General features: G+C 48.6%; 1 protein-coding gene across 1 annotated transcript; it reads left to right on the top strand.

The window, feature by feature from the left end:
* Positions 1–33,195: 33,195 nt before the first annotated feature.
* On the top strand, positions 33,196–111,324 carry dnajc10 (DnaJ (Hsp40) homolog, subfamily C, member 10). The gene is made up of 17 exons (XM_072444150.1): positions 33,196–33,293; positions 42,079–42,293; positions 44,773–44,938; positions 45,059–45,109; positions 46,297–46,379; positions 47,804–47,935; positions 54,315–54,408; positions 60,952–61,029; positions 64,596–64,639; positions 69,964–70,029; positions 70,108–70,173; positions 71,481–71,570; positions 85,383–85,493; positions 85,567–85,681; positions 86,706–86,833; positions 101,257–101,373; positions 111,127–111,324. Exons 2-17 carry the CDS (start codon positions 42,105–42,107, stop codon positions 111,322–111,324), a joined length of 1,728 nt encoding a protein of 575 aa, XP_072300251.1. The 5' UTR covers positions 33,196–33,293; positions 42,079–42,104.
* The last annotated feature ends 32,855 nt before the right edge of the window (positions 111,325–144,179 follow it).

The following is a 144,179-nucleotide window of genomic DNA, read 5'->3' as shown; positions in this document are numbered from 1 at the left end:
AGTGTTCAGTACTAACAGTTTTTGTTATAAAGTCTGACAGCAGCAGGAAGGAAAGACCTACGGAACCTTTCCTTCGCACATCGAGGGTGGATCAGTCTCTCACTGAAGCTGCTCTCCAGAGCGGACAGAGTGTCCTGCTCTCTCAATGTCCCGTCCCTGGATGTTCACTGGTGAGGGGGCAGTGGGGTGGCGTCTGCGGAAATCCACCACCATCTCCTTGGTCTTCCCCGCGTTGATGAGGAGGTGGTTCCGCTGACACCAGTCCACAAAGTCCTGCGCCAGTCCTCTGTACTCCGCGTCATCGTCGTCCGTGATGAGTCCGATGACGGCAGAGTCGTCAGAGAACTTCTGCAGGACACAGCTGTCCGTGTCATGTCTGAAGTCTGCAGTGTTAAGGGTGAAGAGAAAGGGCGTGAGGACAGTGCCCTGGGGCGCCCCCACACTGCAGGTCCGAGTGTCAGACACACAGTTCCGGGCTCTCACAAACTGGGGTCGGTCTGTGAGGTAGTCCAGGATCCACTCTGCCAGGTCATACTCCACACCAGCCGTCTCCAGCTTGTCCCTCAGGAGCAGCGGCTGGATGGTGTTGAAGGCACTGGAGAGATCGAAGAACAGGATCCTCACAGAGCTGCCAGGCTTTTCCAGGTGAGAGAGGGAGCGGTGCAGCAGGGAGATGACGGCGTCCTCCACTCCGATGCCAGACCGATATGCAAACTGCAGCGGGTCCATGGCTGAGCTCACGGTGGAGCGGAGGTGGTCCAGGACCAGCCGCTCCAGTGTCTTCATCAGGTGGGACGTGAGAGCCACTGGCCTGAAGCTGTTGAGGTCTTTGGGGCGCGGTGTCTTAGGCACAGGTACCAGACAGGAGGTCTTCCAGACCTGTGGTACCACCCTCAGCTTCAGGCTCATGTTGAAGACATGCTCCATAACTCCACACAGTTCATCTGCGCAGGACTTAAGGAGCCTGGGGCTGATGCCATCAGGTCCTGCTGCCTTCCTCACTTTAATCCTCTTCAGCTCACTCCTCACCTGTGCTGCTGTTACAGTCAGTGGTTGGCAGGGGGACCGTGTGCTGGGGGGATGGGTGAGTCCAGGCGAAGTGGGGAGCTGATGGTCCGGGGCAGATAAGTGAAGAGGAACAGATGCAGGGCATTGTCCAGCTGTGGAAGAGGGAGCATGCAGCTGTGCAGGGGGAGGGGCGGGTGACCGATCAAACCTCAAGAAGTGAGCATTTAAATCATTCACCCACTGTAGATCCCCCTCTGTCTGGGCAGGGGGGATTTTGAAGCCTGAGATGGTTTTCAGGCTCCTCCACACTCCCTGAATGTTCTTTTGCTGCAGCTGCTCCTCCATCCTCCTCTTGTAGCCGGCCTCAGCCTGCCTGATCTTCCTCCTCAGCTCCTTCTGCACAGTCTTCAGCTCCTCCTTGTTCCCTGACCTGAAGGCTCTCTTCTTCTCCTTCAGCAGAGCCTTCAGTTCACGGTTAATCCATGGCTTGTTGTTTGGAAAACACCGCACCGTCCGGGAGGGAACAATGTTCTCAAAACAGAAGTTGATGTAGTCCGTGATGCACTCTGTGATGGTGTTGATGTCCTCCCCATGTGGGTCATAAAGCTCAGTCCAGACAGTGGTGCTGAAGCAGTCCCTCAGAGCCTCCTCGCTCTCAGCAGACCACATCCTCACCTCACGGGACACCACAGGCTGCCTGCGCACGATGGGTTCATACACAGGCCTCAGATGTACAAGGTTGTGGTCCGAGCTGCCCAGGGGAGGGAGGGGGGAAGAGGAATAAGCCTCCTTGGTGTTGGCAAAAAACAAGTCCAATGTTCTATTCTCTCTGGTGGGGCAGGTAACATACTGGGTGTATGTTGGTAGGACAGAAGAGGGAGAAGCGTGGTTAAAGTCACCAGAGATGAGGAAGAGAGCCTGTGGATGCTGTGTGTAATTTTATTCCTGTGAATGACGTGGACATAGGCATAATCATTTTAGAAGAAAAAGCAATTGCACATCTGACTAAACTGTGACTCATGGAGTCAGAAACTGACACACAGTCTGTGTTGAGATGGTTTCTTACTCTGTGGTGTAACGTTCTAAAACATTTTGACATTATTATAATTATTATAGTTGTGATCTTGGTCCTGTTTTCTTGTGAACTTCTGTGTTTATTCAAAGTGGTAAGATGGAATCTGCTCAGTATGTGTGTGTTTGAGTGACAGGGCCAGATAAAGACGCTGTTAAACAGGACACAGACACATTCTACAGACATAAAGAGGATTTAACTATTTAATCAATTTTAAAGATTGTTTTGAATTTATTGATTAAAAGGGGGGAAAGTATAATAATTTAAATTGGGCAAAATAGACAGATTTTGGATTATGTTAATTTATCATTATTTTCCAGAAATCATCTTAGTCTCTCTTGCATCAGCCTGTCCTCCTGAGAGAGACACACCTGTGCTCCTGAGAGTGACACATCTGTCCTCCTGAGAGAGACACATTTGTCCTCCTGAGAGTGACATATCTGTCCTCCTGAGAGAGACACATCTGTCCTCCTGAGAGTGACACATCTGTCCTCCTGAGAGAGACACATCTGTCCTCCTGAAAGAGACACATCTGTCCTCCTGAGAGAGACACATCTGTCCTCCTGAGAGTGACACATCTGTCTTCCTGAGAGAGACACATCTGTCCTCCTGAAAGAGACACATCTGTCCTCCTGAGAGAGACACATCTGTCCTCCTGAGAGTGACACATCTGTCCTCCTGAGAGAGACACATCTGTCCTCCTGAGAGTGACACATCTGTCCTCCTGAGAGAGACACATCTGTCCTCCTGAGAGTGACACATCTGTCCTCCTGAGAGAGACACATCTGTCCTCCTGAGAGTGACACATCTGTCCTCCTGAGAGAGACACATCTGTCCTCCTGAGAGAGACACATCTGTCCTCCTGAGAGAGACACATCTGTCCTCCTGAGAGTGACACATCTGTCTTCCTGATAGAGACACATCTGTCCTCCTGAGAGTGACACATCTGTCCTCCTGAGAGAGACACATCTGTCCTCCTGAGAGAGACACATCTGTCCTCCTGAAAGAGACACATCTGTCCTCCTGAGAGAGACACATCTGTCCTCCTGAGAGTGACACATCTGTCTTCCTGAGAGTGACACATCTGTCCTCCTGAGAGAGACACATCTGTCCTCCTGAGAGAGACACATCTGTCCTCCTGAGAGTGACACATCTGTCCGTCTGTGAGAGTCAGATCCTTCTTCATCTGGAACTCCTCCAGGTTTCTACAGTTTTTCCCAAAGAGGTTTTAGTAGTTTTTCCTGGCCGAGAAGGAGGGTCTAAGGACAGAGGGAGGGTCTAAGGACAGGAGGAGGGTCTAAGGACAGAAGGAGGGTCTAAGGACAGAAGGAGGGTCTAAGGACAGGAGGAGGGTCTAAGGACAGAAGGAGGGTCTAAGGACAGAAGGAGGGTCTAAGGACAGGGGAGGGTCTAAGGACAGAAGGAGGGTCTAAGGACAGGAGGAGGGTCTAAGGACAGAAGGGGGGTCTAAGGACAGGGGAGGGTCTAAGGACAGAAGGAGGGTCTAAGGACAGAAGGAGGGTCTAAGGACAGAAGGAGGGTCTAAGGACAGGGGAGGGTCTAAGGACAGAAGGAGGGTCTAATTACAGAAGGAGGGTCTAAGGACAGAGGGAGGGTCTAAGGACAGGAGGAGGGTCTAAGGACAGAAGGAGGGTCTAAAGACAGAAGGAGGGTCTAAGGACAGGGGAGGGTCTAAGGACAGAAGGAGGGTCTAAGGACAGGAGGAGGGTCTAAGGACAGAAGGGGGGTCTAAGGACAGGGGAGGGTCTAAGGACAGAAGGAGGGTCTAAGGACAGAAGGAGGGTCTAAGGACAGAAGGAGGGTCTAAGGACAGGGGAGGGTCTAAGAACAGAAGGAGGGTCTAAGGACAGGAGGGTCTAAGGACAGATGGAGGGTCAACGGACAGGGGAGGGTCTAAGGACAGAAGGAGGGTCTAAGGACAGAAGGAGGGTCTAAGGACAGCGGAGGGTCTAAGGACAGAAGGAGGGTCTAAGGACAGGAGGAGGGTCTAAGGACAGAAGGGGGGTCTAAGGATAGGGGAGGGTCTAAGGACAGAAGGAGGGTCTAAGGACAGGGGAAGGTCTAAGGACAGAAGGAGGGTCTAAGGACAGGAGGGTCTAAGGATATCTATAGGATCATTTCTTATTTTCTATTTATTGATTTTTTATTCATTTTTATGATTAATTTTTATGATTAATTTTTATGATTATTTTTTATGATTATTTTTTATGATTATTTTTTATGATTATTTTTATTTTCTATTGTTTTTATTATTACTGTTTTATTCATTTGTATTATTTATGTTTTATTATTCCATCCATCCATTTTCTGCCGCTTTATCCGGGGCCGGGTCGCGGGGGCAGCAGTCTGAGCAGGGACCGGACTCCCAGACTTCCCTCTCCCCAGACACTTCCTCTAACTCCTCCGGGGGGATCCCGAGGCGTTCCCAGGCCAGCCAAGAGACATAGTCTCTCCAGCGTGTCCCGGGGCCTCTTCCCGGTGGGACATGCCTGAAACACCTCCCGAGGGAGGCGCCCAGGAGGCATCCGGAACAGATGCCCGAGCCACCTCAGCTGGAGGAGCAGCGGCTCTACTCCGAGCTCCCCCCGTGTGGCCGAGCTCCTCACCTTATCTCTAAGGGAGCGCCCAGCCACACGGCGGAGGAAACTCATTTCGACCGCGTGTATCCGCGATCTTGTTCTTTCGGTCACTACCCAAAGCTCATGACCATAGGTGAGGTCAGAACGTAGACCGACCGGTAAATCGAGAGCTTTGCCTTTCGGCTCAGCTCCCTCTTCACCACAACAGTCGATGCAGCGACTGCATCACTGCAGCCGCTGCACCGATCCAACTGTCGATCTCACGCTCCATCCTTCCCTCACTCGTGAACAAAACCCCGAGATACTTGAACTCCTCCACTTGGGGCAAGGACACCCCACCCACCTGAAGAGGACAAGCCACCTTTTTCCGGTCGAGAACCATGACCTCGGATTTGGAGCTGAGTCTCATCCCAGATTCTTCACACTTGGCTCGAACCGTCCCAGTGCATGTTGCAGGTCCGGGTTTGATGGAGCCATCAGGACAACATTGTCTGCAAACAGCAGAGATGAGATCCTGTGGTCCCCAAACCGGACACCCTCTGACCCCTGATCACACCCTCTGACCCCTGACTGCGCCTAGAAATTCTGTCCATAAAAATGATGAACAGAACCGGTGACAAAGGGCAGCCCTGGCGGAGTCCAACATGCACTGGGAACAGGTCTGACCGGCAATGCGAACACAGCTCCTGCTCCGGTCATACAGGGACCGGACAGCCCTGAGCAAAGGGCCCCGGACCCCGTACTCCCAGAGCACCCCCCAAAGCCTTCTCCAGATCCACAAAGCACATGTGGACTGGTTGGGCAAACTCCCATGAACCCTCGAGCACCCGATGGAGGGTATAGAGCTGGTCCAGTGTTCCACGACCGGGACGAAAACCACTCTGCTCCTCCTGAATCCGGGGTTCGACTATCGGTCGGATTCTCCTCTCCAATACCTTGGAATAGACCTTACCCGGGAGGCTGAGGAGTGTGATCCCTCTGTAGTTTGAACACACCCTCCGGTCCCCCTTCTTGAACAGAGGGACCACCACCCCGGTCTGCCAGTCCAGAGACACTGTCCCCGACCGCCACGCGATGTTGCAGAGACGTGTCAACCAAGACAGTCCTACAACATCATGATACTTTAGGTACTCAGGGCGGATCTCATCCACCCCCGGAGCCCTGCCACCGAGGAGTTTGCGAACAACCTCAGTGACTTCAGCTTGGGTGATGGATGAGCCAGCCTCTGAGTCCCCGGTCTCTGCTTCCTCTTCTGAAGACGTGACTGAGGGATTAAGGAGGTCCTCAAAGTATTCCTTCCACCGTCCGACGACATCCCCAGTCGAGGTCAGCAGGTCTCCACCCGCACCGTAAACGGTGTTGGTGAGGCACTGCTTCCCCTTCCTGAGGCGCCGGACGGTTTGCCAGAATTTCTTTGGTGCCGATCGATAGTCCTCCTCCATGTCCTCCCCGAACTCCTCCCAGGCTCGGGTTTTTGCCTCTGCGACAGCACGAGCCGCGGCTCGCTTGGCCTGCCGATACCTGTCGATGACCTCCGGAGACCCACAAGCCAGAGTGGCCTGATAGGCCTCCTTCTTCAGTCTGAGGACATCCCTTATTTCCGGTGTCCACTACCGGGTTCGGGGGTTGCCGCCACAACAGGCACCGGAGACCTTGCAACCACAACTCCAAGCATCCGCATCAACAATGGAGGGTTAGGGTCCCCAGCCTCCCCCGGGACATGGGAGAAGCTCTCCCGGAAGTGCGAGTTGAATACCCTACTGACAGAGGGCTCCACAAGACGTTCCCAACAGACCCTCACAATGCGCTTGGGTCTGCCAAGTCTGTCCGGCTTCCTCCTCCGCCAGTGGATTCAACTCACCACCAGGTGGTGATCGGTTGACAACTCTGCCCCTCTCTTCACCCGAGTGTCCAAGACACACGGCCGGAGGTCAGATGACACGACAACAAAGTCGATCAATGACCTCCGGCCTAGGGTGTCCTGGTGCCACGTGCACTGATGGACCTTGTGCTTGAACATGGTGTTCGTTATGGACAATCCGTGGCTAGCACAGAAGCCGTTCTTCCCGATCACCCCTCCCCAGGTGTCACTGTCATTGCCCACGTGGGCGTTGAAGTCCCCCAGTAGAACAAGGAGTGCCCGGTCGGTGCACTGTCCAGTACCCCTCCCAAGGACTCCAAGAAGGCCGGGTACTCTGCACTGCTGTTCGGCAAGTAGGCCGCCACAACAGTGAGAGACCTGTCCCCCATCCGAAGGCGAAGGGACGCGACCCTCTCGTCCACCGAGGTGAACTCCAACACGTGGCGGCTGAGCCTAGGGGCTATGAGCAAGCCCACACCAGCCCCGTCCACACCAGCCCGCCGCCTCTCCCCGCGGGCAACACCAGAGAAGTGGAGCGCCCAGCCCCTCTCGAGGAGATGGTTCCAGAGCTCAACCTCTTGCACAAGCTCAGGCTCCTCCCCCCAGCGAGGTGACATTCCATGTCCCCAGAGTTAGTCTCTGTGTCTGGAGATCTGCTCGCCGAGGCCCCTGCCGTCGACTGCCGCCCGGATCTCTCTGCACCGGCCCCTTATGGATCCTACTGCGGGTGGTGGGCCCACGGGAGGGCGGCCCCACGTCACTCCTTCGGGCTGTGCCCGGCCGTGCCCCGTGGGGTAAGACCCGGCCACCAGGCGCTCGCCATCGAGCACCCATCTGGCTCCAGGATGGGGCCCCGGTGACGCCAATCCGGGCGACATAAACGGCCTTGTTTTTGTTGTCATCATAAGGGGCTTCTGAACCAATCTTTGTCTGACCCGTCACCTAGGACCTGTTTGCCTTGGGAGATCCTACCAGGGGCTTGAAGCCTCCGACAACATGGCTCCCGGGATCATTCGGGCGCTCAAACCCCTCCACCACGTTAAGGTGTCGGTTCAAGGAGAGGCTTTATTATTCATGTTTTATTATTAATTTTTACTCTGCATTCTCATTACACATTTTATTATTCTTTATTATTAATTGTTATTATTTTTGTTTAATTTTTTTTATTTTATTTGTTATTTTAATTCAATTCTTATTAGTCATGTGCTAATGTTGCAGTAATTTGAGGATGAGATACTGGTGGTCAAAAGTCCCAGGTAGAAACAAGCGGTAGAAAATGGATGGATGGATATATATATTTAATATTTTCTTAGATTTTTAGGGATTAATTGACTGATGATGGTTGACATTTTGCTGATGGGATTTATAATAGAAACAGTGTTTTATATTTATCAAAAGAGGGGAATTGTTGTGGAAAAACAGGTCATGACATGTCACAGAATGAATATCTGTGTTGTTGTCCCGTGCAGATGATATAAGAATATGGGGTCCTGATTAGACTGATAATATACTGTCCGGCGCCTCTTAATCAGCAGGTTAAGGCCAATTTAATGCGTCAGGACCTGATTCTATGGAAAACATCTCCAATTAAACTCTGAAGAGAGAGAAGCTGGAACCGTCACAGTCGTGACGTTGTTTGGAGCCAATTCTGATTGTGATTTTGTGCATACGTGTCAAATGTTTGTTACCGCCTATAAAAGGATTACTCTGTATTTGTAATGGCAGCTAGGGACAGAACGATCTTGTCTAGGGACAGTGAGGGCGTTTATTTACTGTGCACGAGTAACTAAAGATCCACCTTTTTGAGAGACACAGACTCTGTTCTGCTTCATCCTTTTTTGGTCATTGTTTGCAGATACTTCCCCTAACACACTTTAAAAGGAGTAACTCAAACCAGGGATAGTTCATCTGGTTTATGATGGCGATGCATTCCTCTGCCTCTCTGCTGCTTGTGCTTGTACTTTTGACTGTCACTTCTGAATGTAAGTTGTGTTGTCTCTTCTACTTTGTTGTAAGAAATGATTTACATTTCTCTAAAATATGTTTTTGAATGGCAGGTGGACAGTCTCGTGGCCATGCCAAGACCACCCCAGGTATGTATAGACACACACTGGAGGTCTTGGACAAAGGGAACTAAACCTAGACTTGACCATGACAAAACAAAGACAAGAACAAGATTAAATCAAGTCTGCATCAGGACTAAACCAGGAGCGTGAACACATTTGAGTTTTTCCCACATCCATGGATGTTCTATTTGTTATATCTTTTAGAGCCACACTCCAACGAGACTCCCATCAAAATTCTAGTGACAAACTCGCTGACCCATGGGCCCAACAGAAAGTACAGCACCTATGTGGTCTACAGAGGCATTCTACTGGGAGCAATGAGAAGACTCCAGGATAGCAACGACAAGTTTAAGTAAGAGCCGAATTGGATGACTTTGTCATCCCATGTGACTTGAGTTTACTGATTATCTATGTTCATTGTTGTGCTCAGGTTTACCTACAGTGAAGACCAAAATTACGGCCCCTTTCTGGAAAGTGTGAATGGTCTGGCAGGAGACTTCACTCAGCGCACCTACTGGCAGCTGAAGGTCAAAAAACCAGATGGGACTGTCATAATACCTGATGTTGGTGAGTTAAAACTTCCAATATGATGAGACAAAAATATGCAAATGTTTTACCAAAGTGTGACCAATATGTGCAATACCAGTTGTTAAAGAGTCATTGTATTTGTACATCGAGGTGCATTTCTTAATTCTCAGCCTATGAAAAATATTTAAAGTCAATACTATGTCTGAATAATATGATATACTTCCAGGTATCGGGTGCTACATCCCAACTGCAAACGATGAGATCATCTTCAACTACTCCAGTTACTGAAGATTATACAATCCCTACACACAAGTGCATCAAGACACATGTGTAGTGATATAATATGAATTTAACTGATTAATAAACATGTAATAACATACTTTCTAATCATTTCTTATTTGTAACTAGGTTCATACTGTTTTCATTGGGTTATATAATCTAGATTTGCAATTTGGTTCCATTATTGGTATCAGTGATATCAGAGGGTTGCCCAGATATCGGGATCAACACACTATTGAAAATATTGCTGTTATTTGGAACATATTGTTTCCAGTTTAGAAATTAAATGAGCAAAAATATAAATAGAAGAGCAATCAGAAAGAAACAAATATATGGCTGTATCTTTACACTATCAAAACAAATTATTGTTATAATTTGTAAACTTTACTATAAATTAATCAAATGTGCAGACCTTGGTATGGATTTTAAAATATAATACTAGTTTTGGAACAGCAAGAAATATATTGTGTATCGGTATCGGCTCAAAAAAAGCCAGATGCTCCCGACTAGTAACACCCATGTGTGTACTTTGTGTTAAATGAGGGTTAGGGTTAGCTAACCCTAACCCATGTGGCCAGGTGGTAAAATGATGGACACAGACACCAGCAGCTCCAAAAAATAGTGTGGGTCTTTTATTTCCCGACTGTCTCGGGAGAGAACAGCATTAAGTTTGATTTGGCTTACTCAAAAAAAAATATTTTACAGTCCAACATCTGTGTCAGGAACTTCAGTGTTCAATTTTGGTCACAACAAAATAAAATAAAACCAACAAAAAGACAACAGTAGTGGGCTTAAAGTCCTATAAAAACACAAAGAATAAACACATCTTAACTTATACATTTGACTGTGGATACAATGAAAATAAAATTACATTAGAATCACACAATATGACAATGAACTTTAACTCACTTGGAAAAAAGCACTGCTCAGACCACCCTCAGCACAGAAGGACCACGAGCAGTACTGTCTCCCCTCTGCATAAACCACAAGTACAAACTTGGTCAACAACCAAAAACACAATATTAAACAGTAATAAACATGACAATCGATTGATATTATAACTCACGCCGTCACCAAGTTTCAAATTACCCCTACGTCAGTAGTAACACGCTTCACAGGACTAGCAGTGGATCTACATCGATCAAGGCCCCAGCAGCCAAGATGGCCGCCCATTCAAGTCAATGAGAGCTGCTCAGCAGCGCATGTCGCCAGTTAGCCTTTAGCCTTTAGCCTTTAGCCTTTAGCCTTTAGACTCTTTGGACACTGCAGCCCAGAAGTGACGTAGGTCTGCGTCCGGTTTGCGTACCATGTGATTGTACTGACCAATCAGAGAGAGTTACTAGAGCAGTGCAGAGCACAGTGTGAGATAAAGCCAAATATTAAACAACTGGTTTTAAGAAAACTGAAGGATTTTGAACCGGAAAAAATAAATCTATTTATTGCCATGGCTCAATAGTTTAGAGTTATTATTCGGTGTTTTGTGGTTTATCGCAAATAAAATAGAAAACCATAAAAAAAATGTCTAGTTAGTAAACATTTTCACTGTCAATGGAAATAATTCTGGTCCTTATTAAGTACATGGAATGCATGATCTAAAATTGATTTCTTAAATTACGGATTTTTAATCATATCATTCTACAACATGTCAAATGTGTTCAGATGACATGTTTATCTGCTATCATGCTAAAGTCATGATTAAGTCCATGTTTAGGTTTATTGTCAGAACAGAACTGATGGACACGAAACGTAACATCCATTAGTTTATACCTGGTAAAACATTCCATTTCCAGAGCATTTATTACCTGATTTAGTTTTTCAGGCAGAAACATTTCAAGACATCACTTCTGAGTCATAGATCCACGGCCCTCAGGGGCCCTCAGGGGCCCTCAGGGGCCCTCAGGGGCCCTCAGGGGCCCTCAAGGGCCCTCAGATCCGTGGTGGTCATTAGTTCCATGATTTGTTCAGTTATTAAACTCATAGATTCATAGTTTTACGCCTGTAGCTCAGTTGTGGCATTTGGGCTCTTCCACGGCATCTCGTCCCGTTCACTTCACCTACACGCGCTCTGATTGGTCTAGACGGTCACGAGCCGGGCTAGAGCGGCGCGCTAGAGTGTAGCCGAAGCTAACGGCTTAAAATGTGTTTTAAAGGCACCTGAAGAATCTTAAAATTGGAAAAAGTCAATGACCCATAAATAAATAAGAATTGCCGCCATATCCGACTTTTTTGAAAGCTCTACGTCCCTGTCAGCTCTACGTCCCTGTCAGCTCTACGTGCCTTGTCAGCTCTACGTCCCTGTCAGCTCTACGTCTCTGTCAGTTCTACGTGCCCTGTCAGCTCTATGTGCCCTGTCAGCCGAACACGAGCAGTTTTTAGTTACATTGCGCTCTAGGGGAAAAAAGCTTTCTGGACGCACGATGCAGTACCAATGGAGTGGCCACTAGGGGAATCTGCGACATGCAGCGGCGAGCCACGCCCTATCCAGATATTATAATAGATCCATGACATCGATCCTTGTTTTCAAATTCTGCTTTCAACGAGGCACTCGGCTATCGCGCTGTGGTGAAGTCACATGTGCGCAAGTGTGACACTCGCATTTGACGACAGACGAACTGCTGGCTAAACGGAGACTTGCAACTAGCTTTTAAACTAATATTATATGACCCAGCTACATATTTATCAGGATCTCTTTCTTAACAACAACATTATATATATATATATATATATATATATATATATATATATATATATATATATATATATATATATATATATATATATATATATATATATATATATATATATATATTGTGTACCATTGCCGAATAAATCTTCAATGGTTAAAGGGGGCACATGTGGGGGCAGTTTTCTTAGACCTGCTGAAAGTCAGGCACATGTACATTGTTTAATTATGTTTAATGGGCAATGTCTCTTTTCAAATAATACATTAAATTAATAAATATACCTAGTGGCCTTTTTGTTTAACTACTGCAAATTGATGCAGTATATTTTGTAACAAATATCAATATAAGAAATGTTCTTATTGTATCACAGAATAACAGGAGACATTTGTATTTGAATAGAGCTTTATAGCAACATACTTTATGTAACATTCAGGACCGTATGTTGAAAGCTGAATTCTCACCACTTTGTAAAATTCATACTAATTTGTTCATGAGCTTTTGGTACATAGCATCCAATCCTGAAAACCACATTATTATTAAAAGACAAACATTACATAACGGTATGTTTCCCCTGGTAGCAAAACAATATCTCAATTAATTACATGAAAAGCAAAAAGGCACAAAAATTATATTAACAAGTTGTAATATTCCTCTAGTCAACAATCTGAAATAGAAGCTTGAGTGATTTTAAAATGTGTCACTTTAATCCTGCATTGGAGGTCATGAGTCTTTTCATTGCTCCCTGCAGGATTTCTTTCTTAACAACAACAACAACAACAACAACAACAACATAGCAAACGCACTGTAGCTCTGAGATGGAGCGTCCTTCAAACTGTTCACAACTTTACTGTAAATGTTATATATCTTATCTGTAATGTTTGTTAGGAGTGGTCTGTTTGGTAGAAGCGGTGAAGCAGTCTTATCATCATTATTTTACATTCTGTGTGAACAACTACGAATGTGGCTCTTTTTAAGAATGTGACGTTATAGTTGGAGAGCTCAGATGACGGGAGAGCAGCCACGGTCTACGATGTTTCGCTGCTGCTCTCACTAGGGTGACCTGTCCCTCTTTTGGTCATCCTGCACAGCCATGCCCTGTCCCTCGTCCCACTTATGTAGAGAATGTCCTAATTCTTTCATCAGAATCCCCCCTAATGTATAGATCTGTAAGAGAGTCAGGACCATCGGCAGAGATCATCTTTTTGCCAAACTAGTGTGTGTGTGTAAGAAAAGATAAGCCTTTACAGTTTTTTTGGATTGCTTAAAGGTGGTATGGACGATTTTTTTCAGCAAATTTTTTATCATATTTCCTCGTGGCGTGGATAAATCATTAGTCCTGCCACGTATCAATCATAAAACGCACCTATCGCTCACCTGCAGCCGCGTGCGGATCGTCCCCACGTTTCCACGTGCCTAAGCGCATGGATCTATCATAATATAGTTCCCTCAGTGTACGGGGCAAAATGAAGACGGAGAAAGACAGTTCGAGCTGACGCAGAAGTGGACAGAAATCTACGGGAGACGAGAGATGCGATGTGATCCGTTGCGCTAATAAACAAACGCACGTGTGTGTTGTATCAGTCCGCACGGGGGAGTGGCATGAGCACGGGGGAGTGGCATGTGCACTTCCGCCTGCATTCTCAAATCGCCATACCGCCTTTAAACACTAAAATTAAAAGTAGTTCACTGTTAGCAAGACCTTAGACTCAAGAAGCAAAACATCAGCCCATGTTTGCAAAACTACAAGCTCATTGTCAACCTCACACTTGTTGCAAAACACTAAACACACTTAACATACATTACACACAAAAATCTATCATGAAGTCTCTTCCTTGCAACATCAAAGCGCTGACTGTCACATGACCACACAATCCAACTCATTGGTTCAAAACAGTCATCAGGTGTGCAAATTGTAGACACACCAATCAGGTGAATAAGCACTATAAAAAAAAAAAAAAAATATATATATATATATATATATATATATATATATATATATATATATATATACGTAGGGTTAGGGTGTGTGCGTGCGTGTGTGTGTGTGTGTGTGTGTGTGTGTGGGTGTGTGCGTGCATGCGTGCGCGTGCGTGAGAGTGTGCGTGCGCGTGCGCGTGCGTGTGCGTGCGTGCGTGTGTGTGTGCGTGCAAGCGTGCGCGTGCGTGAGTGTGTGCGTGCGCGTGCGTGTGCGCGTGCGCGTGCGTGTGTGTGTGTGTGTGCACTGGGACAATGAGGGATTACACCCATATGAAAAAAAAAAGAAAAAGCAGCTTCACTTCACGTAAACGCAGCTATCGGTTCTGTCCACTTTGGGACAGTGGCGCTTGGCCCGCGCTTTGGTTCCAGTGGCTCTGCACAGTGGGCACATGTACCGCCACAGGTATGGGCACCATTGGTCCCCTGGCATTGTGGAGTTGTTGTGCCGGTTTGCAATGCTCCTCGTGTCCAGGAAAGGGCTGTAATAGTTCATCAGTCTGTGGATCCGGAGCAGGTCTGGGGTTGTGCGTCTCGCTGGCGCTGCAGCAGCCCATGATCTGTTTGAGCGTGTCACACAGACCCATAGAGTCTCTCCAGAGCTGGAAACATTTGCCCTCTGACTCCATGATGCTCGGCACCTCCTGCTGATGTGGTTCTTCTAACCCTAACCCTAACCCTAACCGACCCTAACCCATAGCAGCTGCACTAACCCCTAACCCTAACCCTAACCCCTAACCCCTAACCCCTAACCCTAACACTAACCCTAACCGACCCTAACCCATAGCAGCTGCACTACCCCTAACCCTAACCCTAACCCCTAACCCTAACCCCTAACACTAACCCTTAACCCCTAACACCAACCCCTAAGCCCTAACCCCTAACCCTAACACTAACCCCTAACCTCTAACCCCTAACCCTGTGTTTGTTTGAGAGCACCTTGTGGTCATAGCAGCTGCACTAACCCCTAACCCTAACCCCTAACCCTAACCCTAACACTAACCCCTAACCCTAACCCCTAAAACTAACCCCTAACCCTAACACCTAACCCTAACCCTAACCCCTAACACTAAACCCTAACCCTAACCCCTAACCCTAACCCTAACCCCTAACCCTAACCCATGATGCTCGGCACCTCCTGCTGATGTGGTTCTTCTAACCCTAACCCTAACCCTAACCAACCCTAACCCATATCAGCTGCACTAACCCCTAACCCTAACCCCTAACCCCTAACCTTAACACAAACCCTAACCCCTAACACTAACCCCTAATCCATAACGCTAACCCTAACACTAACCTTAACCCTAACCCTAACCCTAACACTAAGCCCTAACCTCTAACCTCTAACCCCTAACCCTGTGTTTGTTTGAGAGCACCTTGTGGCCATAGCAGCTGCACTAACCCCTAACCTCTAACCCCTAACCCCTAACCCTAACACTAACCCTAACCCCTAACACTAACCCTAACCCTTAAAACTAACCCTAACCCCTAACACCTAACCCTAACACTAACCCTAACCCCTAACACTAACCCCTAAAACTAACCCTAACCCTAACCCCTAACCCTAACCCTAACCCCTGACCCCTAACACTAACCCTAACCCCTAACACTAACACTAACACTAACCCCTAACCCTAACCCCTAACCCTAACCCCTAACCCTAACCCCTAACACTAACCCTAACCCCTAACACTAATATCTTATCTTAACCCTAACCCCTAACCCCTAACCCTAACCCTAATACTAACCCTAACCATAACCCCTAACACTAACCCCTAACCCTAACCCCTAACCCCTAACCCTAACACTAACCCTAACACTAACACTAACCCTAACCCCTAACACTAACCCCTAACCCTAACCCTAACCCTAACCCTAACCCACTAACCCTAACACTAACACTAACCCTAACCCCTAACACTAACCCCTAACCCTAACCCTAACCCTAACCCACTAACCCTAACACTAACACTAACCCTAACCCCTAACACTAACCCCTAACCCCTAACACTAACCCTAACCCTTGACCCTAAACCTAACACTAACCCTGACTTCAAGATCACACATTTTAGTACAATTTACAATCTAGAATATGAACAGAAATGGGAGCTGTTTTCCTATTACTTTTATACATTTTGAGCCAGTCTTTTATGCAAAGAAAACATATTTTGAATAAGCAAGTGGTGTCAAAATACTATTCATGGAAAAGAGATTATTTCCTTTACGGTCATATTCTCCTGAACACGCCCACAGTGTTGAGGAGAGAGCGTGTCGGTGTCTAAAGCACGCTCCCAGTGTTTGCGCAAAATTGAAAGAGGAGTTGCTCAAAGATAAGAGGAATAGAAAGGACAAGTCTTCCTTGAGAGAAGCTTGTAAAAATGTGAATTGCGATTAAAAAATATGTGGTTGGAATGATTTGTGTAACGAGAAAAAATGTTTTCAATGATCCTCATGAAGTAGGAAGATTTGTTAGTGTTCGGGTTAGGGTTAGGGTTTAGGTTTAGGGTTAGGGTTAGGGTCAGGTGGTGGGAGATGTTAGGGTTAGGGTTTAGGGTTAGGGTCAGGTGGTGGGAGATGTTAGGGTTTAGGGTTAGGGTTAGGGTCAGGTGTTAGGGTTAGGGTCAGGGTTTAGGGTTAGGGTCAGGTGTTAGGGTTAGGGTTAGGGTCAGGTGTTAGGGTCAGGTGGTGGGAGATGTTAGGGTTTAGGGTTAGGTGTTAGGGTCAGGTGGTGGGAGATGTTAGGGTTAGGGTTTAGGGTTAGGGTTAGGGTCAGGTGGTGGGAGATGTTAGGGTTTAGGGTTAGGGTCAGGTGTTAGGGTCAGGTGGTGGGAGATGTGAAGTCAGTCAAGATTAACCCTAACCCATGGGTTAGGGTTAGGGTTAGGGTCAGGTGTTAGGGTTAGGGTCAGATGTTAGGGTCAGGTGGTGGGAGATGTGAAGTCAGTCAAGATTAACCCTAACCCATGGTGATTATTGACTGCACAATAATATCAGAGAGATATCGCCCTGAAGCTTAGTGGACTGGTGACGTCATTTCTGGATGTCTGGATCTTGTCCTAACGTATGGAACAGAGATTAGTGACCTCATTGTCCTCCCTCAAAACCCTATATTGTCAGATCATTTCCTAATTACCTTTCAGTTTATTCTTAAAGATCATCCAGTCCCACAAAATAAAGTTATAATGAAAAGGACAATATCTGAAAAATCTATCTCAAAATTCAAAGAAATAATAGAGCCAATATTCAGTGACATGTCATGTGATCATGTCATGTGATCACGTCATGTGATCCTGCTGAGAACAGTTTTAGTCCCAGTTTAAGTGATCAATGTGTCGACTTGACCATGAATTCTCTGAAGTCTGCTCTTGACGTTGTCGCGCCGTTAAAACAGAAGGTCATTAGGCCAAAGCGCGCCTCCCCATGGTACAACCAAGAACTGCGTTCACATAAACAAAGAGTTAGAAAGTTAGAGGGATTATTTCGTCGCTCTCACACCGAAGAATCCCTAAAAGCATGGAAAAGTTGCCTGCTGTCCTATAAGCAGGCTCTGCGTAAGGCCCAAACCAGATATTATTCAAATCTAATAGAAGTCAACAAAAGTAACACTAAATTCCTTTTCAGCACTGTAGCTAGGCTAACAAACTGTCACAGTGCAGTAGAGCCCTCAATCCCAGCTACACTTAGCTCTGATGATTTCCTCCTATTTTTTAACAATAAAATAAAAACAATCAGAGATAAATTAGATGAAATTACCCCCTCTATTAGCCCTGAACTAGCCCAAGCTGTAAATCTAACGTCCCATATAAATCCACCTGTAAACTTAGAAAGGTTCAGCTGTTGATCAAGCAGAGATAACTTCAGCCATTATGTCCTCTAAAAGCTCCACTTGTGTCCTAGACCCCATTCCAAGCTCCTCAAAGACATTCTCCCCCTAATTATAGACCCTATTCTTAATATAATAAATACTTCACTCGAAAGTGGCTATGTTCCACGTCCTTCAAACATGCAGTCATTAAACCTCTTCTGAAAAAGCCTAAGCATCTACGAGATGCTCTATCTGAGCAGATAGTCACACTGGACAATGTCAGTGTAGCCTCCAGTTCTACTGTAAGAAACCTTGGAGTCTTATTTGACCAGGAGCTCTCATTTAAAGCTCATATAAATCAAGCTTGTAAAACAGACTATTTCCATTTGCGCAACAAGAGCCAAAATCAGAAGAATCCTGCCTAAAAGTGATGCCGAAAAACTTATCCATGCATTTGTAACGACTAGATTAGACTACTGTAACTCCTGCTCGCAGCAGGTCCTAAAAGCTCCATAAAAAGCTTTCAACTGGTTCAAAATGCAGCAGCAAGATTACTAACAGGAACAAAAAGAAGAGAGCACATTACGCCGGTGCTGGAGTCTCTTCACTGGCTCCCGTCGAGTCTAGAATCAAATTCAAAATTCTACTCTTGACCTACAAAGCCATAAATGACATGGCCCCATCCTACCTCAAAGATGCTATAGAACCATATCATCCAAACAGAGCTCTTCGCTCTCAGAATGCCGGCCTTCTGGTAGTGCCAAGAGTCTCTAAAAGTACAGTAGGAGGTAGAGCGTTTAGCTACCAAGCTCCTGTGTTATGGAATCAGCTCCCGACCCATGTTAAATATGCTGACACAGTCTCTTCATTTAAGTCCAGGCTTAAAACGTTCCTCTTCGAAATCGCTTATGGTCAGACTAGTTCGGAACAGAAACATAAACCCACAGCTTTAGCTACGCTGCCCTAGGAGTAACTGTGCTGGGGGAAGTATGACAGCTTGAGCACTATCCTCTTCTTCTTCTGACTACTTATGCTATCAAACAATATTTATTTTTTGATTCCACTTGCAAACTGTTCACCGCCTTCTTTTCTTTCTCTCACTCCTGAGGACCTGTGGACCCAGATGTCCCTCTCCTGGTGAAGTGGTCCCTGCCCTGTGTGGACGGTCCCTCATCTGCCTGAAGAGTGGCTCCAGTTCGCCTCAGTCGGTCCCTCATCTGCCTGAGGAGTGGGTCCAGCTCGCCCCCGACGGTCCCTCATCTGCCTGAAGAGTGGGTCCAGCTCGCCTCCGACGGTCCCTCTTCTGCCTGAAGAGTGGGTCCAGCTCGCCTCAGTCGGTCCCTCATCTGCCTGAAGAGTGGGTCCAGCTCGCCTCAGTCGGTCCCTCATCTGCCTGAAGAGTGGGTCCAGCTCGCCTCAGTCGGTCCCTCATCTGCCTGAAGAGTGGGTTCAGCTCCAGTCTCCTCGTGTCCGTCTGTCCGTCTGTGAGAGTCGGATCTCTCCTTCACTGGAACTCCTCCAGGTTTCTACGCTTTTTTCCCAAAGAGGTTTTTTTTGTAGTTTTTCCTGGCCGAGAAGGAGAGTCTAAGGACAGAGGACCCTGGGACATCGTCCCTCGCCACCACAGACATTGTCTGACTCCATCGCCACCACAGACATTGTTGATTCATTTCTCCCTGTGGCCCTCAGAGGCAACTGTTGTTGTGATTTTGGGCTTACAAAAATAAATTGATTTGATTTGATTTGAAGCTGGCTGCCTGTTACGACGCTCCCTCTCTTTTCTAACTTTTTCTAACTTTCTCTGCCCTTTTCATTTTATTTTTTTGTAAATACTTTACATACATCCACTTGCCGGATGTGTACAAACCGACACGCGCTGGACACGCCTTGATTTGGACTTATTCGGCTGGATTATTGTGTTTTTTCTTCTCGTCGCAGCATGTGTGTGGGACCTGCGCCCCCCCCTCCCCTGGTGTGTCTACTCAATGGAGCGGCTCCTCTATGGAGCTCCACGCGCTGCGCGGCACCGGAGCCGCGTCTCTTTTTTCCGGGAGAAAGCACACCATCCCGGGAGAGATTTTGAGAAAGACACAGAGGGGCAGGCGCACTGGTGCCAAACTAAGGGAGAAGAAGAGCCGCTTCAGACCCGCGGTACCGAGGGTCGTCATGTGAAACGTGCGGTCCCTTCAAAATAAGACAGCAGAGCTGGCGACTCTCACACGCTATGAACGGGATACAGAGACTGTAGCATCATCCTGCTCACAGAGACCTGGCTAACCCCAGAAATCCCGGATCATACTGTTGCTTTGGACCATTTTAATCTCCTGCGCGCAGACAGAACAAGGGAGAGTGGTAAGAGAAGGGGTGGAGGCCTTGCGATGTTTTTGCATAAGAAGTGGTGTCGATCAAACCATGTCACAGTCAAAGAACAACTGTGTAACAGAGATATGTTTATATACACGTTTATGTAAAAGAGGAACTTCACGAACGATTGGGACACGCACTGGAATCGCTTTAAATTAACTTTTTTGACTTTATTCGGCTGGATTGAGTATTTTCGTCGTGATGTGTTTCGGCTCTGAGTCCCCCGGCCCCCCCGCGACCCCTGGCCGGCGCCGTACCACGTTTACACAAAGGAATAACTCATGAAACTGCGGAGAACAGTCGTCATACTCGGAGATCGTCACGTTATCCCGGCGGACATCCTAAGGAAAACGCAACGAAGCAGACGGGCTGGACGTAAACTCCGTGAGAAGAGAGAGACAAACAGGAAGTCGGTTCCCGCCGTAGTCATGGGTAACGTGAGGTCCCTTCAAAATAAAATGACGGAAATAGCGAGCCTCATGCGGTCCCAGAGGATTTATAGTAAGTAAGTAAGTAAGTACATTTTATTTCTATAGCACCTTTCACAGACAGAGGTCACAAAGTGCTTCACAAAACACAGAATAAAACAATAAAAACACAAAAAACTTAAAGTGAACAATACATATACAACAATATACAGTAAAATCAGTCCGTAAAACAAGTGCATTTAAAAGGCTTGACTAAATAAAAAGGTTTTAAGCTGACCCTTAAAAGCAGTAACTGAGTCCAGTGACCGTAGGGAGAACGGAAGATCGTTCCAGAGTCTGGAACAGTCTGGAAGGATCTGTCTCCTCTGGTCCGAAAACGGGTGCGAGGAACCAGCAACAGTTTCTGATCCAAGGACCTTAGTGAGCGAGAGGGAGGTTTAATCAGATCGCTGATGTACGATGGGACCTGACCATTTAAAGCTCTAAAAGTTAAAACAATAATTTTAAACTGTATCCGGTAGGAGACCGGCAGCCAGTGAAGGGCTTTAAGAATGGGTGAAATGTGGGCCCTTCTATTTGTGCGGGTTAAGATCCTCGCTGCAGAGTTCTGGACCAGCTGCAGACGAGAGAGTTCCTTCTTGTTAAGACAGGAAAACAAGCTATTACAATAGTCTAAACGTGAGACACAAATGCATGAATTATAACTTCCAGGTCATTTTAGGCTTAGAGATTTTCCTCAACTGAAAGAAACAGTTCCTCGTCAACAGCTGGAGTGGTGCTCTAAAGACATGTCTGTGTCAAAGACAACACCCAAGTTTCTAAGACTTGGTTTTACAGTCTGGCCTAAAACACCTAAGTACTGGTTTATCCCTGGAATGGCATCATCAGGGGCAATAATCAGAGTTTCTGTTTTGTCAGCATTTAGCTGCAAGGAGTTTTGACTCAGCCATTGTTTTATTTGCACTAAACAACTGACCAATGATTTCAGCTTCTGGATCTCAGAAGGTTTAAAAGAGCAATAGAGCTGAATATCGTCATGAACAGGTGATAGGACACATCACTAAACTCTTTAATGATCATTCCCAGGGGAATTATATAAAGCAGAAATAAGACGGGACCCAAGACGGAGCCCTGAGGAACTCCACACAACAGATCAGCTGAGTCGGACATTATTTGGTTTGCAGCAACACTAAAGCTCCGACCGGATAAATATGAGGAAAACCAATGAAGAACTGACCCCGATCGTCCATTCAGGTCCCTCAGTCTGTTCAACAGGATATGATGGTCGACAGTGTCAAAGGTCAACCGTTCAGACAGATCCAACAGAACTAAAACCGTGCATTTCCCAGAATCAGCACATCATAATGTCACTGGACACTTTCAACAATGCGGTTTCTGTAGAATGATGTTTGCGGAAACCAGATTGAAAAGAGTCGTGAATGTTTGACTGATCAAGGAAATCTGACAATTGTTCAGAGACCACCTTCTCTAGGATCTTGGACATGAACGGGAGCTTTGATATGGGTCTGAAACTTTTGGGGTCTGTCGGGTCCAAGTTTGTTTTTTTTCAGTAAAGGCTCAACTATGGCATGTTTAAATGGAGCAGGAAACACACCAGTAGAAAGAGAGAGATTTACCATTTTGGTCCCCCAGGGGCCAATAACATCAAACACTTTGAGGAAGAGCCTGCAGGGAAGGGCATCTGATGTACAAGAGGAGGGTTTCATCTTGGTCACCAGAGCTGAGATGTCTTCTAGAGTGACAGGCTTAAAAGAAGAGCAGTTTTGGGAAACAGGCTCCACAGAAACAGGTTTATCAGACAATGGGAGTGGGATTTGGTCTTTGATCATCTTGATCTTATCGATGAAGAACATGAGGAATTCATTGCTGTCGGCTTTGCAGGAAACAGGAGTCACTACAGCTGAAGGACAAACAATAGAATTTATAGTGTCAAACAACACTTTGGGGTTTTTCTTGTTGGATGTTATTAGCTGACGGAAGTAATCAGATCTGGAACTTTCCATCATTTCATTGTAAGATGACACAAGCTCTCTGAGGTGTGACCTATGACCTCAAGACTGGAGGTTTTCCACAGACGCTCAGTTTTCCGACATAGTCTCTTTAGGTTTAGGATATCTTCATTTATCCAAGGACAAGCTTTTTTCTGTGATGACACAGTGGATTTTACAGGTGCCACCTGATCTAAAATGGATAAACATTGGCTTTAAAGGAATTAATTAAACTGTCCACATTAAGACAATTCATAAACAAATGAGGATCAAACACAGCAGAACAATGACGGCTGCATTTGCAGTGATAATGCGCCTCTGAGACCTGATGTTTGAGGCACAGGCTCAGGAGAAAAGTTCAATTCAAATAAAACACAGCTATGATCACTCACATGGACATCCTCCACACAGAGGTTAGCAACACTCAGGCCAAGTGAAAACACCAGGTCTAGAGTGTGTCCCTTTTGGTGAGTGGGACCTGAGACATGCTGCTCAAAGTTAAATGTTTCGGTCAAGGTTAAAAGATCCTTTGCAGGGCATGATAAGCCATCGACCCAAATGTTAAAATCCCCAAGAATTAAAACATTTTCCAGCTTTATAATAGAAGATAAATAGTCACTAAAGTCCTTTAAAAAGACAGCAGCAGGACCAGGGGGCCGGTTGACTAAAACACAGTAAAAAGGACTTGAAGAACCAACCTTAATCATCTGTGATTCAAAGGAAGTGAAAGTGTGTGAGTCGATGACTTTACACATGTAACGGTCCTGGGACACAACTGCCAGACCTCCTCCACGTGACGGTCCTGGGACACGACTGCCAGACCTCCTCCACGTCGACCAGGGCGAGGCAGCGCAGAAACGGAGCAGCCAGGTGGGCAGAGTTCATTTAGATGAATAAACTCACCCTCTCTCTGCCATGTCTCCGTAAGACACATGAAATCAAGGTTTTGCCTTGTAAAAAGTTCATTCAAGGAAAACGCTTTGTTGGCAATTGAACGTGCATCAACAAGCCGAGCCGGACCGTGGATGACGTCACGTCCATCGGTTCAGCTGAGCGCAGCGGGACCTGTCGAAGGCACGCGTTACGGTCACGTGATTCCCATCTGTTTCGCCGGTAATCCGACGAAAACAAGGAAGCGGACGGTGGACCCCAGCGCTCATAATTCCAGCGGCGCGCGGGCTCCAGGAAAACAGCCGCCACATCCCGCGCAGGCTCCAGGACCGGTGCGGCCCCGATGGCCAGTGCAGGCAGCGGGAAAACAGCCGCGATGGCCCGTGCAGGCTCCGGGAAAGCAGCCGCGATGGCCCGTGCAGGCAGCGGGAAAGCAGCCGCGATGACACGGGCAGGCTCCGGGAAAGCAGCCGCGATGGCCCGTGCAGGCAGCGGGAAAGCAGCCGCGATGGCACGGGCAGGCTCCGGGAAAGCAGCCGCGATGACACGGGCAGGCAGCGGGAAAGCAGCCGCGATGGCCCGTACAGGCAGCGGGAAAGCAGCCGCGATGACACGGGCAGGCAGCGGGAAAGCAGCCGCGATGGCCCGTGCAGGCTCCGGGAAAGCAGCCGCGATGGCCCGTGCAGGCTCCGGGAAAGCAGCCGCGATGGCCCGTGCAGGCAGCGGGAAAGCAGCCGCGATGGCCCGTGCAGGCAGCGGGAAAGCAGCCGCGATGGCACGGGCAGGCTCCGGGAAAGCAGCCGCGATGACACGGGCAGGCAGCGGGAAAGCAGCCGCGATGGCCCGTACAGGCAGCGGGAAAGCAGCCGCGATGGCACGGGCAGGCTCCGGGAAAGCAGCCGCGATGGCGCGTACAGGCAGCGGGAAAGCAGCTGCGATGACACGGGCAGGCAGCGGGAAAGCAGCCGACGGCGAACAGCCGCAAACATCGAGGAGCGGGACCAGGCGCAAGCACCGAGCACGTCTCCCAAAGCCCAGGCTCGTGTGCTCCGAACACAAGGCTCGTCTGCGCTTGACTTGCACACCAGACCTTGTGCCTCGTCTCCTCTGCTTCCCCCTTTTCCCCGGGCCTCGGGACAGCAGCAAAACGTCAGGTGAGTTGGGTGGACAAACAAGGGGTGGCGGAAAGGCTTGTTTGTACCTGTCCCATGTGTCGAAAAGCGACTCCATCGTCGCTTTGATGCGGAAAAGTGCGCCACGGTCATAAACCCGCACAGCAGACACACAACAGACTAATGTCTGGGCTGATAAAACTGCATAAGTTGTAACGATCGTCACAAATAAGCGGCATAACAAGAGTCGAGCAGTGGCGTGGCCGAACACAGGCGCCATCTTGGATCATTAGTTTATAGGGACAGCAGCGTCTTGATTTTCACAGAGACCTGGTTAACAGCAGAAATGCCAGACTCTATTGTAGGTTTGGACAATTTTCATCTGCTGCGGGCGGCCAGAACGAAAGAATGCGGAAAGAAAAGAGGAGGAGGTCTGGCTGTGTATGTGAACACGAGCTGGTCCAAACCCAAACACTGCACAGTGAAGGAGCAGCTATGTAACAGGGATATTGAACTATTGGCTATTGGCATGAGGCCATATTATCTGCCCCGGGAGTTCTCACATGTGATTTTGATCGCAGTCTATGTGGCCCCGTCTGCCAATGCCGAATATGCTTGTGAAGCACTGCTCTCCTGCACTTGTAGGCTGCAAACACAGCACTCACAGGCTCTCTTCCTCGTCTCGGGTGACTTTAACCACGCTTCTCCCTCTTCTGTTCTACCAACATACACCCAGTATGTTACCTGCCCCACCAGAGACAATAGAACATTGGACTTGTTTTTTGCCAACACCAAAGAGGCTTATTCCTCTTCCCCCCTCCCTCGCCTGGGCAGCTCGAACCACAACCTTGTACATCTGAGGCCTGTGTATGAACCCATCGTGCGCAGGCAGCCTGTGGTGTCCCGTGTGGTGAGGATGTGGTCTGCTGAGAGCGAGGAGGCTCTGAGGGTCTGGTGCAGCACCATTGTCTGGACTGAGCTCTATGGCCCACATGGGAACATCACCATCACCAACAATACCATCACAGAGTGCATCACGGACTACATCAACTTCTGTTTTGAGAACATTGTTCCCTCCCGGACGGTGCGGTGTTTTCCAAACAACAAGCCATGGATTAACCGTGAACTGAAGGCTCTGCTGAAGGAGAAGAAGAGAGCCTTCAGGTCAGGGAACAAGGAGGAGCTGAGGACTGTGCAGAAGGAGCTGAGGAGGAAGATCAGGCAGGCTGAGGCCGGCTACAAGAGGAGGATGGAGGACCAGCTGCAGCAAAAGAACATTCAGGGAGTTTGGAGGAGCCTGAAAACCATCTCGGGCTTCAAAATCCCCCCTGCCCAGACAGAGGGGGATCTACAGTGGGTGAATGATTTCAATGCTCACTTCTTGAGATTTGATCGGTCGCCCGCCCCTCCCCCTGCACAGCTGCATGCTCCCTCTTCCACAGCTGGACAATGCCCTACATCTGTTCTTCTTCGCTTCTCTGCCCCGGACCATCAGCTCCCCACTTCGCCTGGACTCACCCATCCCCCCAGCACACAGTCCCCCTGCCAACCACTGACTGTCACAGCAGCACAGGTGAGGAGTGAGCTGAAGAGGATTAAAGTGAGGAAGGCAGCAGGACCTAATGGCATCAGCCCCAGGCTCCTTAAGTCCTGCAGATGAACTGTGTGGAGTTATGGAGCATGTCTTCAACATGAGCCTGAAGCTGAGGGTGGTACCACAGGTCTGGAAGACCTCCTGTCTGGTACCTGTGCCCAAGACACCACGCGCCAAAGACCTCAACAGCTTCAGGCCGGTGGCTCTCACGTCCCACCTGATGAAGACACTGGAGCTGGTCCTGGACCACCTCCGCTCCACCGTGAGCTCAGCCATGGACCCGTTGCAGTTTGCATACCGGCCTGGCATCGGAGTGGAGGACGCCGCCATCTCCCTGCTGCATCGCTCTCTCTCTCACCTGGAGAAACCTGGCAGCTCTGTGAGGATCCTGTTCTTCGATCTCTCCAGCGCCTTCAACACCATCAGCTCCTGAGGGACAAGCTGGAGACGGCTGGAGTGGAGTACGACCTGCAGAGTGGATCCTGGACTACCTCACAGACCGACCCCAGTTTGTGAGAGCACGGGACTGTGTGTCTGACACTCGGACCTGCAGTGTGGGGGCGCCCGAGGGCACCGTCCTCGCGCCCTTTCTCTTCACCCTCTACACTGCAGACTTCAGACACGACACGTACAGTTGTGTCATGCAGAAGTTCTCTGATGACTCTGCCATCATCGGACTGATCACGGACGACGATGATGCGGAGTACAGGGGACTGGAGCAGGACTTTGTGGACTGGTGTCAGCGGAACCACCTCCTCATCAACGCGGGGAAGACCAAGGAGATGGTGGTGGACTTCCGTAGACGCCACCCCACTGCCCCCTTACCAGTGAACATCCAGGGATGGGACATTGAGAGAGTGACTCATACAAGTACCTGGGTGTTCATCTGAACCGCACAACCACACAGACGCACTGTACAGGAAGAGCCAGAGTCGGCTCTACCTCCTGAGGAGACTCAGGTCTTTTGGAGTGACAGGGCCACTCCTGAAGACCTTCTACGACCCTGTGGTGGCATCAGCTCCTGTACGGTGTGCCCTGCTGGAGCAGCAGCATCACAGAGAGGGAGAGGAAGAAGCTGGACAAGGTCATCAAGAAGTCCAGCTCCGTCCTGGGCTGTGCTCTGGACTCGGTGCAGGAGGTGGGGGACAGAAGGGTCCTGGCTAAACTCACATCTATGCTGGACCATGAGTGTCGCCCCCTGCAGGACACTCTGTCCCCTGCAGGACACTTTGTCCCCTGCAGGACACTCTGTCCCCTGCAGGACACTCTGTCCCCTGCAGGACACTCTGTCCACTCTGGAGAGCAGCTTCAGTGAGAGACTGATCCACCCTCGCTGTGTGGAGGAAAGGTTTCGCAGGTCTTTCCTTCCTGCTGCTGTCAGACTTTATAACAAACACTGCCCTGAACATGTGCAATTCTGATGTAACCATGTGCAATACATCATATTCATGTGCAATACTGAATTAATACTGAATTAACCATGTGCAATACCTGTAAATAAGAGTGTTCTATTTTGTTTTTTTATACGGTTTACTTACCTGCTAATAGTATGACCTAGTCTTGTGCTAGCTATTTTTTAGCTTTTACTTTATTTAATTTTATTTTTTTCTATTATCATTATTTTATTATTATTATCTGATTTTTTATTTTTATCTTTATTTTTTATTTTTATTATCTATTTTATTTTATTTCCCCCCCTCCATTCCCTATTAAGATAGGAGAGGAGAGGTTAGTTTTTTGTTTTTGTTCATAAGAGTTCTATTAAGAGTGTGTTTTGAAACTTCCTATAATCTGTCCTTTCCTCCTGTTCTACTGCAGTGGAACAACGAAATTTCCCCTTGCGTGGATATTAAAGGATTATCTTATCTTATCTTAACTTAACTATGGAACTGCTAGTGTAAGGTGTTTTGATCTGGATGGAAAAACGAGAGTGAAAGGTGTAATAATTGGAGTCTGTCCTTTGTTGGATGAAAATATGTGTTTGAGTGTTGCTGATGTCTGTGAGGTTCAAATGATGTGTAAACAGAATGAGAGAGGAAAGTGAGTCGATTTACACGTCCCTTTTGAGTCATCACCGGTGAAATGTACCTGGATCATGTAAGCTCTCCAGATCAGGCCTTTGAAAGAGCACCTGTCAGGTGTTACTCCTGTCAGCAGCAGCACCGCTCCTGTTACTCCTGTCAGGAGCAGCACCACTCCTGTTACTCCTGTCAGGAGCAGCACCACTCCTGTTACTCCTGTCAGGAGCAGCACCGCTCCTGTTACTCCTGTCAGGAGCAGCACCGCTCCTGTGTTACTCCTGTCAGGAGCAGCACCGCTCCTGTGTTACTCCTGTCAGGAGCAGTACCACTCCTGTTACTCCTGTCAGGAGCAGCACCGCTCCTGTGTTACTCCTGTCAGGAGCAGCACCACTCCTGTTACTCCTGTCAGGAGCAGCACCGCTCCTGTGTTACTCCTGTCAGGAGCAGCACCGCTCCTGTGTTACTCCTGTCAGGAGCAGCACCGCTCCTGTTACTCCTGTCAGGAGCAGCACCGCTCCTGTGTTACTCCTGTCAGGAGCAGCACCACTCCTGTGTTACTCCTGTCAGGAGCAGCACCGCTCCTGTTACTCCTGTCAGGAGCAGCACCGCTCCTGTTACTCCTGTCAGGAGCAGCACCGCTCCTGTGTTACTCCTGTCAGGAGCAGCACCGCTCCTGTTACTCCTGTCAGGAGCAGCACCGCTCCTGTGTTACTCCTGTCAGGAGCAGCACCGCTCCTGTGTTACTCCTGTCAGGAGCAGCACCGCTCCTGTTACTCCTGTCAGGAGCAGCACCGCTCCTGTTACTCCTGTCAGGAGCAGCACCGCTCCTGTTAATCCTGTCAGGAGCAGCACCGCTCCTGTTAATCCTGTCAGGAGCAGCACCGCTCCTGTTACTCCTGTCAGGAGCAGCACTGCTCCTGTGTTACTCCTGTCAGGAGCAGCACCGCTCCTGTTACTCCTGTCAGGAGCAGCACCGCTCCTGTTACTCCTGTCAGGAGCAGCACCGCTCCTGTGTTACTCCTGTCAGGAGCAGCACCGCTCCTGTTACTCCTGTCAGGAGCAGCACCGCTCCTGTGTTACTCCTGTCAGGAGCAGCACCGCTCCTGTGTTACTCCTGTCAGGAGCAGCACCGCTCCTGTGTTACTCCTGTCAGGAGCAGCACCGCTCCTGTGTTACTCCTGTCAGGAGCAGCACCGCTCCTGTGTTACTCCTGTCAGGAGCAGCACCACTCCTGTTACTCCTGTCAGGAGCAGCACCGCTCCTGTTACTCCTGTCAGGAGCAGCACCGCTCCTGTGGTACTCCTGTCAGGAGCAGCACCGCTCCTGGTACTCCTGTCAGGAGCAGCACCGCTCCTGTTACTCCTGTCAGGAGCAGCACCGCTCCTGTTACTCCTGTCAGGAGCAGCACCGCTCCTGTGTTACTCCTGTCAGGAGCAGCACCACTCCTGTTACTCCTGTCAGGAGCAGCACCGCTCCTGTTACTCCTGTCAGGAGCAGCACCGCTCCTGTTACTCCTGTCAGGAGCAGCACCGCTCCTGTTACTCCTGTCAGGAGCAGCACCGCTCCTGTTACTCCTGTCAGGAGCAGCACCGCTCCTGTTACTCCTGTCAGGAGCAGCACTGCTCCTGTGTTACTCCTGTCAGGAGCAGCACTGCTCCTGTGTTACTCCTGTCAGGAGCAGCACCGCTCCTGTTACTCCTGTCAGGTGCAGCACCGCTCCTGTTACTCCTGTCAGGAGCAGCACTGCTCCTGTGTTACTCCTGTCAGGAGCAGCACCGCTCCTGTGTTACTCCTGTCAGGAGCAGCACCGCTCCTGTTAATCCTGTCAGGAGCAGCACCGCTCCTGTGTTACTCCTGTCAGGAGCAGCACCGCTCCTGTTACTCCTGTCAGGAGCAGCACCGCTCCTGTTACTCCTGTCAGGAGCAGCACTGCTCCTGTTACTCCTGTCAGGAGCAGCACCGCTCCTGTTACTCCTGTCAGGAGCAGCACCGCTCCTGTTACTCCTGTCAGGAGCAGCACTGCTCCTGTGTTACTCCTGTCAGGAGCAGCACCGCTCCTGTTACTCCTGTCAGGAGCAGCACCGCTCCTGTGTTACTCCTGTCAGGAGCAGCACCGCTCCTGTGTTACTCCTGTCAGGAGCAGCACCGCTCCTGTGTTACTCCTGTCAGGAGCAGCACCGCTCCTGTGTTACTCCTGTCAGGAGCAGCACCGCTCCTGTGTTACTCCTGTCAGGAGCAGCACCGCTCCTGTGTTACTCCTGTCAGGAGCAGCACCGCTCCTGTGTTACTCCTGTCAGGAGCAGCACCGCTCCTGTTACTCCTGTCAGGAGCAGCACCGCTCCTGTTACTCCTGTCAGGAGCAGCACCGCTCCTGTTACTCCTGTCAGGAGCAGCACCGCTCCTGTTACTCCTGTCAGGAGCAGCACTGCTCCTGTGTTACTCCTGTCAGGAGCAGCACCGCTCCTGTTACTCCTGTCAGGTGCAGCACCGCTCCTGTTACTCCTGTCAGGAGCAGCACCGCTCCTGTGTTACTCCTGTCAGGAGCAGCACCGCTCCTGTTACTCCTGTCAGGAGCAGCACCGCTCCTGTTACTCCTGTCAGGAGCAGCACCGCTCCTGTGTTACTCCTGTCAGGAGCAGCACCGCTCCTGTTAATCCTGTCAGGAGCAGCACCGCTCCTGTGTTACTCCTGTCAGGAGCAGCACCCTCCTGTTACTCCTGTCAGGAGCAGCACCGCTCCTGTTACTCCTGTCAGGAGCAGCACCGCTCCTGTTACTCCTGTCAGGAGCAGCACCGCTCCTGTTAATCCTGTCAGGAGCAGCACCGCTCCTGTGTTACTCCTGTCAGGAGCAGCACCGCTCCTGTGTTACTCCTGTCAGGAGCAGCACCGCTCCTGTTACTCCTGTCAGGAGCAGCACCACTCCTGTTACTCCTGTCAGGAGCAGCACCGCTCCTGTGTTACTCCTGTCAGGAGCAGCACCACTCCTGTTACTCCTGTCAGGAGCAGCACCGCTCCTGTTAATCCTGTCAGGAGCAGCACCGCTCCTGTTACTCCTGTCAGGAGCAGCACCGCTCCTGTTACTCCTGTCAGGAGCAGCACTGCTCCTGTGTTACTCCTGTCAGGAGCAGCACTGCTCCTGTGTTACTCCTGTCAGGAGCAGCACCGCTCCTGTTACTCCTGTCAGGAGCAGCACCGCTCCTGTTAATCCTGTCAGGAGCAGCACCGCTCCTGTGTTACTCCTGTCAGGAGCAGCACCGCTCCTGTTACTCCTGTCAGGAGCAGCACCGCTCCTGTTACTCCTGTCAGGAGCAGCACCGCTCCTGTTACTCCTGTCAGGAGCAGCACCGCTCCTGTTAATCCTGTCAGGAGCAGCACTGCTCCTGTGTTACTCCTGTCAGGAGCAGCACCGCTCCTGTTACTCCTGTCAGGAGCAGCACCGCTCCTGTTACTCCTGTCAGGAGCAGCACCGCTCCTGTTAATCCTGTCAGGAGCAGCACCCTCCTGTTACTCCTGTCAGGAGCAGCACCGCTCCTGTTACTCCTGTCAGGAGCAGCACCGCTCCTGTTACTCCTGTCAGGAGCAGCACCGCTCCTGTTACTCCTGTCAGGAGCAGCACCGCTCCTGTTACTCCTGTCAGGAGCAGCACCGCTCCTGTTAATCCTGTCAGGAGCAGCACCGCTCCTGTGTTACTCCTGTCAGGAGCAGCACCGCTCCTGTGTTACTCCTGTCAGGAGCAGCACCGCTCCTGTTACTCCTGTCAGGAGCAGCACCGCTCCTGTTACTCCTGTCAGGAGCAGCACCGCTCCTGTTACTCCTGTCAGGAGCAGCACCGCTCCTGTGTTACTCCTGTCAGGAGCAGCACCCTCCTGTTACTCCTGTCAGGAGCAGCACCGCTCCTGTGTTACTCCTGTCAGGAGCAGCACCGCTCCTGTGTTACTCCTGTCAGGAGCAGCACCGCTCCTGTGTTACTCCTGTCAGGAGCAGCACCCTCCTGTGTTACTCCTGTCAGGAGCAGCACCGCTCCTGTGTTACTCCTGTCAGGAGCAGCACCGCTCCTGTTACTCCTGTCAGGAGCAGCACCACTCCTGTTACTCCTGTCAGGAGCAGCACCGCTCCTGTTACTCCTGTCAGGAGCAGCACCGCTCCTGTGTTACTCCTGTCAGGAGCAGCACCCTCCTGTTACTCCTGTCAGGAGCAGCACCGCTCCTGTGTTACTCCTGTCAGGAGCAGCACCGCTCCTGTGTTACTCCTGTCAGGAGCAGCACCGCTCCTGTGTTACTCCTGTCAGGAGCAGCACCCTCCTGTGTTACTCCTGTCAGGAGCAGCACCGCTCCTGTGTTACTCCTGTCAGGAGCAGCACCGCTCCTGTTACTAAGGAAGAGAAGATGCGACATGTGGAAAGAATGATTATGAATTTGAGAAGTGTGCAGAAGTGCAAAGTGATATAAAATGTCGGGATATCTATAATATCTATAAAGCAAACTAGGATAATTGGACGCATTGTAACCTACAAAGTGAGCCCTTCTAACATTACCAATGCTTCACCACCCCTGTCCTGTAGGTGACGGTAAAGCCTTGTCAGGTGGTTGTCAACCGCCAACAAAACACAATAGAAGAAGTAGCATCTGCACATGCGCAGATCCTCAGCAGAAGAGTCGGAGCCGGATGCGCGCGAGCCGGACACGACCACCGGTGTTTACTACAAACTCATCTAAACCTACGAACCACCGCAGCCTCTCCCCCGGAGCCTCTCACCCGGAGCCTCCCGGAGCCTCTCACCCGGAGCCTCCCGGAGCCTCTCACCCGGAGCCTCCCGGAGCCTCTCGGAGCCTCTCACCCGGAGCCTCTCACCCGGAGCCTCTCACCCGGAGCGGAGGGTCTTTGAGCGGGCTGTGAGCAGGCTGAATCCGGGGGCAGGACTTGCATTTGGATTTCTCCTTAAGTAACTCATAATCTAAGTTTACGCATCTTCTGAATCCTGAGTGGAATCAAAAGAGGTATGAACTTGTCTTGTGCTTGTGATGTCCTCTCTAGGTTGTCCTCTCTCGGTTGTCCTCTCTAGCTTGTCCTCTCTAGCTTGTCCTCTCTAGCTTGTCCTCTCTAGCTTGTCCTCTCTAGCTTGTCCTCTCTAGCTTGTCCTCTCTAGCTTGTCCCATTGTCCTGGACAGAAGTCCGGGATGTTATCAGACCTGGAAGGAACGATGATGTGTACTTTCTAGTACGCTTACGTGTCCTGACACTGGGACTCCTCAGTGTTTCTGTGTTTACTTTTTATTTATCAGTATTTTCCATAGTTTTAATTAATCGAGTGTCAGTTTGTGAAGATTTGAATGAAATGATATAGTTCAAATGTACAGGAAGTAGACAATAATCATTTATCATAGTAAACAAAGCCTAACACTAGAACAGAAAAGGGACATTCTAAACAATGATATTTCACATCACAAATATTTGAGTGAATATGGCCTTTTGGTTTACGCTTTTGTGGTGATTAAGAATGTTTCAGTTTGTTTAAGAACAGGGGAGAAAGGGATACTGAGGACAAAAATGTACTTTTATGAATGTAGAATTTGCCAAATATAAGAATTAAAATTAATTACCATTCGCTTTTTATAGTCCAAATTTGTGTTATGAAAACCAAAAAGGGTATGTTAAAATGTTAATCTTAAGTTGGAATCAGAATCAGAAAAAGTTTATTTTGATTGTCAATGAACAGAATTCACAAATATAGGAACTTGTCTTGGTGATTCAGTGCAACATAAAACAATGAACAATGAATAAAAGAGAAACAATTTAAATCTGCTATTGGATAAAAATAACAATAAGCTATAATATAAAACATAAGAATAAAATAAAAAATAGGCTTGATATGTTCACAAATTCACTGTTGTAGTGCAGCAAGTGAACAGTGAGTGTTAAATGATGTTAAAGTAACAGTGTTTAAGAAGTGTTCATGAGTCCAACAGCCTGAGGGGAGGGGCCTCCTGCCTGAGGGGAGGGGCCTCCTGTCTGAAGGGAGGGGCCTCCTGTCTGAAGGGAGGGGCCTCCTGCCTGAAGGGAGGGGCCTCCTGCCTGAGGGGAGGGGCCTCCTGCCTGAGGGGAGGGGCCTCCTGTCTGAAGGGAGGGGCCTCCTGCCTGAGGGGAGGGGCCTCCTGTCTGAAGGGAGGGGCCTCCTGCCTGAAGGGAGGGGCCTCCTGCCTGAGGGGAGGGGCCTCCTGCCTGAGGGGAGGGGCCTCCTGCCTGAGGGGAGGGGCCTCCTGTCTGAAGGGAGGGGCCTCCTGCCTGAAGGGAAGGGCCTCCTGCCTGAAGGGAGGGGCCTCCTGTCTGAAGGGAGGGGCCTCCTGCCTGAAGGGAGGGGCCTCCTGCCTGAAGGGAAGGGCCTCCTGCCTGAGGGGAAGGGCCTCCTGCCTGAAGGGAAGGGCCTCCTGCCTGAGGGGAAGGGCCTCCTGCCTGAGGGGAAGGGCCTCCTGCCTGAGGGGAGGGGCCTCCTGCCTGAGGGGAGGGGCCTCCTGCCTGAGGGGAGGGGCCTCCTGCCTGAGGGGAGTGGCCTCCTGCCTGAGGGGAGTGGCTCAAATATTCCGTGTCCAGGGTGAGAAGGTCGGCTGTGATTGGACCTGTTGGTCCCAGAGTCCTGGAGACGTGAACTGTGCAGGTTGTTATTATTAACCGTGCTCCTTGGTCTCTCCTCGCCCCATGCTCCGTGGTCTCTCCTTGCTCCGTGGTCTCTCCTCGCCCCGTGGTCTCTCCTCGCCTCGTGCTCCTTGGTCTCTACTCGCCTCGTGCTCCTTGGTCTCTCCTTGCTCCGTGGTCTCTCCTCGCCCCGTGGTCTCTCCTCGCCCCGTGATCTCTCCTCGCCTCGTGCTCCTTGGTCTCCCTTCGCCCCATGGTCTCTCCTCGCCCCATGGTCTCTCCTCGCCCCATGGTCTATCCTCGCCCCATGGTCTCTCCTCGCCCCATGGTCTCTCCTCGCCCCATGGTCTCTCCTCGCCCCATGCTCCGTGGTCTCTCCTTGCTCCGTGGTCTCTCCTTGCCTCGTGCTCCGTGGTCTCTCCTTGCTCCGTGGTCTCTCCTTGCCTCGTGCTCCGTGGTCTCTCCTTGCCTCGTGCTCCGTGGTCTCTCCTCGGCTCATGCTCCTTGGTCTCTCCTCGCCTCCTGCTCCGTGGTCTCTCCTCGCCCCGTGGTCTCGCCTCGTGCTCCTTGGTCTCTCTTCGCCCCATGCTCCGTGGTCTCTCCTCGCTCCGTGGTCTCTCCTCGCCTCGTGCTCCGTGGTCTCTCCTCGCCTCGTGCTCCTTGGTCTCTCCTCGCCTCGTGCTCCTTGGTCTCTCCTCACCTCGTGCTCCGTGGTCTCTCCTCGCCCCGTGGTCTCTCCTCGCCTCGTGCTCCTTGGTCTCTCCTCGCGCTCCTTGGTCTCTCCTCGCGCTCCTTGGTCTCTCCTCGCCTCGTGCTCCTTGGTCTCTCCTCGCCTCGTGCTCCTTGGTCTCTCCTCGCCTCGTGCTCCGTGGTCTCTCCTCGCCCCGTGGTCTCTCCTCGCCCCGTGGTCTCTCCTCGCCCCGTGGTCTCTCCTCGCCCCGTGGTCTCTCCTCGCCCCGTGGTCTCTCCTCGCCTCGTGCTCCGTGGTCTCTCCTCGCCCCGTGGTCTCTCCTTGCCTCGTGCTCCGTGGTCTCTCCTCGGCTCGTGCTCTTTGGTCTCTCCTCACCTCGTGCTCCTTGGTCTCTCCTTGCTCCGTGGTCTCTCCTCGCCCCGTGGTCTCTCCTCGCGTCGTGCTCCTTGGTCTCTCTTCGCCTCGTGCTCCTTGGTCTCTCTTCGCCTCGTGCTCCTTGGTCTCTCCTCACTCCTTGGTCTCTCCTCGCCTCGTGCTCCTTGGTCTCTCCTCGCTCCGTGGTCTCTCCTCTCTCCGTTGTCTCTCCTCGCCCCGTGGTCTCTCCTCGTCTCGTGCTCCTTGATCTCTCCTTGCTCCTTGGTCTCTCCTCGCTCTGTGGTCTTTCCTCGCCTTGTGCTCCTTGGTCTTTCCTTGCCCCGTGGTCTCTCCTCGCCTCGTGCTCCTTGGTGTCTCCTTGCCCCGTGGTCTCTCCTCGCCTCGTGCTCCTTGGTCTCTCCTCGCCCCATGGTCTCTCCTCGCCCCATGGTCTCTCCTCGCCCCATGGTCTCTCCTCGCCCCATGCTCCGTGGTCTCTCCTTGCTCCGTGGTCTCTCCTTGCTCCGTGGTCTCTCCTTGCTCCGTGGTCTCTCCTCGCCCCGTGGTCTCTCCCTGCCTCGTGCTCCGTGGTCTCTCCTCGGCTCTTGCTCCTTGGTCTCTCCTCGACCCATGGTCTCTCCTCGCCTCGTGCTCCTTGGTCTCTCCTTGCTCCGTGGTCTCTCCTCGCCCCGTGGTCTCTCCTCGCCTCATGCTCCTTGGTCTCTCCTCGCCTCATGCTCCTTGGTCTCTCCTCGCCTCTTGCTCCTTGGTCTCTCCTCGCTCCTTGGTCTCTCCTCGCCTCATGCTCCTTGGTCTCTCCTCGCCTCGTGCTCCTTGGTCTCTCCTCGCTCCGTGCTCCTTGGTCTCTCCTCGCTCCGTGGTCTCTCCTCCCTCTGTGGTCTGTCCTCGCTCCGTGGTCTCTCCTCGCCTCGTACTCCGTGGTCTCTCCTCGGCTTTTGCTCCTTGGTCTCTCCTCGCCCCATGGTCTCTCCTCGCCTCGTGCTCCTTGGTCTCTCCTCGCCCCGTGGTCTCTCCTCGCCTCGTCCTCCTTGGTCTCTCCTCGCTCCGTGGTCTCTCCTCGCTCCGTGGTCTCTCCTCGCTCTGTGGTCTCTCCTCGCTCCTTGGTCTCTCCTCGCCTCATGCTCCGTGGTCTCTCCTCGCTCCGTGGTCTCTCCTCGCTCCGTGGTCTCTCCTCGCTCCGTGGTCTCTCCTCGCTCCGTGGTCTCTCCTCGCTCCGTGGTCTCTCCTCGCTCCGTGGTCTTTCCTCGCCTCGTGCTCCGTGGTCTCTCCTCGCTCCGTGGTCTCTCCTCGCTCCGTGGTCTCTCCTCGCTCCGTGGTCTCCTCGCTCCGTGGTCTCTCCTCACTCTGTGGTCTCTCCTCGCCTCGTGCTCCTTGGTCTCTCCTCGCCCCATGGTCTCTCCTCGCCCCATGGTCTCATGGTCTCTCCTCGCCTCATGGTCTCTCCTCGCCTCATGGTCTCTCCTCGCCCCATGGTCTCTCCTCGCCCCATGGTCTCTCCTCGCCCCATGGTCTCTCCTCGCCACATGCTCCGTGCTCGGGTCATTTACTTTTTTCCGGTTCAAAATCCTTCAGTTTTCTTATAATCAGTTGTTTTAATATTTCACTTTATCTCACACTGGGCTCTGCACTACTCTAGCAACTCTCTCTGATTGGTCAGCACGATCACATGGTACGCAAACCTACGTAACTTCTGGGCCGCATTGCCAGGAGAGCTAAAGGCTAAAGGCTAAAGGCTAAAGGCTAAAGGTTAAAGGCTAAAGGCTAAAGGCTAACTGGTGAAGGCTACGCCCAAAATCACAACAGCAGTTGTCTCGGAGGACGACAGTGAAAAAAGATTAAACAATGTTCACAGGGACTTGGTAATGTCCCAGAGTCCTCTGTCCTTAGACAAATGTCCCAGGGTCCCGTGTCCTTAGACAAATGTCCCAGGGTCCCGTGTCCTTAGACAAATGTCCCAGGGTCCCGTGTCCTCAGACAAATATCCCAGGGTCCCGTGTCCTCAGACAAATATCCCAGGGTCCCGTGCCCTTAGACAAATGTCCCAGGGTCCCCTGTCCTTAGACAAATGTCCCAGGGTCCCCTGTCCTTAGACAAATGTCCCAGGGTCCCCTGTCCTTAGACAAATGTCCCAGGGTCCCGTGTCCTTAGACAAATGTCCCAGGTTCCCGTGTCCTGAGACAAATTTCCCAGGTTCCCGTGTCCTGAGACAAATTTCCCAGGTTCCCGTGTCCTTAGACAAATGCCCCAGGTTCCCGTGTCCTTAGACAAATGTCCCAGGTTCCCGTGTCCTTAGACAAATGTCCCAGGTTCCCGTGTCCTTAGACAAATGTCCCAGGTTCCCGTGTCCTTAGACAAATGTCCCAGGTTCCCGTGTCCTTAGACAAATGTCCCAGGGTCCCGTGTTCTTAGACAAATGTCCCAGGGTCCTGTGTTCTTAGACAAATGTCCCAGGGTCCTGTGTTCTTAGACAAATGTCCCAGGGTCCCCTGTCCTTAGACAAATGTCCCAGGGTCCTGTGTCCTTAGACAAATGTCCTAGGGTCCCTTGTCCTAGACAAATGTCCCAGGGTCCCGTGTCCTTAGACAAATGTCCCAGGGTCCTCTGTCCTTAGACAAATGTCCCAGAGTCCTCTGTCCTTAGATAAATGTGCCAGAGTCCTCTGTCCTTAGACAAATGTCCCAGGGTCCCGTGTCCTTAGACAAATGTCCCAGGGTCCCGTGTCCTTTGACAAATGTCCCAGGGTCCCGTGTCCTTAGACAAATTTCCCAGGTTCCCGTGTCCTGAGACAAATTTCCCAGGTTCCCGTGTCCTTAGACAAATGCCCCAGGTTCCCGTGTCCTTAGACAAATGTCCCAGGTTCCCGTGTCCTTAGACAAATGTCCCAGGTTCCCGTGTCCTTAGACAAATGTCCCAGGGTCCTGTGTTCTTAGACAAATGTCCCAGGGTCCTGTGTTCTTAGACAAATGTCCCAGGGTCCCCTGTCCTTAGACAAATGTCCCAGGGTCCTTTGTCCTTAAACAAATGTCCCAGAGTCTTCTGTCCTTAGACAAATGTCCCAGGGTCCCCTGTCCTTAGACAAATGTCCCAGGGTCCTTTGTCCTTAAACAAATGTCCCAGAGTCTTCTGTCCTTAGACCCTCCTTCTCAGCCAGGAAAAACTACCAAAACTCCTTGGGATAAAGTAGAAACCTGGAGGAGTTTCAGATGAAGGAGAGGGACAGTGGAGCTGGAGCCACTCAGGAGGAGAACCAGTTCTTCCAGGCAGATGGAGAACCGTTCAAGCGTTCACTTCTGATGCCATTGGGTAGATTGTATTGATCTTGCGATTGATCATTTTCTAATGTTTCTCTGGTCGAACACAACATACAAACACAAGAAGTACAAACATGAAAAACTGATGAAAATATGAAATGGACATGATTCAATGCAGACTGTTGGAGAGGGTGTGGCAGCAGGGAATCAAACCCCTATATTTTGGGCCTGTCCTGTCGTTCAGGGCTGTTGGACTGAAATGAATGATGCACTGCAGACACTTTTTGACAATGCCATCCATGTGAACTTTACAACTATGTATCTGGGCCTCAAAACTCCTGCCATGGACACAATCAACAAATACCTCTTGGAATGTACTTTTCGTGGCCGGAAAAAATTCCATAACAAAGAGGTGGATGACACAAACGCCGCTAACGACCAAGGACTGGACTGACCTAGTTTCGGACATCAGACAAATGGAAAATGTAGCATTCACACTTAATTTGGAAATTAATCAATTTGAACAACTTTGGACCAAATGGGACTTTTAAAAAGATATAAATATGACCTGATTTTGTCTGTTTTCATGCTTAGTTGATCTCCTTGTTTTTCTTTTGATTTGTACACTCTGGTCGCTAATCTATTTGTGTTTGTTCTATTTGTTTTTTTTATGAAATTGAAAAAATAAAAGCTAAATTAGAAAACAAAATAACTGGTTCATGCTTAGAACAAGCACCGGACCTTAAATCTGATCATGTATATGTGACCGACCGCCAGTGTTGTGCATGAACGCGTTCATTCTGGTGTCTGTGAACGGCACGTTCGTTCTTTTTAATTTCGTTCAATAAAGTGTCAGATTTCTAGAGACTTCCAGGTGAAAAACACCGTTATGTCGCCTAACCAGAGCCCGGCGAGTGTGAGAGCTCCGCAGTTGTAGAGGGCGATAGTGTCGCACCGCGCTGCACATGTGCATCAAAACTGAAAGCAGCAGCGACAGCAACAGCAGCAACGAGTCGCCCTACGACCAGTTATGTGAGTTTTATGATAAAGTCGGTGAGAATGGAACAATCTAACATTTCTGTGCAAACTTTGCCTCTGTGGAAGTCTGTCCCTTCAGTGTGAATGTAAATCCTGGGGAAGGATTCAAAATTGGATGAAGATGAAATCTGACACATAGTTTCAGCATTAAACTAATACAATAATTGCTGCCTTTGGTTGTATTTGGGCTGTGGAAATAATTTAGAAACATAGCATAATATTGAAAAAAAAGAACTGAACTAGTTCATTTTTTGAAGCTGTGAACTTAGTTCAAAATTTGGAATTATGAATTATGAACTGAACTAGTTCATGTAGAAAGTGAACTTTCCCAACACTGCCGACCACCTGGAAACCAGGACCAAATCCCCCAGAGACATTTTGAGTTCTTCACAGATTCTGAAAGTGTTTGAAAGCTGTACAATGATGTCTCAGGTACATCTGATCATATTTGAATAAATTGTGGTCATTTGAATGTTACACCTCTGAAATCCTTACTCAAACAAATGTGCTCATTTGCATGTCATTGAGATAAGCCCCTCCCCTCCTCACACTGTCACACTGACATAAGAACAACCTTAGATTTAAGAAATGTTCATTACACTAATCGTTAACGGTAACAATCTACACAAAGAGTTAAGTGACATTTTATTTTCATGTTAACAAATCACATTTCTATCATCCAGAAGTCGGAGTTGAATTTAAAAATAAAATTTGATTCTAAATAATTTTCTTGGATTCTTAGAATATAAGCCCTCTCTACATTATCTACATCATTACAGTTATCACTTTTATTTTTTTTTAATTTGCCCACCCTTTTATTTTAAATGTACTTTTGATTTACCTTTTATTATAAATGTATTAAAAATAAAAAAAAAATGATTCAGCACTTTTTATTTTTTTAATTTTAGTTAATTTTATTGTATTTTTGTTTCTGTAATTTCTCAGCCTAGCCGGAGGCAAAGTAACAATAAAATCACTAAAACTAACACCAAACCACCGTAAAACACAGCCCAAATTACCCACACCACCCACGGGTCAAGAAATACAGAACAACACAGAAAAAGAAGCCGCAGAGAGGCCGAGAACAACAACATCAAGGCGCTAGCAAACTGTTCGCTCCGGGGAACTCAGCCAAGCCTTGCCGGAGGCAAAAATGTATCTTGTGACTTGTTACGCCATGAGGACCGGGGCACTTTCTTTTCCTCTGAGGCATTTGGTGGATGTAGTAGTGGTAGAATCATAAGCTCTGGAGAAAGTCTGGAGAAATGAATGAAACCAAAGTGTTTCCCGAGGAGAACGCGTAGCTGCTGATGCTGCATAAGTAGCCATGTGCTTCGCAGCTCATTGGTTGAAAAAATATCAACGCAGGACTGCTGCAGGTCATATGCAAAGTAGGTAACACCCCCCAGCGGATTACGGAAAAGACCCCAAAACTACCAAACTTTAACAGCTTAATGTATACTTTTTAAGGCAACCAATACTGTTATCTGAAACATGGAGTGGCTTCTTCGTGAAACCCTCTTTCTCTGTTCCGTCTGCGCCGACTTTTACCGCGGTGGGGCACATATATGATCGTAAAGAAACGGGACGTCCATTGGTAATGAATGGCCCTTGTAAAGTCTATGACCAGACAGTGGTGGTACCTAAACCCATGACAGCTTTCGCCTAAGAGGGACATTTATGTTGAACAATGTGTTCTGTGATTTCATTTAATTGGATGTCTTGTATTGCCTTTGTGTATTTAGCTCCATGCCATGTTCACTTTCTGTAAAAGAAACCTGGATTGTGTGTTTTCAGGCTCTTGCGTTCAGTGGACAGAGGTCATGGACATGCGCTGCAGCCCCGCTCATGTCCCTCTCCGGCTCCTCTCTCTGGGACTGCTGGTGCTGCTGGTGTGGGCGGCGGGCAGGGATTACTACACTCTGCTGGGTGTGAGCCGAGGAGCCAGCACCAGAGAGATCCGCCGGGCCTTCAAACAGCTGGCCCTGACCATGCACCCGGACAAGAACCCGGTCAGTTCCAAACCCAACTTACCCCAAGAAATTCTTTGTCAACTAGAGACATGCTGTGTGCATTGATTAGTCTACTAAAAGGAGCCTGGTGTTCAGGAGGTCAAATCATTTGACCTTCTATCAAAGGGCTATTGAACATAAGGCCTGGGGGCCAAATCAGGCCCTCCAAATGATTTAATCTGGCCCACGACCCATCTTCCATCTATTAATACAAATACAGAAATATGTTTTGCTTTTATAATTCTATGTTGGCACTAGTTCAGACCTGGTGTGGTCTAGTCTGTAGTTATTGTATTGTATTAACTCAATTTATTAAAACTGTGTTTAACAAATATTTAGTTTTTGAGATAACAATTACAGATATTTACACAGAAAACTAGTAACAAGCACAGCAGCAGAGACGCTCTCTCCTCTGTGTCTGATCTAAACCTCACACTAAAGTTATCTGGAGGAAACGTGTCAAACTGATCGTTCAGGAAGAAAACTAGTCGGGTCTAGAGGGGCGCAACTGGTCGTAAGATAAATAGACTTTTATCCAACTTCTCCCTCCTCCCTCCGCGGCAACATTTAAAGGTAAAGAGAAAACCTTTTCTATACATTTCTCTGAACTGTTTAAATTGTGGAGGAGGGATTAGTGTGTTGGATGTTGAATAGTCTGTCCCAAATTTATAGAACACTCGTACACTTTTGAATAAACCCCAAAAATACATTTTCTGGCGTGTAAATAGGGTCAGAGGATTGTTTGTTGATTTTTCGATACCACTCACGAGCATATCCTTCTTTGTTTACTACTCGATTTGTGCGTTTTTCCAGCCCCCGGACACAATATTAATAAGTCCCTCGCCGGGACGGTACTCGTCCTTCAGAGCACACCTATGTATATATGTATATGTATATACAAACCCTGCCCTATATATATATATATATATATATATATATATCTATCTATCTATATATATATATATATATATATATATATATATATATTATATATATACGCATATATATATATATATATTATATATATACGCATATATATATATATATATATATATATATATATACGCATATATATATATATATATATATATATATACGCATATATATATATATATATATATATATATATATATATATATACGCATATATATATATATACGCATATATATATATACGCATATATATATATATATACGCATATATATATATATACGCATATATATATATATATATATACGCATATATATATATATATATATATATATATATATATATATATATATATATATATATATACGCATATATATATATATATATATATATATATATATATATATATATATATATATATATATACGCATATATATATATATATATATACGCATATATATATATATATATATATATATATATATACGCATATATATATATATATATATACGCATATATATATATATATATATATATATATATATATACGCATATATATATATATATATATATATATATATATATATATATATATATATACGCATATATATATATACGCATATATATATATACGCATATATATATATATATACGCATATATATATATATACGCATATATATATATACGCATATATATATATATATATACGCATATATATATATATATATATATATATATATATATATACGCATATATATATATATATATATATATATATATATATATATATATATACGCATATATATATATATATATATACGCATATATATATATATATATATATATATATATATATACGCATATATATATATATATATATACGCATATATATATATATATATATATATATATATATATATATATATATATATATATATATATATATATATATATATATATATATATATATATATATATATATATATATACGCATATATATATATATATACGCATACATATATATATGCATATATATGTATATGTATATATATGTATATATATATGTATATATAATGTATTTTTTTAAATAACGCTATCATACATCCAAACTTTAGCTGTTAATTATTCTGTTTGAGTCTCTCTTAAATAAATCAACTGTCTCTTGTAGATTCTTGTAGTGTTGGTCATTATTTTTGTTTCTGTGAAAAGTGGATTCCATTGTTCATAAAATAAATATTTTTACAGGTTGTAACACTTTTTAAAGCTGTTCTAATGAATATCCATAATCAATGAACAGAATGGTGACAAAGGGCTACCCTGGCCGAGTCCAATATGCAAATAGTTTTGGATTCCTTGATAAATGTAGATCATGTGAGCAGAAAATGGGCTCTTCCCACTGTGGAGATCTACCAACTTCACAAAACCCTTTCCCTAACCCTTGTTTGCCACACTGAAATGTTTAATCTGTCAATTGGACTCCATGATTTCACCTCTCAGGTCCCATATCCGTAGTGTCCACAATAACGTCCCTTCTGCTGCTGTTCTCAGGGAGATGCTTCTGCCCACGAGAAGTTCCTTCTGGTGAATCGAGCATATGAGGTTCTGAAGGACGAGGACCTGCGCAAGAAGTACGACAAGTATGGAGAGAAAGGGCTCGACGAGCAGCAGCAGGGTGGACGCTACGAAAGCTGGAACTACTACAGATACGACTTCGGTCAGTAGACTTTAGACTTCCCAAAGGGAAATTATTTTCCACAATACTTAGTGGTATTGGTAGTATGCATACTTGAGAAAGTGGGCCCGTGCTTCTAACCTTCCCAGTGTCTTTGTGCAGGGATCTACGATGACGACCTGGAGATCATCACTCTGGACAGTGGCGACTTTGGTGAGTCTCCGTGTCAAACATGAGGCCTGCCTTCTACCTTTGTTAGTGTCATTTTAGGATAGCAAAACGAATGCTTCAGAAGTATATCCACAATGGAGAAATTCCAGTGTTGTAACACAAAGTAGAAAAGCTCTTATAAAACTCTTATTAAAAAACCTCTTAAATTCTTAATAAAGAATAATAATAACAATCGTAACACTCTTATTTACAGCTGTTATATGGACAGAGAATATTGCACCAGGATGACTGACATAATGTCACAGTTTTGCATGGGTTAGGATCATGTCAGTATTGCACATGGTTAAGTCAGTATTGCACATGAGATTGACTGTATTGCACGTGCTCAGGGCAGTGTTTGTTATAAAGTCTGACAGCAGCAGAAGGAAAGACTGTGAAACGTCTCCTTCACACAGCGAGGGTGGATCAGTCACTGAAGCTGCTCTCCAGAGTGGACAGAGTGTCCTGCAGGGGACAGAGTGTCCTGAAGGGGACGACACTCATGGTCCAGCATAGATGTGAGTTTAGCCAGGACCCTTCTGTCCCCCACCTCCTGCACCGAGTCCAGAGGACAGCCCAGGACGGAGCTGGACTATCTACCACCATCAACTGTGTGGAGTGAATGACTAATGACTCCATCCTAGTGCCATCCATCTATATATCAGTGATTCTTCAGAATTGGGACAAAACGGGTTTATTTATTAAATTGTCGACACCAAAACAATAAGAAATAATATGATATTTAGTCCACTTTGTAATAAACAGTTTTACTAGTGAATACTTTCAGAAGTGTATCTGAAAGTATTCACTCAGTATCTGAATATTTATCTATATATATTGATATATATATATATATATCTATATATATATATATATATCTAATATCTAATATATATATCTATATCTATATCTATATCTATATCTATATCTATATCTATATCTATATATATATATTGATATATATATTGATATATATATCAATATATATATATATATATATATATATATATTTTATATCTATATATATATATATTGATATATATATATTGATATATATCTATATATATATCTATATATATATATATATATATATATATATATATATATATATATATATATATATATATATATATATATATGATGACTCACCTCATCAGAGATGCATTCTGAAGCTCTTGTATGTCTTTCAGAAGCGGCCGTGAGCTCAGGAGAAATCTGGTTTATCAATTTCTACTCTCCACGCTGCTCGCACTGTCACGAGCTGGCTCCCACGGTAACTGTCCTCTGTGTGCTTCAGCAAACCCGCTCTGGAGGGACCATGCACTCATTTGGGCTTTAAGTTGATTTCCAAACTTAGTCCCTCCTAACCAGTGGTGGACCGTGGTGGATTGTTTTAGATGTTCTTTCAATGCTTCATTAATAAATCTAAAGTTCCATGAACACTTGCTGACTGGATGAACAGATCAGACCAAAACAGTATAAGGAACTGTCGGTGTAATCCCTCATTCGTCCAGGCGTGTTCCATAGTAGAAAAAGCTTCAGTTGTTTCATCTGGACTCAGTTTGAAAAAATAGACGTTTCGACTCTCATCCAAGAGTCATTGTCCAATGCAGTGAAGAAAGTTGTAAAGAACGTTACACAGGTGAGACAAAACAGCCTCTACACAAGAGGCTTTATCAGCACAGAAGAAATACAAGTTCAGGACCTCAGAGTGCCGTGCATCTCCATCTTGAAGCCTCTAATCACTCGTTTGAAGACGGTGAGGTGAAGGTTTTAAGCAGGAGAAAAGATGGTTTGAAAGAGTAGTCAAGGAAGCTATTTTTGTTAAAAAAGAAAGACCTTCTTTAAACAGAAATGGAGGGCTAAGATTTAATCTTCCTGTTATTTATAATGGGTTACTGAACCCCTGGAAAGGTAGAGGACCAGGACCAGGACATTTAGATGCTAATCAGGTCCTCAGGGTGGTTGAGCCAGGGTCTCACAAAGACAAAGAGGATTCTAATAGCCCATTAAGATTCTGAATAGGCTCGGTAGATACAAGGGGGGAGTTTCTGTTGAAACAAACAACTCTTTCTACTTCAGGAAGGCTCCGCCCAATGGGCGGGTCTTACCACAGAACAGTATTAATATCGGAGTTCTCGACCTAAATTCTTTTATTGACAATGACTCTTGGATGAAGTCGAAACGTCTATTTTTTCAAACTGAATCCAGATGACTACAACTGAAGTATAAGGAACTCACACAAAGTGATGCTTATTACATTTATTAAATTCATTCAGTCACTCATTTTCTACCGCTTGTTCCCTTTCGGGGTCGCGGGTGACTGGAGCCTATCCCAGTGACTTTGGGCCTTAGGCGGGGTACACGCTGGACAGTGGCCAACTCATCGCAGGACCAACACAGAGACATAGACATTACAGACAGTTCACTCTCACATTCATTCACTAGGGCCGATTTAGAGTTGCCAATTTTGCCTAGCACATGCATGTGTTTGGACGGTGGGAGGAGCCGGCGAACCCGGAGAGAACCCACGGTAACACGGGGAGAACATGCAGACTCATCATGTGACTAACCCTAACCCTGACAATAGAGTAAAGTAAATTATAAAGTGCACTCTTCCTCTACAAGTTAAATGTGTGCCCATTTACGCCAAAGCCCTGTACAGGTAAATGATCAGTGTATTTGTGTGTGTGTCAGTGGAGGGAGGTGGCCAAGGAGATGGACGGTGTGATCCGGATGGGAGCAGTGAACTGTGGGGACAACCACCAGCTGTGCCGCAGCAGAGGCATCCAGAGTTACCCCAGCCTGTACCTCTACAGAGCCGCCCAGGTACCATCTGCGTCTGAGACAAGAACTCCACTTGCATCCGGAAGTTGGCCTGAATGGTCAATTCTTTAAAGACACGTATACATTTCTGAGCTTGTGTTAGCTTCTTCCACACTTGTTTGATTCATTCTGTTTAGTTTTCTCCTTCTGAGCCTCATAAACGCACTTGCTTTCAATTTTCACAGATATATGCTGTCATAGGTAGAGCGCTAAAATCCAAAAATGTCCATAAATCATTGTCATATTTCTTCTGAGAATGTCTGCCTTAAATCACCTTTATTACAACCGTATTGTAGCCATGGGATGATTCATACACCAGCATACTTGGACACTGGAGGCAAGGAGAGTAAAGTGTCTTGCCCAAGGACACACCTGCAGTATGCACTGCTACCTCCCAGTGGCTCCTGGCATTCCAGTCCTCCCATCCAGGTACTAACCAGGCCCCATCCCCACTTAGCTTCCGAGATTTGATGCCACCTTCGCTCCAGCTTCGGATCCGGTTCATCTGTGGGCGTGGCCCGGGGCAAGATGGATCCAGTATTTATTGCGCCTTTACGGTAGATACCTGAAAGGATTACAAAGAAATGCATCATTTGAAATCCAACTATGGCGAACTGGAAAGTGACAGAGAATGAGATCTCTGATTTGACAGAAACCGTCTCTACCCTGCAAACGAAGGTGGCACATTTGACCAACCAGGTCCTTGTCTTGAGTCAAGAGTTGGATGACCTAGAGAATTGTAATCGCAGAGGCAACATGCGGGTTGTTGTTAATTCAGCGCAAATTAAAGGGAAATATGTGTCAAGTATATGGAGACCTGGATCCCTGAATATCTAAAATTTCCCACAAAAGCTGGGAAAATAATAATCAACATTACAACTGTTAGGCCCGAGCGCCACAAGCTGGCGAGAGGCCTATTAGTTCCGTAAGGCGGAAGCACGGCTGCAAAAGTGCGCAAAAAATCGAGCGCGAAGCGCTCGCCCACTTCCAAACACTCACTAACGCCCTCCTCCACTCACGCACGCCCCGTACAGACTAATTAGTAGTAGGAAAATGGAACATTACCGTTGTAAACGGGCAAAGCCCGTACAAAAGTGCGCACTAAACGAGCGCTTTACATTGCATATAACGCACTCATTTGCTCTAAGTAGCTCACAAATACGTTCCATCTCTTACATGTTCCGTTCATATAAACATGTAATGCAAAAATTGAACATTATTACTGTTTAGAGGGCCAAAAACGCAAAGTGGGCGGAGCCCACTCAAAATTAACGAAAGTACCCTTCAGTAACCAGGGACCCACACCATGAGGTAGGAAAGCGCGAGCACTTTCCGAAAATGTATAGTTTATGATATTTGAAAAATGGGAAACATTGTTTTCTCATCAGAATATGATTCTTTCTTCTTCTCGGGACCAATCCCCCTATTTTTCACCCAGTGAACATTGACGAAAAGTCACAAAAATTTGCACACCTCTAAAAATCGTGCCCCTCTACATTCTGGCTATCTCCCTTTTCTAAAATTAAACAAATTGGCGCATCAGCGCCCCCAAATGAACCAAAAATACATTGAGAGATAGGAAATTACCCCAAAAAAATCTGATCGTCCATCCATCCATCTTCTGCCGCTTTATCCGGGGCCGGGTCGCGGGGGCAGCAGTCTGAGCAGGGACTCCCAGACTTCCATTCTCCCCAGACACTTCCTCTAACTCCTCCGGGGGGATCCCGAGGCGTTCCCAGGCCAGCCGAGAGACATAGTCTCTCCAGCGTGTCCCGGGTCTTCCCCGGGGCCTCTTCCCGGTGGGACATGCCTGAAACACCTCCCGAGGGAGGCGCCCAGGAGGCATCCGGAACAGATTGCCCGAGCCACCTCAGCTGGAGGAGCAGCGGCTCTACTCCGAGCTCCCCCCGTGTGGCCGAGCTCCTCAACTTATCTCTAAGGGAGCGCCCAGCCACACGGCGGAGGAAACTCATTTTGACCGCGTGTATCCGCGATCTTGTTCTTTCGGTCACTACCCAAAGCTCATGACCATAGGTGAGGTCAGAACGTAGACCGACCGGTAAATCGAGAGCTTTGCCTTTCGGCTCAGCTCCCTCTTCACCACAACAGTCGATGCAGCGACTGCATCACTGCAGCCGCTGCACCGATCCAACTGTCGATCTCACGCTCCATCCTTCCCTCACTCGTGAACAAGACCCCGAGATACTTGAACTCCTCCACTTGGGGCAAGGACACCCCACCCACCTGAAGAGGGCAAGCCACCTTTTTCCGGTCGAGAACCATGGCCTCGGATTTGGACGTGCTGATTCTCATCCCAGCCGCTTCACACTCGGCTGCAAACCGTCCCAGTGCATGTTGCAGGTCCGGGTTTGATGGAGCCATCAGGACAACATCGTCTGCAAACAGCAGAGATGAGATCCTGTGGTCCCCAAACCGGACACCCTCCGACCCCTGACTGCGCCTAGAAATTCTGTCCATAAAAATTATGAACAGAACCGGTGACAAAGGGCAGCCCTGGCGGAGTCCAACATGCACTGGGAACAGGTCTGACTTACTGCCGGCAATGCGAACACAGCTCCTGCTCCGGTCATACAGGGACCGGACAGCCCTGAGCAAAGGGCCCCGGACCCCGTACTCCCGGAGCACCCCCCAAAGGACACCCCGAGGGACACGGTCGAAAGCCTTCTCCAGATCCACAAAGCACATGTGGACTGGTTGGGCAAACTCCCATGAACCCTCGAGCACCCGATGGAGAGTACAGAGCTGGTCCAGTGTTCCACGACCGGGACAAAAACCACTCTGCTCCTCCTGAATCCGAGGTTCGACTATCGGTCGGATTCTCCTCTCCTGTCTGGATCTGATCGTAGAATCATGAAATTTGGCGCAGAGGTAAATGGTGACAAGAGAAGTAAAAAATATTATTACGGCAACGCCGTCCGCCCAAACAAATGTTGGCCATAAACTGTAGCTAGAATTTCAGAAATCTCCTCAAATTTAAATGTTGCTGCCGTTTGCGCAGATAAAGTCTGAATTGCGTCAAATTAGAATCATTTGATAAACTCTTTGCCCTAAACCTACTTGAAGTGAAATAAATTAATTTGGCGCCACAGCGCCCCCTACAGATTTTATATGGAGGTTAAATGTTTAGTTTTGCGAAATTTTACGGAATATGACACACAACTCAATTTCGGCCCCATCAAAAAAGTCAATGAGACCCATGTCATAATTGTTACGGCTTTGCCAACAATGACCGAAACTTCCCATGTTATTCCAATGGGGAAATTGTCAGAACATGCTTATACTTTATACTTTCACGAACTCCTCCTCGGGCGTTAGCCCTATTAACCTGAAATTTGGTGAGACTCATCTTCAGGGGTAAAAGTTATACACATTTATATTCAAAGAGTCACGGTCTCTGTGCGGCAAAGCCGCACATTTTGCCAAGAATTCAAAAGAAAATTGCTTTTTGATGGTAAAACAAAGGGTGGAAGATGTGACAGCGTCACAGATTCAGCAGTAGATGTAATAAAAGAACAATTGGGGCGTGTTAGCGCCCCCTCCTCGTGCGGCGTGGCGGCGGCGAGGCGAGAGCTGATCATTGCCGCTTGCGGCTATATTTTATAGTTAATGTTATATTTAATTTGATAATGTTTATCTCGTATCTGTGAGACCGAAGGCATCATGTTTGTGAAATATTTATTTCAATTCTACATAGCCTTCTGTAGGATATGCAGATGACCTCCCCCTGTTGCCATGGTGACAGAAATGCGGGCTAAGGCGTTATTACTTACAACCCCCATGTGGAGATTTATGACATCTCTGCAGGAGCAGAGACACTTTGAACGTTGGAATTAAATTTTTCCATCGAATTACTTCATTTGGATTAAAATGAACTCTAAACAGCTAAAACACTAAAAAGACTATGCGGTTTTAGTCAACAATCATCTGGTTACAGACTTTGTCCACAAGTGAATTTACTGTACATAATGTTATTGTGTTCTACATGTTCATTTAACTGTTTTAAAACTTTAAATAAAAGATAATTTTACTATTGTAACTATGTAGCCTAATGTTAATTCTGAACAAATGGCTGCATTCCTCCAGACCTTCTTCCCTTATCAAGCTCTGACTCAGCGTGCGTGCTGATTGGCTGAGCCACGGTGCCAAAAGCCCCCACAGGGGGAAGTCAAAAACAGACAAAGGAAAGTTGAACAGATTTCCATCTGAGCTCCATCTGAAGAGTTCCATGAGGTCGGATCTCGGGAGATGAGGGCCTCTGGCCTAGCTAGGCTAAGCTATGCTAAGCTACGGGACAAAGACTTTCCAAGAGACATGCCCGCTGAAGCTAACTTTATCTCCCAGAACTAAGAATTCTGTGCCCGTTTTTAAACGTGATTAAAACTGCATCATGCAAACTCAAGCAAAGGACCTTTTTGTCTGAGCAAAGGACCTTTTTGCAACTTTTCAAGTCCAGGACAGTCTTTACAGACCGGCCTCCTCTGTGAATCAGTACAACGGCCCTTTTTGTCTGAGGAACGCCTCAGAGCCCAGGAGGACAGAGCAGCTCTGGCTAGTGTGGACTGAGCTGCAGCGTGACCCGTGAGTGACCCCTGAGTGACCCCTGAGTGACCCCTGAGTGACCCCTGGAGGCGACACAGACACACAGGCCCTCAGACTCCACACAGGCCCTCAGACTCCACACAGGCCCTCAGACTCCACACAGGCCCCAGACTCCACACAGGCCCCAGACTCCACAGACTCCACACAGGCCCTCAGACTCCACAGACTCCACACGGGCCCTCAGACTCCACACGGGCCCTCAGACTCCACACGGGCTCTCAGACTCCACACGGGCCCTCAGACTCCACACAGGCCCCAGACTCCACACAGGCCCCAGACTCCACACAGGCCCCAGACTCCACACAGGCCCCAGACTCCACACAGGCCCTCAGACTCCACAGACTCCACACAGGCCCTCAGACTCCACAGACTCCACACGGGCCCTCAGACTCCACACGGGCCCTCAGACTCCACACGGGCCCTCAGACTCCACACGGGCCCTCAGACTCCACACGGGCCCTCAGACTCCACACGGGCCCTCAGACTCCACACGGGCCCTCAGACTCCACACGGGCCCTCAGACTCCACACGGGCCCTCAGACTCCACACGGGCCCTCACACTCCACACGGGCCCTCAGACTCCACACGGGCCCTCAGACTCCACACGGGCCCTCAGACTCCACACTGGCCCTCAGACTCCACACAGACCCTCAGACTCCACACGGGCTCAGACTCCACACAGACCCTCAGACTCCACACAGGCCCACAGACTCCACACAGACTCCACACGGGCCCTCAGACTCCACACGGGCCCTCAGACTCCACACGGGCCCTCAGACTCCACACGGGCCCTCAGACTCCACACAGACCCTCAGACTCCACACAGGCCCACAGACTCCACACAGACTCCACACGGGCCCTCAGACTCCACACAGACCCTCAGACTCCACACGGGCCCTCAGACTCCACACAGACTCCACACGGGCCCTCAGACTCCACACGGCCCTCAGACTCCACACGGGCCCTCAGACTCCACACTGGCCCGTCTCCTCAGGATCACAGTTTCTGGCTTCGTTCGTATAATGCACTTCACAGGCTGATAATATCTTAGAATTAACTCCAACACACAAGTAGAAAAATCTAGAATAATCATGTCTAGTGTTTCCATCTGTTATCAACTCATTTGCATATTCATATATCCGTTTAGTTATTTGGTCAATAAATCTTCATAAACCACATTTGGTAAAGATCAAGGAGCAAATTATTTTTTGATAAATTAATTAATTTAGATATTTGATTATAGAGCCTAATCTATGGCTGGTGCCCCAATTTACCCTTAAAACATGATTTCAAACATGACACACTTATGCAGTGTGTCATGTTTCAAATCTTGACCAATTATTTAATCGATATCAACCTTGACTGCCCCGCCCTCTTTCACAAGTGGGAGGACACTCATAACCTTACAGCACTTGTACTAGTACTTACAGTACTTGTACTAGTACTTACAGCACTTGTACTAGTAAGAATACCCTACACCTTCCCTGAATTCACTTTAATTTCTGGCTGCAGTAGATCACCTTATCTTTGCTTTTACCAGCTTTATCTATACATATTTAGGCTTACTTTAGAAACACTTTTAGACTGGATTGAAACTATTTATTTTTTCTTCTATTTGCTTTAGTTTCTTTTGATTATGTTGTGACATGTATCTGGATTATCTGTTTGCCAACTCTTGACATAAGTAGAACCATTGCATTAACACTCTGAGTGTCTCTGCCCAAAGTGAACTCACACTTTGTCCCTGTATCTTGTTTTGCAGACTCCAGAGAAGTTCACTGGTGAACGCTCCAAGAACGACCTGGTGCGGTTCTCCATGCAGTCCATCAGCTCTGTGGTGTCTCATCTGTGGCACGGTGAGGCGCTGTGTGCTGCTCACATTCTCCTCTTTATTAGGCCTGAGCCCCAGCAGGGCATAGACAAAAGTCCAAATACTTTGCGTCAATGGGAGACATTGCAATGTCAACTTTGTCATAAAACAAAAATAATAGAACTACAAATTATAATAAGGCGAGAGTTTTTTAATTTGATTTTCCTTGGCATTTTTAAAAGGGGAGGACGGAATAAAAATACAATTACATTTTTCCATTATCAAATCACATTTCTACCATCCAGAAGTCGGATTTGAATTAAAAAAAAAATTAAATTCTAAATAATTTTCTTGAATTCTTAGAATATAGGCCCTACTCCCACCTCTCTACATTATCTACATCATTATAGTTATCAATCAAGACATTGAAAATAACCCTTACTATACTGCGGTAAAAAAAAATACCTTCAATGTCATAAACTAACTCAGACTGAGCTTCTCATAAAATGAATCATCCGTCGCTTTGATAAACTTTATTGAGTTTTGACCAGAACACAAAGTGTGACATGAATGAAAATGTCTTATTGAGCTTATATCTGGCCACAGTGATTTGATCCAACGGTGCAGTAATTTTTCCCACGCTCGAGCGCAGCTCAGCTGATCGGGACAATTGGCGTCCTTACAATATGATCAGAAGAGAACATGACTCCACAGACGAGCTGGACACGTCCACAAAATGATTCTGATATGATCGGTCAAAACCATGGATCTATTATAATATCGGTCAAGACGCGTATTCTTCATTTCCTTGTTCAAACACGAGTTTAATGAATGGGAGCGCGAGCCAAAGCCACGCCCACCCCGCATCCTTCATGTTAAGTTGATTTCATGGATGAAGCCGTGAGTTGCGAGAGTTTTAAAGCTCTGACGTTTGGACGAACTCGGGTTTGTGCAGAAATGGTCGGAGGTCGGAGATGCTGGTGCAGAATACATTTTTATTTTTATTGAGGTTTTGGCCAAAAACCCCCGGAAAATCCTCAAAAACAGGAAAAATATTATTATTAGTTTTAGAATCTCCGTTTTTGACGTTGGCGGGTTCGCGAAACAACTTATTAAAAAACTCTCGCCTGAATATAGAATAAAAAAGAAAAATACAATAAAGTGAAAAATTGTAATTAAAATAAACCTTTTCGTCGAGGCTTAATCCGTCTGTCCCTTGCAAAAGCTGCCAAAACGGTGCAGGCCACGATGTGGCATCAGCTGAAATTCAACAGCTATTACACAGGGAGGTTAAAAACAGACAAAAACCTTTATATTTTATCGTTGTATCGTTTACCTCCCAGGTAAATGGCATTGATTTTTGTCTGTGTCTGCAAGGGTCTAACTCCACATTCCTGAATATCTTGGTCCTATTGATGTTTTTTCTCAATATTTTTAACAACTACAATGATTTGGTTTGGGAATCTGCAGTCCGGGGCACACGGGGAGAACATGCAGACTCCACCCAGAGAGATCATGTGATGTTGGTCTGGCCCGGGAATCAAACCCATGATCTCCTTCTTGGGAGGCAAGAGCGCTTACCGCCTTTGCCACCGTATGTTATACAAGGATTTCATGGCTGCAGCTTGTGGCCAATTGAGTCAATTACACCAATTGAGTTGATGCCTTGCAAGATGTCTTGTGGTAAGAAAATCTGTTAAGTATTGAAAGTTTATTTAACAAAATAAAAAGTATTCATGACAGGTTGGACCACTCAATGTGGTCGGGGATAGTCCCTCTTGACTGGCAGACCGGGGTGGTGTTGTTCTGGAGAGGGGAATCCGACCGATAGTCGATCCTCAGATTCAGGAGGAGCAGAGCGGTTTAGGTCCTGGTGGTGGAACACAGCTCTAGACTCTCCATCGGGTGCTCGAGGTTCATGGGAGTTTGCACAGTCACATGTGCTTTGTGGATCTGGAGAAGGCTTTCGACCGTGTCCCTCGGGGTGTCCTTTGGGGGGTGCTCCGGGAGTACGGGGTCCGGGGCCCTTTGCTCAGGGCTGTCCGGTCCCTGTATGACCGCAGCAGGAGCTGTGTTCACTGCAGTAAGTCAGACCTGTTCCCATGAGGGACTCCGCCAGGGCTGCGCTTTGTCACCGGTTCTGTTTATGATTTTTATGGACAGAATTTCTAGGCGCAGTCAGGGGTCGGAGGGTGTGGTCAGGGGTCAGAGGGTGTCCGGTTTGGGGACCACAGGATCTCATCTCTGCTGTTTGCAGACGATGTTGTCCTGATGGCTCCATCAAACCCGGACCTGCAGCTGCACTGGGACGGTTTGATCCGAGTGTGAAGCGGCTGGGATGAGAATCGGCTCCAAATCCGAGGTCCATGGTTCTCAACCGGAGAAAGGTGTCTTGCCCTCTCCAGGTGGGTGGGGAGTCCTTGCCGTCTCCAGGTGGGTGGGGGGTCCTTGCCGTCTCTAGGTGGGTAGGGGGTCCTTGTCCTCTCCAGGTGTGTGGGGGGTCCTTGCCGTCTCCAGGTGGGTGGGGGGTCCTTGCCGTCTCCAGGTGGGTAGGGGGTCCTTGTCCTCTCCAGGTGTGTGGGGGGTCCTTGCCGTCTCCAGGTGGGTAGGGGGTCCTTGCCGTCTCCAGGTGGGTAGGGGGTCCTTGTCCTCTCCAGGTGGGTAGGGGGTCCTTGCCGTCTCCAGGTGGGTAGGGGGTCCTTGTCCTCTCCAGGTGGGTGGGGGGTCCTTGCCGTCTCCAGGTGGGTAGGGGGTCCTTGTCCTCTCCAGGTGGGTAGGGGGTCCTTGTCCTCTCCAGGTGTGGGTGGGGGGTCCTTGCCGTCTCAGGTGGGTAGGGGGTCCTTGTCCTCTCCTGGTGGGTAGGGGGTCCTTGTCCTCTGCAGGTGGGTAGGGGGTCCTTGTCCTCTCCAGGTGTGGGTGGGGGGTCCTTGCCGTCTCCAGGTGGGTAGGGGGTCCTTGTCCTCTCCTGGTGGGTAGGGGGTCCTTGTCCTCTGCAGGTGGGTAGGGGGTCCTTGTCCTCTCCAGGTGGGTGGGGGGTCCTTGCCCTCTCCAGGGGGGTGGAGAGTCCTTGCCCCAAGTGGAGGAGTTCAAGTATGTCGGGGTCTTGTTCATGAGTGAGTGAAGGATGGAGCGTGAGATTGACAGTTGGATCGATGCAGCAGCTGCAGTGATGCAGTAGCTGCATCGGACTGTTGTGGTGAAGAGGGAGCTGAGTCCAAAGACAAAGCTCTTGATTTACCGGTCGGTCTACGTTCCTGACCTCACCTATGGTCATGAGCTTCGGGTAATGACCGAAAGGACAAAGTCGCAGATAGAAGTGGTCGAAATGAGTTTCCTCCGCCAGGTGGCTGGGCGTGACCTTAGAGATAGGGTGAGGCGCTCCGTCACACGGGAGGAGCTCGGAGTAGAGCCGCTGCTCATCGACGTCGAGAGGAGCCAGCTGAGGTGGCTCGGGCATCTGTTCCGGGGCCTCCTGGGCCTCCCACCGGGAAGAGGCCCCGAGGAAGACATGCTGGAGTAACTATGTCTCTTGGCTGGCCTGGGAACGAGGAGTTGGAGGAAGTGTTTGGGGAGAAGGAAGTCTGGGAGTCAAATTCATAAACTGAGCGATAAAACACAACATCGTGAACTGAGCGATAAAACACAACATCATGAACTGAGCGATAAAACACAACATCGTGAACTGAGCCATAAAACACAACATCATGAACTGAGCGATAAAACACAACATCGTGAACTGAGCCATAAAACACAACATCGTGAACTGAGCGATAAAACCATCGTGAACTGAGCGATAAAACACAACATCGTGAACTGAGCCATAAAACACAACATCGTGAACTGAGCGATAAAACCATCGTGAACTGAGCGATAAAACACAACATCGTGAACTGAGCCATAAAACACAACATCGTGAACTGAGCGATAAAACACAACATCATGAACTGAGCCATAAAACACAACATCGTGAACTGAGCGATAAAACCATCGTGAACTGAGCGATAAAACACAACATCGTGAACTGAGCCATAAAACACAACATCGTGAACTGAGCGATAAAACCATCGTGAACTGAGCGATAAAACACAACATCGTGAACTGAGCGATAAAACACAACATCATGAACTGAGCCATAAAACACAACATCGTGAACTGAGCGATAAAACACAACATCATGAACTGAGCCATAAAACACAACATTGTGAACTGAGCGATAAAACCATTGTGAACTGAGCGATAAAACCATCGTGAACTGAGCGATAAAACACAACATCGTGAACTGAGCCATAAAACACAACATCGTGAACTGAGCGATAAAACACAACATCGTGAACTGAGCGATAAAACCATCATGAACTGAGCCATAAAACACAACATCGTGAACTGAGCGATAAAACCATCGTGAACTGAGCGATAAAACCATCGTGAACTGAGCGATAAAACACATCATGAACTGAGCCATAAAACACAACATCGTGAACTGAGCCATAAAACCATCGTGAACTGAGCGATAAAACACAACATCGTGAACTGAGTGATAAAACACAACATCATGAACTGAGCCATAAAACACAACATCGTGAACTGAGCGATAAAACCATCGTGAACTGAGCGATAAAACACAAACATCGTGAACTGAGCCATAAAACACAACATCGTGAACTGAGCGATAAAACACAACATCGTGAACTGAGCGATAAAACACATCATGAACTGAGCCATAAAACACAACATCATGAACTGAGCCATAAAACACAACATCGTGAACTGAGCCATAAAACCATCGTGAACTGAGCGATAAAACACAACATCGTGAACTGAGTGATAAAACACAACATCATGAACTGAGCCATAAAACACAACATCGTGAACTGAGCGATAAAACCATCGTGAACTGAGCGATAAAACACAAACATCGTGAACTGAGCCATAAAACACAACATCGTGAACTGAGCGATAAAACCATCGTGAACTGAGCGATAAAATCATCGTGAACTGAGCGATAAAACACAACATCGTGAACCGAGCCATAAAACACAACATCGTGAACTGAACCATAAAACACAACATCGTGAACTGAGCGATAAAACACAACATCTTGAACTGAGCGATAAAACACAACATCGTGAACTGAGCGATAAAACACAACATCATGAACTGAACCATAAAACACAACATCGTGAACTGAGCGATAAAACACAACATCTTGAACTGAGCGATAAAACACAACATCGTGAACTGAGCGATAAAACACAACATCGTGAACTGAGCGATAATGCTAACAGTTCTTGAAAATGTGGTTTTCAAGAGGCAAACCACTATCACGTGTTTTGAGAACTGAACTTTAGAACTATCTTCTTGGGCCTCAAAACTCCTGCCATGGACACAATAAATGGATACATTTGGAACGTACTTGGAAGGAAAAAAGGCCATAACAAAGAAACACACAAATATCCCCAACAATCAAGGACTGGACTAAATTAATAGATATGACGTATGGAAAAAAATGACATTCAGACTTAATTTGGAAATTGACAAATTTGACCGCCTTGGGACCAAATGGGACTTTCATTTGGAAAGTCCTGGTGGTGAGGGTTAGGCAAACATGATTATATTGAATTAAACCGTTTTAAAGATCATGATCTCTGGTTTATATGATTCAGTATTTGTCCTCTTCATATCAAATAACATATAAAAGTACTTTAAATTGTTTCACATGCTAATAACCAGGTTTAAAACAACACATTTATCTTGTTCTTATGACGCCGCGATGCTGCGCGCGCTTGTGGGCCCCTGAAATTGCTTGGGGGCCCCTAACTTTGAAAAGTCATTGGTCAATGACCAATTGTGCCATGATTGTGTTTCGTTTGTGGTTTATTTGATGTCTATTTGTATATTATTATATATATATATATTATATTATTAAAATTTGCTCACTTGTCGTGTTCTGTTTTTGTTCTTTGTTTTATGGTTAATCCAAATGTCACAGGTTCATTCAGCTGTCATGTGATCACTGATATTTGATGTTTTAAGTAGATTGTGAATAATTTGTGGATTAACAATAAAAAGTAGCAAACAAATGAATCTGAAAACAGAATAAACTCACCGGGAAGTGACGTCACAGGAAGTAATGTGTGGGTAGTGTAATTTGGACTACGGTTCTTAACTGGTGACAACATGTAGGATTTTCTCCTGAACAATGATGCATTTTAACACATTAATCAGAACGACTAATAATCATGGAACTCTCGCTACATGCCCAGGAGCAGAGCCAGATGTGGAGGCAGACTTTGGAAAATCAAGAACAGAAGGGACTGTAGACTTGCTCAGACATGTTCTCCATATGTTAAGGTTCAATATGATCAAAATTCAAAATGAGGAACTGAATTTGGACGTGGCTAAATTACAACCTGTGCATCACTACTGCGTGCTGTTCGTCAAAGACTGACCATAGACTGACCATAGGTGTAAGAGGCAGCCTGCAAGTAACCCACTCAAAATATGTCAAAGCCACCTCACAGTCCGTTTACGGCCGGGCGTGAGCTGCTACCCGGCTCCTCTCTCCTCACAATGGTTCTTTGCCTTTCAGGAAACGTATTCAGTGAGATTGAGGCGGCTTTCTCCAAAGGCATTGGATGGCTCATCACCTTTTGTGCAGAGTCTGGAGGTAAAACACCATTCTCTAAACCACTCTCCAGTGCAAGTAATCATTTATTCTAATCTTTTATATACAGTGAGGGAAATAAGTATTTGGACACCCTGCTATTTTGCAAGTTCTCCCACTCAGAAATGATGGAAGATCTGACATTTTCATCGTAGGTTCATTTCCACTGTGAAAGGGAGAGAAAAAAATCTGGAAATCACATTATATGATTTTTCAATCATTTAATTGTATATTATTGCTGCAAATAAGTATTTGAACACCTGCCAAACCACAAGAATTGTGGCTGTAAAAAGTCCACCTCTACTCCACAAATTCATCTAAATTAGTAGCACCTGTTTGAGCTCATTAGCTGCATAAAGACCCCCTGTCCACCCCACAATCAGTCAGACTCCAACTACTACCATGGGCAAGACCAAGGATCACCAGAGAAAACATTTTAGACCTCCACAAGGCTGGAAAGGGCTACAAGGCAATTGGCAAGCAGCTCGGTGAAAGAAGATCAACTGTTGGAGCAATTGGTAGAACATGGATGAGGCTAAAGAGGACTGTCAATTTCCCTTGGCCTGGGGCTCCATGCAAGATCTCACCTCGTGGGGTCTCAATGATGATAAGAAAGGTGAGAAATCAGCCTTGAACTACACAGGAGGAGCTGGTCAATGACCTGAAGAGAGCTGGGTAACCCCCCCCCCCTTTTGGGCTTTACAAAAATAAATTAATTTAATTAATACACTGCGCCATCATGATTTAAAATAATGCGTTGCATAGAAGGTTCTCCTGCTCAAGGGTTAGGGTCAGCACATGTCCAGGCTGAAGTTTTCCAATGACCACCTGGATGATCCACAGGAGTCATGGGAGAAAGTTTATGCCAGAAATATACATTTTTGGTAAAACAAAAGAAAGAAAGATGAGTACCATCCCAAGAACATCATCCTTACTGTGAAGCATGGGGGAGGAAACGTCACACTTTGGGGGTGGAAACATCACGCTTTGGGGGAGGAAACATCACGCTTTGGGGGAGGAAACATCACGCTTTGGGGGAGGAAACATCAAGTTTGGGGGAGGAAACATCAAGTTTGGGGGAGGAAACATCACACTTTGGGGGAGGAAACATCACGCTTTGGGGGAGGAAACATCACGCTTTGGGGGAGGAAACATCAAGTTTGGGGGAGGAAACATCACGCTTTGGGGGAGGAAACATCACGCTTTGGGGGAGGAAACATCACACTTTGGGGGTGGAAACATCACGCTTTGGGGGAGGAAACATCACACTTTGGGGGTGGAAACATCACGCTTTGGGGAGGAAACATCACGCTTTGGGGGTGGAAACATCACGCTTTGGAGGAGGAAACATCACACTTTGGGGGAGGAAACATCACACTTTGGGGGTGGAAACATCACGCTTTGGGGAGGAAACATCACGCTTTGGGGGTGGAAACATCACGCTTTGGAGGAGGAAACATCACACTTTGGGGGTGGAAACATCACGCTTTGGGGGAGGAAACATCACTCTTTGGGGGAGGAACCATCACGCTTTGGGGGAGGAAACATCACACTTTGGGGGAGGAAACATCACACTTTGGGGGTGGAAACATCACGCTTTGGGGGAGGAAACATCACTCTTTGGGGGAGGAAACATCACGCTTTGGAGGTGGAAACATCACGCTTTGGGGGTGGAAACATCACGCTTTGGGGGAGGAAACATCACGCTTTGGGGGAGGAAACATCACGCTTTGGGGGAGGAAACATCACGCTTTGGGGGTGGAAACATCACACTTTGGGGGTGGAAACATCACACTTTGGGGGAGGAAACATCACACTTTGGGGGAGGAAACATCACGCTTTGGGGGAGGAAACATCACACTTTGGGGGAGGAAACATCACGCTTTGGGGGAGGAAACATCACGCTTTGGGGGAGGAAACATCACGCTTTGGGGAGGAAACATCACGCTTTGGGGAGGAAACATCACACTTTGGGGGAGGAAACATCACGCTTTGGAGGTGGAAACATCACGCTTTGGGGGTGGAAACATCACGCTTTGGGGGAGGAAACATCACGCTTTGGGGGAGGAAACATCACGCTTTGGGGGAGGAAACATCACGCTTTGGGGGTGGAAACATCACACTTTGGGGGTGGAAACATCACACTTTGGGGGAGGAAACATCACACTTTGGGGGAGGAAACATCACGCTTTGGGGGAGGAAACATCACACTTTGGGGGAGGAAACATCACGCTTTGGGGGAGGAAACATCACGCTTTGGGGGTGGAAACATCACGCTTTGCACTGTAGTATGGACAGGATGAATAGTATTGTGACATTTTGGGTTACAACCTTCTTCCCTCAGTCAGAGCATTGAAGATGGGGCGTGGCTGGGTCGTCCAAAATGACAATGACCTGAAGCGCACTGCCAGGAGAACCAGAGAGTGGCTCTGTAAGAAGCATATCCTGGTTCTGGAGTGGCCTAGCCAATCTCAGACCTAAATCCAATAGAAAATCTCTGGAGGGAGATGAAACTATGTGTTGCTCAGCAACAGCCCTGAAACAGACCGATCTAGAGAAGATCTGTGTGGAGGAGTGGGCCAGAATCCTGCTGCAGTGTGTGCAAAGCTTGACAAGAACTACAGGAAACGTTTGACCTCTGTAATTGCAAACAAAGGCTTCTGTATCAAATATTACCATCTCAGGTGTTCAAATATTTATTTGCAGCACTAGCATACAAATACATTATTCAAAAATCATACATTGTGATTTCCAGATTTTAGTTTATTTTTTGGATTATGTCTCTCACAGTGCTCAGTGAAAATGCACCAACGATTAACATTTCAGGCCCGTCCATAATCTGTAAGTGGGAGAACTTGCAAAATCGTTGATTTGTTACTGGGCCCACAGAAGGGACTGGAACCAATCACAGAGCATTGTGGTTTGGGTGGAAGACAAAGCACCCAAACTATAACAAACATGGCGGCGCTGACAGCTGTATTTGCGCCTATTTAAAGGGAAATATGGACGTTTTTAAAAAATATGCACATAATTGTGCTTTGTACATTTGGTGATGAGAAAGATGACTGCTTTTTTCTCCACTGGGTGTAACACAATTTTGATTGTCCTGCTTCTTCCGCTTTTGATGCTTTGAATAATCATCGTGACTTTTTTTGTTTGCTTTCAGCAAACTACTTTCCTGATTTGAGTCATGTGTAGAACTCAATTCAGAATGAGATACGTATAAATCGGGTGTGAGTCAGGTTAGGCCGTGTAATTACAGAGATATGAACCATAAAGCAGATGAACAAATCTCCAATCTGACAATTAAACAGCAAATTTTACCTAAGAATTTTGACCAGTCTCAGCTTAAGCTACAGAGATTCTAGAATGTCACATAAACCCAACCTATTGCAAATTTGATCCTAAACAGGACCATTAACATGTCAGTTATTATTCATTTTGAGCTGCACAACTGTCTTTTCACAATGACGAGTTTACTCCTTTTGTAAAATCATTAACATAAGGTGTAGATAAAATAAGATGAAAGTTTTAAACCACATGATCTTAAAAAGCTTGTGCTGTGACAGATTGCCTGGAACCCGGCACAAGACAGAAGCTGGCAGCCATGCTGGTGAGTATACGGCAGAAGCAGGGGGAGAGGGCGGTAACAAGGGGAGAGGGCGGGGGGAGGGTGGGGACAAGGGGAGAGGGCGGGGGGAGGGCTGGGGCAAGGGGAGAGGGCGGGGGGGCATTTTCATCGCTTAAGTTTTGTTTTGACAGACATGCCCACTTCGCACGTCTTCTCGCTTCTTATTGGCCGAACGGTGCGAGCTGCGTTGGTGTTGCGTTCACATGTCCTCGGAAATGCTCGGTCTAATTTTCGGGGCAATGTATATGTTAGTAGTTTATTTTGTAGGCTGTGATTTTATATATTCCACAAGATCTCCTTGTGTCAAATGCTGTAAACAGTATTTATTTTATAAGAAACATGATTATATTGAATTAAACAGTTTTAAAGATCATGATCTCTGGTTTATATGATGCAGTATTTGTGCTCTTCATATCAAATAACAGATAAAAGTACTTTAAATTGTTTTACGTGCTAATAACCAGGTTTAAAACAACACATTTATCTTGTTCTTATGACGCCGCGATGCCGCGCGCGCTTGTGGGCCCCTGAAATTGCTTGGGGGCCCCTAACTTTGAAAATCTATTTCTCAGCCTGGTGAGGGCTGAGGGCCTGTGTTGTGGTAAGGGGTCAGGCCAGAAGTTTAGATCCACAGGAAATGCAAGCCTTTCATGAGAATTACCAGCAATGAAAAGCAATTGAAAGCCCTGTACCTCACAATACAATACATATCTCAATACACAGAGATTAACATGTATGTATCCCGATACAGAGCCAATACAATTATTTGTGTCCTGATACAAGAATTTCCCTTAAAACTGGTGTTGAAGTTTACTATGTGGATTTTTTCATTATATTGAATAACAAAATGCAGTGGAATTTCATGTTCACAATACCCTTATTATCAGAATACAATCGTCCTATGCGAATGCCACCATTTCAGCCCAAAGATTCAGCCTTAATGTAGCTGTAAGCAGGTGAATACGTGTAGAACTCCATAACCAGTTATACAAAATGTAAGTTGTTTCAAAGTAATTTCATGATTCTAACAAAAAGTATCTCTCTATCAGACAGATATACACTTCTCTCCACGCATTCTTGATTTTAGACCCCAACCTTGGGTTTGGTATTGTTTCTCATAGCTCCCATGGTTGCTTATTGCCATTACCATCTCTAGGATCACTACTGCTAACCCTATCCTTCAGTCTGGCCTGCTCTAACCATTGGTAGGATTTATTGATATCAACCGCTTCAGTTATGGTCCGGTGGTACATCCCATGTAGGGGCTTGTCCTCCCATGATGGTCCCTCCAGCACCTCATCCTCTTCTCCCCATTGCTTGAGCCATCATCTGTAGGAGCCTTGTCCTTGATGTACTTATGGATGTTTGACGTTTTGTCCTGGATCGTGGCTCTCACACTCACTAGTCCCGCCTCCTTCCTTACGGCTAGTGTACAGTCTCAGGTGTGCATGCATGGTGAGGGTTAGGGTTAGTGGTAGGGTTAGGATTGGGGTTAGTGGATAGTGGTAGGGTTAGGGTTAGTGTTTAGGGCTAGTGGTTAGGGTTACTGGTTAGGGTTAGTGGTTAGGGTTAGTGGATAGTGGTAGGGTTAGGGTTAGTGGTTAGGGCTAGTGGTTAGGGTTACTGGTTAGGGTTAGTGGTTAGGGTTAGTGGATAGTGGATAGTGGTAGGGTTAGGGTTAGTGTTTAGGGCTAGTGGTTAGGGTACTGGTTAGGGTTACTGGTTAGGGTTAGTGGTTAGGGTTAGTGGATAGTGGTAGGGTTAGGGCTAGTGGTTAGGGTTACTGGTTAGGGTTAGTGGTTAGGGTTAGTGGATAGTGGATAGTGGATAGTGGTAGGGTTAGGGTTACTGGTTAGGGTTACTGGTTAGGGTTAGTGGTTAGGGTTAGTGGATAGTGGTAGGGTTAGGGCTAGTGGTTAGGGTTACTGGTTAGGGTTAGTGGTTAGGGTTAGTGGATAGTGGATAGTGGATAGTGGTAGGGTTAGGGTTACTGGTTAGGGTTAGTGGTTAGGGTTAGTGGTTAGTGGTTAGGGTTAGTGGTTAGGGTTAGATCGACTCCCTTAGTTGGACAGACGGACGCCAAATAGACAGTGGAGCTGGAGCCACTCAGGAGGAGAACCAGTTCTTCAGGAGGAGAACCAGTTCTTCAGGAGGAGAACCAGTTCTTCAGGAGGAGAACCAGTTCTTCAGGAGGAGAACCAGTTCTTCGAGGCAGAGGAAGAACCGTCCAAAATCTCAATATTTTTCCCTTGAGCTTCATTTTCTGGGTTACACCAGAATAGAAAAACTCTGATTTGAGCTGAATTAAAGTACTTCTCAGATGGGGAAAACCGCAGCCTCCTATTTATTTTGATAATTGTCAAGTTTTGAAACCGATTTGAGGTTTCTTACCTTGCCATACAAATCTAGAGATTGTTTTATTCCACTCATCAAACAGCTGGTTGGGGATGGAAATCAGAAGAGTCTGGAACAGATAGATAAATCTGGGTAATTTAATTTATTTTTTATTGTTTCAATCCTTTGACTTAGACTTAAGTAGGGGATAATGTTCCATAGTTCAAGATCGTTTTTTATAGTAGTAAAAAAAGGGGTATAATTTTTAGCTAGATAGCTAAACGGGTTTATCAAACCAATGACTCAAGATATCAGAAGCATAATAAGCTTTGTTCTAACTATATTTATGATCAAACTTAGATCAGCTGTGTTATGACTTGTTGAATACAAAAAAACTGTTTAAATTGTTAGCATAGAATGGAATTCTCTTGGAATGTCTATTAATGGACACATGTACGTTAGAGGACTGGAGATCTGTGGTGGTGAGAGGGCATTGACTTGTACTGACCTCTGTGCCTCTGTGGTGGTGAGAGGGCATTGACTTGTACTGACCTCTGTGCCTCTGTGGTGAGAGGGCATTGACTTGTACTGACCTCTGTGCCTCTGTGGTGGTGAGAGGGCATTGACTTGTACTGACCTCTGTGCCTCTGTGGTGGTGAGAGGGCATTGACTTGTACTGACCTCTGTGCCTCTGTGGTGGTGAGAGGGCATTGACTTGTACTGACCTCTGTGCCTCTGTGGTGGTGAGAGGGCATTGACTTGTACTGACCTCTGTGCCTCTGTGGTGGTGAGAGGGCATTGACTTGTACTGACCTCTGTGCCTCTGTGGTGGTGAGAGGGCATTGACTTGTACTGACCTCTGTGCCTCTGTGGTGAGAGGGCATTGACTTGTACTGACCTCTGTGCCTCTGTGGTGGTGAGAGGGCATTGACTTGTACTGACCTCTGTGCCTCTGTGGTGGTGAGAGGGCATTGACTTGTACTGACCTCTGTGCCTCTGTGGTGGTGAGAGGGCATTGACTTGTACTGACCTCTGTGCCTCTGTGGTGGTGAGAGGGCATTGACTTGTACTGACCTCTGTGCCTCTGTGGTGAGAGGGCATTGACTTGTACTGACCTCTGTGCCTCTGTGGTGGTGAGAGGGCATTGACTTGTACTGACCTCTGTGCCTCTGTGGTGAGAGGGCATTGACTTGTACTGACCTCTGTGCCTCTGTGGTGGTGAGAGGGCATTGACTTGTACTGACCTCTGTGCCTCTGTGGTGGTGAGAGGGCATTGACTTGTACTGACCTCTGTGCCTCTGTGGTGAGAGGGCATTGACTTGTACTGACCTCTGTGCCTCTGTGGTGGTGAGAGGGCATTGACTTGTACTGACCTCTGTGCCTCTGTGGTGGTGAGAGGGCATTGACTTGTACTGACCTCTGTGCCTCTGTGGTGGTGAGAGGGCATTGACTTGTACTGACCTCTGTGCCTCTGTGGTGGTGAGAGGGCATTGACTTGTACTGACCTCTGTGCCTCTGTGGTGGTGAGAGGGCATTGACTTGTACTGACCTCTGTGCCTCTGTGGTGAGAGGGCATTGACTTGTACTGACCTCTGTGCCTCTGTGGTGGTGAGAGGGCATTGACTTGTACTGACCTCTGTGCCTCTGTGGTGAGAGGGCATTGACTTGTACTGACCTCTGTGCCTCTGTGGTGGTGAGAGGGCATTGACTTGTACTGACCTCTGTGCCTCTGTGGTGGTGAGAGGGCATTGACTTGTACTGACCTCTGTGCCTCTGTGGTGGTGAGAGGGCATTGAGTTGTACTGACCTCTGTGCCTCTGTGGTGGTGAGAGGGCATTGACTTGTACTGACCTCTGTGCCTCTGTGGTGAGAGGGCATTGACTTGTACTGACCTCTGTGCCTCTGTGGTGGTGAGAGGGCATTGACTTGTACTGACCTCTGTGCCTCTGTGGTGGTGAGAGGGCATTGACTTGTACTGACCTCTGTGCCTCTGTGGTGGTGAGAGGGCATTGACTTGTACTGACCTCTGTGCCTCTGTGGTGAGAGGGCATTGACTTGTACTGACCTCTGTGCCTCTGTGGTGGTGAGAGGGCATTGACTTGTACTGACCTCTGTGCCTCTGTGGTGGTGAGAGGGCATTGACTTGTACTGACCTCTGTGCCTCTGTGGTGGTGAGAGGGCATTGACTTGTACTGACCTCTGTGCCTCTGTGGTGGTGAGAGGGCATTGACTTGTACTGACCTCTGTGCCTCTGTGGTGGTGAGAGGGCATTGACTTGTACTGACCTCTGTGCCTCTGTGGTGAGAGGGCATTGACTTGTACTGACCTCTGTGCCTCTGTGGTGAGAGGGCATTGACTTGTACTGACCTCTGTGCCTCTGTGGTGGTGAGAGGGCATTGACTTGTACTGACCTCTGTGCCTCTGTGGTGGTGAGAGGGCATTGACTTGTACTGACCTCTGTGCCTCTGTGGTGGTGAGAGGGCATTGACTTGTACTGACCTCTGTGCCTCTGTGGTGGTGAGAGGGCATTGACTTGTACTGACCTCTGTGCCTCTGTGGTGGTGAGAGGGCATTGACTTGTACTGACCTCTGTGCCTCTGTGGTGGTGAGAGGGCATTGACTTGTACTGACCTCTGTGCCTCTGTGGTGGTGAGAGGGCATTGACTTGTACTGACCTCTGTGCCTCTGTGGTGGTGAGAGGGCATTGAGTTGTACTGACCTCTGTGCCTCTGTGGTGAGAGGGCATTGACTTGTACTGACCTCTGTGCCTCTGTGGTGGTGAGAGGGCATTGACTTGTACTGACCTCTGTGCCTCTGTGGTGGTGAGAGGGCATTGACTTGTACTGACCTCTGTGCCTCTGTGGTGGTGAGAGGGCATTGACTTGTACTGACCTCTGTGCCTCTGTGGTGGTGAGAGGGCATTGGCTTGTACTGACCTCTGTGCCATGTGTTCTGTGCTTCTTGTGCTTCAGGACGGCCTTGTAAAGGTGGGCTGGCTTGACTGTGTGAACCAGGAGCAGCTGTGCGAAAGCTTCCAGGTCCAAAATGCTCTGACACACTTTCTCCGTGTGGTCTGTGGAAGCTTATTTAAATTGTGTGTGTTTGTGGTTCTTCAGGTGAGCAGTGGAGCTACAGCCTTGTTTCCTCCAGGCAGTTCTCTGGACCAAGAGGGCAGCGTCCTGGTATGTCCCTGCACACATGCGCCACAGTTCCACTGGCACTAGTTCCCCAGCAGAGCTCTGCTTCGTGAGCAACGCACATAACTCGCATAACTCCTATTTTATTATTTTAGATTGATTTTAATTAGTTTTTATTTGGTTTGTACATATTTATTTTTTATTTGTATCCTTTATTGTTACACATATTTTGCTTTTGCCTGTTTTGTACTCTTTTTGTACTTTGGAGACTTTGTATTGGTAAAATGTGCTATACAAATAAAGTTGGATTGGATCTCATGTTTTCTTCATGGATGAAATCTAAATCCTCCCTGAATATCATGAGGCCGATCTCACTGATTCACCTTGACATTTAGTCATTTTCAGTTTTACGTGGCTATAAAGCTATAGTAAACGGAAAACTACCTCCGGTTTCTGCATTTATTTCACGTTTCTGTATTTATTTGACTTTAGCCTCCACACCACGTTTGAACCTGTTTATGTAATGCATTGGCTTTGATTAATGTTAAATGCATTATGACATGGAAATATCATATTTTGGGTCTTGACATAGCGAGTGCTGAGCATCGATAAACAGGAAACAGCTGTTCCTTGCTTTGTTTTGCTCAGCATGTGGAAATATGAAATACAACACTTTTGGTGAGGATCTATCCTTTTCTGTTTCGATCTGCTTTTTGCTTTTTTGTTTTGAGTCTATATTCTCTCTTATCCAATTATCAACGGGAAGGATGCCCTGGTCTTTCAGTGCGCTCTGTTTTGTCTGTTTTTGTGCGTAAATCGTGTGTCAGTGTGCTCTTACAGTGGGAAAAAAAGTATTTAGTCAGTCACCAATTGTACAAGTTCTCCCACTTAAAAAGATGAGAGAGGCCTGTAATTGACCTCAACTATGAGAGACAAAATGAGAAAAAAAAAATCTGAAAGTTACATGGGGTTGAGATCTTGAGACTGGCTAGGCCACTCCAGGACCTTGAAATGCTTCTTACGAAGCCACTCCTTTGTTGCCCTGGCAGTGTGCTTGGGATCGTTGTCATGCTGAAAGACCCAGCCACGTTTCATCTTCAAGGCCCTCGCTGATGGAAGGAGGTTTTCACTCAAAATCTCACAATACAAGGCCCCATAAGCTTTTTGGGCGAAGTGCGAGCCAAACCACTTTAGAATCTAATAACCTCTCAGCGTCCGCCTCAGACCACGTTAATGGACCACTAGGTCTTAGCTTAATACAGAAAACCAAACCTAAGTGAAGGATAGAGTTCTCCATATGTTTGGTGTGTATAACTGATCCTACAAGTGAGTGACTGTGTGTTCTGTGACAGTGGCTCCACAGTCTGGACAGCAGAGAGATCTACCAGCATGTCCTGGAGCACCTGCCCGACCTGGAGCTGCTCAGCTCCCACAACTTTCAGGTACAGCCCCACGTCTCACACTGGCCCAGACTGGCCCACACTGCCTCACACTGGCCCACTCTGTCCCACGCTATCTCACGCTGATTCACACTGGCCCACACTGCTTCACACTAGCCCACTCTGCCCCACTCTGTCTCACGCCGACTGAGACTGCCCAACACTGCCTTACACTGGCCCACACCGGCCCACACTGTCTCACTCTGCCCCACTCTGTCCCATGCTGTCTCACGCTGACTCACGCTGACTCACATTGGCTCACACAGTCTTACACTGGCCCACACCGGCCCACACTGTCTCACTCTGCCCCACTCTGTCCCATGCTGTCTCACGCTGACTCACGCTGACTCACATTGGCTCACACAGTCTTACACTGGCCCACACCGGCCCACACTGTCTCACTCTGCCCCACTCTGTCCCATGCTGTCTCACGCTGACTCACGCTGACTCACATTGGCTCACACAGTCTTACACTGGCCCACACCGGCAAACACCTCCTCATACTGCCCCACGCTGACTAAAGCTACGTACACACGCAGAAGTTGGACACCTGCACATTTGAAGACAGACGCCTCGGACGCGCGTCCGTAAAATGCACTCACGAGCAGATGTGCGTCCGAGACGTCAACGCACATGCTCAGTGGAGGAGTTGTGCTGTGTTGCTTTTTTCGTGGTGTTAAGGGGTTATTAATGTTGGACCATGGCTTTGGTTTATTAACTATACAAAGTCCAAACAGAGGCGATGGGCTCCGGGGCCCGTCTGGGACCCGCAGATACTTCAGAGCTGAGCAGAGTTTAGTCAATATCATTATTTGCTCCAAGAGCTGTGTCTTAAGGATTTTTTTTATCTTGCGGGGTTTGTTTTAGGTCTTTTTCCGGGTCGTGCGTAGCACGTCACTGTAGCGTCATCTCTGATTGGCTGCTGTGCCGCCGCGTCCAATGCAGAAAGTTGGACAAAGCTGAACATTTCGGCATCGGACACTGTGGACGCCTCGGACGCGCGTCCAAAACGCCCCTGACGAGCCGCACTCGATGCCGAAAATGCAGAAATTGTGCCACGGAAAACGCAGGACGCGTTTGACGCACGTTTACATAGACTTTGAATGTAAACTAGACACTTTGGACGCCCCGGTCTGTAACGGCCTTCACACTGCCCCATGCTGCCTCACACTGCCTCACAATGCCTTACACTAGCCCACACCGGCCAACACTGGCTCACATGTGGTGCCACTCTGCCTTAAATCTCTTTGACACTAAAGACAATATCCCCAGTCCGAACTGGTCAGGTTTTGGTGACAGGCGGCCCATGTGTTTTTAGTGTGAATGACACTGTCTGATGTCTGTTACTATGCCAGTCCAGTCTTTGATTGTTGGTGACGTTTGTATCATCCATTTTGTTGCCTTTTGTGTACATTCCAAAGGTATCCCTTAATTGTTTCCATGGCAGGGGGGTTTGTGGCCTCTTCTGCCCTCCCTAGACGTCTGTGTAGTTTGACAGATAGCGAACAGACTTGAAATGAAGACAATGTTGTTTGACTTTGGGCCATGTTTATTGCTCCATTTGCTCAAGTTCAATATTTTTTGTAAAACTGTAACATAAAGAGACACAAAAGGCAATCAGTCTCTGAATGCAGAAAAATACATTTTCTACCGCTTGTTCCCTTTCTGGGTCGCGGGTGACTGGAGCCTATCCCAGTGACTTTGGGCCTTAGGCGGGGTACACCCTGGACAGTGGCCAACTTGTCACAGGGCCAACAGACATAGACATAGACACACAGATAACCATACACGTTCACTTCACTCTCACATTCATTCACTAGGTCCAATTTAGAGTCACTAATTTTGCCTAACACAGGCATTTGTTTGGACGGTGGAAGGAAGCCGGAGAACCCGGAGAGAACCCACGGTAACACGGGGAGAACATGCAGACTCCACCCAGAGAGATCATGTGATGTTGGTCACATGATCTCTGGTCCGGGAATCAAACCCATGATCTCCTTCTTGGGAGGCAAGAGCGCTAACCGCCTTTGCCACCGTGCACCCTGTGCAAAAAGGCAGTTAGTCACATAAAAACATGACTACCAAATACTAGCACAGGTTAGCAGTGCTTATGTGCACAAAATGAACAGAGGTGCAATGAATATCAATAGAAGATTTTTAGCATAGCTAGCCGCGATTAGCATAAGTAAAATTCAAACCTGTTCTAATTAGCATATGAATAAGGTCGAACTGTGCTCATAGTAACATAGAACAAGTTATAATCACATGAACTTACAGGCATATGCTCCCTTAAATCCTGAGGAAGATACTTTGTACATGAAAACACGCGCTGCAACTTCTGCTTATTGCTGACAGAAAAACATGGCTACACAAGTTACACAAATAGTCCTTCTGGACAGCACAAGGCCCATATACATAGTTCTAAAGTTTAGAGGGATGGCAATGTCAGTAACAGTATTGTAGATCATTCTAGTAATGATTATGTGTTTGCTATTTTGTTTACTGCCAGATAAGCATGCTCCACCTAGTTACTGCGGTCACGTTGTAATGCTGTTAATACAATGTGTGATTGCTTGACAATGTGATGACTGCTTGCAGTCATCTTTACGTCCCTAAAGTTCAAAGACTACATTTATGGGAAGCACTCAGTCATTGAAACAGACCATCAGCCCCTGGTCACCATCCTGAAGAACCCAATCCACACAGCTCCTGCTCGTTTGCAAAGGATGCTACTTCGGCTACAAGCTTATGACATCACCCTAGTCTACAAAAAGGGCAAACACACACCCCTGAACTCCGCACCATGAAGCAGACTGGCCGCCAACTCGAACGACTCCTCAAAAGAACCCGCCTCACCGTCCACGCCGAAGCTTTCGAATTACACATCTCCTCCTACCGTGACGCTCTCCAAGCCGCCAAATCTGCCCACCTCTCCACCCTCATCAACAGCTCCCACCGGAGCCCTCGCACCCTGTTCTCCACCGTCAACAAGCTGCTCCAGCCACCGGACATCACTCCACCCTCCTCCCCTGACCTCTGCAACTCTTTCCTCCTTGCCTTCAATGACAAAATTTCCAAAATCAACAGCTCCATGACTGCTGTCTCCATTAACTCCATCACCACCCCCACCCCTGCCCCCCCTCCGCTCCCTGACCACCCACCCTTCCCTGCCCTCACCACCTTCTCCTCTGTTAACTCCTCTCATATCATAGACCTCATCACCGCTTCCAAAACCACCACCTGCTCTCTCGACCCCCTCCCAACGAATCTAACCAAGGCCTGCCTCCCTGCTCTCATCCCCCATCTCACCACCCTCTTCAACCAGTCTTTATCCCTCGGCCATGTTCCTTCCATCTACAAACTGGCCTCCATCACCCCCATCCTCAAAAAACCCACCCTAGACTCCGCCAACCTCTCCAACTACCGCCCCATCTCCAACCTGCCGTTCCTCTCAAAAACGCTGGAACGCATCGTCGCCGCCCAACTTCACACCCACCTCCAGTCAAACAACCTCTATGAACCCCTCCAATCTGGCTTCCGCCCACTTCACAGCACTGAAACAGCCCTGGTCAAAGTACTCAACGATCTCCTCACCTCTGCAGACTCCGGGGCCCTCAACATCCTGTTACTACTAGACCTCAGCGCAGCCTTTGACACTATAAACCATTCCATCCTCCTACAAAGGCTGCGCCAACTGGGTGTTGAGGGCTCTGCACTTGACTGGCTCACATCCTACCTCACCAACAGGCAAGAGTTCATTTCCCTCTCCGGTCACTCATCCACCCTCTCCCCAGTAACGCAGGGGTCCCCCAGGGCTCAGTCCTCGGCCCCCTCCTCTTCATCTGCTACATCTTCCCCCTTGGTCACATCCTCCGCCAACTCAACCTGGACTTTCACTGCTACGCTGACGACACCCAGATATACCTCACCACCAAATCCACCCAAAACCCTCCCCTCAGCCACATCGAAACCTGCATCTCTACAATAAAATCATGGCTCACTCTCAACTTCCTCAAACTGAACAGTGACAAAACAGAGCTCCTCCTCATTGGCACCAAATCCACTCTCAATAAAACTGGTCCCTTTTCACTCAGCATCGACACCTCGACCATCACCCCCTCTACCCTGGTACGCAATCTCGGTGTCATCATGGACCCCACCCTCTCCTTCACTCCCCATGTCAGCCACATTGTCAAGACCTCATACTTCCACCTCCGCCGCATCGCCAAAATCCGACACTGCCTCACCCTCCCCGCTGCTGAATCCCTCATCCATGCCTTCATCTCCTCCCGCCTCCACTACTGCACCTCCCTCCTCACTGGCATCTCCTCCCATTCCCTCCACAGACTCCAAATGGTCCAAAACTCCGCTGCCCGCCTCCTCACCCACACCCGCCTCCTCACCCACACCCGCCTCCTCACCCACACCCGGTCCCGTGATCACATCACTCCCGTTCTCCGCTCTCTCCACTCTCTCCCCATCAAGCAGCGCATAAACTTTAAAATACTCCTCCTAACCTTCAAAGCTCTTCACCACCTCGCCCCCCCCTACCTGTCTGACCTCCTCATCCCCCACCGCCCCTCCCGAGCTCTCCGATCCTCCTCCTCTCTCACCCTGACTGCACCAACATCCCGACTCAAAACTTTTGGCGACAGAGCATTCTCCCGAACAGCACCCCGACTCTGGAACTCCCTCCCCCCCCTGTCCCACTCTCCCTCACTCACAACATTCAAATCCCGCCTAAAAACATACCTCTTCACCCAAGCCTATGACCTCCCCTACCCCTAGCCTCCTCTACCCCATTGCCTCCTCTTCTACCCCCTGTTACATCCCCATCTTTTTCTCTCTACTTCTTCTGTCTTGTTCATTTTATCTGTATATTAATGTGTTCTGTACGTGTTGTCCCCCCTGTCTGTAAATACCCCCCCTTTTTTATTATGTTCAGCGTCTTTGGGTCACTGAAAAGCGCTATATAAATAAAAGTTATTATTATTATTATTATGTATCTAGCCGATACCCTGTCAAGAGCTCCAACCAACACTGGCTCCTAGATGCCAAGTCCAGACAAAACAGTGATGTCTGTCAGTTTCATTTCTACAGCCAGGCTCGAAGAGCTCAGGGCACATACAGCTAGAGACAAACTTCTTCAAACTCTCAGCGCTGTGATTCAGAACGATGGCCGAACAAGGAACGCCAGGTACCTCTTTTTGTTCAACTATTCTTTCCCTACAGAGATGAGTTGGTAGTGGAGGATGGCATTGTGGTTAAAGGCCACAGACCAGTCATTCCAGACACACTGCAGCATGAGTACGTCCACATCATGCACAGAGGTCACCCCGGTCTTGGTCTCAATAAAGTGCAGGGCCAGAAGCAGAGTGTTTTGGCCAACTATGAACAAGGACATTATAAAAGAGCTACTGTCTTGTGCAGTATGTAACAGTACTCGTCCACACCAACAAAAAGAATCTCTGCAACCACATCCAGTTCCAACTCTGCCATGGTCCACAGTCGCCACCGACCTATTTGAATGGCATGGTCAACAATACTCAGTACTGGTAGACTCATACTCAGGGTGGTTTGAAATCGACCTTCTCTGTGACATGTCCTCAGCTAATGTGATCAAAAAGCTAAAGAGACATGTTTCTGTTCATGGAGCACCTCACATCTTGATCTCAGACAATGCGAGACAGCACACAAGCCAACGTTTCAAGGAGTTTGCTGAACAGTGGGACTTTATTCACATCACCAGCAGTCCGGAATATCCACAATCGAACGGACTAGCTGAATGTGCAGTTCGCTGTGCCAAACTGCTAATGGAAAAGTCTCATAGAGATGGATCAGATGTGTTTCCCAACATGCTAAACATCAGAAACATACCTTGTGACATCACACTGGGCTCACCTGCGGAGGAGGTGTGTAAAGAGCCACGTTCACACATGGAGAAATCGCCGCCATGTCCTCCCTGTCGCCGAGCCACCACCACCTCAGCATGTCGACCCCACTGACTCTTGCCCACAATCGCCGGATGCGTTTAAGCCGGACACTCTTCTGCCCTCACGCAGACCCAGCAGGCGTCTCGCCCTTCTCTGCCGACTACTCGACGGTCCACCAGCGAGCACCCACCAAAGTGTCACAAAGCGTTACCTCTTATGTGACACGCTCAGGTCGCTTTGTAAGCCAAATCCAAAATACAAGGACTAAATGTTTATGTGTTGAAAAAAAAGAAAAGAATGTTGGTAAGGAATGTGACAATGTATATTTTCATGCCGAGAATTACTGTTTTTGTACCAATTGCAAAATGAATACACGAGCACTTGATTTTTGGGAATTTTTTCGGTTATGTCTTGAAGCCCAATTACATGATACATTTACTTTCTAACTAGTATTACAATATATTTTACTGACAAATGTCACTCATTTGTAAAGTTCTGACGAAGCTGTTGAATTACTGTTTTTAATATCGGACTAAGTTTTTATTTTTCTATAGAAGGCACTAACTAAAAGGAGGGAATGTAGATCATTCTAGTAATGATTATGTGTTTGCTATTTTGTTTACTGCCAGATGGCCCTAGTTCCACTCTGTTACTGCGCTCACGTTGTAATGCTGATAATATAATGTGTGATCAAACACAAGCTAAACCTTGACAAAGACTATGCAGTGCATTTTTAATTTCAGTCCAATATTTTTGAGCCACAAGAGAGTCCCAAAACACGTGATAGTGGTTTGCCTCCTGTATATTGGCAAACATTAGGATTCATCTCTCTCCATCTCATTCAGCCCTACAGTATGTATTCGTTTATGACGGGCACGTCCAAACTATGGCCCGGGGGCCAAATGCGGCCCTCAGACCAATTTTTGTTGCTAAGTTGGTCTAAACAGCAAAAGGTACTACTTTTTGCTGTTTAGACCAACTTAGCAAAAAAAATTGGACTTTGAAAAAAATCAAGCATTTTGATGCTATACCAACCTAATATTAATGTTCCAAGTCTTATTAAAGATGTGGAGACATCTTTAATGCTTCTGTCGTGTGATGCCAATCCTGACAATCCGCAAATTACATCTGCGTTCTCAGTTCTCCAGGTCATTCGGTTGTCTGTCAACATGCTCCTGATTAGTCAATTCTGCCACCTTGGTTTAAAGCCGAGATGGTGTCCCTCAGGTCAGAAACTTCGTCCAGTTAGCAATTCTTGCATTTCAAATCACGCATTTCCGCCAGGGTTGCATCGATCTTTGCGGCCACTGTCTTTATAATCCTGTAATCGGCTCCCGGTCTTCTTGACCGCCACGTCCGAGCTGGAGCGGGCATCGATGGAGCGGGCATCGATGTGGAGGTAGCAAGTTTAGATGTTGCATTAACAGCCTGATTTTCAGTGGCATTTTTCTTCTTTTTTTCTTATTCATCCATCCATCCATCCATCCATTTTCTGCCGCTTATCCGGGGCTGGGTCGCGGGGGCAGCAGTCTGAGCAGGGACTCCCAGACTTCCTTCTCCCCAGACACTTCCTCTAACTCCTCCGGGGGGATCCCGAGGCGTTCCCAGGCCAGCCGAGAGACAAAGTCTCTCCAGCGTGTCCCGGGTCTTCCCCGGGGCCTCTTCCCGGTGGGACATGCCTGAAACACCTCCCGAGGGAGGCGCCCAGGAGGCATCCGGAACAGATGCCCGAGCCACCTCAGCTGGAGGAGCAACGGCTCTACTCCGAGCTCCCCCCGTGTGGCCGAGCTCCTCACCTTATCTCTAAGGGAGCGCCCAGCCACACGGCGGAGGAAACTCATTTCGACCGCTTGTATCCGCGATCTTGTTCTTTCGGTCACTACCCAAAGCTCATGACCATAGGTGAGGTCAGAACGTAGACCGACCGGTAAATCGAGAGCTTTGCCTTTCGGCTCAGCTCCCTCTTCACCACAACAGTCGATGCAGCGACTGCATCACTGCAGCCGCTGCACCGATCCAACTGTCGATCTCACGCTCCATCCTTCCCTCACTCGTGAACAAAACCCCGAGATACTTGAACTCCTCCACTTGGGGCAAGGACACCCCACCCACCTGAAGAGGACAAGCCACCTTTTTCCGGTCGAGAACCATGGCCTCGGATTTGGAGGTGCTGATTCTCATCCCAGCCGCTTCACACTCGGCTGCAAACCGTCCCAGTGCATGTTGCAGGTCCGGGTTTGATGGAGCCATCAGGACAACATCGTCTGCAAACAGCAGAGATGGAATCCTCTGGTCCCCAAACCGGACACCCTCTGACCCCTGACCACACCCTCTGACCCCTGACTGCGCCTAGAAATTCTGTCCATAAAAATTATGAACAGAACCGGTGACAAAGGGCAGCCCTGGCGGAGTCCAACATGCACTGGGAACAGGTCTGACTTACTGCCGGCAATTCGAACACAGCTCCTGCTCCGGTCATACAGGGACCGGACAGCCCTGAGCAAAGGGCCCCGGACCCCGTACTCCCGGAGCACCCCCCAAAGGACACCCCGAGGGACACGGTCGAAAGCCTTCTCCAGATCCACAAAGCACATGTGGACTGGTTGGGCAAACTCCCATGAACCCTCGAGCACCCGATGGAGGGTACAGAGCTGGTCCAGTGTTCCACGACCGGGACAAAAACCATTCTGCTCCTCCTGAATCCGAGGTTCGACTATCGGTTGGATTCTCCTCTCCAGTACCTTGGAATAGACCTTACCCGGGAGGCTGAGGAGTGTGATCCCTCTGTAGTTGGAACACACCCTCTGGTCCCCCTTCTTGAACAGAGGGACCACCACCCCGGTCTGCCAGTCCAGAGGCACGGTCCCCGACCGCCACGCGATGTTGCAGAGACGTGTCAACCAAGACAGTCCTACAACATCCAGATACTTTAGGTCCTCAGGGCGGATCTCTTTTCTTATTCATGTTCCTGAAAAAGTGTCCAAGCTCATTATATGGCTACTCCCTCGTAGATCTATTGGGTCTTTGGGTCTGGTGAACTCTTAATGAATATGGATAAAACAAAAGGATTCGATTGCACCCAGATAAACACGTCTGAACTAGGCTGGCATCATCCCGGAAGTCTCGTGTCGTGCTCTTTCCATCCGGATGATGGATTGAACAGTGCTCTCTTTTTTATAACCAAACCCTGCTTGAAACCACCTCTTCATCCTCGGCCGGTCTGGTGTGTTCTCCACAACATTCTGGCCTCCACAGAACAGCTGCAATTACACTGAGACTAGATTACACACAGGTGAACACTGCCTCACACTTACCCACACTGCCTCACTCTGCCTCACACTTACCCACACTGCCTCACTCTGCCTCACACTTACCCACACTGCCTCACTCTGCCTCACACTTACCCACACTGCCTCACTCTGCCTCACACTTACCCACACTGCCTCACTCTGCCTCACACTTACCCACACTGCCTCACTCTGCCTCACACTTACCCACACTGCCTCACTCTGCCTCACACTTACCCACACTGCCTCACTCTGCCTCACACTGCCTCACACTGCCTCACACTTACCCACAATGCCTCACACTTACCCACAATGCCTCACACTTACCCACACTGCCTCACTCTGCCTCACACTTACCCACACTGCCTCACACTTACCCACACTGCCTCACACTTACCCACACTGCCTCACACTGCCTCACACTTACCCACACTGCCTCACACTTACCCACAATGCCTCACTCTGCCTCACACTTACCCACACTGCCTCACTCTGCCTCACACTTACCCACACTGCCTCACTCTGCCTCACTCTGCCTCACACTTACCCACACTGCCTCACTCTTCCTCACACTTACCCACAATGCCTCACACTGCCTCACACTGCCTCACACTGCCTCACACTTACCCACACTGCCTCACACTGCCTCACACTTACCCACAATGCCTCACACTGCCTCACACTTACCCACACTGCCTCACACTGCCTCACACTTACCCACACTGCCTCACACTTACCCACACTGCCTCACTCTGCCTCACACTTACCCACACTGCCTCACTCTGCCTCACACTTACCCACACTGCCTCACTCTGCCTCACACTTACCCACACTGCCTCACTCTGCCTCACACTTACCCACACTGCCTCACTCTGCCTCACACTTACCCACACTGCCTCACACTTACCCACACTGCCTCACACTTACCCACACTGCCTCACACTGCCTCACACTTACCCACACTGCCTCACTCTGCCTCACTCTTCCTCACACTTACCCACACTGCCTCACACTTACCCACAATGCCTCACACTGCCTCACACTGCCTCACACTGCCTCACACTGCCTCACACTTACCCACACTGCCTCACTCTGCCTCACACTTACCCACAATGCCTCACACTGCCTCACACTTACCCACACTGCCTCACACTGCCTCACACTTACCCACACTGCCTCACTCTGCCTCACACTTACCCACACTGCCTCACTCTGCCTCACACTTACCCACACTGCCTCACTCTGCCTCACACTTACCCACAATGCCTCACACTGCCTCACACTTACCCACACTGCCTCACTCTGCCTCACTCTTCCTCACACTTACCCACACTGCCTCACACTTACCCACAATGCCTCACACTGCCTCACACTGCCTCACACTGCCTCACACTGCCTCACACTTACCCACACTGCCTCACTCTGCCTCACACTTACCCACAATGCCTCACACTGCCTCACACTTACCCACACTGCCTCACACTGCCTCACACTTACCCACACTGCCTCACTCTGCCTCACACTTACCCACACTGCCTCACTCTGCCTCACACTTACCCACACTGCCCCACACTGCCTCACACTTACCCACACTGCCTCACACTGCCTCACACTTACCCACACTGCCTCACTCTGCCTCACACTTACCCACACTGCCTCACTCTGCCTCACACTTACCCACACTGCCTCACTCTGCCTCACACTTACCCACACTGCCCCACACTGCCTCACACTGCCTCACACTTACCCACACTGCCTCACACTGCCTCACACTTACCCACACTGCCTCACTCTGCCTCACACTTACCCACAATGCCTCACACTGCCTCACACTTACCCACACTGCCTCACACTGCCTCACACTTACCCACACTGCCTCACTCTGCCTCACACTTACCCACACTGCCTCACTCTGCCTCACACTTACCCACACTGCCTCACACTGCCTCACACTTACCCACACTGCCTCACACTTACCCACACTGCCTCACTCTGCCTCACACTTACCCACACTGCCTCACACTTACCCACACTGCCTCACTCTGCCTCACACTGCCTCACACTTACCCACACTGCCTCACTCTGCCTCACACTTACCCACACTGCCTCACACTGCCTCACACTTACCCACACTGCCTCACTCTGCCTCACACTTACCCACACTGCCTCACTCTGCCTCACACTTACCCACACTGCCTCACACTTACCCACACTGCCTCACACTGCCTCACACTTACCCACACTGCCTCACACTTACCCACACTGCCTCACTCTGCCTCACACTGCCTCACACTTACCCACACTGCCTCACTCTGCCTCACACTTACCCACACTGCCTCACACTGCCTCACACTTACCCACACTGCCTCACTCTGCCTCACACTTACCCACACTGCCTCACACTGCCTCACACTTACCCACACTGCCTCACACTGCCTCACACTTACCCACACTGCCTCACACTTACCCACACTGCCTCACTCTGCCTCACACTTACCCACACTGCCTCACTCTTCCTCACACTTACCCACACTGCCTCACACTTACCCACACTGCCTCACTCTGCCTCACACTTACCCACACTGCCCCACACTGCCTCACACTTACCCACACTGCCTCACACTGCCTCACACTTACCCACACTGCCTCACTCTGCCTCACACTTACCCACACTGCCTCACTCTGCCTCACACTTACCCACACTGCCTCACTCTGCCTCACACTTACCCACACTGCCTCACACTTACCCACACTGCCTCACTCTGCCTCACACTGCCCCACACTGCCTCACACTGCCTCACACTTACCCACACTGCCTCACTCTGCCTCACACTTACCCACACTGCCTCACTCTGCCTCACACTTACCCACACTGCCTCACACTGCCTCACACTTACCCACACTGCCTCACTCTTCCTCACACTTACCCACAATGCCTCACACTGCCTCACACTGCCTCACACTGCCTCACACTGCCTCACACTGCCTCACTCTTCCTCACACTTACCCACACTGCCTCACACTGCCTCACACTTACCCACACTGCCTCACTCTGCCTCACACTGCCTCACACTTACCCACACTGCCTCACTCTGCCTCACACTTACCCACACTGCCTCACTCTGCCTCACACTTACCCACACTGCCTCACACTGCCTCACACTTACCCACAATGCCTCACTCTGCCTCACACTGCCTCACACTTACCCACACTGCCTCACTCTGCCTCACACTTACCCACACTGCCTCACACTGCCTCACACTTACCCACACTGCCTCACACTTACCCACAATGCCTCACTCTGCCTCACACTTACCCACACTGCCTCACACTTACCCACACTGCCTCACTCTGCCTCACACTGCCTCACACTTACCCACACTGCCTCACTCTGCCTCACACTTACCCACACTGCCTCACACTGCCTCACACTTACCCACACTGCCTCACTCTGCCTCACACTTACCCACACTGCCTCACTCTGCCTCACACTTACCCACACTGCCTCACACTGCCTCACACTTACCCACACTGCCTCACACTGCCTCACACTTACCCACACTGCCTCACACTTACCCACACTGCCTCACTCTGCCTCACACTGCCTCACACTTACCCACACTGCCTCACTCTGCCTCACACTTACCCACACTGCCTCACACTGCCTCACACTTACCCACACTGCCTCACTCTGCCTCACACTTACCCACACTGCCTCACTCTGCCTCACACTTACCCACACTGCCTCACACTGCCTCACACTTACCCACACTGCCTCACACTGCCTCACACTTACCCACACTGCCTCACACTTACCCACACTGCCTCACTCTGCCTCACACTTACCCACACTGCCTCACTCTTCCTCACACTTACCCACACTGCCTCACACTTACCCACACTGCCTCACTCTGCCTCACACTTACCCACACTGCCTCACACTTACCCACACTGCCTCACTCTTCCTCACACTTACCCACACTGCCTCACTCTTCCTCACACTTACCCACACTGCCTCACTCTTCCTCACACTTACCCACACTGCCTCACACTTACCCACACTGCCTCACTCTGCCTCACACTTACCCACACTGCCTCACTCTGCCTCACACTTACCCACACTGCCTCACACTGCCTCACACTTACCCACACTGCCTCACACTGCCTCACACTGCCTCACACTGCCTCACACTGCCTCACACTGCCTCACACTGCCTCACTCTGCCTCACACTTACCCACACTGCCTCACTCTGCCTCACACTTACCCACACTGCCTCACTCTGCCTCACACTTACCCACACTGCCTCACTCTGCCTCAAACCAGCCGACACGGCACTTGATGTAATGATTCTGTAATAATTGTTACACTGCATATGATAAAACCCTTTACAACAAGTTTTCTAATCTACAAAACAGAGGCTTGGTTAAATGATAATTCATCATAAGATATCTTATCTTATCTTATGATGAATTAAGGGAAACATTTAGACATTAGTGTATCATTTAGTATGATTGGCCTCATCGATCACGAGCTTGAATAGAAACACTAGCAGGGCCAGATTCAAGGTCATATCCTCACTTCTTCTGTTTCAGAGGAAACTGGCGCGACACCGTTGGCTCATCAGCTTCTCTTTTGGGGAAAACGACACGTCTTTGAACGAATACAAGAAGCTGCAGGCGCTGCTCCGCAGGGACCACATCCAGGTCTTAAACACGTCCAGGACATTTTATGGGGGAAGATTTTCTCTGATAAGTCTTTTCTGTTGATGGTGTTCAGGTGGGAAGAGTGGACTGTAGCGCTGACGTGGAGCTGTGCCAGTCTCTCTACATCCAGAAACGCTGCTTGGCTGCATTTAAAGGAATGGGCATCCACAACTTCGAGATCCACCACGGTCAGTCACTACGTTACATACAGACTTCTCACGGTCAGTCACTACGTTACATACAGACTTCTCACGGTCAGTCACTACGTTACATACAGACTTCTCACGGTCAGTCACTACGTTACATACAGACTTCTCACGGTCAGTCACTACGTTACATACAGACTTCTCACGGTCAGTCACTACGTTACATACAGACTTCTCACGGTCAGTCACTACGTTACATACAGACTTCTCACGGTCAGTCACTACGTTACATACAGACTTCTCACGGTCAGTCACTACGTTACATACAGACTTCTCACGGTCAGTCACTACGTTACATACAGACTTCTCACGGTCAGTCACTACGTTACATACAGACTTCTCACGGTCAGTCACTACGTTACATACAGACTTCTCACGGTCAGTCACTACGTTACATACAGACTTCTCACGGTCAGTCACTACGTTACATACAGACTTCTCACGGTCAGTCACTACGTTACATACAGACTTCTCACGGTCAGTCACTACGTTACATACAGACTTCTCACGGTCAGTCACTACGTTACATACAGACTTCTCACGGTCAGTCACTACGTTACATACAGACTTCTCCAGAGAACTGGCCAGACAATTCTTCTCCCAATCTAAATGCAAATAAAAATCAGATAGCTGCTGATATACATGTAATATCGTTTTATCTATATCTATCTCTTGTTTTGTTTGTTTTTCAAGTTCGTACATATTTTTTGTTCAACGTTCCTATAAAGTTGAAGGAACTTTGGCTCATCAGCTTTTGGCTCCTTTAAAGTATTTATACATGTTTATTAATCATTAATTAAAACATTTTATAGATACAAGTTCAAATTTTAGTTGTGCTAATCCGGTTCCAGCTTTTGGAAATATGTCCAGTTAAAATGCTGCTTGATAATCAAGTGACTAGTTTGAATCCAACTCTCAACAGTTTTCTATTATGTCCTTCCCCAGTTTCATTCCCATGTCATGCTTTCTGCTTTACTGAACGTCCTCGGTCCATGTGTTTGTGCAGGTAAAGACCTGCTGTACAACATCTTGGCTTTTGCTCGGGACAGTGTGCAGGCCCATGTGACCACCCTGAGGCCAGAGAACTTCCCCTCCAATCAGAAGGAGCCCTGGCTTGTGGACTTTTTTGCCCCGGTTTGTATTGTGCCTTATGTTCCTTCTATGGAGACGGGAGCAGCAGCCCGACCTGCTCATTGTTTTGTTTTGGGCAGCAGTAGTGCAGTGGCAGTCGTTGAGCAAGACACTTCGCCCCCAGTGTGTAGCCTGGTGTGTGAATGTGTGTGTGAGTGGTTGGTTGTCCCATGGAGATGGTTTTGCAGCACGGCATTACACGCATCCAGCTACAATTTAATCAATGACACATCTTTGCAAGGTATTTTGTTGCAATACGTTCACAATGTTCTGAGCTGTAACCTGGCCTTGGCCTCACCTGCTTATCTCCACAAAGATAGATACGCTTAATGCCGCACGCATGAGACTTTCCAGGCAAATCAATTATATTTCTATTGAGACGAGCATATGGAGCCTCCACCAGAAAGTTTGCACAGTGCACATGAAACGCCTCCTGACTTAACTAATGAGTAGAACAGTCTGCTGTGTGATGAGCTCTTCCTGTGTGATGAGCTCTTCCTGTGTGATGAGCTCTTCCTGTGATGAGCTCTTCCTGTGTGATGAGCTCTTCCTGTGTGATGAGCTCTTCCTGTGTGATGAGCTCTTCCTGTGTGATGAGCTCTTCCTGTGATGAGCTCTTCCTGTGTGATGAGCTCTTCCTGTGTGATGAGCTCTTCCTGTGTGATGAGCTCTTCCTGTGATGAGCTCTTCCTGTGATGAGCTCTTCCTGTGATGAGCTCTTCCTGTGATGAGCTCTTCCTGTGATGAGCTCTTCCTGTGTGATGTGATGAGCTCTTCCTGTGATGAGCTCTTCCTGTGAGATGAGCTCTTCCTGTGTGATGAGCTCTTCCTGTGTGATGAGCTCTTCCTGTGTGATGAGCTCTTCCTGTGTGATGAGCTCCTCCTGTGATGAGCTCCTCCTGTGATGAGCTCTTCCTGTGATGAGCTCTTCCTGTGTGATGAGCTCTTCCTGTGATGAGCTCTTCCTGTGATGAGCTCCTCCTGTGATGAGCTCTTCCTGTGTGATGAGCTCTTCCTGTGATGAGCTCTTCCTGTGATGAGCTCCTCCTGTGATGAGCTCTTCCTGTGATGAGCTCTTCCTGTGATGAGCTCTTCCTGTGATGAGCTCTTCCTGTGATGAGCTCTTCCTGTGTGATGAGCTCTTCCTGTGTGATGAGCTCCTCCTGTGATGAGCTCTTCCTGTGATGAGCTCTTCCTGTGTGATGAGCTCTTCCTGTGATGAGCTCTTCCTGTGTGATGAGCTCTTCCTGTGTGATGAGCTCTTCCTGTGATGAGCTCTTCCTGTGATGAGCTCTTCCTGTGTGATGAGCTCTTCCTGTGTGATGAGCTCTTCCTGTGTGATGAGCTCTTCCTGTGTGATGAGCTCCTCCTGTGTGATGAGCTCTTCCTGTGTGATGAGCTCCTCCTGTGATGAGCTCTTCCTGTGATGAGCTCCTCCTGTGATGAGCTCTTCCTGTGTGATGTGATGAGCTCTTCCTGTGATGAGCTCTTCCTGTGAGATGAGCTCTTCCTGTGTGATGAGCTCTTCCTGTGTGATGAGCTCTTCCTGTGTGATGAGCTCTTCCTGTGTGATGAGCTCCTCCTGTGATGAGCTCCTCCTGTGATGAGCTCTTCCTGTGATTAGCTCTTCCTGTGTGATGAGCTCTTCCTGTGATGAGCTCTTCCTGTGATTAGCTCTTCCTGTGTGATGAGCTCTTCCTGTGATGAGCTCTTCCTGTGTGATGAGCTCTTCCTGTGATGAGCTCTTCCTGTGATGAGCTCCTCCTGTGATGAGCTCTTCCTGTGATGAGCTCTTCCTGTGATGAGCTCTTCCTGTGTGATGAGCTCTTCCTGTGATGAGCTCTTCCTGTGTGATGAGCTCTTCCTGTGATGAGCTCTTCCTGTGATGAGCTCTTCCTGTGATGAGCTCTTCCTGTGTGATGAGCTCTTCCTGTGATGAGCTCTTCCTGTGTGATGAGCTCTTCCTGTGTGATGAGCTCTTCCTGTGTGATGAGCTCTTCCTGTGATGAGCTCTTCCTGTGATGAGCTCTTCCTGTGATGAGCTCTTCCTGTGATGAGCTCTTCCTGTGTGATGAGCTCTTCCTGTGATGAGCTCTTCCTGTGTGATGAGCTCTTCCTGTGATGAGCTCTTCCTGTGTGATGAGCTCTTCCTGTGATGAGCTCTTCCTGTGTGATGAGCTCTTCCTGTGATGAGCTCTTCCTGTGTGATGAGCTCTTCCTGTGATGAGCTCTTCCTGTGATGAGCTCTTCCTGTGTGATGAGCTCTTCCTGTGTGATGAGCTCTTCCTGTGTGATGAGCTCTTCCTGTGATGAGCTCTTCCTGTGATGAGCTCTTCCTGTGATGAGCTCTTCCTGTGATGAGCTCTTCCTGTGATGAGCTCTTCCTGTGTGATGAGCTCTTCCTGTGATGAGCTCTTCCTGTGTGATGAGCTCTTCCTGTGATGAGCTCTTCCTGTGTGATGAGCTCTTCCTGTGATGAGCTCTTCCTGTGATGAGCTCTTCCTGTGATGAGCTCTTCCTGTGATGAGCTCTTCCTGTGTGATGAGCTCTTCCTGTGTGATGAGCTCTTCCTGTGTGATGAGCTCTTCCTGTGATGAGCTCTTCCTGTGATGAGCTCTTCCTGTGATGAGCTCTTCCTGTGATGAGCTCTTCCTGTGTGATGAGCTCTTCCTGTGATGAGCTCTTCCTGTGTGATGAGCTCTTCCTGTGATGAGCTCTTCCTGTGTGATGAGCTCTTCCTGTGATGAGCTCTTCCTGTGTGATGAGCTCTTCCTGTGATGAGCTCTTCCTGTGTGATGAGCTCTTCCTGTGATGAGCTCTTCCTGTGTGATGAGCTCTTCCTGTGATGAGCTCTTCCTGTGTGATGAGCTCTTCCTGTGTGATGAGCTCTTCCTGTGATGAGCTCTTCCTGTGATGAGCTCTTCCTGTGATGAGCTCTTCCTGTGATGAGCTCTTCCTGTGATGAGCTCTTCCTGTGTGATGAGCTCTTCCTGTGATGAGCTCTTCCTGTGTGATGAGCTCTTCCTGTGATGAGCTCTTCCTGTGTGATGAGCTCTTCCTGTGTGATGAGCTCTTCCTGTGATGAGCTCTTCCTGTGATGAGCTCTTCCTGTGATGAGCTCTTCCTGTGATGAGCTCTTCCTGTGATGAGCTCTTCCTGTGATGAGCTCTTCCTGTGATGAGCTCTTCCTGTGTGATGAGCTCTTCCTGTGATGAGCTCCTCCTGTGATGAGCTCTTCCTGTGTGATGAGCTCTTCCTGTGATGAGCTCCTCCTGTGATGAGCTCTTCCTGTGATGAGCTCTTCCTGTGTGATGAGCTCTTCCTGTGATGAGCTCTTCCTGTGTGATGAGCTCTTCCTGTGATGAGCTCTTCCTGTGTGATGAGCTCTTCCTGTGATGAGCTCTTCCTGTGTGATGAGCTCTTCCTGTGTGATGAGCTCTTCCTGTGATGAGCTCTTCCTGTGATGAGCTCTTCCTGTGATGAGCTCTTCCTGTGATGAGCTCTTCCTGTGATGAGCTCTTCCTGTGATGAGCTCTTCCTGTGTGATGAGCTCTTCCTGTGATGAGCTCTTCCTGTGATGAGCTCTTCCTGTGATGAGCTCTTCCTGTGTGATGAGCTCTTCCTGTGATGAGCTCTTCCTGTGTGATGAGCTCTTCCTGTGATGAGCTCTTCCTGTGTGATGAGCTCTTCCTGTGATGAGCTCTTCCTGTGATGAGCTCTTCCTGTGATGAGCTCTTCCTGTGATGAGCTCTTCCTGTGTGATGAGCTCTTCCTGTGATGAGCTCCTCCTGTGATGAGCTCTTCCTGTGATGAGCTCTTCCTCTGTGATGAGCTCTTCCTGTGATGAGCTCTTCCTGTGATGAGCTCTTCCTGTGTGATGAGCTCTTCCTGTGATGAGCTCTTCCTGTGTGATGAGCTCTTCCTGTGATGAGCTCTTCCTGTGTGATGAGCTCTTCCTGTGATGAGCTCTTCCTGTGTGATGAGCTCTTCCTGTGATGAGCTCTTCCTGTGTGATGAGCTCTTCCTGTGATGAGCTCTTCCTGTGTGATGAGCTCTTCCTGTGTGATGAGCTCTTCCTGTGATGAGCTCTTCCTGTGATGAGCTCTTCCTGTGATGAGCTCTTCCTGTGATGAGCTCTTCCTGTGATGAGCTCTTCCTGTGTGATGAGCTCTTCCTGTGTGATGAGCTCTTCCTGTGTGATGAGCTCTTCCTGTGTGATGAGCTCTTCCTGTGTGATGAGCTCTTCCTGTGATGAGCTCTTCCTGTGTGATGAGCTCTTCCTGTGTGATGAGCTCTTCCTGTGATGAGCTCTTCCTGTGATGAGCTCTTCCTGTGATGAGCTCTTCCTGTGTGATGAGCTCTTCCTGTGATGAGCTCTTCCTGTGATGAGCTCTTCCTGTGATGAGCTCTTCCTGTGTGATGAGCTCTTCCTGTGATGAGCTCTTCCTGTGTGATGAGCTCTTCCTGTGATGAGCTCTTCCTGTGATGAGCTCTTCCTGTGATGAGCTCTTCCTGTGATGAGCTCTTCCTGTGTGATGAGCTCTTCCTGTGATGAGCTCCTCCTGTGATGAGCTCTTCCTGTGATGAGCTCTTCCTGTGATGAGCTCTTCCTGTGATGAGCTCTTCCTGTGTGATGAGCTCTTCCTGTGTGATGAGCTCTTCCTGTGATGAGCTCTTCCTGTGTGATGAGCTCTTCCTGTGATGAGCTCTTCCTGTGTGATGAGCTCTTCCTGTGATGAGCTCTTCCTGTGTGATGAGCTCTTCCTGTGTGATGAGCTCTTCCTGTGTGATGAGCTCTTCCTGTGTGATGAGCTCTTCCTGTGATGAGCTCTTCCTGTGATGAGCTCTTCCTGTGATGAGCTCTTCCTGTGATGAGCTCTTCCTGTGTGATGAGCTCTTCCTGTGTGATGAGCTCTTCCTGTGATGAGCTCTTCCTGTGATGAGCTCTTCCTGTGATGAGCTCCTCCTGTGATGAGCTCTTCCTGTGATGAGCTCTTCCTGTGATGAGCTCTTCCTGTGTGATGAGCTCTTCCTGTGATGAGCTCTTCCTGTGTGATGAGCTCTTCCTGTGATGAGCTCTTCCTGTGTGATGAGCTCTTCCTGTGATGAGCTCTTCCTGTGTGATGAGCTCTTCCTGTGTGATGAGCTCTTCCTGTGATGAGCTCTTCCTGTGATGAGCTCTTCCTGTGATGAGCTCTTCCTGTGATGAGCTCCTCCTGTGATGAGCTCTTCCTGTGATGAGCTCTTCCTGTGATGAGCTCTTCCTGTGTGATGAGCTCTTCCTGTGATGAGCTCTTCCTGTGTGATGAGCTCTTCCTGTGATGAGCTCTTCCTGTGTGATGAGCTCTTCCTGTGTGATGAGCTCTTCCTGTGATGAGCTCTTCCTGTGATGAGCTCTTCCTGTGATGAGCTCCTCCTGTGATGAGCTCTTCCTGTGATGAGCTCTTCCTGTGATGAGCTCTTCCTGTGATGAGCTCCTCCTGTGATGAGCTCTTCCTGTGTGATGAGCTCCTCCTGTGATGAGCTCTTCTCACAGACTGATTCCACATCGTGCAGCTCTGCTCCGCCACACACTGGACAGTTCTTACGGAGCCATTATAGTGAATGAAGGCAGTTCCACATCCTGCTTATACTGCGCAGGTCTGTGCCACAAGTCTCTTTAGTTCTGTGAACAACATCCGGATTGTATTTAGATCAGATGACTTATGCCGCGGACACACCGCAGCGTCAAATTTGCGCCCGACGCAGAAGTTGGACGGCTGTACATTTTGAGGCAGACGCCTCGGACGCGCGTCCGAAAAATACACTCAACAGCAGACGCGCGTCCGAGGCATCCAGCGCACATGCTCAGTGGAGTCGAGGCGTCTGCACATGCTCAGTGGAGTCGAGGCGTCTGCACATGCTCAGTGGAGTCGAGGCGTCTGCACATGCTCAGTGGAGTCGAGGCGTCTGCACATGCTCAGTGGAGTCGAGGCGTCTGCACATGCTCAGTGGAGTCGAGGCGTCTGCACATGCTCAGTGGAGTCGAGGCGTCTGCACGCGCTCAGTGGAGTCGAGGCGTCTGCACGCGCTCAGTGGAGTCGAGGCGTCTGCACGCGCTCAGTGGAGTCGAGGCGTCTCTGCACATGCTCAGTGGAGTCGAGGCGTACGTGCTCAGTGGAGTCGAGGCGTCTGCACGCGCTCAGTGGAGTCGAGGCGTCTGCACATGCTCAGTGGAGTCGAGGCGTCTGCACATGCTCAGTGGAGTCGAGGCGTCTGCACATGCTCAGTGGAGTCGAGGCGTCTGCACATGCTCAGTGGAGTCGAGGCGTCTGCACATGCTCAGTGGAGTCGAGGCGTCTGCACGCGCTCAGTGGAGTCGAGGCGTCTGCACGCGCTCAGTGGAGTCGAGGCGTCTGCACGCGCTCAGTGGAGTCGAGGCGTCTCTGCACATGCTCAGTGGAGTCGAGGCGTACGTGCTCAGTGGAGTCGAGGCGTCTGCACGTGCTCAGTGGAGTCGAGGCGTCTGCACATGCTCAGTGGAGTCGAGGCGTCTGCACATGCTCAGTGGAGTCGAGGCGTTTGCACGCTCTCAGTGGAGTCAAGGCGTCTGCACGCGCTCAGTGGAGTCGAGGCGTCTGCACGCGCTCAGTGGAGTCGAGGCGTCTCTGCACATGCTCAGTGGAGTCGAGGCGTCTCTGCACATGCTCAGTGGAGTCGAGGCGTCTGCACGTGCTCAGTGGAGTCGAGGCGTCTGCACGTGCTCAGTGGAGTCGAGGCGTCTGCACGTGCTCAGTGGAGTCGAGGCTTCTGCACGCGCTCAGTGGAGGAGTTGTGCCGTGTCGCTTCTCTCGTGGTGTAATGACGGGGTTGAGAGAGTGGCTTTGGTTTATTAACTATACAAAGTCCAAACAGAGGTGATGGGCCCCGGGGCCCGTCTGGGACCCGCAGATACTTCAGAGCTGAGCAGAGTTTAGTCAATATCATTATTTTCTCCATGAGCTGTGTCTTAAGGATTTTTTTATCGTTGTGGGGTTTGTTTTGGGTCTTCTCTGATTGGCTCAAAACGCAGGAATCGCGCCAAGACGTGCGTTTACATAGACTCTGAATTCAACTCTTTGGACGTCCCGGTCTGAACACACTATCATAATAGATATTTTTTACAAACTTTGATAGTTTGACTCCGTAAACCACTGAAACGCCAACAGGAGACAAAAATATGTAAACTGATGTGAGTTTTATGCACTCCTGCTTTAGAAAAAATGGCTATTTTGGTCTTAATAACTTTTCATTCACAAACTCGGCTCTCTGTGCATGCTCCTCTCGAGCTCCTTAGAGCAGGGGTGTCAAACTCATTTTGGGCCGCGGGCCGAATTTCGACGCTCAGGCTGGGTCGCGGGCCGGACATAAAACATAAAACATAAAACAATAAAAAAATATAAGAAATAAATAGCTTTATAAAGCCTACGCTGTTTTTGAAGCAATTACTGGATCAATTAAAAAAAATGACAAACACGTTTGTTCTCATAAACTGAAATGTATTTAGAAAAACAAGTGTCATTTCACCTACTCTGAGCTTCAGTTTATGTCATCACAACTTCAGAGATGATCTACAGAGATAAACATTTAATCTATTGTTAAATATTGTTAAATAGGTATTTGGAACTGAAAAATATTGTATTTGACTTTATAACAAAATAAACTTCTCAAGATTTAAAAAACCTTTAAAATGTACTAACTAACATTTCCACGTCTGTGTAGTCCTCTGTAGTCCTCTGTTGTTCTCTGTAGTCCTCTGTAGTCCTCTGTAGTCCTCTGTAGTTCTCTGTAGTCCTCTGTTGTTCTCTGTTGTTCTCTGTAGTCCTCTGTTGTTCTCTGTAGTCCTCTGTAGTCCTCTGTAGTCCTCTGTAGTCCTCTGTAGTCCTCTGTTGTTCTCTGTAGTCCTCTGTAGTCCTCTGTAGTCCTCTGTAGTCCTCTGTAGTTCTCTGTAGTCCTCTGTAGTCCTCTGTAGTTCTCTGTAGTCCTCTGTAGTCCTCTGTAGTCCTCTGTAGTTCTCTGTAGTCCTCTGTAGTCCTCTGTAGTTCTCTGTAGTCCTCTGTAGTCCTCTGTAGTTCTCTGTAGTCCTCTGTAGTCCTCTGTTGTTCTCTGTAGTCCTCTGTAGTCCTCTGTAGTCCTCTGTTCTCTGTAGTCCTCTGTAGTCCTCTGTAGTCCTCTGTAGTCCTCTGTAGTCCTCTGTTGTCCTCTGTTGTTCTCTGTTGTCCTCTGTAGTCCTCTGTAGTCCTCTGTAGTCCTCTGTAGTTCTCTGTAGTCCTCTGTAGTCCTCTGTAGTTCTCTGTAGTCCTCTGTAGTCCTCTGTAGTACTCTGTAGTCCTCTGTAGTTCTCTGTAGTCCTCTGTAGTTCTCTGTAGTTCTCTGTAGTCCTCTGTAGTCCTCTGTAGTTCTCTGTAGTCCTCTGTAGTCCTCTGTAGTTCTCTGTAGTCCTCTGTAGTCCTCTGTAGTCCTCTGTAGTTCTCTGTAGTCCTCTGTAGTCCTCTGTAGTTCTCTGTAGTCCTCTGTAGTCCTCTGTAGTTCTCTGTAGTCCTCTGTAGTCCTCTGTAGTCCTCTGTAGTTCTCTGTAGTCCTCTGTAGTTCTCTGTAGTCCTCTGTAGTTCTCTGTAGTCCTCTGTAGTCCTCTGTAGTTCTCTGTAGTCCTCTGTAGTCCTTTGTAGTACTCTGTAGTCCTCTGTAGTCCTCTGTAGTACTCTGTAGTCCTCTGTAGTTCTCTGTAGTCCTCTGTAGTTCTCTGTAGTTCTCTGTAGTCCTCTGTAGTCCTCTGTAGTTCTCTGTAGTTCTCTTTACACCTGAACTGATTCACCACTAAATACAAACACACGTGGAGCGTGGTGCTCATTTCTGATGTGAAATGTTCATATCACAGACATGTTTCTGCTCAAACTCAATATGAGCTATTTTCATAGTTTAAGTTGATCTTAGTGACAAATGATTCATGTAGTGACTCAAATGAGGTCATTGTGTTTGTGTCACAGTCACATTAGTGTGTCACAGTCACATTAGTGTGTCACAGTCACATTAGTGTGACACAGTCACATTAGTGTGTCACAGTCACATTAGTGTGTCACAGTCACATTAGTGTGTTCACAGTCACATTAGTGTGTTCACAGTCACATTAGTGTGTCACAGTCACATTAGTGTGACACAGTCACATTAGTGTGTCACAGTCACATTAGTGTGTCACAGTCACATTAGTGTGTTCACAGTCACATTAGTGTGTTCACAGTCACATTAGTGTGTCACAGTCACATTAGTGTGACACAGTCACATTAGTGTGACACAGTCACATTAGTGTGTCACAGTCACATTAGTGTGTCACAGTCACATTAGTGTGTTCACAGTCACATTAGTGTGTTCACAGTCACATTAGTGTGTCACAGTCACATTAGTGTGTCACAGTCACATTAGTGTGACACAGTCACATTAGTGTGTCACAGTCACATTAGTGTGACACAGTCACATTAGTGTGTTCACAGTCACATTAGTGTGTCACAGTCACATTAGTGTGTCACAGTCACATTAGTGTGTCACAGTCACATTAGTTTGTTCACAGTCACATTAGTGTGTTCACAGTCACATTAGTGTGTTCACAGTCACATTAGTGTGTCACAGTCACATTAGTGTGTTCACAGTCACATTAGTGTGTCACAGTCACATTAGTGTTGTTCACAGTCACATTAGTGTGTCACAGTCACATTAGTATGTGTCACAGTCACATTAGTGTGTTCACAGTCACATTAGTGTGTCACAGTCACATTAGTGTGTTCACAGTCACATTAGTGTGTTCACAGTCACATTAGTGTGTCACAGTCACATTAGTGTGTTCACAGTCACATTAGTGTGTCACAGTCACATTAGTGTGTTCACAGTCACATTAGTGTGTTCACAGTCACATTACTGTGTTCACAGTCACATTAGTGTGTGTTCACAGTCACATTAGTGTGACACAGTCACATTAGTGTGACACAGTCACATTAGTGTGTCACAGTCACATTAGTGTGTCACAGTCACATTAGTGTGTTCACAGTCACATTAGTGTGTTCACAGTCACATTAGTGTGTTCATAGTCTCATTAGTGTGTTCACAGTCACATTAGTGTGTTCACAGTCACATTAGTGTGTCACAGTCACATTAGTGTGTTCACAGTCACATTAGTGTGTTCACAGTCACATTATGACACAGTCACATTAGTGTGTTCACAGTCACATTAGTGTGTCACAGTCACATTAGTGTGTTCACAGTCACATTAGTGTGTTCACAGTCACATTAGTGTGTTCACAGTCACATTAGTGTGTCACAGTCACATTAGTGTGTTCACAGTCACTTTAGTGTGTTCACAGTCACATTAGTGTGTTCACAGTCACATTAGTGTGTTCACAGTCACATTAGTGTGTTCCCAGTCACTTTAGTGTGTCACAGTCACATTAGTGTGTTCACAGTCACATTAGTGTGTTCACAGTCACATTAGTGTGTCACAGTCCCTTTAGTGTGTTCACAGTCACATTAGTGTGTTCACAGTCACATTAGTGTGTCACAGTCACATTAGTGTGTTCACAGTCACTTTAGTGTGTTCACAGTCACATTAGTGTGTTCACAGTCACATTAGTGTGTCACAGTCACATTAGTGTGTCACAGTCACATTAGTGTGACACAGTCACATTAGTGTGTTCACAGTCACATTAGTGTGTCACAGTCACATTAGTGTGACACAGTCACATTAGTGTGTCACAGTCACATTAGTGTGTTCACAGTCACATTAGTGTGTTCACAGTCACATTAGTGTGTCACAGTCACATTAGTGTGTCACAGTCACATTAGTGTGACACAGTCACATTAGTGTGTCACAGTCACATTAGTGTGTCACAGTCACATTAGTGTGACACAGTCACATTAGTGTGTTCACAGTCACATTAGTGTGTCACAGTCACATTAGTGTGTCACAGTCACATTAGTGTGTCACAGTCACATTAGTTTGTTCACAGTCACATTAGTGTGTTCACAGTCACATTAGTGTGTTCACAGTCACATTAGTGTGTCACAGTCACATTAGTGTGTTCACAGTCACATTAGTGTGTCACAGTCACATTAGTGTGTTCACAGTCACATTAGTGTGTCACAGTCACATTAGTGTGTTCACAGTCACATTAGTGTGTTCACAGTCACATTAGTGTGTTCACAGTCACATTAGTGTGTCACAGTCACATTAGTGTGTTCACAGTCACATTAGTGTGTCACAGTCACATTAGTGTGTTCACAGTCACATTAGTGTGTTCACAGTCACATTAGTGTGTCACAGTCACATTAGTGTGACACAGTCACATTAGTGTGTCACAGTCACATTAGTGTGTTCACAGTCACATTAGTGTGTTCACAGTCACATTAGTGTGTTCACAGTCACATTAGTGTGTTCACAGTCTCATTAGTGTGTTCACAGTCTCATTAGTGTGTTCACAGTCACATTAGTGTGTCACAGTCACATTAGTGTGTTCACAGTCACATTAGTGTGTTCACAGTCACATTAGTGTGTCACAGTCACATTAGTGTGTGTCACAGTCACATTAGTGTGTTCACAGTCACATTAGTGTGTTCACAGTCACATTAGTGTGTCACAGTCACATTAGTGTGTCACATAGTGTGTTCACAGTCACATTATGACACAGTCACATTAGTGTGTTCACAGTCACATTAGTGTGTCACAGTCACATTAGTGTGTTCACAGTCACATTAGTGTGTTCACAGTCACATTAGTGTGTCACAGTCACATTAGTGTGTTCACAGTCACTTTAGTGTGTCACAGTCACATTAGTGTGTTCACAGTCACATTAGTGTGTTCACAGTCACATTAGTGTGTTCCCAGTCACTTTAGTGTGTCACAGTCACATTAGTGTGTTCACAGTCACATTAGTGTGTTCACAGTCACATTAGTGTGTCACAGTCCCTTTAGTGTGTTCACAGTCACATTAGTGTGTCACAGTCACATTAGTGTGTCACAGTCACATTAGTGTGTTCACAGTCACTTTAGTGTGTTCACAGTCACATTAGTGTGTTCACAGTCACATTAGTGTGACACAGTCACACACTAATATGACACAGTCACATTAGTGTGTTCACAGTCACATTAGTGTGACACAGTCACATTAGTGTGTTCACAGTCACATTAGTGTGACACAGTCACATTAGTGTGTTCACAGTCACATTAGTGTGACACAGTCACATTAGTGTGTTCACAGTCACATTAGTGTGACACAGTCACATTAGTGTGTTCACAGTCACATTAGTGTGACACAGTCACATTAGTGTGTTCACAGTCACATTAGTGTGACACAGTCACATTAGTGTGACACAGTCACATTAGTGTGTTCACAGTCACATTAGTGTGTTCACAGTCACATTAGTGTGACAGTCACATTAGTGTGTTCACAGTCACATTAGTCTGACACAGTCACATTAGTGTGTCACAGTCACATTAGTGTGTTCACAGTCACATTAGTGTGTTCACAGTCACATTAGTGTGTCACAGTCACGTTAGTGTGTCACAGTCACGTTAGTGTGTCACAGTCACATTAGTGTGTTCACAGTCACATTAGTGTGTCACAGTCATATTAGTGTGTTCACAGTCACATTAGTGTGTTCACAGTCACATTAGTGTGTTCACAGTCACATTAGTGTGTCACAGTCACATTAGTGTGTTCAGTCACAGTAGTGTGTCACAGTCACTTTAGTGTGTTCACAGTCACATTAGTGTGTCACAGTCACATTAGTGTGTTCAGTCACATTAGTGTGTCACAGTCACATTAGTGTGTTCACAGTCACATTAGTGTGTTCACAGTCACATTAGTGTGTTCACAGTCACATTAGTGTGTTCACAGTCACATTAGTGTGTTCACAGTCACATTAGTGTGTCACAGTCACATTAGTGTGTCACAGTCACATTAGTGTGTCACAGTCACATTAGTGTGTTCACAGTCACATTAGTGTGTTCACAGTCACATTAGTGTGTCACAGTCACATTAGTGTGTTCACTCACATTAGTGTATCACAGTCACATTAGTATGTTCACAGTCACATTAGTGTGTTCACAGTCACATTAGTGTGTTCACAGTCACATTAGTGTGTCACAGTCACATTAGTGTGTTCACAGTCACATTAGTGTGTCACAGTCACATTAGTGTGTTCACAGTCACACTAGTGTGTCACAGTCACATTAGTGTGTTCACAGTCACATTAGTGTGTCACAGTCACATTAGTGTGTCACAGTCACATTAGTGTGTCACAGTCACATTAGTGTGTTCACAGTCACATTAGTGTGTCACAGTCACATTAGTGTGTCACAGTCACATTAGTGTGTTCACAGTCACATTAGTGTGTCACAGTCACATTAGTGTGTTCACAGTCACATTAGTGTGTTCACAGTCACATTAGTGTGTCACAGTCACATTAGTGTGTCACAGTCACATTAGTGTGTTCACAGTCACATTAGTGTGTTCACAGTCACATTAGTGTGTCACAGTCACATTAGTGTGTTCACAGTCACATTAGTGTGTCACAGTCACATTAGTGTGTTCACAGTCACATTAGTGTGTTCACAGTCACATTAGTGTGTCACAGTCACATTAGTGTGTTCACAGTCACATTAGTGTGTCACAGTCACATTAGTGTGTTCACAGTCACATTAGTGTGTTCACAGTCACATTAGTGTGTCACAGTCACATTAGTGTGTCACAGTCACATTAGTGTGTCACAGTCACATTAGTGTGTCACAGTCACATTAGTGTGTTCACAGTCACATTAGTGTGTCACAGTCACATTAGTGTGTTCACAGTCACATTAGTGTGTTCACAGTCACATTAGTGTGTCACAGTCACATTAGTGTGTCACAGTCACATTAGTGTGTTCACAGTCACATTAGTGTGTCACAGTCACATTAGTGTGTTCACAGTCACATTAGTGTGTTCACAGTCACATTAGTGTGTTCACAGTCACATTAGTGTGTCACAGTCACATTAGTGTGTCACAGTCACATTAGTGTGTTCACAGTCACATTAGTGTGTCACAGTCACATTAGTGTGTTCACAGTCACATTAGTGTGTCACAGTCACATTAGTGTGTCACAGTCACATTAGTGTGTTCACAGTCACATTAGTGTGTTCACAGTCACATTAGTGTGTCACAGTCACATTAGTGTGTCACAGTCACATTAGTGTGTCACAGTCATGTTCAGACTTTATTACACTCTGACCTGTGTTTTTACCTGTGGCTCTTGATCTGTTCAGGTTTGTAGTCCCAAATGATACCATTTTTCAGAGTGGACTGCCAAAAACACCAGCAAGACAAACTATCGTCTCATCAACGTGCAAGATATCGAAGTAAACATGTGTCTGTGTGTGTCTGTGCAGTGGTGCCCGCCCTGTCGTGCCCTCCTCCCTGAGCTCCGGAAGGCCTCCATCCACCTGGCAGGAAAGATGAAGTTTGGGACCCTGGACTGCACTGTGCATCAGCACCTCTGCTCCAGGGTAAGGCTCCAGGGGCAGTTACATTGTCAGGCTATAGGCCAATGTACACCACAACTTAATAAGGCTTTAAAATAACTCTTGGGCAATTCAAATAGGACTTTTATCTGTTGAATACTGATAAAAAGAAACATGGCGCGAGGTTGTGAGGAGACAAAAGACTACATTATATTATATGTTATAGTGAGTTTAGTGAGAGACCAGAGTTTTCTGTACAGGAAAGGCGGGTGCTTTACCTGCCTCCCGCAGAGCGTGTGCCTCCGTCCATCTGTCATGTGAAGAAAGCACATGTTTTCAGCCTCTGCACCGCAGATGTGAAGAAAGCACGTGTTTTCAGCCTCTGTACCCGTCCCAATTCAGCCAGTTCCAATCAAGGCGTGGGGGGTTGAGCGCCACATGCACAGGTGCATGCTCAGGGAAAATAATAGAGATGCCTATTTTGCCACAGAGCAGAGCGTCCCATTGTATGTTGATTTCAAGGCTCCAGATGAGTACCCTATCAGGGTAAGGCTCCAGATGGGTACACTCTCAGGGTAAGGCTCCAGGCGGGTACACTGTCAGGGTAAGGCTCCAGATGGGTACACTCTCAGGGTAAGGCTCCAGATGGGTACACTCTCAGGGTAAGGCTCCAGGCGGGTACACTGTCAGGGTAAGGCTCCAGATGGGTACACTCTCAGGGTAAGGCTCCAGATGGGTACACTCTCAGGGTAAGGCTCCAGGCGGGTACACTGTCAGGGTAAGGCTCCAGATGGGTACACTCTCAGGGTAAGGCTCCAGATGGGTACACTGTCAGGATAAGGCTCCAGATGGGTACACTCTCAGGGTAAGGCTCCAGATGGGTACACTCTCAGGGTAAGGCTCCAGGCGGGTACACTGTCAGGATAAGGCTCCAGATAGGTACACTCTCAGGGTAAGGCTCCAGATGGGTACACTCTCAGGGTAAGGCTCCAGATTGGTACACTCTCAGGGTAAGGCTCCAGATGGGTACACTCTCAGGGTAAGGCTCCAGATGGGTACACTCTCAGGGTAAGGCTCCAGATGGGTACACTCTCAGGGTAAGGCTCCAGATGGGTACACTCTCAGGGTAAGGCTCCAGATGGGTACACTCTCAGGGTAAGGCTCCAGATGGGTACACTGTCAGGATAAGGCTCCAGATGGGTACACTCTCAGGGTAAGGCTCCAGATGGGTACACTCTCAGGGTAAGGCTCCAGATGGGTACACTCTCAGGGTAAGGCTCCAGATGGGTGCACTCTCAGGGTAAGGCTCCAGATGGGTACACTCTCAGGGTAAGGCTCCAGATGGGTACACTCTCAGGGTGAGGCTCCAGATGGGTACACTGTCAGGGTAAGGCTCCAGATGGCTACACTGTCAGGCTAAGGCTCCAGATGGGACACTGTCAGGGTAAGGCTCCAGATGGGTACACTGTCAGGCTAAGGCTCCAGATGGGACACTGTCAGGGTAAGGCTCCAGATGGGTACACTGTCAGGCTAAGGCTCCAGATGGGTACACTGTCAGGGTAAGGCTCCAGATGGGTACTCTGTCAGGGTAAGGCTCCAGATGGGTACACTGTCAGGGTAAGGCTCCAGATGGGTACACTCTCAGGGTAAGGCTCCAGATGGGTGCACTCTCAGGGTAAGGCTCCAGATGGGTGCACTCTCAGGGTAAGGCTCCAGATGGGTACACTCTCAGGGTAAGGCTCCAGATGGTTACACTCTCAGGGTAAGGCTCCAGATGGGTACACTCTCAGGGTGAGGCTCCAGATGGGTACACTGTCAGGGTAAGGCTCCAGATGGCTACACTGTCAGGCTAAGGCTCCAGATGGCTACACTGTTAGGCTAAGGCTCCAGATGGGACACTGTCAGGGTAAGGCTCCAGATGGGTACACTGTCAGGCTAAGGCTCCAGATGGGTACACTGTCAGGGTAAGGCTCCAGATGGGTACTCTGTCAGGGTAAGGCTCCAGATGGGTACACTCTCAGGGTAAGGCTCCAGATGGGTACACTCTCAGGGTGAGGCTCCAGATGGGTACACTGTCAGGCTAAGGCTCCAGATGGGTACTCTGTCAGGGTAAGGCTCCAGATGGGTACACTCTCAGGGTAAGGCTCCAGATGGGTACACTCTCAGGGTGAGGCTCCAGATGGGTACACTGTCAGGCTAAGGCTCCAGATGGCTACACTGTTAGGCTAAGGCTCCAGACGGGTACACTGTCAGGATAAGGCTCCAGATGGGTACACTCTCAGGGTAAGGCTCCAGATGGGTACACTCTCAGGGTAAGGCTCCAGATGGGTACACTCTCAGGGTAAGGCTCCAGATGGGTACACTCTCAGGGTAAGGCTCCAGATGGGTACACTCTCAGGGTAAGGCTCCAGATGGGTACACTGTCAGGATAAGGCTCCAGATGGGTACACTCTCAGGGTAAGGCTCCAGATGGGTACACTCTCAGGGTAAGGCTCCAGATGGGTACACTCTCAGGGTAAGGCTCCAGATGGGTGCACTCTCAGGGTAAGGCTCCAGATGGGTACACTCTCAGGGTAAGGCTCCAGATGGGTACACTCTCAGGGTAAGGCTCCAGATGGGTACACTCTCAGGGTGAGGCTCCAGATGGGTACACTGTCAGGGTAAGGCTCCAGATGGCTACACTGTCAGGCTAAGGCTCCAGATGGGACACTGTCAGGGTAAGGCTCCAGATGGGTACACTGTCAGGCTAAGGCTCCAGATGGGACACTGTCAGGGTAAGGCTCCAGATGGGTACACTGTCAGGCTAAGGCTCCAGATGGGTACACTGTCAGGGTAAGGCTCCAGATGGGTACTCTGTCAGGGTAAGGCTCCAGATGGGTACACTGTCAGGGTAAGGCTCCAGATGGGTACACTCTCAGGGTAAGGCTCCAGATGGGTACACTCTCAGGGTAAGGCTCCAGATGGGTGCACTCTCAGGGTAAGGCTCCAGATGGGTACACTCTCAGGGTAAGGCTCCAGATGGTTACACTCTCAGGGTAAGGCTCCAGATGGGTACACTCTCAGGGTGAGGCTCCAGATGGGTACACTGTCAGGGTAAGGCTCCAGATGGCTACACTGTCAGGCTAAGGCTCCAGATGGCTACACTGTTAGGCTAAGGCTCCAGATGGGACACTGTCAGGGTAAGGCTCCAGATGGGTACACTGTCAGGCTAAGGCTCCAGATGGGTACACTGTCAGGGTAAGGCTCCAGATGGGTACTCTGTCAGGGTAAGGCTCCAGATGGGTACACTCTCAGGGTAAGGCTCCAGATGGGTACACTCTCAGGGTGAGGCTCCAGATGGGTACACTGTCAGGCTAAGGCTCCAGATGGGTACTCTGTCAGGGTAAGGCTCCAGATGGGTACACTCTCAGGGTAAGGCTCCAGATGGGTACACTCTCAGGGTGAGGCTCCAGATGGGTACACTGTCAGGCTAAGGCTCCAGATGGCTACACTGTTAGGCTAAGGCTCCAGACGGGTACACTGTCAGTATAAGGCTCCAGATGGGTACATTATCAGGACAAGGCTCCAGATGGGTACACTATCAGGGTAAGGCTCTAGATGGGTACACTCTCAAGGTAAGGCTCCAGATGGGTACACTGTCAGGGTAAGACTCCAGATGGGTACACTGTCAGGGTAAGGCTCCAGATGGGTGCACTCTCATGGTAAGGCTCCAGATGGGTGCACTCTCATGGTAAGGCTCCAAATGGGTACACTCTCAGGGTAAGGTTCCAGATGGTTACACTGTCAGGGTAAGGCTCCAGATGGGTACACTGTCAGGCTAAGGCTCCAGATGGGTACACTGTCAGGGTAAGGTTCCAGATGGGTACACTGTCAGGGTAAGGCTCCAGATGGGTACACTGTCAGGGTAAGGCTCCAGATGGGTACACTGTCAGGCTAAGGCTCCAGATGGGACACTGTCAGGGTAAGGCTCCAGATGGGTACACTGTCAGGCTAAGGCTCCAGATGGGTACACTGTCAGGGTAAGGCTCCAGATGGGTACTCTGTCAGGGTAAGGCTCCAGATGGGTACACTGTCAGGGTAAGGTTCCAGATGGGTACACTGTCAGGGTAAGGCTCCAGATGGGTACACTGTCAGGGTAAGGCTCCAGATGGGTACACTGTCAGGCTAAGGCTCCAGATGGGACACTGTCAGGGTAAGGCTCCAGATGGGTACACTGTCAGGCTAAGGCTCCAGATGGGTACACTGTCAGGGTAAGGCTCCAGATGGGTACTCTGTCAGGGTAAGGCTCCAGATGGGTACACTGTCAGGGTAAGGCTCCAGATGGGTACACTCTCAGGGTAAGGCTCCAGATGGGTACACTCTCAGGGTAAGGCTCCAGATGGGTGCACTCTCAGGGTAAGGCTCCAGATGGGTACACTCTCAGGGTAAGGCTCCAGATGGTTACACTCTCAGGGTAAGGCTCCAGATGGGTACACTCTCAGGGTGAGGCTCCAGATGGGTACACTGTCAGGGTAAGGCTCCAGATGGCTACACTGTCAGGCTAAGGCTCCAGATGGCTACACTGTTAGGCTAAGGCTCCAGATGGGACACTGTCAGGGTAAGGCTCCAGATGGGTACACTGTCAGGCTAAGGCTCCAGATGGGTACACTGTCAGGGTAAGGCTCCAGATGGGTACTCTGTCAGGGTAAGGCTCCAGATGGGTACACTCTCAGGGTAAGGCTCCAGATGGGTACACTCTCAGGGTGAGGCTCCAGATGGGTACACTGTCAGGCTAAGGCTCCAGATGGGTACTCTGTCAGGGTAAGGCTCCAGATGGGTACACTCTCAGGGTAAGGCTCCAGATGGGTACACTCTCAGGGTGAGGCTCCAGATGGGTACACTGTCAGGCTAAGGCTCCAGATGGCTACACTGTTAGGCTAAGGCTCCAGACGGGTACACTGTCAGGATAAGGCTCCAGATGGGTACACTATCAGGGTAAGGCTCTAGATGGGTACACTCTCAAGGTAAGGCTCCAGATGGGTACACTGTCAGGGTAAGACTCCAGATGGGTACACTGTCAGGGTAAGGCTCCAGATGGGTGCACTCTCATGGTAAGGCTCCAGATGGGTGCACTCTCATGGTAAGGCTCCAAATGGGTACACTCTCAGGGTAAGGTTCCAGATGGTTACACTGTCAGGGTAAGGCTCCAGATGGGTACACTGTCAGGCTAAGGCTCCAGATGGGTACACTGTCAGGGTAAGGTTCCAGATGGGTACACTGTCAGGGTAAGGCTCCAGATTGGTACACTGTCAGGGTAAGGCTCCAGATGGGTACACTGTCAGGCTAAGGCTCCAGATGGGACACTGTCAGGGTAAGGCTCCAGATGGGTACACTGTCAGGCTAAGGCTCCAGATGGGTACACTGTCAGGGTAAGGCTCCAGATGGGTACTCTGTCAGGGTAAGGCTCCAGATGGGTACTCTGTCAGGGTAAGGCTCCAGATGGGTACACTGTCAGGGTAAGGTTCCAGATGGGTACACTGTCAGGGTAAGGCTCCAGATGGGTACACCGTCAGGGTAAGGCTCCAGATGGGTACACTGTCAGGCTAAGGCTCCAGATGGGACACTGTCAGGGTAAGGCTCCAGATGGGTACACTGTCAGGCTAAGGCTCCAGATGGGTACACTGTCAGGGTAAGGCTCCAGATGGGTACTCTGTCAGGGTAAGGCTCCAGATGGGTACACTCTCAGGGTAAGGCTCCAGATGGGTACACTCTCAGGGTAACCGAAAACATTGCATCTAAATAAATCAAATACAAATTTAAAAAAACAAGCAGAGAAAAAGGGTCCTCACGATCCTCGTGACCGTAGAAGGGCCCTTCAGCGATCCTGTCCATTATTAAATTACATGGACAGGATTTTGGACGTGCCAACCAAAATGTTTTTTAGGGTTTGGCAATATTATAATGTTCATCTTGAGATGCTCTGTGATGTGTCTGCCCAGTTTTATTAGTCTATAATAAAAAATGGAATCCACCGTATGTTTTTATTTTAAACATTAAACATCAACTTTGAAACAAAAGAAAACCAATTATCTCACAATTAAATTCAATTATAAGTCCCATTTGGTCCATAGTTGGTCAAAACTCTCCATTTCAAAATTAAGTTTGAATGTGATTTTTTTCGATTTGTCAGAGGTCAGTCCTGTCCTTAGTCGTTGGTGATGTTTGTGTCATCTATTTCTTTGTGATGGCCTTTTTCCTGCTGCCGAAAGTACTTTCCAGAGGTATTCAATTTATTTTTGTCCATCCATTTTCTTCCTGCTTATCCGGGGCCCGGTCGCGGGGGCAGCAGTCTAAGCAGGGATTTTGAGACTTCCCTCTCCCCAGAAACTTCCTCCAACTCCTCCGGGCGGATCCCGAGGCGTTCCCAGGCCAGCCGAGAGAGATAGTCCCTCCAGCGTGTCCTGGGTCTTCCCCGGGGCCTCTTCCCGGTGGGACATGTCTGAAACACCTCCCGAGGGAGGCGCCCAGGAGGCTCCGGAACAGATGCCCGAGCCAACTCAGCTGGAGGAGCAGTGGCTCTACTCCATGCTCCTTCCCTGTGACTGAGCTAAGGGATCACTCTATCTCTAAGGGAGCACCCAGCCACACGGCGGAGGAAATTCATTTTGACCGCTTGTATCCTTGATCTTGTCCTTTTGGTCATTACCCAAAGCTCATGACCATAGGTGAGGTCAGAACGTAGAGTGACCGGTAAATCGAGAGCTTTGTCTTTCGACTCAGCTCCTTCTTCACCACAACAGTCGATGCAGCGACTGCATCACTGCAGCTGACCGATGACATAGGGCAGCCCGGGCAACAACAGCAACACCTGGAGAGATGTGATCAGGAAGAACGGCTTCCCCAATCTGAACCCGAGCGGTCAGTTATTGGACTTCTGTGCCACGGATTGTCCATAACGAACACCATGTTCAAGCACAAGGGTGTCCATCAGTGCACGTAGCACCAGGACACAGGAGGTCAATGATCCACTTTGTTGTCGTGTCATCTGACCTCCCGCCGCGTGTCTTGGACACTCGGGTGAAGAGAGCTGTCAACTGATCACCACCTGGTGGTGAGTTGGAACCGCTGGTGGAGGAGGAAGCCTCTTCAGGTGGGTGGGGGTCCTTGCCCTCTCCAGGTGGGTGGGGGGTCCTTGCCCCAAGTGGAGGAGTTCAAGTATCTCGGGGTCCTGTTCATGAGTGAGTGAAGGATGGAGCGTGAGATTGACAGTTGGATCGATGCAGCAGCTGCAGTGATGCAGTCGCTGCATCGACTGAGTCCAAAGACAAAGCTCTCGATTTACCGGTCGGTCTACGTTCTGACCTCACCTAAGGTCATGAGCTTTGGGTAATGACCGAAAGAACAAGATCGTGGATACAAGCGGTCGAAATGAGTTTCCTCCACCGGGTGGCTGGGCGCTCCCTTAGAGATAGGGTGAGGAGTTCAGTCACACGGGAGGAGCTAGGAGTAAAGCCACTGCTCCTCCAGCTGAGGAGCAGTGGCTTCTGTTCTGGAGCCTCCTGGGCGCCTTCCTGGAGAGGTGTTTTGGGCACGTTCTACCAGGAACAGGCCCCGGGGAAGACCAGGGTCTCTCATTTTGTCACGTTTTTGCCCACCTGAACGTTGACGGAAAGTTCCACATTGGGGTATATACGCGATCAGCAAGAATATGAAGATTGTCTGATGCGACCCGACTCTACAGCGCCACCTAGAGCAAAAATTAGAAGCTTCAAATTTGGCCTAGGCACATTAAATTTGGATCAGTCGTAATGTCCTATTTTTTACCATTTGGCCTCTAGAAATTGAGACATTTCTGAAATCCCTTCCAACAACTAAACATTTCCTATGACACTTCAAGAAAAAATACAAAATAAAGGCCTCTGTATTTTACAGATAGCAGTTTTATTTTGACATGGCTTGACAGTGACTGATGATTTAACGGTGGCTAAATAACAAATTCAGACAAACGGCTATCATCACAAATATGTTCGCTTTTTTATCTGTTTGCTTACAAACTTGGATATGACATGTGCAAATGAGCAGAAAACAGACTCTATCCAATGCAACTTCATTTGTACAGCACATTTGCCCAACACAAAGTCTCCAAAGGGCTGCACAGAGTACAAAACAAGCACATGTAAAATTCGAGGTCGAGTCAAGGTCGCTAAAAGATTAAACTGCATGCTCCTTTGGGTCCGTTCAAATCTGACAATATTTGCAAACTATATATTTTTATTTTATTTTGAAATAACTGTTTTGTTGAGAATTCACTTTGGCCCAACCATTTATTTAAAATGTATTTGATAATCTTTCATTAACATTGGTTTTGCTCGACCAAGTTTGAAGTGTTTTCGATGAAAAAGACTTATTATCATATTTGATCCAATATGGCTGACTTCCTGAAGGGTTCAGGCAAGCGAAACAATATATGTTTTGCTTGTTCTGACATAACCTTTTTTATGCCAAGTTTCATTTCTCTACAGTCGGAGCTGCCATTACTGCCATGTAAATTGATTATTTTAGGTGGCGCTACTGAGCCGTCTTTCAATATTTTTTTTTCTTTGGGTCTTCACTTAAAATTAGAGCTTACCTATTTACTTGCACATTCTCACATTCTTCATTGTTTACTACTTATTTTTAACATTTTCCCACAAACGTTTACAGAAACAATAGTGCTCTCGCATGTCGGGTTCGGCTCCTAATTAGAATGCCATTTTGTCCACCCTAACCCAACAGCTGATAGTAGTTTGCTTCTTCCAAACAAAATTCCTTGCAGAAATGTGATTTTGTGGTTCTCCACTGAGATGTACATATCTTCATCTGCAAAACTTCTTTTCAGTGACAGAAAACTCTGAGTTTGTTTCAACTAAACCTAAAATTTGTCCAAACTTAAACTAACTAGCTTCTAGCAACATGCCTCAGAAGATAGAAGTGGGTCTTCTAAAAATAGATATAAACTAAAAGTTCTATTGAAAGCCACAGATTTACAACAAAATAATATGTATCGTGGCTCAGTTACATGCATGCCGAGGTGGGCAGAAAAACTTATCTGAAAGGCAATAGTTTATTTGTTTGATTCTAAGCCTACTTATTATATTAAGTATAACACTTTTTTTTTAATGTGATGATTAGCTACCTTGAAATCATATGTCCTGACTTGTCTTTTAAAAAGAACCTAGATTTGTGTGACATTGGAATAAAACACACTGAGCTGGACTTTGTTTTAATCTAATATCAGACTCTAGTCAGAAAGAAGTGACAAGTTTAACTGGATGATGCCATCACACAAGTAAATATAGCATTAGACACTATTGTTTCTCTTAGTAGTCACATTCACCTTGTATCTGGACAAACATGGACAATGAGCCTTGTACAGATGAAATAACCTCTGGGGGATCGGCTGAATCCCAACGATAAATAAGTTGAGCTAACTTGCTTGATGTTGTGGTGTCCACCGCTATCAAACCAGAAGCTGTGCTCAGTGCATGCGCAGTAACTCCTCCTCACGGAAATAGTACAAGTTTAGTCGTACGACCAAATTCCAAAGTGAGTTACTCAAAATAGTCTGGCGTCAAACTAGAGGCGTCTGGTGCTTTTTCGATGTGCTGCGAACACAGCATAACATCCCTTATTTCTGCCAGTCTGTGGTCATTTAATGCAGAATATCACAGTGATGGCTATTGATAAAAGCCAAATCCTTGTGAACCAGTCAAACACGACTCTGATGTGAATGTAAACTTGTCTAAACAGATCTTAACAAAGTTCTGTACTGTGTTCCAGTATAACGTCCAGGCCTACCCCACCACAATGATCTTCAACGGCTCCTCTGTCCATGAGTACGAGGGCCAACACTCGGCCGATGGCATCCTGGAGTTCATACAGGTACTGCTGCTCACCACCAGAGGGAGCTGTCCTTCTCAAAAGCTCTACCACCTGAGCGTGGTCTTCAGGCTCACAAGCCGCAAAAAATATGTTTAATTCGTGACCAAGTTAGATTCTAAAGGCATTTTAAAGAAACTGTCAACTACTAATATCTCTTGATATATGATATAGTATATTACACTATTACACACTACCCGACCACTGACTCACCACATATTTGTCAAAGGGTCACAAAGAATCCTGTTTTGGAGTCCAGGGCTTGCGATTCATGAACTAAACTGACTGTCCACAAACATAATCATAGTGTAATCTGGACTGTACAGACTCTAAAACACATTCAAAAATATATATACAACACAATTAGTGGCATTATATAACCAAAATGACAACAATAATACACTTTATTAATAAATATTCTCCATCCCATTAGTTCTCAAACACAAATATAGGTGGTGTGAGAGAGACTCCAGCCCCTCATGCAAATATTCATATTTCTGCGAAATAAACAAAGAGACTTCCGGTTGTGGTGATGAGCTAAACGGGCACACTCGCACAATTTAGTTTGAAAATCACCGTTTGGTGCTGCCCGGTGGTGGAGTGGTTAAGGTACAGCACACGTATGCGATTCAATGTTGTGAGCTCAAATCACAACGCTGATAATTTACTGCATGTCTTTCCCTCTCTCTCTTTCCCCGTTTCAGCCTCTCATCTCCTGTCTAAATAACAAAATCTTTAAAATCACTGTTTGACCCACCTAATCCTAGAAAAGATGATCAAGAGATGAGGAACAGGGAAAACACAAGATGGTACGGCTGCTGGACCTAAACAATCAAAGCTGGTCCACGGCTCCAGTGGAGAAGCCTGGGACGTCCTGGACGATGTCTGTCCAGTTCACACATGTCTGTCTGGAAATAATACGTCTTTATTACTCGTTCACCTGACGAGACCCTTTTTGTGTTGGAGCAGACACTGGGCACTTATTTTGGGAAAATGTGTAAGAAATACAAGAAGAAAAACCACTCTGGGAACCAGATTGGCAATGCTACATTAACGCTAGCTAGCTCTGCACCGGCGCCAAGCCCCCAGGGCCAAAGATGGCGGTCCATTCAAGTCAATGGCAGCTGCTCATTGGCGCATGTCGCCTGTTAGCCTGTTAGCTTGTTAGCCTTTAGCTCTTCGAGGACTGTGGCCCGGAAGTTACGTAGTCTCACGTATCATGTGATTGTGCTGACCAATCAGAGAGGCCAGTGTGAGATGAAGTGAAATATTAAACTAGTTTTGAAAAAACTGAAGGATATTGAACCGGAAAGAAGTAATTGAGCATGAAGAGAAGAGTGAGCGCGAAGAGAAGAGTGAGCACGAGGCAAAGAGTGAGCGCGAAGAGAAGAGTGAGCGCGACGAGAAGAGTGAGCGCGAGGTGAAGAGTGAGCGCGAGGCGAAGAGTGAGCACGAGCCAAAGAGTGAGCGCGAAGAGAAGAGTGAGCGCGACGAGAAGAGTGAGCACGAGGCAAAGAGTGAGCGTGAAGAGAAGAGTGAGCGCGACGAGAAGAGTGAGCACGAGGCAAAGAGTGAGCGCGAAGAGAAGAGTGAGCGCGACGAGAAGAGTGAGCGCGAGGTGAAGAGTGAGCGCGAGGCGAAGAGTGAGCACGAGCCAAAGAGTGAGCGCGACGAGAAGAGTGAGCGCAACGAGAAGAGTGAGCATGAGGCAAAGAGTGAGCGCGAAGAGAAGAGTGAGCGCGACGAGAAGAGTGAGCGCGAGGTGAAGAGTGAGCGCGAGGCGAAGAGTGAGCACGAGCCAAAGAGTGAGCGCAACGAGAAGAGTGAGCGCGAGGTGAAGAGTGAGCGCGAGGCGAAGAGTGAGCACGAGCCAAAGAGTGAGCGCGAAGAGAAGAGTGAGCGCGACGAGAAGAGTGAGCACGAGGCAAAGAGTGAGCGTGAAGAGAAGAGTGAGCGCGACGAGAAGAGTGAGCACGAGGCAAAGAGTGAGCGCGAAGAGAAGAGTGAGCGCGACGAGAAGAGTGAGCGCGAGGTGAAGAGTGAGCGCGAGGCGAAGAGTGAGCACGAGCCAAAGAGTGAGCGCGACGAGAAGAGTGAGCGCAACGAGAAGAGTGAGCACGAGGCAAAGAGTGAGCGCGAAGAGAAGAGTGAGCGCGACGAGAAGAGTGAGCGCGAGGTGAAGAGTGAGCGCGAGGCGAAGAGTGAGCACGAGCCAAAGAGTGAGCGCAACGAGAAGAGTGAGCGCGAGGTGAAGAGTGAGCGCGAGGCGAAGAGTGAGCACGAGCCAAAGAGTGAGCGCGAAGAGAAGAGTGAGCGCGACGAGAAGAGTGAGCGCGACGAGAAGAGTGAGCGCGAGGTGAAGAGTGAGCGCGAGGTGAAGAGTGAGCGCGAGGTGAAGAGTGAGCGCGAGGCGAAGAGTGAGCGCGAGGCGAAGAGTGAGCGCGAGGCGAAGAGTGAGCGCGAGGCGAAGAGTGAGCGCGAGGCGAAGAGTGAGCGCGAAGAGAAGAGTGAGCGCGACGAGAAGAGTGAGCGCGACGAGAAGAGTGAGCGCGACGAGAAGAGTGAGCGCGAGGCGAAGAGTGAGCGCGAGGCGAAGAGTGAGCGCGAGGCGAAGAGTGAGCGCGAGGCGAAGAGTGAGCGCGAGGCGAAGAGTGAGCGCGAGGCGAAGAGTGAGCGCGAGGCGAAGAGTGAGCGCGAGGAGAAGAGTGAGCGCGAGGAGAAGAGTGAGCGCGACGAGAAGAGTGAGCGCGACGAGAAGAGTGAGCGCGACGAGAAGAGTGAGCGCGGGCAGCCCCAAATAAACACTTGAACCGCCCCTTTAACAAGCAGCCCCAAACAAACACTCGAACCGCCCCTTTAACAAGCAGCCCCAAACAAACACTTGAACCGCCCCTTTAACAAGCGACCCCAAATAAACACTTGAACCCGCCCCTTTAACAAGCAACCCCAAACAAACACATGAACCGCCCCTTTAACAAGCAGCCCCAAACAAACACTTGAACCGCCCCTTTAACAAGCAGCCCCAAACAAACACTTGAACCGCCCCTTTAACAAGCAGCCCCAAACAAACACTTGAACCCGCCCCTTTAACAAGCAGCCCCAAAGAAACACATGAACCGCCCCTTTAACAAGCAGCCCCAAACAAACACTTGAACCCGCCCCTTTAACAAGCAGCCCCAAACAAACACATGAACCGCCCCTTTAACACGCAGCCCCAAACAAACACTTGAACCGCCCCTTTAACAAGCAGCCCCAAACAAACACTTGAACCCGCCCCTTTAACAAGCAGCCCCAAACAAACACTTGAACCGCCCCTTTAACAAGCAGCCCCAAACAAACACTTAAACCGCCCCTTTAACAAGCGACCCCAAATAAACACTTGAACCCGCCCCTTTAACAAGCAACCCCAAACAAACACATGAACCGCCCCTTTAACAAGCAGCCCCAAACAAACACTTGAACCGCCCCTTTAACAAGCAGCCCCAAACAAACACTTGAACCCGCCCCTTTAACAAGCAGCCCCAAAGAAACACATGAACCGCCCCTTTAACAAGCAGCCCCAAAGAAACACATGAACCGCCCCTTGAACAAGCAGCCCCAAACAAACACTTGAACCGCCCCTTTAACAAGCAGCCCCAAACAAACACTTGAACCCGCCCCTTTAACAAGCAGCCCCAAACAAACACTTGAACCCGCCCCTTTAACAAGCAGCCCCAAACAAACACATGAACCGCCCCTTTAACACGCAGCCCCAAACAAACACTTGAACCGCCCCTTTAACAAGCAGCCCCAAACAAACACTTGAACCCGCCCCTTTAACAAGCAGCCCCAAACAAACACTTGAACCGCCCCTTTAACAAGCAGCCCCAAACAAACACTTGAACCCGCCCCTTTAACAAGCAGCCCCAAAGAAACACATGAACCGCCCCTTTAACAAGCAGCCCCAAACAAACACTTGAACCGCCCCTTTAACAAGCAGCCCCGAACAAACACTCGAAACGCCCCTTTAACAAGAAGCCCCAAAGAAACACTCGAACCGCCCCTTTAACAAGCAGCCCCAAACAAACACTCGAACCGCCCCTTTAACAAGCAGCCCCAAACAAACACATGAACCGCCCCTTTAACAAGCAGCCCCAAACAAACACTTGAACCGCCCCTTTAACAAGCAGCCCCAAACAAACACTTGAACCGCCCCTTTAACAAGCAGCCCCAAACAAACACTTGAACCCGCCCCTTTAACAAGCGACCCCAAATAAACACTTGAACCCGCCCCTTTAACAAGCAGCCCCAAACAAACACTTGAACCGCCCCTTTAACAAGCAGCCCCAAACAAACACTTGAACCGCCCCTTTAACAAGCGACCCCAAATAAACACTTGAACCCGCCCCTTTAACAAGCAACCCCAAACAAACACATGAACCGCCCCTTTAACAAGCAGCCCCAAACAAACACTTGAACCGCCCCTTTAACAAGCAGCCCCAAACAAACACTTGAACCCGCCCCTTTAACAAGCAGCCCCAAAGAAACACATGAACCGCCCCTTTAACAAGCAGCCCCAAACAAACACTTGAACCCGCCCCTTTAACAAGCAGCCCCAAACAAACACATGAACCGCCCCTTTAACACGCAGCCCCAAACAAACACTTGAACCGCCCCTTTAACAAGCAGCCCCAAACAAACACTTGAACCCGCCCCTTTAACAAGCAGCCCCAAACAAACACTTGAACCGCCCCTTTAACAAGCAGCCCCAAACAAACACTTGAACCCGCCCCTTTAACAAGCAGCCCCAAAGAAACACATGAACCGCCCCTTTAACAAGCAGCCCCAAACAAACACTTGAACCCGCCCCTTTAACAAGCAGCCCCAAACAAACACTTGAACCGCCCCTTTAACAAGCAGCCCCAAACAAACACTTGAACCGCCCCTCTAACAAGCGACCCCAAATAAACACTTGAACCCGCCCCTTTAACAAGCAGCCCCAAACAAACACTTGAACCGCCCCTTTAACAAGCGACCCCAAACAAACACATGAACCGCCCCTTTAACAAGCGACCCCAAACAAACACATGAACCGCCCCTTTAACAAGCAGCCCCAAACAAACACATGAACCCCCCCTTTAACAAGCGACCCCAAACAAACACATGAACCGCCCCTTTAACAAGCAGCCCCAAACAAACACTTGAACCCGCCCCTTTAACAAGCAGCCCCAAACAAACACATGAACCGCCCCTTTAACAAGCAACCCCAAACAAACACTTGAACCGCCCCTTTAACAAGCAGCCCCAAACAAACACTTGAACCCGCCCCTTTAACAAGCAGCCCCAAACAAACACTTGAACCGCCCCTTTAACAAGCAGCCCCAAACAAACACTTGAACCGCCCCTTTAACAAGCAGCCCCAAACAAACACTTGAACCGCCCCTTTAACAAGCGACCCCAAATAAACACTTGAACCCGCCCCTTTAACAAGCGACCCCAAACAAACACATGAACCGCCCCTTTAACAAGCAGCCCCAAACAAACACTTGAACCCGCCCCTTTAACAAGCAGCCCCAAACAAACACATGAACCGCCCCTTTAACAAGCAGCCCCAAACAAACACTTGAACCGCCCCTTTAACAAGCAGCCCCAAACAAACACTTGAACCCGCCCCTTTAACAAGCAGCCCCAAACAAACACTTGAACCCGCCCCTTTAACAAGCAGCCCCAAACAAACACTTGAACCGCCCCTTTAACAAGCAGCCCAAAAAAACACTTGAACCCGCCCCTTTAACAAGCAGCCCCAAAGAAACACATGAACCGCCCCTTTAACAAGCAGCCCCAAACAAACACTTGAACCCGCCCCTTTAACAAGCAGCCCCAAACAAACACATGAACCGCCCCTTTAACACGCAGCCCCAAACAAACACTTGAACCGCCCCTTTAACAAGCAGCCCCAAACAAACACATGAACCGCCCCTTTAACAAGCGACCCCAAACAAACACATGAACCGCCCCTTTAACAAGCAGCCCCAAACAAACACTTGAACCGCCCCTTTAACAAGCGACCCCAAATAAACACTTGAACCCGCCCCTTTAACAAGCGGCCCCAAACAAACACTTGAACCGCCCCTTTAACAAGCGACCCCAAATAAACACATGAACCGCCCCTTTAACAAGCAGCCCCAAACAAACACATGAACCCGCCCCTTTAAAAAGCGACCCCAAACAAACACTTGAACCGCCCCTTTAACAAGCAGCCCCAAACAAACACTTGAACCGCCCCTTTAACAAGCGACCCCAAACAAACACTTGAACCGCCCCTTTAACAAGCAGCCCCAAACAAACACTTGAACCGCCCCTTTAACAAGCGACCCCAAATAAACACTTGAACCCGCCCCTTTAACAAGCAGCCCCAAACAAACACATGAACCGCCCCTTTAACAAGCGACCCCAAACAAACACATGAACCGCCCCTTTAACAAGCAGCCCCAAACAAACACTTGAACCGCCCCTTTAACAAGCGACCCCAAATAAACACTTGAACCCGCCCCTTTAACAAGCAGCCCCAAACAAACACTTGAACCGCCCCTTTAACAAGCGACCCCAAATAAACACATGAACCGCCCCTTTAACAAGCAGCCCCAAACAAACACATGAACCGCCCCTTTAACAAGCGACCCCAAACAAACACATGAAACGCCCCTTTAACAAGCGACCCCAAACAAACACATGAACCGCCCCTTTAACAAGCAGCCCCAAACAAACACTTGAACCCGCCCCTTTAACAAGCAGCTTCAAAGAAACACATGAACCGCCCCTTTAACAAGCAGCCCCAAACAAACACATGAACCCGCCCCTTTAACAAGCAGCCCCAAACAAACACATGAACCGCCCCTTTAACACGCAGCCCCAAACAAACACTTGAACCGCCCCTTTAACAAGCAGCCCCAAACAAACACTTGAACCCGCCCCTTTAACAAGCAGCCCCAAACAAACACTTGAACCGCCCCTTTAACAAGCAGCCCCAAACAAACACTTGAACCCGCCCCTTTAACAAGCAGCCCCAAAGAAACACATGAACCGCCCCTTTAACAAGCAGCCCCAAACAAACACTTGAACCCGCCCCTTTAACAAGCAGCCCCAAACAAACACTTGAACCGCCCCTTTAACAAGCAGCCCCAAACAAACACTTGAACCGCCCCTCTAACAAGCGACCCCAAATAAACACTTGAACCCGCCCCTTTAACAAGCAGCCCCAAACAAACACTTGAACCGCCCCTTTAACAAGCGACCCCAAACAAACACATGAACCGCCCCTTTAACAAGCGACCCCAAACAAACACATGAACCGCCCCTTTAACAAGCAGCCCCAAACAAACACATGAACCGCCCCTTTAACAAGCGACCCCAAACAAACACATGAACCGCCCCTTTAACAAGCAGCCCCAAACAAACACTTGAACCCGCCCCTTTAACAAGCAGCCCCAAACAAACACATGAACCGCCCCTTTAACAAGCAGCCCCAAACAAACACTTGAACCCGCCCCTTTAACAAGCAGCCCCAAACAAACACTTGAACCGCCCCTTTAACAAGCAGCCCCAAACAAACACTTGAACCGCCCCTTTAACAAGCAGCCCCAAACAAACACTTGAACCGCCCCTTTAACAAGCGACCCCAAATAAACACTTGAACCCGCCCCTTTAACAAGCGACCCCAAACAAACACATGAACCGCCCCTTTAACAAGCAGCCCCAAACAAACACTTGAACCCGCCCCTTTAACAAGCAGCCCCAAACAAACACATGAACCGCCCCTTTAACAAGCAGCCCCAAACAAACACTTGAACCGCCCCTTTAACAAGCAGCCCCAAACAAACACTTGAACCCGCCCCTTTAACAAGCAGCCCCAAACAAACACTTGAACCCGCCCCTTTAACAAGCAGCCCCAAACAAACACTTGAACCGCCCCTTTAACAAGCAGCCCAAAACAAACACTTGAACCCGCCCCTTTAACAAGCAGCCCCAAAGAAACACATGAACCGCCCCTTTAACAAGCAGCCCCAAACAAACACTTGAACCCGCCCCTTTAACAAGCAGCCCCAAACAAACACATGAACCGCCCCTTTAACACGCAGCCCCAAACAAACACTTGAACCGCCCCTTTAACAAGCAGCCCCAAACAAACACATGAACCGCCCCTTTAACAAGCGACCCCAAACAAACACATGAACCGCCCCTTTAACAAGCAGCCCCAAACAAACACTTGAACCGCCCCTTTAACAAGCGACCCCAAATAAACACTTGAACCCGCCCCTTTAACAAGCAGCCCCAAACAAACACTTGAACCGCCCCTTTAACAAGCGACCCCAAATAAACACATGAACCGCCCCTTTAACAAGCAGCCCCAAACAAACACATGAACCCGCCCCTTTAAAAAGCGACCCCAAACAAACACTTGAACCGCCCCTTTAACAAGCAGCCCCAAACAAACACTTGAACCGCCCCTTTAACAAGCGACCCCAAATAAACACTTGAACCCGCCCCTTTAACAAGCAGCCCCAAACAAACACTTGAACCGCCCCTTTAACAAGCGACCCCAAATAAACACATGAACCGCCCCTTTAACAAGCAGCCCCAAACAAACACATGAACCGCCCCTTTAACAAGCGACCCCAAACAAACACATGAACCGCCCCTTTAACAAGCGACCCCAAACAAACACATGAACCGCCCCTTTAACAAGCAGCCCCAAACAAACACATGAACCGCCCCTTTAACAAGCAGCCCCAAAGAAACACATGAACCGCCCCTTTAACAAGCAGCCCCAAAGAAACACATGAACCGCCCCTTTAACAAGCAGCCCCAAACAAACACTTGAACCCGCCCCTTTAACAAGCAGCCCCAAACAAACACATGAACCGCCCCTTTAACACGCAGCCCCAAACAAACACTTGAACCGCCCCTTTAACAAGCAGCCCCAAACAAACACTTGAACCCGCCCCTTTAACAAGCAGCCCCAAACAAACACTTGAACCGCCCCTTTAACAAGCAGCCCCAAACAAACACTTGAACCCGCCCCTTTAACAAGCAGCCTCAAAGAAACACATGAACCGCCCCTTTAACAAGCAGCCCAAAACAAACACTTGAACCGCCCCTTTAACAAGCAGCCCCGAACAAACACTTGAAACGCCCCTTTAACAAGAAGCCCCAAAGAAACACTCGAACCGCCCCTTTAACAAGCAGCCCCAAACAAACACTCGAACCGCCCCTTTAACAAGCAGCCCCAAACAAACACTTGAACCGCCCCTTTAACAAGCAGCCCCAAACAAACACTTGAACCGCCCCTTTAACAAGCGACCCCAAATAAACACTTGAACCCGCCCCTTTAACAAGCGACCCCAAACAAACACATGAACCGCCCCTTTAACAAGCAGCCCCAAACAAACACTTGAACCGCCCCTTTAACAAGCAGCCCCAAACAAACACTTGAACCCGCCCCTTTAACAAGCAGCCCCAAAGAAACACATGAACCGCCCCTTTAACAAGCAGCCCCAAACAAACACTTGAACCCGCCCCTTTAACAAGCAGCCCCAAACAAACACATGAACCGCCCCTTTAACACGCAGCCCCAAACAAACACTTGAACCGCCCATTTAACAAGCAGCCCCAAACAAACACTTGAACCCGCCCCTTTAACAAGCAGCCCCAAACAAACACTTGAACCGCCCCTTTAACAAGCAGCCCCAAACAAACACTTGAACCCGCCCCTTTAACAAGCAGCCCCAAAGAAACACATGAACCGCCCCTTTAACAAGCGACCCCAAACAAACACTTGAACCGCCCCTTTAACAAGCAGCCCCAAACAAACACTCGAACCGCCCCTTTAACAAGCAGCCCCAAACAAACACTTGAACCCGCCCCTTTAACAAGCAGCCCCAAAGAAACACATGAACCGCCCCTTTAACAAGCAGCCCCAAACAAACACTTGAACCCGCCCCTTTAACAAGCAGCCCCAAACAAACACATGAACCGCCCCTTTAACACGCAGCCCCAAACAAACACTTGAACCGCCCATTTAACAAGCAGCCCCAAACAAACACTTGAACCCGCCCCTTTAACAAGCAGCCCCAAACAAACACTTGAACCGCCCCTTTAACAAGCAGCCCCAAACAAACACTTGAACCCGCCCCTTTAACAAGCAGCCCCAAAGAAACACATGAACCGCCCCTTTAACAAGCGACCCCAAACAAACACTTGAACCGCCCCTTTAACAAGCAGCCCCAAACAAACACTCGAACCGCCCCTTTAACAAGCAGCCCCAAACAAACACATGAACCGCCCCTTTAACAAGCAGCCCAAACAAACACTTAAACCGCCCCTTTAACAAGCAGCCCCAAACAAACACTTGAACCGCCCCTTTAACAAGCAGCCCCAAACAAACACTTGAACCCGCCCCTTTAACAAGCGACCCCAAATAAACACTTGAACCCGCCCCTTTAACAAGCAGCCCCAAACAAACACTTGAACCGCCCCTTTAACAAGCAGCCCCAAACAAACACTTGAACCGCCCCTTTAACAAGCGACCCCAAATAAACACTTGAACCCGCCCCTTTAACAAGCAGCCCCAAACAAACACTTGAACCGCCCCTTTAACAAGCGACCCCAAACAAACACATGAACCGCCCCTTTAACAAGCGACCCCAAACAAACACATGAACCGCCCCTTTAACAAGCAGCCCCAAACAAACACATGAACCGCCCCTTTAACAAGCGACCCCAAACAAACACATGAACCGCCCCTTTAACAAGCAGCCCCAAACAAACACTTGAACCCGCCCCTTTAACAAGCAGCCCCAAACAAACACATGAACCGCCCCTTTAACAAGCAGCCCCAAACAAACACTTGAACCGCCCCTTTAACAAGCAGCCCCAAACAAACACTTGAACCCGCCCCTTTAACAAGCAGCCCCAAACAAACACTTGAATCGCCCCTTTAACAAGCAGCCCCAAACAAACACTTGAACCCGCCCCTTTAACAAGCAGCCCCAAAGAAACACATGAACCGCCCCTTTAACAAGCGACCCCAAACAAACACTTGAACCCGCCCCTTTAACAAGCAGCCCCAAACAAACACTTGAACCCGCCCCTTTAACAAGCAGCCCCAAACAAACACTTGAACCGCCCCTTTAACAAGCAGCCCCAAACAAACACTTGAACCGCCCCTTTAACAAGCAGCCCCAAACAACCACATGAACCGCCCCTTTAACAAGCAGCCCCAAACAAACACTTGAAACGCCCCTTTAACAAGCAGCCCCAAACAAACACTTGAACCCGCCCCTTTAACAAGCAGCCCCAGACAAACACATGAACCGCCCCTTTAACAAGCAGCCCCAAACAAACACTTGAACCGCCCCTTTAACAAGCAGCCCCAAACAAACACTTGAACCGGCCCCTTTAACAAGCAGCCCCAAACAAACACTTGTACCGCCCCTTTAACAAGCAGCCCCAAACAAACACATGAACCGCCCCTTTATCAAGCAGCCCCAAACAAACACTTGAACCCGCCCCTTTAACAAGCGACCCCAAACAAACACTTGAACTGCCCCTTTAACAAGCAGCCCCAAACAAACACTTGAACCCGCCCCTTTAACAAGCGACCCCAAACAAACACTTGAACCCGCCCCTTTAACAAGCAGCCCCAAACAACCACTTGAACCCGCCCCTTTAACAAGCGACCCCAAACAAACACATAAACCCGCCCCTTTAACAAGCAGCCCCAAACAAACACATGAACCGCCCCTTTAACAAGCAGCCCCAAACAAACACTTGAACCCGCCCCTTTAACAAGCAGCCCCAAACAAACACTTGAACCCGCCCCTTTAACAAGCGACCCCAAACAAACACTTGAACCGCCCCTTTAACAAGCAGCCCCAAAGAAACACATGAACCGCCCCTTTAACAAGCAGCCCCAAACAAACACTTGAACCCGCCCCTTTAACAAGCAGCCCCAAACAAACACATGAACCGCCCCTTTAACACGCAGCCCCAAACAAACACTTGAACCGCCCCTTTAACAAGCAGCCCCAAACAAACACTTGAACCCGCCCCTTTAACAAGCAGCCCCAAACAAACACTTGAACCGCCCCTTTAACAAGCAGCCCCAAACAAACACATGAACCGCCCCTTTAACAAGCAGCCCCAAACAAACACTTGAACCGCCCCTTTAACAAGCAGCCCCAAACAAACACTTGAACCCGCCCCTTTAACAAGCAGCCCCAAACAAACACATGAACCGCCCCTTTAACAAGCAGCCCCAAACAAACACTTGAACCGCCCCTTTAACAAGCAGCCCCAAACAAACACTTGAACCCGCCCCTTTAACAAGCAGCCCCAAACAAACACTTGAACCCGCCCCTTTAACAAGCAGCCCCAAACAAACACTTGAACCGCCCCTTTAACAAGCAGCCCCAAACAAACACTTGAACCCGCCCCTTTAACAAGCAGCCCCAAAGAAACACATGAACCGCCCCTTTAACAAGCAGCCCCAAACAAACACTTGAACCGCCCCTTTAACAAGCAGCCCCGAACAAACACTCGAAACGCCCCTTTAACAAGAAGCCCCAAAGAAACACTCGAACCGCCCCTTTAACAAGCAGCCCCAAACAAACACTTGAACCGCCCCTTTAACAAGCAGCTCCAAACAACCACATGAACCGCCCCTTTAACAAGCAGCCCCAAACAAACACTTGAAACGCCCCTTTAACAAGCAGCCCCAAACAAACACTTGAACCCGCCCCTTTAACAAGCAGCCCCAGACAAACACATGAACCGCCCCTTTAACAAGCAGCCCCAAACAAACACTTGAACCGCCCCTTTAACAAGCAGCCCCAAACAAACACTTGAACCCGCCCCTTTAACAAGCAGCCCCAAAGAAACACATGAACCGCCCCTTTAACAAGCAGCCCCAAACAAACCCGCCCCTTTAACAAGCAGCCCCAAAGAAACACATGAACCGCCCCTTTAACAAGCGACCCCAAACAAACACTTGAACCCGCCCCTTTAACAAGCAGCCCCAAACAAACACTTGAACCCGCCCCTTTAACAAGCAGCCCCAAAGAAACACATGAACCGCCCCTTTAACAAGCAGCCCCAAACAAACACTTGAACCGCCCCTTTAACAAGCGACCCCAAACAAACACATGAACCCGCCCCTTTAACAAGCAGCCCCAAACAACCACTTGAACCCGCCCCTTTAACAAGCGACCCCAAACAAACACATAAACCCGCCCCTTTAACAAGCAGCCCCAAACAAACACATGAACCGCCCCTTTAACAATCAGCCCCAAACAAACACTTGAACCCGCCCCTTTAACAAGCAGCCCCAAACAAACACTTGAACCGCCCCTTTAACAAGCAGCCCCGAACAAACACTTGAACCGCCCCTTTAACAAGCAGCCCCGAACAAACACTTGAAACGCCCCTTTAACAAGAAGCCCCAAAGAAACACTCGAACCGCCCCTTTAACAAGCAGCCCCAAACAAACACTCGAACCGCCCCTTTAACAAGCAGCCCCAAACAAACACATGAACCGCCCCTTTAACAAGCAGCCCAAACAAACACTTAAACCGCCCCTTTAACAAGCAGCCCCAAACAAACACTTGAACCGCCCCTTTAACAAGCAGCCCCAAACAAACACTTGAACCCGCCCCTTTAACAAGCGACCCCAAATAAACACTTGAACCCGCCCCTTTAACAAGCAGCCCCAAACAAACACATGAACCGCCCCTTTAACAAGCGACCCCAAACAAACACTTGAACCCGCCCCTTTAACAAGCAGCCCCAAACAAACACTTGAACCCGCCCCTTTAACAAGCAGCCCCAAACACTTGAACCGCCCCTTTAACAAGCAGCCCCAAACAAACACTTGAACCGCCCCTTTAACAAGCAGCCCCAAACAAACACTTGAACCGCCCCTTTAACAAGCGACCCCAAATAAACACTTGAACCCGCCCCTTTAACAAGCGACCCCAAACAAACACATGAACCGCCCCTTTAACAAGCAGCCCCAAACAAACACTTGAACCGCCCCTTTAACAAGCAGCCCCAAACAAACACTTGAACCCGCCCCTTTAACAAGCAGCCCCAAACAAACACATGAACCGCCCCTTTAACAAGCAGCCCCAAACAAACACTTGAACCGCCCCTTTAACAAGCAGCCCCAAACAAACACTTGAACCCGCCCCTTTAACAAGCAGCCCCAAACAAACACTTGAACCCGCCCCTTTAACAAGCAGCCCCAAACAAACACTTGAACCGCCCCTTTAACAAGCAGCCCAAAACAAACACTTGAACCCGCCCCTTTAACAAGCAGCCCCAAAGAAACACATGAACCGCCCCTTTAACAAGCAGCCCCAAACAAACACTTGAACCCGCCCCTTTAACAAGCAGCCCCAAACAAACACATGAACCGCCCCTTTAACACGCAGCCCCAAACAAACACTTGAACCGCCCCTTTAACAAGCAGCCCCAAACAAACACTTGAACCCGCCCCTTTAACAAGCAGCCCCAAAGAAACACATGAACCGCCCCTTTAACAAGCAGCCCCAAACAAACACTTGAACCGCCCCTTTAACAAGCAGCCCCGAACAAACACTCGAAACGCCCCTTTAACAAGAAGCCCCAAAGAAACACTTGAACCACCCCTTTAACAAGCAGCCCCAAACAAACACTTGAACCGCCCCTTTAACAAGCAGCCCCAAACAACCACATGAACCGCCCCTTTAACAAGCAGCCCCAAACAAACACTTGAAACGCCCCTTTAACAAGCAGCCCCAAACAAACACTTGAACCCGCCCCTTTAACAAGCAGCCCCAGACAAACACATGAACCGCCCCTTTAACAAGCAGCCCCAAACAAACACTTGAACCGCCCCTTTAACAAGCAGCCCCAAACAAACACTTGAACCGGCCCCTTTAACAAGCAGCCCCAAACAAACACTTGTACCGCCCCTTTAACAAGCAGCCCCAAACAAACACATGAACCACCCCTTTATCAAGCAGCCCCAAACAAACACTTGAACCCGCCCCTTTAACAAGCGACCCCAAACAAACACTTCAACTGCCCCTTTAACAAGCAGCCCCAAACAAACACTTGAACCCGCCCCTTTAACAAGCGACCCCAAACAAACACTTGAACCCGCCCCTTTAACAAGCAGCCCCAAACAACCACTTGAACCCGCCCCTTTAACAAGCGACCCCAAACAAACACATAAACCCGCCCCTTTAACAAGCAGCCCCAAACAAACACATGAACCGCCCCTTTAACAAGCAGCCCCAAACAAACACTTGAACCCGCCCCTTTAACACGCAGCCCCAAACAAACACATGAACCGCCCCTTTAACACGCAGCCCCAAACAAACACTTGAACCGCCCCTTTAACAAGCAGCCCCAAACAAACACTTGAACCCGCCCCTTTAACAAGCAGCCCCAAACAAACACTTGAACCGCCCCTTTAACAAGCAGCCCCAAACAAACACTTGAACCGCCCCTTTAACAAGCAGCCCCAAACAAACACTTGAACCCGCCCCTTTAACAAGCAGCCCCAAACAAACACATGAACCGCCCCTTTAACAAGCAGCCCCAAACAAACACTTGAACCGCCCCTTTAACAAGCAGCCCCAAACAAACACTTGAACCCGCCCCTTTAACAAGCAGCCCCAAACAAACACTTGAACCCGCCCCTTTAACAAGCAGCCCCAAACAAACACTTGAACCGCCCCTTTAACAAGCAGCCCCAAACAAACACTTGAACCCGCCCCTTTAACAAGCAGCCCCAAAGAAACACATGAACCGCCCCTTTAACAAGCAGCCCCAAACAAACACTTGAACCGCCCCTTTAACAAGCAGCCCCGAACAAACACTCGAAACGCCCCTTTAACAAGAAGCCCCAAAGAAACACTCGAACCGCCCCTTTAACAAGCAGCCCCAAACAAACACTCGAACCGCCCCTTTAACAAGCAGCCCCAAACAACCACATGAACCGCCCCTTTAACAAGCAGCCCCAAACAAACACTTGAAACGCCCCTTTAACAAGCAGCCCCAAACAAACACTTGAACCCGCCCCTTTAACAAGCAGCCCCAGACAAACACATGAACCGCCCCTTTAACAAGCAGCCCCAAACAAACACTTGAACCGCCCCTTTAACAAGCAGCCCCAAACAAACACTTGAACCGGCCCCTTTAACAAGCAGCCCCAAACAAACACTTGTACCGCCCCTTTAACAAGCAGCCCCAAACAAACATATGAACCGCCCCTTTAACAAGCAGCCCCAAACAAACACTTGAACCCGCCCCTTTAACAAGCGACCCCAAACAAACACTTGAACTGCCCCTTTAACAAGCAGCCCCAAACAAACACTTGAACCCGCCCCTTTAACAAGCGACCCCAAACAAACACTTGAACCGCCCCTTTAACAAGCGACCCCAAACAAACACATGAACCCGCCCCTTTAACAAGCAGCCCCAAACAACCACTTGAACCCGCCCCTTTAACAAGCGACCCCAAACAAACACATAAACCCGCCCCTTTAACAAGCAGCCCCAAACAAACACATGAACCGCCCCTTTAACAATCAGCCCCAAACAAACACTTGAACCCGCCCCTTTAACAAGCAGCCCCAAACAAACACTTGAACCCGCCCCTTTAACAAGCGACCCCAAACAAACACTTGAACCGCCCCTTTAACAAGCAGCCCCAAAGAAACACATGAACCGCCCCTTTAACAAGCAGCCCCAAACAAACACTTGAACCCGCCCCTTTAACAAGCAGCCCCAAACAAACACTTGAACCGCCCCTTTAACAAGCAGCCCCAAACAAACACTTGAACCCGCCCCTTTAACAAGCAGCCCCAAACAAACACTTGAACCGCCCCTTTAACAAGCAGCCCCAAACAAACACATGAACCGCCCCTTTAACAAGCAGCCCCAAACAAACACTTGAACCCGCCCCTTTAACAAGCAGCCCCAAACAAACACTTGAACCCGCCCCTTTAACAAGCAGCCCCAAACAAACACTTGAACCGCCCCTTTAACAAGCAGCCCCAAACAAACACTTGAACCCGCCCCTTTAACAAGCAGCCCCAAAGAAACACATGAACCGCCCCTTTAACAAGCAGCCCCAAACAAAGCCGCCCCTTTAACAAGCAGCCCCAAAGAAACACATGAACCGCCCCTTTAACAAGCGACCCCAAACAAACACTTGAACCCGCCCCTTTAACAAGCAGCCCCAAACAAACACTTGAACCCGCCCCTTTAACAAGCAGCCCCAAAGAAACACATGAACCGCCCCTTTAACAAGCAGCCCCAAACAAACACTTGAACCGCCCCTTTAACAAGCGACCCCAAACAAACACATGAACCCGCCCCTTTAACAAGCAGCCCCAAACAACCACTTGAACCCGCCCCTTTAACAAGCGACCCCAAACAAACACATAAACCCGCCCCTTTAACAAGCAGCCCCAAACAAACACATGAACCGCCCCTTTAACAATCAGCCCCAAACAAACACTTGAACCCGCCCCTTTAACAAGCAGCCCCAAACAAACACTTGAACCGCCCCTTTAACAAGCAGCCCCAAACAAACACTTGAACCGCCCCTTTAACAAGCAGCCCCAAACAAACACTTGAACCGCCCCTTTAACAAGCAGCCCCAAACAAACACTTGAACCGCCCCTTTAACAAGCGACCCCAAATAAACACTTGAACCCGCCCCTTTAACAAGCCACCCCAAACAAACACTTGAACCGCCCCTTTAACAAGCAGCCCCAAACAAACACTTGAACCGCCTCTTTAACAAGCAGCCCCAAACAAACACTTGAACCCGCCCCTTTAACAAGCAGCCCCAAACAAACACTTGAACCCGCCCCTTTAACAAGCAGCCCCAAACAAACACTTGAACCCGCCCCTTTAACAAGCAGCCCCAAACAAACACTTGAACCCGCCCCTTTAACAAGCAGCCCCAAACAAACACTTGAACCGCCCCTTTAACAAGCAGCCCAAAACAAACACTTGAACCCGCCCCTTTAACAAGCAGCCCCAAAGAAACACATGAACCGCCCCTTTAACAAGCAGCCCCAAACAAACACTTGAACCCGCCCCTTTAACAAGCAGCCCCAAACAAACACATGAACCGCCCCTTTAACACGCAGCCCCAAACAAACACTTGAACCGCCCCTTTAACAAGCAGCCCCAAACAAACACTTGAACCCGCCCCTTTAACAAGCAGCCCCAAACAAACACTTGAACCGCCCCTTTAACAAGCAGCCCCAAACAAACACTTGAACCCGCCCCTTTAACAAGCAGCCCCAAAGAAACACATGAACCGCCCCTTTAACAAGCAGCCCCAAACAAACACTTGAACCGCCCCTTTAACAAGCAGCCCCGAACAAACACTTGAAACGCCCCTTTAACAAGAAGCCCCAAAGAAACACTCGAACCGCCCCTTTAACAAGCAGCCCCAAACAAACACTTGAACCGCCCCTTTAACAAGCAGCCCCAAACAACCACATGAACCGCCCTTTAACAAGCAGCCCCAAACAAACACTTGAAACGCCCCTTTAACAAGCAGCCCCAAACAAACACTTGAACCCGCCCCTTTAACAAGCAGCCCCAAACAAACACATGAACCGCCCCTTTAACAAGCAGCCCCAAACAAACACTTGAACCGCCCCTTTAACAAGCAGCCCCAAACAAACACTTGAACCGGCCCCTTTAACAAGCAGCCCCAAACAAACACTTGAACCTGCCCCTTTAACAAGCAGCCCCAAACAAACACTTGTACCGCCCCTTTAACAAGCAGCCCCAAACAAACACATGAACCGCCCCTTTAACAAGCAGCCCCAAACAAACACTTGAACCCGCCCCTTTAACAAGCAGCCCCAAACAAACACTTGAACCCGCCCCTTTAACAAGCTGCCCCAAACAAACACTTGAACCGCCCCTTTAACAAGCAGCCCCAAACAAACACTTGAACCGCCCCTTTAACAAGCAGCCCCAAACAAACACTTGAACCGCCCCTTTAACAAGCGACCCCAAATAAACACTTGAACCCGCCCCTTTAACAAGCCACCCCAAACAAACACATGAACCGCCCCTTTAACAAGCAGCCCCAAACAAACACTTGAACCGCCCCTTTAACAAGCAGCCCCAAACAAACACTTGAACCGCCCCTTTAACAAGCAGCCCCAAACAAACACTTGAACCCGCCCCTTTAACAAGCAGCCCCAAACAAACACATGAACCACCCCTTTAACAAGCAGCCCCAAACAAACACTTGAACCGCCCCTTTAACAAGCAGCCCCAAACAAACACTTGAACCCGCCCCTTTAACAAGCAGCCCCAAACAAACACTTGAACCCGCCCCTTTAACAAGCAGCCCCAAACAAACACTTGAACCGCCCCTTTAACAAGCAGCCCAAAACAAACACTTGAACCCGCCCCTTTAACAAGCAGCCCCAAAGAAACAAATGAACCGCCCCTTTAACAAGCAGCCCCAAACAAACACTTGAACCCGCCCCTTTAACAAGTAGCCCCAAACAAACACTTGAACCGCCCCTTTAACAAGCAGCCCCAAACAAACACATGAACCGCCCCTTTAACACGCAGCCCCAAACAAACACATGAACCGCCCCTTTAACACGCAGCCCCAAACAAACACTTGAACCGCCCCTTTAACAAGCAGCCCCAAACAAACACTTGAACCCGCCCCTTTAACAAGCAGCCCCAAACAAACACTTGAACCGCCCCTTTAACAAGCAGCCCCAAACAAACACTTGAACCCGCCCCTTTAACAAGCAGCCCCAAAGAAACACATGAACCGCCCCTTTAACAAGCAGCCCCAAACAAACACTTGAACCGCCCCTTTAACAAGCAGCCCCGAACAAACACTTGAAACGCCCCTTTAACAAGAAGCCCCAAAGAAACACTCGAACCGCCCCTTAACAAGCAGCCCCAAACAAACACTTGAACCGCTCCTTTAACAAGCAGCCCCAAACAACCACATGAACCGCCCCTTTAACAAGCAGCCCCAAACAAACACTTGAACCGCCCCTTTAACAAGCAGCCCCGAACAAACACTTGAAACGCCCCTTTAACAAGAAGCCCCAAAGAAACACTCGAACCGCCCCTTAACAAGCAGCCCCAAACAAACACTTGAACCGCTCCTTTAACAAGCAGCCCCAAACAACCACATGAACCGCCCCTTTAACAAGCAGCCCCAAACAAACACTTGAACCCGCCCCTTTAACAAGCAGCCCCAAACAAACACTTGAACCCGCCCCTTTAACAAGCAGCCCCAAACAAACACTTGAACCCGCCCCTTTAACAAGCAGCCCCAAACAAACACATGAACCGCCCCTTTAACAAGCAGCCCCAAACAAACACTTGAACCGCCCCTTTAACAAGCAGCCCCAAACAAACACTTGAACCCGCCCCTTTAACAAGCAGCCCCAAACAAACACTTGAACCCGCCCCTTTAACAAGCAGCCCCAAACAAACACTTGAACCGCCCCTTTAACAAGCAGCCCAAAACAAACACTTGAACCCGCCCCTTTAACAAGCAGCCCCAAAGAAACACATGAACCGCCCCTTTAACAAGCAGCCCCAAACAAACACTTGAACCCGCCCCTTTAACAAGCAGCCCCAAACAAACACATGAACCGCCCCTTTAACACGCAGCCCCAAACAAACACTTGAACCGCCCCTTTAACAAGCAGCCCCAAACAAACACTTGAACCCGCCCCTTTAACAAGCAGCCCCAAAGAAACACATGAACCGCCCCTTTAACAAGCAGCCCCAAACAAACACTTGAACCGCCCCTTTAACAAGCAGCCCCGAACAAACACTCGAAACGCCCCTTTAACAAGAAGCCCCAAAGAAACACTTGAACCACCCCTTTAACAAGCAGCCCCAAACAAACACTTGAACCGCCCCTTTAACAAGCAGCCCCAAACAACCACATGAACCGCCCCTTTAACAAGCAGCCCCAAACAAACACTTGAAACGCCCCTTTAACAAGCAGCCCCAAACAAACACTTGAACCCGCCCCTTTAACAAGCAGCCCCAGACAAACACATGAACCGCCCCTTTAACAAGCAGCCCCAAACAAACACTTGAACCGCCCCTTTAACAAGCAGCCCCAAACAAACACTTGAACCGGCCCCTTTAACAAGCAGCCCCAAACAAACACTTGTACCGCCCCTTTAACAAGCAGCCCCAAACAAACACATGAACCACCCCTTTATCAAGCAGCCCCAAACAAACACTTGAACCCGCCCCTTTAACAAGCGACCCCAAACAAACACTTCAACTGCCCCTTTAACAAGCAGCCCCAAACAAACACTTGAACCCGCCCCTTTAACAAGCGACCCCAAACAAACACTTGAACCCGCCCCTTTAACAAGCAGCCCCAAACAACCACTTGAACCCGCCCCTTTAACAAGCGACCCCAAACAAACACATAAACCCGCCCCTTTAACAAGCAGCCCCAAACAAACACATGAACCGCCCCTTTAACAAGCAGCCCCAAACAAACACTTGAACCCGCCCCTTTAACACGCAGCCCCAAACAAACACATGAACCGCCCCTTTAACACGCAGCCCCAAACAAACACTTGAACCGCCCCTTTAACAAGCAGCCCCAAACAAACACTTGAACCCGCCCCTTTAACAAGCAGCCCCAAACAAACACTTGAACCGCCCCTTTAACAAGCAGCCCCAAACAAACACTTGAACCGCCCCTTTAACAAGCAGCCCCAAACAAACACTTGAACCCGCCCCTTTAACAAGCAGCCCCAAACAAACACATGAACCGCCCCTTTAACAAGCAGCCCCAAACAAACACTTGAACCGCCCCTTTAACAAGCAGCCCCAAACAAACACTTGAACCCGCCCCTTTAACAAGCAGCCCCAAACAAACACTTGAACCCGCCCCTTTAACAAGCAGCCCCAAACAAACACTTGAACCGCCCCTTTAACAAGCAGCCCCAAACAAACACTTGAACCCGCCCCTTTAACAAGCAGCCCCAAAGAAACACATGAACCGCCCCTTTAACAAGCAGCCCCAAACAAACACTTGAACCGCCCCTTTAACAAGCAGCCCCGAACAAACACTCGAAACGCCCCTTTAACAAGAAGCCCCAAAGAAACACTCGAACCGCCCCTTTAACAAGCAGCCCCAAACAAACACTCGAACCGCCCCTTTAACAAGCAGCCCCAAACAACCACATGAACCGCCCCTTTAACAAGCAGCCCCAAACAAACACTTGAAACGCCCCTTTAACAAGCAGCCCCAAACAAACACTTGAACCCGCCCCTTTAACAAGCAGCCCCAGACAAACACATGAACCGCCCCTTTAACAAGCAGCCCCAAACAAACACTTGAACCGCCCCTTTAACAAGCAGCCCCAAACAAACACTTGAACCGGCCCCTTTAACAAGCAGCCCCAAACAAACACTTGTACCGCCCCTTTAACAAGCAGCCCCAAACAAACATATGAACCGCCCCTTTAACAAGCAGCCCCAAACAAACACTTGAACCCGCCCCTTTAACAAGCGACCCCAAACAAACACTTGAACTGCCCCTTTAACAAGCAGCCCCAAACAAACACTTGAACCCGCCCCTTTAACAAGCGACCCCAAACAAACACTTGAACCGCCCCTTTAACAAGCGACCCCAAACAAACACATGAACCCGCCCCTTTAACAAGCAGCCCCAAACAACCACTTGAACCCGCCCCTTTAACAAGCGACCCCAAACAAACACATAAACCCGCCCCTTTAACAAGCAGCCCCAAACAAACACATGAACCGCCCCTTTAACAATCAGCCCCAAACAAACACTTGAACCCGCCCCTTTAACAAGCAGCCCCAAACAAACACTTGAACCCGCCCCTTTAACAAGCGACCCCAAACAAACACTTGAACCGCCCCTTTAACAAGCAGCCCCAAAGAAACACATGAACCGCCCCTTTAACAAGCAGCCCCAAACAAACACTTGAACCCGCCCCTTTAACAAGCAGCCCCAAACAAACACTTGAACCGCCCCTTTAACAAGCAGCCCCAAACAAACACTTGAACCCGCCCCTTTAACAAGCAGCCCCAAACAAACACTTGAACCGCCCCTTTAACAAGCAGCCCCAAACAAACACATGAACCGCCCCTTTAACAAGCAGCCCCAAACAAACACTTGAACCCGCCCCTTTAACAAGCAGCCCCAAACAAACACTTGAACCCGCCCCTTTAACAAGCAGCCCCAAACAAACACTTGAACCGCCCCTTTAACAAGCAGCCCCAAACAAACACTTGAACCCGCCCCTTTAACAAGCAGCCCCAAAGAAACACATGAACCGCCCCTTTAACAAGCAGCCCCAAACAAAGCCGCCCCTTTAACAAGCAGCCCCAAAGAAACACATGAACCGCCCCTTTAACAAGCGACCCCAAACAAACACTTGAACCCGCCCCTTTAACAAGCAGCCCCAAACAAACACTTGAACCCGCCCCTTTAACAAGCAGCCCCAAAGAAACACATGAACCGCCCCTTTAACAAGCAGCCCCAAACAAACACTTGAACCGCCCCTTTAACAAGCGACCCCAAACAAACACATGAACCCGCCCCTTTAACAAGCAGCCCCAAACAACCACTTGAACCCGCCCCTTTAACAAGCGACCCCAAACAAACACATAAACCCGCCCCTTTAACAAGCAGCCCCAAACAAACACATGAACCGCCCCTTTAACAATCAGCCCCAAACAAACACTTGAACCCGCCCCTTTAACAAGCAGCCCCAAACAAACACTTGAACCGCCCCTTTAACAAGCAGCCCCAAACAAACACTTGAACCGCCCCTTTAACAAGCAGCCCCAAACAAACACTTGAACCGCCCCTTTAACAAGCAGCCCCAAACAAACACTTGAACCGCCCCTTTAACAAGCGACCCCAAATAAACACTTGAACCCGCCCCTTTAACAAGCCACCCCAAACAAACACTTGAACCGCCCCTTTAACAAGCAGCCCCAAACAAACACTTGAACCGCCTCTTTAACAAGCAGCCCCAAACAAACACTTGAACCCGCCCCTTTAACAAGCAGCCCCAAACAAACACTTGAACCCGCCCCTTTAACAAGCAGCCCCAAACAAACACTTGAACCCGCCCCTTTAACAAGCAGCCCCAAACAAACACTTGAACCCGCCCCTTTAACAAGCAGCCCCAAACAAACACTTGAACCGCCCCTTTAACAAGCAGCCCAAAACAAACACTTGAACCCGCCCCTTTAACAAGCAGCCCCAAAGAAACACATGAACCGCCCCTTTAACAAGCAGCCCCAAACAAACACTTGAACCCGCCCCTTTAACAAGCAGCCCCAAACAAACACATGAACCGCCCCTTTAACACGCAGCCCCAAACAAACACTTGAACCGCCCCTTTAACAAGCAGCCCCAAACAAACACTTGAACCCGCCCCTTTAACAAGCAGCCCCAAACAAACACTTGAACCGCCCCTTTAACAAGCAGCCCCAAACAAACACTTGAACCCGCCCCTTTAACAAGCAGCCCCAAAGAAACACATGAACCGCCCCTTTAACAAGCAGCCCCAAACAAACACTTGAACCGCCCCTTTAACAAGCAGCCCCGAACAAACACTTGAAACGCCCCTTTAACAAGAAGCCCCAAAGAAACACTCGAACCGCCCCTTTAACAAGCAGCCCCAAACAAACACTTGAACCGCCCCTTTAACAAGCAGCCCCAAACAACCACATGAACCGCCCTTTAACAAGCAGCCCCAAACAAACACTTGAAACGCCCCTTTAACAAGCAGCCCCAAACAAACACTTGAACCCGCCCCTTTAACAAGCAGCCCCAAACAAACACATGAACCGCCCCTTTAACAAGCAGCCCCAAACAAACACTTGAACCGCCCCTTTAACAAGCAGCCCCAAACAAACACTTGAACCGGCCCCTTTAACAAGCAGCCCCAAACAAACACTTGAACCTGCCCCTTTAACAAGCAGCCCCAAACAAACACTTGTACCGCCCCTTTAACAAGCAGCCCCAAACAAACACATGAACCGCCCCTTTAACAAGCAGCCCCAAACAAACACTTGAACCCGCCCCTTTAACAAGCAGCCCCAAACAAACACTTGAACCCGCCCCTTTAACAAGCTGCCCCAAACAAACACTTGAACCGCCCCTTTAACAAGCAGCCCCAAACAAACACTTGAACCGCCCCTTTAACAAGCAGCCCCAAACAAACACTTGAACCGCCCCTTTAACAAGCGACCCCAAATAAACACTTGAACCCGCCCCTTTAACAAGCCACCCCAAACAAACACATGAACCGCCCCTTTAACAAGCAGCCCCAAACAAACACTTGAACCGCCCCTTTAACAAGCAGCCCCAAACAAACACTTGAACCGCCCCTTTAACAAGCAGCCCCAAACAAACACTTGAACCCGCCCCTTTAACAAGCAGCCCCAAACAAACACATGAACCACCCCTTTAACAAGCAGCCCCAAACAAACACTTGAACCGCCCCTTTAACAAGCAGCCCCAAACAAACACTTGAACCCGCCCCTTTAACAAGCAGCCCCAAACAAACACTTGAACCCGCCCCTTTAACAAGCAGCCCCAAACAAACACTTGAACCGCCCCTTTAACAAGCAGCCCAAAACAAACACTTGAACCCGCCCCTTTAACAAGCAGCCCCAAAGAAACAAATGAACCGCCCCTTTAACAAGCAGCCCCAAACAAACACTTGAACCCGCCCCTTTAACAAGTAGCCCCAAACAAACACTTGAACCGCCCCTTTAACAAGCAGCCCCAAACAAACACATGAACCGCCCCTTTAACACGCAGCCCCAAACAAACACATGAACCGCCCCTTTAACACGCAGCCCCAAACAAACACTTGAACCGCCCCTTTAACAAGCAGCCCCAAACAAACACTTGAACCCGCCCCTTTAACAAGCAGCCCCAAACAAACACTTGAACCGCCCCTTTAACAAGCAGCCCCAAACAAACACTTGAACCCGCCCCTTTAACAAGCAGCCCCAAAGAAACACATGAACCGCCCCTTTAACAAGCAGCCCCAAACAAACACTTGAACCGCCCCTTTAACAAGCAGCCCCGAACAAACACTTGAAACGCCCCTTTAACAAGAAGCCCCAAAGAAACACTCGAACCGCCCCTTAACAAGCAGCCCCAAACAAACACTTGAACCGCTCCTTTAACAAGCAGCCCCAAACAACCACATGAACCGCCCCTTTAACAAGCAGCCCCAAACAAACACTTGAACCGCCCCTTTAACAAGCAGCCCCGAACAAACACTTGAAACGCCCCTTTAACAAGAAGCCCCAAAGAAACACTCGAACCGCCCCTTAACAAGCAGCCCCAAACAAACACTTGAACCGCTCCTTTAACAAGCAGCCCCAAACAACCACATGAACCGCCCCTTTAACAAGCAGCCCCAAACAAACACTTGAACCCGCCCCTTTAACAAGCAGCCCCAAACAAACACTTGAACCCGCCCCTTTAACAAGCAGCCCCAAACAAACACTTGTACCGCCCCTTTAACAAGCAGCCCCAAACAAACACATGAACCGCCCCTTTAACAAGCAGCCCCAAACAAACACTTGAACCGCCCCTTTAACAAGCAGCCCCAAACAAACACTTGAACCCGCCCCTTTAACAAGCAGCCCCAAACAAACACTTGAACCCGCCCCTTTAACAAGCAGCCCCAAACAAACACATGAACCGCCCCTTTAACAAGCAGCCCCAAACAAACACTTGAACCGCCCCTTTAACAAGCAGCCCCAAACAAACACTTGAACCCGCCCCTTTAACAAGCAGCCCCAAACAAACACTTGAACCGCCCCTTTAACAAGCAGCCCAAAACAAACACTTGAACCCGCCCCTTTAACAAGCAGCCCCAAAGAAACAAATGAACCGCCCCTTTAACAAGCAGCCCCAAACAAACACTTGAACCCGCCCCTTTAACAAGTAGCCCCAAACAAACACTTGAACCGCCCCTTTAACAAGCAGCCCCAAACAAACACATGAACCGCCCCTTTAACACGCAGCCCCAAACAAACACATGAACCGCCCCTTTAACACGCAGCCCCAAACAAACACTTGAACCGCCCCTTTAACAAGCAGCCCCAAACAAACACTTGAACCCGCCCCTTTAACAAGCAGCCCCAAACAAACACTTGAACCGCCCCTTTAACAAGCAGCCCCAAACAAACACTTGAACCCGCCCCTTTAACAAGCAGCCCCAAAGAAACACATGAACCGCCCCTTTAACAAGCAGCCCCAAACAAACACTTGAACCGCCCCTTTAACAAGCAGCCCCGAACAAACACTTGAAACGCCCCTTTAACAAGAAGCCCCAAAGAAACACTCGAACCGCCCCTTAACAAGCAGCCCCAAACAAACACTCGAACCGCTCCTTTAACAAGCAGCCCCAAACAACCACATGAACCGCCCCTTTAACAAGCAGCCCCAAACAAACACTTGAACCCGCCCCTTTAACAAGCAGCCCCAAACAAACACTTGAACCCGCCCCTTTAACAAGCAGCCCCAAACAAACACATGAACCGCCCCTTTAACAAGCAGCCCCAAACAAACACTTGAACTGCCCCTTTAACAAGCAGCCCCAAACAAACACTTGAACCGGCCCCTTTAACAAGCAGCCCCAAACAAACACTTGAACCTGCCCCTTTAACAAGCAGCCCCAAACAAACACTTGTACCGCCCCTTTAACAAGCAGCCCCAAACAAACACTTGAACCGCCCCTTTAACAAGCGACCCCAAACAAACACATGAACCCGCCCCTTCAACAAGCAGCCCCAAACAACCACTTGAACCCGCCCCTTTAACAAGCAGCCCCAAACAAACACATGAACCGCCCCTTTAACAAGCAGTCCCAAACAAACACTTGAACCCGCCCCTTTAACAAGCAGTCCCAAACAAACACTTGAACCCGCCCCTTTAACAAGCGACCCCAAACAAACACTTGAACCGCCCCTTTAACAAGCAGCCCCAAACAAACACTTGAACCCGCCCCTTTAACAAGCAGCCCCAAACAAACACATGAACCGCCCCTTTAACAAGCAGCCCCAAACAAACACTTGAACGCGCCCCTTTAACAAGCAGCCCCAAACAAACACTTGAACCCGCCCCTTTAACAAGCAGCCCCAAACAAACACTTGAACCGCCCCTTTAACAAGCAGCCCCAAACAAACACATGAACCGCCCCTTTAACAAGCAGCCCCAAACAAACACTTGAACCGGCCCCTTTAACAAGCGACCCCAAACAAACACTTGAACCCGCCCCTTTAACAAGCAGCCCCAAACAAACACTTGAACCGCCCCTTTAACAAGCAGCCCCAAACAAACACTTGAACCCGCCCCTTTAACAAGCAGCCCCAAAGAAACACATGAACCGCCCCTTTAACAAGCAGCCCCAAACAAACCCGCCCCTTTAACAAGCAGCCCCAAAGAAACACATGAACCGCCCCTTTAACAAGCGACCCCAAACAAACACTTGAACCCGCCCCTTTAACAAGCAGCCCCAAACAAACACTTGAACCCGCCCCTTTAACAAGCAGCCCCAAACAAACACTTGAACCGCCCCTTTAACAAGCAGCCCCAAACAAACACTTGAACCGCCCCTTTAACAAGCAGCCCCAAACAAACACTTGAACCGCCCCTTTAACAAGCGACCCCAAATAAACACTTGAACCCGCCCCTTTAACAAGCAGCCCCAAACAAACACTTGAACCGCCCCTTTAACAAGCAGCCCCAAACAAACACTTGAACCGCCCCTTTAACACGCAGCCCCAAACAAACACATGAACCGCCCCTTTAACACGCAGCCCCAAACAAACACTTGAACCGGCCCCTTTAACAAGCGACCCCAAACAAACACTTGAACCGGCCCCTTTAACAAGCGACCCCAAACAAACACTTGAACCCGCCCCTTTAACAAGCAGCCCCAAACAAACACTTGAACCGCCCCTTTAACAAGCAGCCCCGAACAAACACTTGAAACGCCCCTTTAACAAGAAGCCCCAAAGAAACACTCGAACCGCCCCTTTAACAAGCAGCCCCAAACAAACACTTGAACCGCCCCTTTAACAAGCAGCCCCAAACAACCACATGAACCGCCCTTTAACAAGCAGCCCCAAACAAACACTTGAAACGCCCCTTTAACAAGCAGCCCCAAACAAACACTTGAACCCGCCCCTTTAACAAGCAGCCCCAAACAAACACATGAACCGCCCCTTTAACAAGCAGCCCCAAACAAACACTTGAACCGCCCCTTTAACAAGCAGCCCCAAACAAACACTTGAACCGGCCCCTTTAACAAGTAGCCCCAAACAAACACTTGAACCTGCCCCTTTAACAAGCAGCCCCAAACAAACACTTGTACCGCCCCTTTAACAAGCAGCCCCAAACAAACACATGAACCGCCCCTTTAACAAGCAGCCCCAAACAAACACTTGAACCCGCCCCTTTAACAAGCAGCCCCAAACAAACACTTGAACCGGCCCCTTTAACAAGCAGCCCCAAACAAACACTTGAACCGCCCCTTTAACAAGCAGCCCCAAACAAACACTTGAACCCGCCCCTTTAACAAGCGACCCCAAACAAACACTTGAACTGCCCCTTTAACAAGCAGCCCCAAACAAACACTTGAACCCGCCCCTTTAACAAGCGACCCCAAACAAACACTTGAACCGCCCCTTTAACAAGCGACCCCAAACAAACACATGAACCCGCCCCTTCAACAAGCAGCCCCAAACAACCACTTGAACCCGCCCCTTTAACAAGCGACCCCAAACAAACACATAAACCCGCCCCTTTAACAAGCAGCCCCAAACAAACACATGAACCGCCCCTTTAACAAGCAGCCCCAAACAAACACTTGAACCGGCCCCTTTAACAAGCGACCCCAAACAAACACTTGAACCCGCCCCTTTAACAAGCAGTCCCAAACAAACACTTGAACCCGCCCCTTTAACAAGCAGCCCCGAACAAACACTCGAAACGCCCCTTTAACAAGAAGCCCCAAAGAAACACTCGAACCGCCCCTTTAACAAGCAGCCCCAAACAAACACTTGAACCGCCCCTTTAACAAGCAGCCCCAAACAAACCCGCCCCTTTAACAAGCAGCCCCAAAGAAACACATGAACCGCCCCTTTAACAAGCGACCCCAAACAAACACTTGAACCCGCCCCTTTAACAAGCAGCCCCAAACAAACACTTGAACCCGCCCCTTTAACAAGCAGCCCCAAACAAACACTTGAACCGCCCCTTTAACAAGCAGCCCCAAACAAACACTTGAACCGCCCCTTTAACAAGCAGCCCCAAACAAACACTTGAACCGCCCCTTTAACAAGCGACCCCAAATAAACACTTGAACCCGCCCCTTTAACAAGCCACCCCAAACAAACACTTGAACCGCCCCTTTAACAAGCAGCCCCAAACAAACACTTGAACCGCCTCTTTAACAAGCAGCCCCAAACAAACACATGAACCGCCCCTTTAACAAGCAGCCCAAAACAAACACTTGAACCCGCCCCTTTAACAAGCAGCCCCAAAGAAACACATGAACCGCCCCTTTAACAAGCAGCCCCAAACAAACACTTGAACCCGCCCCTTTAACAAGCAGCCCCAAACAAACACATGAACCGCCCCTTTAACACGCAGCCCCAAACAAACACTTGAACCGCCCCTTTAACAAGCAGCCCCAAACAAACACTTGAACCCGCCCCTTTAACAAGCAGCCCCAAACAAACACTTGAACCGCCCCTTTAACAAGCAGCCCCAAACAAACACTTGAACCCGCCCCTTTAACAAGCAGCCCCAAAGAAACACATGAACCGCCCCTTTAACAAGCAGCCCCAAACAAACACTTGAACCGCCCCTTTAACAAGCAGCCCCGAACAAACACTTGAAACGCCCCTTTAACAAGCAGCCCCAAACAAACACTTGAACCGCCCCTTTAACAAGCAGCCCCAAACAAACACTTGAACCGGCCCCTTTAACAAGCAGCCCCAAACAAACACTTGAACCTGCCCCTTTAACAAGCAGCCCCAAACAAACACTTGTACCGCCCCTTTAACAAGCAGCCCCAAACAAACACTTGAACCCGCCCCTTTAACAAGCGACCCCAAACAAACACTTGAACTGCCCCTTTAACAAGCAGCCCCAAACAAACACTTGAACCCGCCCCTTTAACAAGCGACCCCAAACAAACACTTGAACCGCCCCTTTAACAAGCGACCCCAAACAAACACATGAACCCGCCCCTTCAACAAGCAGCCCCAAACAACCACTTGAACCCGCCCCTTTAACAAGCGACCCCAAACAGACACATAAACCCGCCCCTTTAACAAGCAGCCCCAAACAAACACATGAACCGCCCCTTTAACAAGCAGCCCCAAACAAACACTTGAACCGGCCCCTTTAACAAGCGACCCCAAACAAACACTTGAACCCGCCCCTTTAACAAGCAGTCCCAAACAAACACTTGAACCCGCCCCTTTAACAAGCAGCCCCGAACAAACACTCGAAACGCCCCTTTAACAAGAAGCCCCAAAGAAACACTCGAACCGCCCCTTTAACAAGCAGCCCCAAACAAACACTCGAACCGCCCCTTTAACAAGCAGCCCCAAACAACCACATGAACCGCCCCTTTAACAAGCAGCCCCAAACAAACACTTGAACCCGCCCCTTTAACAAGCAGCCCCAGACAAACACATGAACCGCCCCTTTAACAAGCAGCCCCAAACAAACACTTGAACCGCCCCTTTAACAAGCAGCCCCAAACAAACACTTGAACCGGCCCCTTTAACAAGCAGCCCCAAACAAACACTTGTACCGCCCCTTTAACAAGCAGCCCCAAACAAACACATGAACCGCCCCTTTAACAAGCAGCCCCAAACAAACACTTGAACCCGCCCCTTTAACAAGCGACCCCAAACAAACACTTGAACTGCCCCTTTAACAAGCAGCCCCAAACAAACACTTGAACCCGCCCCTTTAACAACCGACCCCAAACAAACACTTGAACCGCCCCTTTAACAAGCGACCCCAAACAAACACATGAACCCGCCCCTTTAACAAGCAGCCCCAAACAACCACTTGAACCCGCCCCTTTAACAAGCGACCCCAAACAAACACATAAACCCGCCCCTTTAACAATCAGCCCCAAACAAACACTTGAACCCGCCCCTTTAACAAGCAGCCCCAAACAAACACTTGAACCCGCCCCTTTAACAAGCGACCCCAAACAAACACTTGAACCGCCCCTTTAACAAGCAGCCCCAAAGAAACACATGAACCGCCCCTTTAACAAGCAGCCCCAAACAAACACTTGAACCCGCCCCTTTAACAAGCAGCCCCAAACAAACACATGAACCGCCCCTTTAACACGCAGCCCCAAACAAACACTTGAACCGCCCCTTTAACAAGCAGCCCCAAACAAACACTTGAACCCGCCCCTTTAACAAGCAGCCCCAAACAAACACTTGAACCGCCCCTTTAACAAGCAGCCCCAAACAAACACATGAACCGCCCCTTTAACAAGCAGCCCCAAACAAACACTTGAACCCGCCCCTTTAACAAGCAGCCCCAAACAAACACTTGAACCCGCCCCTTTAACAAGCAGCCCCAAACAAACACTTGAACCGCCCCTTTAACAAGCAGCCCCAAACAAACACTTGAACCCGCCCCTTTAACAAGCAGCCCCAAAGAAACACATGAACCGCCCCTTTAACAAGCAGCCCCAAACAAACCCCCCCTTTAACAAGCAGCCCCAAAGAAACACATGAACCGCCCCTTTAACAAGCGACCCCAAACAAACACTTGAACCCGCCCCTTTAACAAGCAGCCCCAAACAAACACTTGAACC

The sequence above is a fragment of the Eucyclogobius newberryi genome, unplaced genomic scaffold (genome assembly GCF_026437365.1).
Source record: "Eucyclogobius newberryi isolate DKJ021-1_F unplaced genomic scaffold, fEucNew1.0.hap1 SCAF_14, whole genome shotgun sequence".
NCBI lineage: Eukaryota > Metazoa > Chordata > Actinopteri > Gobiiformes > Gobiidae > Eucyclogobius > Eucyclogobius newberryi.
Note: the sequence above shows the minus strand (reverse complement) of the source record. Positions and strands in the feature narration are given on the sequence as shown.

Bases quoted from the DNA above. Each gene is read 5' to 3' on its own strand.
- dnajc10 (XM_072444150.1), top strand. From the start codon at position 42,105: ATGGACATGCGCTGCAGCCCCGCTCATGTCCCTCTCCGGCTCCTCTCT. The intron at 42,294-44,772 runs GTCAGTTCCAAA...TGCTGTTCTCAG, and splicing joins TGCACCCGGACAAGAACCCG to GGAGATGCTTCTGCCCACGA. The intron at 85,682-86,705 runs GTCAGTCACTAC...GTGTTTGTGCAG, and splicing joins CAACTTCGAGATCCACCACG to GTAAAGACCTGCTGTACAAC.